The sequence below is a fragment of the Macrotis lagotis genome, chromosome X (assembly GCF_037893015.1).
Source record: "Macrotis lagotis isolate mMagLag1 chromosome X, bilby.v1.9.chrom.fasta, whole genome shotgun sequence".
NCBI classification, from domain to species: Eukaryota; Metazoa; Chordata; class Mammalia; order Peramelemorphia; family Peramelidae; genus Macrotis; species Macrotis lagotis.
Window position 1 is genome coordinate 370558652 of NC_133666.1, and position 144179 is coordinate 370702830.

Consider the following 144179-nt stretch of genomic DNA (forward strand, 5'->3'; position numbering starts at 1 on the left):
AGGAGGATGAGGACTGGGAATAGGCCAATAAATTTTGCAATAATCTTTTCCAGTTTGGAGTAAATTGTGTTGTCAGAAGAACAAAAGAGGTGATTATAAAAGATATTACCAAGACAGAAAGAAAAGAACTTGGCAACATAGTGGAAATGAGTTCATAATGAGAGCAACACTTATACCTCAGATATTTTATTGTTTTGCTGAAGGGTTTTAAATTTCCTTTTTTTTATTTCAAAGTGTACATCTCTTTTGGAGGAAAACATAGTTAGGGTTCTAATTAGGGGACACAAGGGTCCTACAATGTGGAGAATAGAAGTGACCTTGGTGGTCACTCTCATTTTATTTTCATTAGTTTTTATTTTTTGGTAAGTAAATTTTTAATGTTTTTGTATTTTTCCAATTATATGCAAAGATAGCTTTCAACATTCATCTTTTTTGCAAGTTTTTGACTTCCAAAGTTTTCAATCTCTCCCTCATCCCTCCCCTCTCCCCATGGCAGTGAGTAATTTGATATAGGTTGTATATGTTGCAGTCATGTTTAACATTTCCATATTAGTCATATTGTGAAAGAAATATAAGAACTAAATGGAAAAAGTAAAGGAAGTCTTAAAAAGTGAACACAGTATGTTTAGCTCTGTAGTCTTGTTCCATAGATTTTTGTCTGGATTTGGAAGGCATTTTCAATCAAAAGTCTTATAGCAATATCCTTAATCCCTGAACATCAGAGAGGAGCTTAGTGAAAGAGTTAATCACCTCACAATTTTGTTGTTACTGAGTATAGTGCTTTCCTGGCTCTGCTCTCTTCACTCAGCTTCAGTCAATGCAAGTCTTTCCATGCTATACTGCAGTCAACCTGCTCATGTTATCTTATAAAAATAATACTCCATTATTTTCAAATACAATTGATGGGCAACTTCTAATTTTCCATTGCTTTTCCACTACCCCCAAAAAACGATGCTGCTATAAGTATTTTTGTACATGTTGGTCTTTTTACATTTTTCAAGAGCTCTTTAGAATGCAGAACTAGTAGTGGTATTGCAAAATCAATTTTATTGCCCAATGTGCATAATTCCAAATTGTTCTCCTGAATGGTTAGATCAGTTCACAACTCCAACAATAGTGCAGTAGCTGCTAATTGTTTCAAGTAGTTTTTAGTTAATTTTCCAGCATTTTCTAAGTATAACAACCTATCATGTCATCAGAGTGAAAGTTTTATTTCCTTCTTGTCTATTCTAATTTCTTCAAATTCCTTTTTTCTTCCTTTTGTTGTTAAAGTTAACATTTCAAATACAAAATTCAATAATAATGATGACAAAAGACATCCTTGTTTCACCTCTGTTCTTACTGGTACTGATTTTATCTTATTTGTTTTATATATGTTATGCTTTGTTTTAGATAGATACTGCCTATCATAAAAAAGATCCATTTATTTTTATGTTCTTCAGTGTTTTTAATAGGAATGGATGATGCTGTATTTTGTCAAAAGGTTTTTCAGCATTTATTGTGATAATCATATGATTTCTGTTTGGTTATTTAATTGATATAATCAATTATGCTGATTGTTTTTCTTGTAATGAACCATTCCTTCTTTCTAGGTATAAATCCCACCTGATCATCATGTGTTATCCTAGTGGTATCTTGCTGTAATGTCTTTGCTAACTTTTCATTTAACATTTTTGTATCAAATTTTCATTAAGGGAATTCATTTGTATTTTTTGTTTTCTGTTTTGGCTTTTTCCAGTCTTAGGTATCAATAACATTCAATTTCATTTTTTCTGAAATAGATATGATATTAATTACAAATTCTCTTCTGCTAATATAGACTAATTATATTTTTTTCAAATATTCATTATTTCACCTATATTGCCAGATTTATTGGAATACATTTGGGCAAAACAGCTACAAATTATTCATTTAATTTTCTCCTCATTTGGTGATGATGGTGGGTTTGCCCTATTCCTATATGACACTGATAATTTGATTTTCCTCTTTATGTTAAAATGTAATTAACCAAAGTTTAATTTTTTCATGTATTATTATTCTATTAAGGAGTTCAAATTATTATTTTACTCTCAATTATTTTAAATTTTTTTAAAAAATTAATTTTTTTTAATTTTCAGAATTTCTAATTTAATATTTAATTGGGAATTTTTAACATTTCGTTTTTTTTGGTTGTTTCAGTTGCATGCCCAGTTCATTGATTTCCTCTTTATTTTATTCATATAAATATTTAGAGATAGAGCATTCCTTTTAATATCTGCGTTGGCTGCATCCCACAAGTTTTGGTATGATGACTCATAATTGTCATTGTCTTGGATGAAATTGTTGATTAAACAATTCAATAATTTGATTCCTTCAGTCACTAAAATTAAATTATTTAGCTTCTTAAATATTTTAACCTACGTTTTCATGGTTCTTATTACACGAAGTTTTTTATTATATCACAATCTGAAAAGGATGCATTTAATACTTTTGCTTTTCATGGTTCTTTAATACATGCAATTTTATTTCATCACCCAAAAACATGTTGAATTTTTGCATAGGTATCATATACTACAGAGAAGAAGATATATTCCTTTCTCTTTCATTCAATTTTCTCCAGAGGTCTAAGATATATAACTTGTCAAAAATTCCAATCACTTTATTATCCAATCTTGAGAGAGGGAGTTTGAGTTCCCCCATTATTACATTTTCACTTTCTACGTTTTCCTGCATTTAGCTTTTCCTCTAAGAATTTGAATGCTATAACACTTAATTAATATTATTTCATTTTCAATGTTAATTTTTAGGAAGCTGTAATTTCCTTCCTTTTCTGTTTTAATTAGATCTCTTTTTTTGCTTTTGATTTGTTTGAGATAATCATTACTCCTCCTGTTTATTTAACTTCAGCTTAGTCATAAAATATTCTGCTTGTCTTTTACTCTAGGTGACTTCTTTTTCAAATGTGTATTTGTAAACCACATTATTTTAGGATTTGGTTTTCTAATCCCCTATAATATTCACTTCAGTTTTGGGCAGAGTTTATTCCCTTTAAATTCACTTTTTTGATTGCTAATCCTATATTTCCATCCACCCTACCTTCTGCATTTTTACACTTTTCTCCTTGTTCCTTATCCCTCTTCAATCAGTATTTTGCTTCTGACTACATGTTCCTGGATTTACCCTCCCTTATATCAGTTCATTTTCCTTTTTCTCCATTTTCCCTTTTTTTGATTTCCCCTCCCTTTTATCAAGACTTCACCCCTTCACCCTCCTTTATTACACCTTTCCCCTTCTGTTTCTCTATAGGGTGGGATAAATTTCTAAACTCAATTGGGAATGAATGTTTTTCCATCTTTCAGCCAAATGTATTGAGAGCAAGATTTATTCAATATTCACACCTTCCCTTTCTTCCATTTACTAAATAGGTCCTTTGTGTTTCTTTATATGATATTATTTACCTTGATCTGCCTTATTCTTCTCCCAATATAATCCTTTTATATGTTTTAAGTGTTTTGTACCTATCTCATACTCACACTCTTTGTCTCAGTATGCTATCAACTGTCCTAATAGAAATACAGTTCTCAAGAGATAAAATTATCATAATATCATGCTCAATTTATAACCACACCCTTTGACTATGTATACTACTTTCAACTGTTCTAACAGAAATAGAATTCTCAAGAGTTATTTGTCTCCCCTATGTAGGAATGGAAACAGTTAAGTCTGTTGACTAATATTTTTTTTTTCTGTTTACCTTTATAGGCATCTCTTGAATCATGTATTTGTTGATAAAATTTTCTGTTTAGTTCTTGTCTTTTTATTATGTAATTTTGAAAGTCCTCTAATGGTGTGAAAACTCCATCTTTTCTACTGAAAATATATGCTGGATTGTGTACTGTAGTTGATTCTTGGCTGTACTTCAAAGTTCTTTGCACTTTTGAATATCAAATTATTACAGGCCCTCCATTCTTTTAAACTTGAGAATAATAAGTCCGATATAATCCTTAATGTGGCTTCCTTGCATTTAAATTACTTCTTTCTGGTTTCTTATTTTCTCCTTTAGCTGAGAATTTTGAAATTAGATCACAGTATTTTTTTTAAAATCTTAGATTTTCTTTCTAGTGGTTACCAATGTATTCTTTCAAGGACTATTTTATCTTCTTGCTCTTGGATACTAGGACTCTTTCCTTGGTAATTTCCTGAAAGATATAGCCCAGGCTTATTATTTGATTATGGATTTCAGTTAAACCATTGGTTCATAAATTATCTCTCCTGAATCTATTTTCAGTTTGGTCATTTTTTTTTTCTTAAGAGGTACTTTACATTTTCACATATTTTCTAGGCTTCTGATTTTATTTGTTTTAATCTTGATGTTTTATACAATCCTTAGTTTTCATTTGTCCACCTCTAATTTTTAAGGATTCATTTTCTTCAATTAGCTTTTGTATTTCCTTTTTCAATTGGTTTATTTTACTTTTGAAAGTGTTTTCTTTTTACATTCAGCGAATTAGCCTTCTTTTACTTTATTGATGCTTCATTTTATTTTTCTAATTACATGCTATGAAAGATTTCAACATTCATCTACTTGCATATTTATGTTACACACTCTATCACCCTCACTTCCCCTCCCCCTCCTATTAGGAACAAAATGTCTAGTAATATTTACTCATTTGAGTTTAATACGTTAACATATTAGTTGTTTTTGTTTATGAAGAATAAGGACTGAAGAAAAAAAAAGAAAGAAAATCAAGGGATAGGAAGGAAAAAAATCTGACAAGTTCTTTTTAAAATGAACATAATATTCATTCAGATTCTGTGATTTCTGTTTTATTTTGTTTTGCTTTGTTTTCCTCTGGATGCAGATGGTGTTGTCCATAACTGCTGAGAGGTCAATTAATTTTTAAAGGAATGGTTTTCTTCAGTTATTTTTTGCTTCCTTTTCCAATTTTTCATAATTCTCCTATATGATTTTCATTTCTTTTCTTAACTTTTTCTTTTATTCTTTAGTATTTAAAATATATTTTGCCCTCACTCAAGAGGATTTTTTGTTTTTGAGACCAAATCACAATTCCCTATGAGACTTTACATGTAGGCATTTTGTTCCTACTTTTCTCTTCTGAGATGGTGGGTACTTTGATCTTCCCTATCATCATAGTAGTTCTCTATGATTAGTTCTTTGTTTGATTTTTTGCTTAAGTTCTGATCCTGGAACATAGAGGATGCATTCCCAAGGTTTTTTGGCTAGAGACCATCAGTCTGATTCTAGGCTTTCTGCTCTGGCATCTCAGGTGTTCAAAGCTTGCTCCCCAATTTAGGATAATCCATGAAAAGCTTGCCTCCAGAGCTCAGTGTGCTTTCTTCATAGGGCTGGGTCCCTTACTGCTGGCCTACTGTAATACGGATCTACTCAGCTGGAATCAGGTTTCAGTTATTGATTTTTCTTCTGTGTAAGAATCTCCCATTGTTTTCCCAGTTCCCTTGCTTAGACTGGGCTCTCTCCCCTTTTATCCAAGTAAGCCAGAATTCCTTGAAGATATCTTGAACTATAAAGTTATTCCACTTGTCTTATTGTGTGTTCTATAGTTTTAGGTGTAGAGCTTTCATTCAAGGTTGTTTCAGAGGGAATTTTTGTTCCAGTAACTTCCACCATCTTGGCTGCATCCAGGAATAAGCCTGTAAGTAAACTTCAAATTTCATGACATTTTAGAGAAATTTAAAATGGGAAGTGAGATTTCATATATTTTCAAGTGGGAAAGTTGATGACCTGGATAGTTAAATACTATATACAAGGGGACCTAGAGCATAAGAGATAAACTTGAAATTTTATATCTATTTCCTCTGACTACATATTCCCCTTTTATAGCTAGTCATAAAATAATGCAGTGTTCTCTCTGCTATTCCCCAACTCAGTATTCACGTATTTGTAGCTTATTTCCCCAGGAAATACCTTCAAGTTTTATGCATAATGTTTTGCTTTATTTTTGTTTTGTTTTTTGGGGTATATTCATTTTTAGAAAATATTTTTATTTATTTAAATAACAAGTATTTTTGAAATAGAAAATGTGTAATTTTGTCAAAATATTTGCCTTTATTTTGCAGATGAAAAAGTGACTTTTAAAAAGAAAGAGATTTCCTGAGTTCAAATCTGACTTCAAATGATTGTTGGTTTCAAGGTTCACCAAATGTTCTTGTTGATAGTTAACAAAGCCCTCAATCAGTGTCAGAAAGAAGTAAAGTTCTCACTGAAATTTGCAGTTGTAAGAAAGAGATTGTTTTAACCAATCACAATACTAAAAACAAAAAAAGTATTTGGAAAAATGTATTTTCCTCAAATTGTGACATCCAATCCATCGAATTAGCCCATTTTGAATAGGTGCTACTAATAAACAGTGAGCTGGATCTGAACTCAATAGTAAAAGTGATCCACTTATATTTAATTTAAGAAGCTGTTCATAACTGTCAACGACCCCAGATATCCTGGGCTACAAATATCCATCTGTTTAGCAACAATATACTCTGTTATTCAATTGGGCTATGCACCATAGAACAACATAGTCCTAGAAGGCATAAAATTCTTAATAACTTAAAAAATTTAAAATGCATGAAAATTTACAAAGGAGACAGTATGTTACCAAGGACAACATGCAACAAAAAGAATGGCATAAAAGAAATTTATAGAGTGCTTGTAAGACTAGAAGAGAAGGATTTAAGCTGATCACAAAAGCAAGGATAAGATAAAAGAGGCCACAGTGTTACTTTAGTGGTGCTAAATTATAGAAAAGAGATCATAATTGGGTAGCTCACTGGAATATTTATTGAAAAACATAGAAATGAGTAGCAAAATATGAGATAGCTCTGATAGATTGTCACCTACTTCAATGACTGGTGTGGGTAATTAATGAAATAAGAAATTCCTCAAAATACAAAGTAGTAATAGTAATAATAGTCGATGTGGTGGTAGTAGTGGTGGTGATGGTGGTGACATTTTGTATTTAGTTAACACAAAAACTCTTTAAGATAAGATTGAACAAGGGTTATAATTTCCATTTTAAAAATAAGAAAGTGTCAATTTTGAGAGATTTTTCACACAACTACTGATGATCAAAAGAGGTCAGTTATAATTCTTTTGACATCTAATCAACTTGCTTTACCCTCAGATTTCCATCACTAGAACAGTTAGATGAGGCTAGATAATTTAACATTAATGAATATATTGATTCAAATAATTTACACAGAATTATTTCAAGTAAACTACAATTATTTATTGCAAAATCAATCATTATGATCAAGTAGGATTTATACTAGGAGTATAGCATTAGGAAAATAATAAACAAATTAGAATTAATTATTATTAGAATTTGGAATTAAAACAACCAAAATTACATAAATATCTCAATAGATGCATTAAGAAGTCACTAACAAGTTCAATGTTCAGTTTTGGAAATAACTTTTAAAAATATAAAGTATAGGCATATGTCGACCTAGTTTAGCACCATAAAAAGCACATATCAAAAACCAAAAGCAAGCACCAAATACATGGTAAATATATGAGTAATTTTCCAGTATATATGGGAGTAAAACAAGAATGGCTGGTCTTCCCACTATAGTTGATTAAGTTCTGGAATGATATCAAAAACCCTATTTGTTTATTGTACAATATTATATTAGGAAGCTCCTAGAGAATCATCAGAGAAATATAAGACAATACCTTCAACAAAATTATAAGCTAAAACTAGATCCTCAAAAATCAACTGCACTTTTAATTCAACAGTAGCAAAGTCAAAGAAGCAGTAATTGAAAGGCAAAGCCACATAATCCTCAGGGGACCTGGAACAAAACAAAAACTTATCTATATTTAATTACAAATTACTCTTCAAAGAAATGAAATACAACTTAAATAGTTGGAGTAATATACAGTGTTCATGGCTATGCTATACAAGTATAATAAACATGGCAATACTACCAATGTTACTTAACACTTTATTGCTATATCAGTCAATTTATCAAGGAGATATTTCATTGAATATGATAAAATTGTAACAAAGTTTATCATCATTATATCTTTTAAAGTAGCAGCTGTCAAAAGTATTTGACTTTTCTTAAAATTTGAGAGTTGGGGCAGCTAGGTGGTGCAGTGGATAGAGCACCAGCCCTGGAGTCAGGAGTACTTGAGTTCAAATCCAGCCTTAGACACTTCATAATTGTCTAGCTGTGTGGCCTTGGGCAAGCCACTTAACCCCATTTACCTTGCAAAAAACCTAAAAAAAATTTGAGAGTTAGATCCAGCAGGTTTGACGAAGAGAGAATTAGAAAAAAATGAAATGCAATAACAAAGATAAAACAGAAAACATAAAAGCACACCAAAGATCACTTAAAGTAAAACATCCTAGGAAAACTGAGCAACATTCTGCCAAAATTTTTATACAATATCTTATGTCAGATTTTCTAATGCATTTTAAATACATGTAGAAATTAATTTTTAAAATTTAATAATAAAAGTTGAGAATATCACATCTTTAAAGTTTAGAGAGATTTTTGATAAATTACATAAAGATCCAGAGATCTTTGCAAAAAGATAAAATAACTTTGTATGAAACTAAAAACAATCTGCACAGAAAATTTTGATATGCCTAGAAAAGATAAGTGGTGAAAGGAGATTCTCTTTTTCTTTTCTTTTATAAATTAAAAATAGCATTTTTACATAAGTGAGACTTTTGAGAAGGAAGTAAATCTATATGGATTTATGAAAAAGGACATTTTAAAAGATTTACAATATTTCTTGAATGCTTGTTATATGCTAACTACTTTGCTGAGTGCTGAGGATACATGTAGAAAAAGATACTTCCTGTCATTAAAGAGCTTACATTCCAAAAAGTACATAAAACAAAGGCAAAATAGTGGAGACAAGTGAGGAAAAATATGGATTCAGAAATCACAGGAATGTTGTTAAATGGTTCTATATAGTAATTGATTAACATATGTTTTCCAGAATTAAAAGTATTGGTTTGATTATTGCTTCCAAAGCCAGCTATGTAAAAAGAGTTAATGTAAGAAGACAACAAAAATGTATCTGCTGGTGTTAGAATAGCTCTGAAGGTTTCCAATGAAAACAAAATGATGGGTTTTTTTCCAGTTGAGAGAATTCATGCAAAATCTCCTTTCAAAATAATGGATTTCTGAATGTCAACCAAGAGATCACATGAATGGTACAAAGCTTTTCAAGGGATCAACATTGCAGAGGGTGTGAGTCAGTATTAATCAAGAAAACTCTCACCAAACAGAGAACAGGGACCAAAGACATTTTCTTTTGTGGAATAAAACACATTTGTTTTATTCCATAATATTTTAAGAGACTTTCATTGATTCAATTTGCTTTAAGAGATATAGATTTGAGATATATAAATCCCCTGTTAGACAAGAAATGACTAAAAGTTAATTTTTTAAATTTTGTTTTGTAAGATTACATTTATATCTATGAAATAACAGTGGGGAAAGATGACCAGTAAAATTAGAGTAGTTTTTTTTCTTTAAGTTTTACTTCTTCTGTTCTTGTTTATTTGTAGTAGTGTGGTTATGGCTTTATTGGTGTTTAATGATTGACCAAAAGGGAACAAGTGTAGATTTTTTTGGTAGATCTAGTCAAGAGTTTTATCTAAATTAAGGAAGCTCACAAATTCTGGTATACTCAGCAATTTCAGGAAGAATTAGGATAGAGTTATACTTAGAAAAAAAATAAACTCATCCTAGAAACAAAGGGGAAAATATTTTTACATGTGACAAGGATATTCTTGCAGCATTACTTCTTAATTTTTGTAACATTAACAGAGACTATAGTGCTATGAAGTTCTACATTTCACACTATAGTGGTCCATAGTTCTATAAATGGTTTCAGATACTTTATTTAGTTAAGACTGGATATTTCCTAATTAATTTTAATTATCAAATTTTATCATACTTTATCAAGATCAGTGCATTTCGTTTTCATTAATTACAAATCATCCTTTTTGTTTAGAAGAAAATAAATGTAACACAAAGAAAAAATACTGATTATGCATAATACTATTGTGAACGTGGGCAAATTACAATCTCCTTGCACTTTACTCATCTATAAAGTGATGAGATAGGCTTGGTAGAACTCTGAGGTACCTTTCTACCTTAGGTCAATGGGAAATTCCAATTGTTCATTTAAAGAGGTGAGTCTGTTCTACTTTGGTTGTATGTGATTTTGAGCTCAAAGATTAGAGAAACTGTGCAAATTTCAAATAAACAAACTAAGCCTATTAAATATATATATATATATATATATATATATATATATATATATATATATACATATAAATGATATCCATAGTAAGCAAACTTAGATATTCTTTTATTCCACTAAATATTAGACTTTAACTTTAAAAATTGCAAAGTGAAGACAAAACAACACATGCAATTTAGAAAGAAGATATTTTTAAATGGAAGTTCTATAAAACACAGACTAACCCATTTCTGTTTATCCTCTTAATAATACCAATAAACTCAAAATAAATGAAGAAAACATTTCATATTTTTACAGGTATGCAGTCTATCCTAGTAGTATATTACATGTATGTTTATTAGAATTAGTGAAAATGAGAGCATGCAAAAACAAAATTTCATAAAAACCACAATTAGGGCAGATACGAGTTTTAGCATATAAAATTAAGAGAAAATAATCGAATTTTTATAATTTAGAATTCCTCTTTCACTACCCTACTCTGAATCCTCATGATACGAAAAAAAGGTGATCGTTTTGTTTTTGAAGGATATGCAATTAACATGTACATTTTGGTAGAATTTCTTTGAGAATCATCAAGGTGAAAGACTACTTAAAGATTAACCTAGCTAAGCACAAAGATGCTCATTACGCTTAAGTTAGTCTCTAGTTGATAAATTCCTTAATCTTGGCAAATTATAAAACAAAGAAAAAATGATCATACTTAATTGGTGGATTAGTTTTGATTCTTCAAGAATAGTAATAAAAAGGTAAAAAAGAGAAAGTTATAAAAAAATCACAAAATCCTTAGACCATCTTTAAATTTTCAATTAACTATCATCATTGAAATGGTGAGATATTTGTCAAAAATAATGGCAATTGAAGAACTCTAAAAGAAAATTTTTCCAATAAATAAAGGCTGTAGATATGAATTTGTATTTAACAAAAGGAATAACTCTTAGGTTTTTATTTCATAAGTAAATGTAGGAACTGAAAGACTTCTTTGATTTAAACTGCTCAGAATGTTTACTCATTTGTGAAATGTTCAAGGAGTATATTAGGAATTTATGAAATTGATTTTCTCAAGAAAAATAGTGAAAGAATAAATTTACATACAAAATGACATAAGATACAAATGAAATAACTGATTTCAAGGACATTCATATATGAAAATCATTGGAAGACAAGACATAGAAAATGGAATAGTTAGATTAATTAGCATTTTTAAGTTACTTTTTGGAGGAAAATGGAATATACATATATACAAACTCATATTCAGAGAATACAAATGTATATGATGTATAAAAGGCTTTTATTTCACATAATCTTACATGTATGTATACACAGAAAAAAAAACAAAGCAAGATGAGTTAATGGATAGAAAGTTGCCTCAGAATTGGAATAATCTAAGTTCAAATTTTCTCATTAGACATAACTGCTGCATAACTCTGAAGAAGTCATTTTAATATATATGCTATTGTACCTTTTCCAATTACATGTAAACATAATTTTCAACATTAACTTTGAGGTTCATATTTTTCTGCCTCCTTCCCTTCCCCCCATCTCCTCATTATAATCAGTAGTCTAATATAGTTAAAATGTTTTAAAATCACATAGTTCAAATTAGTCATGTCGTAAAAATAAGAATCAGAAAATGGGAAAGAACAAAAACATAAAACAAATTTTAAAAAAATTAAATATAGCCTGTTTTGATCTGCATCCACACTCCATAGCTTTTTTTTTTTTCAGGTTTTTGCAAGGCAAATGGGGTTAAGTGGTTTGCCCAAGGCCACACAGCTAGGTAATTATTATGTGTTTGAGGCCAGATTTGAACTCAGGTACTCCGGGCTCCAGGGCCGGTGCTCTATCCACTGCACCACTTAGCCGCCCTGACACTCCATAGCTTTAAAATTATTTTTCCAATTAAAAGTAAAGATACATTTTAACATTAATTTTTGTAAAATTTTCTCCCTCCCTGTTCCTCCCCTAGCCAATTAGCAATCTGATATAGCTTACATACACACAATCATGTTAAACCTATTTCCACATTATACTGTGACAGAAGAATCAAAATAAAAGAAGAAAAATAGGAAAGAATAAAAACAATTAAAAAGTGAAATAGTATACTTTTATATGCATTCAGACTTCATATTTCTTTCTTTGCATGAAGATGGCTTTTTCCGTCACAAGATTTTTGAATTATCTTTCATCACTACTCTGTAGTGAGGATCTATGTTTATCATAGTTGATCGTTACTCAGTGTTGCTGTTACTGTGTACTGCTTCTACTCTTTTCATTCAATATTAGTTAATTTAAGTTTTTCTGGGATCTTCTGCAATTTCCCTGCTCATCACTTCCTATAGCATAAAAGTATTTCACTGCATTCATATAGCACAATTTGTGCTTGTCATTATGCAATTGATGAATCCCCTCAGTTTCCAGTTCTTTGCCACTAAAAAAATAAAGCGTGATATATATTTTTGTCCATGTGTTTCTTAGTCTCTTTTTTTATGAACTCTGAGATATTGGCTTAGTTGAGGTATTGCTGGACCAAAGACTATGTACACCCAGTTTTACAGCCCTTTGGACATAGCACCAAATGGTTTTCCAGAATCATTAGATCAGTTCACAACTCTACCAAAAGTTCATTAGTGACTCAGTTTTCTCATATCTCTGGAAAATCATCTCTTCTCTTAGTGCCAGATAATTTTATAAGACTTAAGATTTGCAGAGCAATTGCCAGTCTACATTGATATAGTATATTTTCACATTTGGAACTTCTTATTTCAATTAAACACAAGTCTCACACTTCCCCCAGAAAGGAAATAACTAAATTTACTCTATTGGAGAGTAAATATATGGACATATGGAGAGAAGGGGTGGAATTTTTAAGGTCTCTTCATTAATGCAGGAGATCATTTGAGTAAGAAACATTTGAGTAAGAAACATGTCTAAGATAACTTTATGAGTTTCTTATTTTGTTTTAAAGTTGAATTGGTACATAATAAATTCTAAATAAATGCATACTCTGTTTCTATGTGATATCTATTCCTATTGTTGCCTATATGGATGGGTTTAATATAAATTGCCTTTTATGATCTGGTATAAGGAATTTCAAATTATTTTCCATAATCTCCATCCATTTTCCATAATATAATCTCATCCTAATAGTATAGCTTTTCAGTTAGTATACTAATAGTTACTCTTAAAAAGCAAATAAAATGAGTTTCTTCACCTTATCTTTTCTAATTTTGCAATTTGCCTTAATAGTGACACAGTTAGTTCCTAAGTTCACGCCCTTGTCATCTCTTTCATGAATTAATGTAATAGGATGTTAATTTGTCTCTCTGACTCTAGTTGCTTTCTTCTCCTATTTATCATTTGAAAACCTACAGCTTGAAAATTACTTATATATCTATCTCTATCATCTCTATATCTCTATCTCTATCTCTCTATCTCTATATATCTATATCTATAACCAAAACATTACACTCGAAAAAAAGACCTTCTATTCCTCCTTTTTCCACTAGGCAATTATAACCCTTTACAATTTGATTCCAATGTGTCTTTCAAGATCTTTTGCTCATTATTCCCATGATTAACTCAATGATCAAGCTAAATTGACTTGTTGTTCTTTGTATGTAGGATTCTATCATCTGTTTTCTCTCTCTCATATCTTCAGTCACTCCTTATATAATTGTTTCTTCTCTAAAAACCTTCAAAAATAAAATGTTTCTGTAAAGCATACCTTCTTATAAAGCTAAAATTATAGGTTTGGGGAAAATGAGAATATTGGGAAAAAGATATCTTCAGATATTTTTTGCTCTCATTTCTCTCACTTAATGAAATTTTGTAATTATATTTTTACATAATTTCACAATTAAAATTCCATGCTTCAAAGTTATCAGTGTAATAACAAATTGAATGACTTTTTTCTCATACTCCTGTCCTGTTCAACCTATCAGTTTTTTTTTAAATGAGTAACCATATTTTCATCATGGATAATTTGTTTTTTTCTGGGATTTTATGACAGGGTTTTTTTCCCAATTGTTTGTATCCCTTCTTTGTTAGCTCACCATTTAACTCATGCTGCTTAATTTTGGGTATTCTCTAGTAATGAAGTCAAGATGACAAAGAAAACCCAATAATTTCCCTGAGATTTTTTTTTCCAGTTTCACTCAGAAACAATGATCAAGCCCCTGAACAGATTCTTCAGGACAGATCCTATAAAAAGACAGACTATAACAATTTTCCAGCTTAATATATCTTGAAAAATTCCAGGAAAGATCTATCTCTCTCAGGTGAAGGAGAACCATTGCCTAGTACAGGTTAGAGCAGTTGAAGATAACAGGAAGCTATCAGTTGTGACAAAGATCAGGAAACAAGTAGCCTAGGTCTTGGTTCAGCAGGCCAATGACAAGCCAATTAAGAACTCTCCAGGCCTAGTGTAGAAAGCAATTTGTGAGCCCCCAAACGATATTAACTGGCATAACTAGGGTAGGAGACTCCACAGCAGTTTGAAGCCCACTAACTCCCCAGCAAATAGAAAATCAGTGAGTAGGCATCAAGTAGCTTGGAACAGTATCCCTTTTTGCCAATGAACTAGGTTAAATGTAAGGAAGAAAAAAAGAAAAAGAAAAAAACAACTTATAGAAAGATACTGTGGCAACAAGGGAGATCAAAACACTATCTAAGAAAAGTACTTTAGAAAATGGTCAACATATAAAGCTCCAGTGAAGAATATGAATTGATCTTAAAAGGAAAAAAAAGTCCTCTTAGAAGAGCTCAAAAATAGTTTATTTTTTAAAATTAATTTATTTATTTTTCCAACTCAATGCAAATGGAGATTTCAATGATCTTTTGTTTTGAGTGTGTGAGAAGATACCTCAGAGTTGTTTCATTTTATATTTCTCTAATCAATAATTATTTAGAGTATTTTATATGACTATAGATAGCTTTAATTTCTTCATCAGAGAAGTACTTGTTCATATCCTTTGACAATTTATCAAATGGAGTTTTAAAATAAATTTGAATCAGTTATATATTTTAAAAATGAGTACTTTATCAGAAACACTAGTTGTAAAAATTATTTCCCAACTTATTGCCTTTCTTTTAATCTTGACTGCATTAGTTTTGTTTCTGCAAAAAATTTTTTGATTTAATTTCATCCAAATTATCTATTTTGCATTTTATAATGCTCTCCATCCCTTTTTTTTGGTCATAAATACCTTCTCCTTCCATAGATCTGAGAGGTAAACTATTCCTTGTTTTAACTTGCTTATATTATCATCTTTTAAATCTAAATCTTGTACCCATTTAAACTCATCCTGACATAAGGTATGAGATGTTGGTCTATGCCAAGTTTCTGAGCTGAAAGGTCTGGATACTACCATTGATGTCAAAGACCCACGATCCCCATGTTCGGTTCCTGAATGACTTGAGTTAGCTCACTCTGGTGCAACCTGAGCTGTGCTGCAGGCCCTCTCTAACCCCAGTCTAATAGACTCTTCCAATGGAACTTTCAAGGTATCTTGGACTGGAAAATTGTTTCACTCAAGTTTTTTGTGGGTTCTTTCAATTTACAATTTTATTAGAGTCATTATTTAGAGGAATTGTGGGTGGTTTTAGGGGAGATTTCTGGAAAGTTTCTGTCTTTATTCTATCATGTTGGCTTTGCCTTCTTATTCTCTATTGAGAATGAAATAATGATTCTTCTGTCTTCTAAAACTAACCATTTTTCTCCTCTTCCAATACATTTCTCCATAAATGACTCCTATTTCAACAATATTTTAGATGTGCCCTTTTATTCTCTTTTTATCTGATGTCTGATGGTGAATCCTTTTCCTTATGCTAATGACTAAGGATAATTTCCTATGTTCTTCATATTTAATGTTGAGTGCTTTCATCCCAATAAGACTATTCCCATTTGTTTTTTTTTTGTGTTAAGATTACTAAAATTAATTGGGTTGGGTACTTTTCTAAAGGAATACAATATTAAGCACCTTTAGTTGTGAAAAGTGCAGTGTTGAGCATTGTACAAAGATACAAAGAGCAACACAGACAAACATTCTGCTCTTGAGAGGGCTTAAAGTCTAATATGGGTTTACAAAATACAAAAAAAAAAGATATAAAATGAAAAACAATGACCTTCATTCTTTACTGTTTCAAGTCTTGACCTGCCTCAGTTTTCAATTAACAGGTCATCTTTTCAATGATCAGGGATTTCAATCACTATTGATTAGCTCTCCATAGAGAATTAATTCATCTTAGCAATGGGGAATCACTTCATTAATACTTTGAAAACAGGATACAAGTAAGTTTGACTAATAGGTCATGCCTTTAATAACCAGGCAATTCAATCATTAATTTGTTCTCCACAAAGAAAATAGCTACCCAAATAGATATGGGATAAAATACTTCATTAATATTTTTAAAACAGAGCAACTTCTGAAGGTGATGAAATAAGTACTTTTGATTTGCTGAATGTCAATAATAGGAATAAAATATTCCTACCATTTTTATTATTACTTATTTTTTATTGATTTATATTCCCAATTCCCCCATATTTCAAACTGCCTAGGAATCCAGACTATCTGTCGTTATATTAGCCATAGTACTAAACACTAAAGTCCCCAGGCTCCTCCATCAGCCCCCCACTCCAAAATGATTAACTGGGTTTTCTCTCTATGACACAAATCTCATTAAGTAGATGGTTAAAGTTACAACATTCAGGCAACAGCTTCTAAAACTCTTTCTACATGGAAAAGCTTCACATAGTACGAGACTTGGTTTTACACAAGTCTCTCCCTTTCCGAGACAAAAAACACAAATCCAAGGAATGGAATGAGATGTATTTTATTTTTATTTTTGTTTCTTTTTCCTAGCAAGACAAAAACAATGAAATTCAGAACTGAATCACTTGGTCCTTTCTCTTCTTACTTCCTCCCAGATCAAAATGCTTACTACTCTTAATGGCAAGTATCCTCTTACACCTGTTGGGCTCCACACGGTCAAGCCTCAGCACATTCTTTTTTCTGAAAAAAAATTTGTTTTGTATGATTACCATAGCCGCTCTGCTTTAGATGGTTGCGTCTTTTCCCCATTTCCTTCCGAGAATCCTTGATTTTCCTGTACTGTGTCACTTTCTGAGGCTTGCCGCACTTTTTGCGCAAAGTTCTGTGCATTTTAGTGACATTTATTGCAGGGCGGCATTGTGCTCCCCACCGGGTTCCTCCCATGGCGAGGCGGCGAGGATTCTGCTGATGAGTGCTCAGAGACGAGCAGCCGGCCGAGGACCCCGACGAGCTGCAGAAGACGACCGACTTCAAAGACTGATGGTGGAATATTCTGGTTTAAGTATTAACAATAAAAAGGATAAGCTGTAACCTGTATAATATATGGTATTTGAACACAGATTTGAAGGTAATGCATGTTGCAAGGATAATAGAGATATTAAAGAGACATTACCAAAGTAAGGAAGAAAGCAAAGGAAGAGAGGGAGAGAGTGAAATGTCCTATACTGGTAAGAATCAATTGACTAAATTATCTGCAGCAATATGAAAATATTTTATAAACATATTAGAGCAGTGGCACTGTGAGCAGAAATGACAACAAACGATATATTTTTGCCCTAGTATAGAGGTATAATGGTGGTCTTAATAGAAATAGAGAAATTGTCAGGATTGTTAAGAAGAGAAATTATTTTCAAGGGGACCATAATGATGTCAGTTTGGAATATATGGAGTTGGATACATCCAAGCAGAGATGCCCAACAGATAACTGTCTACACAAAGCTAGAGTTTAGGAAAGGTAAGAGGGTTCTGAGCAGCCAAGAAAATTATAAGAAACAGGTTAGATAACTCCAGCAGTTTTTTTTCCTATTTATAATTAAGAAATGAAGAATGAATCTCAATTTAGCTAACTTTCACCTGAGATTTACTTATCTTTATTCTTTTTCATTTTTACTTTTAGCTTTTTGTTTGTTCCATCACTTCATGGGACTCTTACAGGTAGGTCTAACTACATCTTCATTACATTTTGAAATGCTTTGGTTTCCAGCAAATGTCCTTTTTGATTGAAGAAGTCCATGACATCAGGAGAGGTGATGTCAAGTATGTGAATTGGATTTCAGTGAGGACTATTGCGCTAAGTCACCGACCTCACTTTCTTTTCCAAAACCATTGGGGTCCAGACACCAGATATGAAATCAGGACAACTGGAGATGGCCCTCGATTTGAAGCAATCAGGGTTGTGACTTGTCCAGATTACATATCTAATAAGTGCCAAGTGTTTGAGGCTGTCCTCCTGATTCAAGACCAGTACTCTATCCACTGTGCCACCTAGCTGAATTGGTTTCACAGAAAGGTGAATATTGGAAATAAGTGCCTATTCTGTACTTTAGTATGTGTATTAGAAAAGTAAAGTGTTGTGAAAATGTTTGCTCATACATTATTTTTAACAAATGACTTTTAGATACAAATGTAATGTATACACATAATAAGAATGTTAGAAATAATGCATTAGGTATATTAATGTTTTTGTTGTGCTATTATTTCACTTTTAAGGATTGAAAGTTATGGTTTTTAATTTTGCCTTAAGAGATATTATTTCTCACAGTGTTTTGTAGCTAAATATTTTAATCAGTTGTATGTACCACTTTTGTAACAAATTCCTAACATTTGAAACTCAATAAAATTATTCAAATACATTGCACATATTTCTAATATATTGCTTTGAATATAAGCAAGATATATATGAAAGCTATTTATACTGTACCAATGGGAAATAAAATACATCAATATATTGAGTTATTTCTTTAAAAATACAATAATAAGTAGATTTTTAAACATGAAATGCAGAAGTTCATTATTTAAACAATAGGAACTTACTGGTGAAGTCATATTTCTAAATTTATAACCATTGTTTAAAAAGTTAGCAGACTTATATTTTAACCAACCCAAAAGGCAAAAAAAGAAAGTTTTCATTTGCTATGCATATACCCCGTTTTGTGCTAGAATGTTGTCTTCACTTTATTGCATGATGAATTGGTCCAGTATCTTTGTTTATATTCTATTAACGTTTTCTTTTTACTTATTAGTGGTCATATTAATCTGGAGATATCTATTTATCTTTTCCAATTAGAGCATAGGTGGTTTGATTCTCTATGTTGTTCACTCACAAAAATTAGAACTAGGACTTGTCTACTTATACATAAACCATATTTTCTATAGAAGACCAAGCATATTACAGACACTCAGCTTGTATTTCATGATGCAATCATTGAATTATTTTGGGAACTTTTTACAATTGGTAAAATACAAGTTTAATACCTTTCAAATGTTCACCTAGAGAGATTTGCTACAGATTTGTTTTTTTAATTTTCTAAATTGTACAACATTTTAATATATTTTATTTTTCACTAATATATTAGGAATTAGAACATTACTTGGTTATGTGCCTTTTTTGTACTTCATCAATACTCAAATCAAAGATAAATTCTCAGACTCTTCCAATTAGTTCTCCTATAGTGAAATAAAAATCCCTCCCCCCAACAAATTGTTTTTGTCTGAACTTTTTTCATACAATCTATTACTTTTGTTACCTTTCCAACCCTCTGCCAAAAACCTCAATTTTAAAACAAATAATACAAACTAACAAACCAAAAAAACCTCAAAAGTAATCAAGCATTATATCCTCAATGAAAAAATGTTGAAAAACAATCAAGGAGGAAGGTTAAAAATCTTCTGGTGTTACATGAACCATTCATTTTAAAGACAATAAGGGCAGAGAAGTGATATGGCTTTGCCAAGACAACAGGTGATAAGAATAGAGCCTATACAAATCACATAGCAGCATTCAAGCATACTGCTTAGAAAGTCTGGATACATACTTCAGTTATTCTAATCATCCTAATAACTATCTTGTCATGTGTATTATAAAATTTGTTATATACAATTACTAGACTGTATCTACTTTTTACTTATAATTTTTAATCTATATTTTTAACAGATTTTTTCTTTAAATTTTGAGATGGAGAATTCTTTCTCCCTCTGGGTCCTCTCCCACATATTAGAAAGGCAAGTAAAATGATATCGATTATACAAGTGAAGTTATGAAAAATATATTTTCATATTAGCCACATTAAAATAATTAGCCACATTAAAATAATAAGGAATGTATATTTATAGATAAAACTTCTCAATATATATATATACATATATATGTATATATATATATATATATACACACACACGCAGACATAAATATTTCTGAAAAAATGTATTCATTAGGAAATGGACATAGTTTTCTCTCTCTGTGTTCTTCCTGGTTTAGGTTTCAAGAACACATTTGTGACACAAAAAACACTTAATAGGAACTTTATATAGAATTTAGATTAAATTTTCCTTAAATGTTGGCAGATTTCACTGTAAATTTCATCTGTTCCATGGAAATTTTTCTCTCATTTATAGAGAACTCATTTACAGCTTGCCAATTTGTCTTTTTTCCTAAGATAATAGTGTTCTATTTCATTTTCTATTAATTTGGTCATTTCCTTTTTTTTTCTAATTTTAATCAGTCTCACATATACTGACAGTTTGTAGGACATATTTTTAACCTAATAATTGCACCATTTTCACATTCATTGGTGGCACATTTATCATTTTTAGTTTTGGTACTAGTAATTTGCTTTTTTTTCTTCTTCCTTTTCTTAATCAAATTACTTATTGATCTATAGTACCCCCCCCCAAAAAAAACCACAAGTTCAGTTAATTCCTTTTCTTTTTATTTTAATTTTATTGATCTCTCCTTTGATTTTCAGGATTCCCACATTGGGATTTAAATACTGAATTTTAATTCATTCCTCTTATAGGATGTTTTCAAGGTAATATCAATTAATTTATGTATTATTGATGTGTTCAGGAATTTAAATTTCTCCTTAACAGTCTTTGGCTGTATTCCCTAAACTTTTGAAATTTCATCTTTTCATTCACTTTAATAAGAATTTTTTATACTTAATATGATTTGGTTTTGACCCACTCATTTTTAAAAATTAGATCATTTATTTTCCATGAATTTTTATCTATGCATTCATGGGCCTTTATTAAATGTAATATTTTATATTTTGCTCTGAAAAGGACGCATTGAATATTTTTACTTTGCAGCATTTGGTGGTGAAGATTTTATAAAATTATACAAGGCTACTTTTTAGAGTGCTATGTTCAGATTAGAAAAAGGTATACCTTTTCTATTCCCATTCAGTTGTCTACAGAGGTCTATAATGTCTACCATTTCTAAAGTTCTTTTCATCTTTTAACATTTTCATTTTATTTACATTCTGGTTCTGTTTATTTAGCTCTCAGAGGGGAAAGTTTATTAATTTTTCTATTTCCTCCTTTTACTCAATTGACTTTTCTTTAGAGGAGTTGGATGCTATGCAATTTACTGGAAATATGTTTAGCATTAACAATATTTATGCTATCTATAGTTTGTTTAAGAAATATGTAGTATATTTATCTCTTTAAGATTCATTTTTTGGTTTTGTTTTTAGTTTAGTCTAGATGTTTTTAGTTTTATTTGAGTTGTTTCATTTAGTTTAGTTCTGTTTTTGTCTATTTTGTTTGGAATAGCCCTGTGGTATGATATTCAAGGATTATCACATGAAGAATTCAGTTTTGTATCTATATAAGAAAATATGAAATTGGAGGTGCAGAATGATTATGTAAGTAGTTTAATAATTAAAGTAGAAAACTCACACATTCTAAGGCAGTCATTAGACAACAATTATGGATCCCCACAAAGACCACCCCAAAGTTCCTGTGGGAATTGGAGAAAACAAACTGCAAAGTATGTTAGTACAGACTAGCTGTTATTTTAGAGTCTATTCAACTTAGTTATGCCATGGGTTCTTCAGTACATAGATCCCAGGAATTGTTTATAAACTGGTCATGTCATAGTCGTGCTCTCATCAATATGCTTTCTTTTGGGTTATATAAATATTAGTTTATTTTGTTAGTATTTTTCATTGATAGGGACTCCATATTATTATAATGGCCTTCACTATTAGAACCCATTGCTGGGAACTCATATCATGAATTATATTGCTAGAGGTTTTTTCTAAGAAAACTATATCATGAATTTCACTGATTAAAGTTGAACCTCTATCACTTTTTACAGCTTAATGAATTCATATTTCATGCTTTCCACAAATAAGAACCATATAGCATTCAACCAAGCAGAAATGTGATGACTCTCTGTTTTTAGTGTGTTCCTTTTAAATAATATATATTTTTGGATTTTGTTCCTAATCTATTTTGGTAAACCTTTCCCTCTTATAGGCAAATTAACTTTATTCACATTCAAAATTGTGATAACTGTATATTTCTCTCAAACTATTTTCCTCTGTATATTGGTCCCTCATTTTACTTCTCAAAAAAGTGTTTTAATTCAGATTTATGTCCTGATTAATTTCTCTCTCCTCCCTTCTTTCTTGTCCATTCATTTTTTTTTGGAGAACATTTCAACATAACAGATTCAGTCCTGGGAGTCCCTTTGTAGAATTTTTCCAATGAACACAATAATGATATATCTTTTAGGAGTTATATGTATCATCTTCCTGTATAAGAATATAAAATGTTTAACCTTATACCTTAATGAGCTTTCTTTTATGTTTACTTTTTATGTTCATCTTGAGTTTTGTATTTGAAAATTAAATTTTCAATTTATGCATGGTCTTTCATTAGTCATATTAGAAATTTAGTTATTAAATATTTTCTCAAGTTAAGAATTATACTCAGATTTGTTACATAGGTTATCATTGATTGTAACCCTAGCCCCATTGCATTTCAAAATACTACATTCCATGTTTCCAGTAGCCTTATAGTAGCTGGCAAATCAAGGGTGAGACTGATTGTTGCTCCCTGATATATAGAATGATTACGTTCAGGTTTCTTGAAAATATGTTTTCATTGACATGGGATCTCTGAAATTTAGCAATGATTTTTCTAGAAGCTTTCATTTTTTAATTTCTTCCAAGAATTTTTCATTATGCAGGTATGTATGTTCATATAATATATTTACATATATATATCTATATATACAGATGTGTATTTATATACAAATATGTGTCATATCACTGAATGATTTAAAATATGTACAACATTATTATTTCATTATGCTTCCCAATTACATTTAAAAAAATGTTAATATTCATTTAAAATAAATCCTCAAATTCTCTCCCTCCCTCCTGCTTACACTTTCAACTTGAGAAGGCAAGTTCTTTGATATTGATTATATATATATATATATATATATATATATATATATATATATATATATATATATATATAGTCGTCAGTCTTTATTCAGATCAGTTTTCTATCATGGATCTTCTTTTGGACTTGTCTTGAATCATTTTGTTGTCAAGAGTAGCTAACTGCTTATACCATATATACATTTTCTTCTGGTTCTTTCCTCACTTTCCATGAGTCCATGAGTGTATCTACATATTCCTAGGTTTTCTTGACACCACTGAACTCATCATTTCTTATAGTGCAATAGCATTTCATCACAGTCATACCCCACTTGTCCAGCAATTTTCCAATCAATGGACACAACATCTTTTATATTTACCTTAACAAATTTCTATTGTTTCTTATATTCAAACACCTAATTTTCTATGACTTCAGTCTTATAGTCAGTTGCTTGAAAGTCCTCTTATCTTCAAAATTAGAGGCAGCTAGGTGGTACAGTGTGTGTAGAGCATTGGCCATGGAGTCAGGAGGATGGGAGTTCAAGTCCAGACAGAGACAGTTGCCACTTACTAGCTGTGTGAATTTGGCAAATCACTTAACCCTGCTTGCCTTGCATCCAAGTCAGTCTCCAGTCATCCTGATTCATATCTGGCCACTGGGCCCAAATGTTTCTGGAGGAGAAAGCGAGACTGGTGAATCAACACAGAATTTATCTTACTAAAATCCAGTTCATGTGCTTGTCATGGCATCACCTCTGTGATATGGTCTTCTTTGAGAATGAAGTATGAGCATCATCACCACCAAGACCACCACCACCAAAATCATCACCATCATCACCTACTTTCAATTTCTATTTACCTTATTTTTAATACAATATTGAAGCAGCTTTCTTGCAAAAATTCCTGAAATAAGGCAGCTGAGTCTTTATTTTGATAATAAATTTCACATTATCAGATAATTCTTTATATTATCTCTCAAAGTATTTTCAATGTCAATTGTTTTCTCCAATGAAATAGTTCATATCTTATATTTTTAAAAATACTTTTTCCCTTATATGTCATGGAGTGATTAACTTCCACTTATCCAAAACCAATTTTAAAAGAAGTTATTTTCTCTGGTGACCTGTTGTACTTTTTTCCATTTGGCAAACTCTGTTCGAATAAAGAGCTATTTCATCAGTATTTTTGCCACTTTTTTCCCAAGGTAATAATTAATTTTTTTATAATTTCCTTAGTGTGCTCTTTTTTAATTTCTCTTATTTTTTCCCATAACAACTCCTATTTGATTTCTTAAATCTTTTTTTTCCTCTTCTGGACCATTTTTTATTGATAATATAATTCCTTCTAATGAATATCTTGGAAGAAACAAGTCACTTTTATCTAGCAATATAATAAATACATCCATACAAACATATCTTTTTATTTGTTTGCATGTATGTATCTTTGTATATATGTACATATGTATGAATTATATATAGAGGTCAACTCTAAATGGCTCAGTGCATGTAGTTCTGGGCCTCGAGTAAGGAAAACCTGTGTTCAAATGTGGCATTAGAAATTTACTTGCTATATGACCCTGAAAAAATCACTTTATCCTTTTTGTTTTAGTTTTCTCATCTAGCAAATGAACTGGAGAGGAGAACTGCAAATTATTCCAGGATCTTTGCCAAGAAAATTCCAAATAACTTCAAAAAGTTTTTAACATGACTGAAATATCCAAAATGCATGTATGTGTACACACATACATATATGCAGGCCTACATTCATATATAAATGCACTTATACATATAATATATATATATATGAACACATGTGGTATTCACATTATATACACATGCATATATGATATATATGATATCAATTAATTCAAGGAATATTGGTACCTTTCATGTGAGGGCTGCTGAGTCCGGTTCATGGATACTTTCCACCACTGATGTTCACCAGAGCCACCTCTCACTCTAAGAAACTGTTACATGCACAGCTGCCACACCCCATGAAATCATTTTGCCAAGCAGATTAAATCAGTTTGAGTGTAACTGAGGAAGTCCCAAATGCATTTGTGAGTTGTGGAGGATGTCTACTCTAAGCATGCAAAGTCTTCCGCTGGTAGAATGGTCAGATGCTAAAACTTTGTTCCAACAGCTATGAAGCCAACTGAGGTAGGTAGCATGGAATATTTACAGGTTGGTTAGACATCAAAGATCCCAAGGGTTTCCACAACCTCTAGGTTCATCTCTAGTTGCATTGTCTCTAACTTGCCATGATGGAAGACAAAGTGTAGTGGATGACTTCGTGCAACTCTACCTCACTTAAATGTTATTTTCGCAGACATCAAAAGATATCACCCACACTTTCCCATTACTCAAAGTCCTCTCTCTGGTGACAGGAAAGTGAATCAACAGTTGCAGATACACTGGGGGCTGTAGTTACAACCCAGCACTCAGGTAGCCCAGGCCATAGAGTTATTTCCCCACTGAAAGCTGCAGTGAGATTCGTCAATCCCTTGAGTGACTGAAGTTCTTTTAAGGATTGCACTGTTCACCTCCTGATATAAGGAAGGGGAAAGAAAAGTTGCCCTAAAAATTAACTGCTTAACCATCACTGGTCTGAATACCTCTGCAGCCAGGGATCACACATATAGTAGAGACATAAAAAAAATCTACAAAAATGTCATCAAAGAAGATTCCACTTACCATCAATGCATGGAATGTGCATACCCTCATAGACCTGAAAGAACATAAAATCCAATAGTAGTGAAGGAAGAACAGCTCTTATTGCAAGAGAATTCAGCAGGTATCCCAATAGCAGCCCTGAATGAAACAAGGTTGGTGGAAAGAAGTACAGTTGATTGAAGTAGGAGTTTGATAAACATGTTTCTCATGTGGGGTAGCCACAGTGAACAGGACCACTAAGAAGCTGGGATAGGTTTTTCAATGAAAAGTAATCTAAACAACATTCTTGAATGCCTACCAATGGAATGAATGATAGGTTCAAGATAATGAGATTACTACTTCCAGGAAAGTGCTATTCCACCATCATCAGTGTCTATACTCCCACCATGATGAACACTGATGAAATCAAAGAAAAAAATTTATGAAGACATGGAAATCCTTATCACTAAAAGAGGATAAGCTCATAATTCTGGGTGCCTTTAATACTAGAATAGGCTCAGATTACCAGATATGGCAGGGAGTCCTTGGGAGGAATGAAATTGGAAAAATAACCTTCTCCTAAAGATCTGAGCATTTCTTGACATTCTCATCACAAATGTTGTCTTCCATTTACCTAAATGCAATAAAACTTCCTGGATATAACCTCATAGCAAACATTGGAATCTATTAGACCATGTGATCATAAGGAGAAGACACAGACAGAATGTGAGAGTGACAAAGACAATGTGTTGTACAGAATGGTGGACTGATCGCAGACTCATCCTGTCTAATCTGAATATTCACATTCAACCAAAGTTGTAGCCCCAAGGTAAAATGATTACTAGAATTAATTAAGTCAAGAGATTGGAGTATCTCTCTGCATGGGAATAGCTGCAAACTTGGTGGAAAAACACACAGTTGGCAGCAATGGAGCAGAAAAACAGTGGGTAGCTTTCAAAGATCTGGTGTCCAGCACTGCATTTGCTCATCTGGGCCAAAACCCTCACAAACACCAAAACTGATTTGATGAAAATAATGGGGAAATACAAAAGATGCTAAATGAAAAATGAGAACTCCACAGAGTTTACAGGCAGGATAGTTCATTCATTTCCAAGAAGAGAACATTTAGTTCCAGCAAAAGTAAAATACAAATGAAATTTCGAGAGATGCAGGATTTGACTCAGTAAGCAGGCTGATGACATTCAGAATTATGCAGACAGTAGCATAGCAAAATGCTTTTATGATGCCCTGAAGGTCATTTATGGGCCAAAATTGTAATGAATCCACACTGATTAATGATAGGGTCATGATCCTAGGGAGATGGGTTGAACCTTTCTATTATGTTCTTATAGGACCATCATCAAATGTAGATCCCATTGACTGTTGAACCTCAAGTTGAAGTCCCTGGTTGAAGTTTCAGCTGAAGAAAATGTATTGAATGCTATTAGACTCCTTTCAAGTGGTAAAGTAATTGCTGCTGATTTTATTGTAGACGAGATCTACAATATGGGGGATTCATTGTTCATCAAAACACTTCCTAAAATTTTTCATGTTATATGGAATGAAGAGATTAACCCCCAAGAACACAAGGATGTCTCCATTGTCCATTTCTATAAAGGTAAAAGGGTATATATTGTCCCATTATAGTCACAGGGGAAATTTCTCTTTTAATCATTATTGGTAAGATTTTTGCCAGAGTTCTTTTCAATAAGTTGATCTTTCACCTGTAAGATGGTCACTTCCTTGAGAAACAGTGTCAAGCAACAGTCGATATGGTGTTTGCTGCCTGACAACTGAAAGAACAATGCAAAGAGCAAAATAGAGATATGTATACAACAATTGTAGATCTGACCAAGGCCTTTGATACCATCAGTCATGACAGTTTATGGAAAATTATGTCAAAATTTGGTTTCTGGGAGAGGTTCATCAGTAATGAATCTCAATTTCATGACAGCAGGCATGCCCTGGTTTGGTCCTGGTGACCAATGGAGTGAAATAAGGATGTATCCTTGATCTTGTGCTTTTCAGTATGATGTTTTCAGTCATGTTATCAAGTGCCTTCACTGAGGATGAAGATAATCAAGGCCAACTACCACTCTGATGGGCCAATTCTTCAACTTGAAAAGGCTATAAGTCAACAACAAAAGTTAGAAAGTGTTGCTTCATGATCTTCTGTTGGCCGATGACTGTGCACTCAAAGCAGTCTCTGAGACTGAGATGCAACAAAGTATGGATGAATTCTCTGCTGTTTGTGCTAATTATGAGCTAATAGCACCAAGAAAACACAGATGCTCCAAAGCTATATGTGAAGGGCAGAACACTGAATGAGAAGGGCAGATTTGAAGCAGCTCAAAGGAAATGTGATTTATGTAAGTTTACAGTACTCACTCCAGATGTATACATGGATTGTTTGTGAACGACCTGTGGTAGGGCATTCTGAGCTCATATTGCCCTGATCAGCCACAGCTGGACACCTTGTGATCTGTCTCAAACATAATGATATCATTTTGGTTTTCCTGGCAAGGGAGGGGAAGGACCAATTTATTTATAGGCAAGATATATATGTAGAGAAACTAGTACTCTTAATATACATAATATATTGTTTAATGTTCAAAATATTATATTGATTCTTTGTTTACATTTTAAAGCATATGCATGAATGTGCGTATACATATAAAAAGGAAATCATATTCATATATCTATATGTGTGCGTACATATCGAGTACTTGAGCATGTGTATAGGCATGTATGCCCAAACCACAAGAATAGAAAAGTTCACAGAAATGAGTTCCATACTAATCACTATTTCAAATTAAAATTAAGCTTTTGCTTCTTTTTTGTTTTTTTTTTTTGTTTTTTTTTAGTTGTTTTTGCAAGGCAAATGGGGTTAAGTGGCTTGCCCACACAGCTAGGTAATTATTAAGTGTCTGAGACCGGATTTGAACCCAGGTACTCCTGACACCAGGGCCAGTGCTTATCCATTACGCCAATGAGCCGACCCTTTTTTTTTGGTTCTTAAATTCTCTTTTTATTTCTCCTTCATGACAGATTTAAGGAAAATACTATGAGAGATGAGTATGACAAGAATACTTTGATAGAAAAATAAAAATTAATAACAATACTAATATTTATATAATGTCTGCTATCTAAAACAGAGGATTAAGGTTTGAATCTTGATTCTTCGCTTTACCTGGTAGCCCTTAGCAAGTTACCAAAACTCTTTGAGCCTCACTTCTTCATACACAAAATAGAAAGAGTTGATTTAGATCACCTGTGAGGTCCCTTCCAATTCTGTCTCTGTGGCCCTGTGATATATTGTTTAAGTAGAGTATCTCTAAGGTTCCTTCTAGCTTCAGAACTATGATCATAAATTGTCTTGTATAGGAGCTTAGCCTACAACACTATTAATCAGTTCCACTAGACACTATGAGAAATAGTGACATATATAGAAATTGCTGTATAGCAGGGCTACTGAGAATAATTCTTTTGTGCCTTTATCAGAGGGAGGTCAAGATATTTTGTGAGAGTTATGAAAACTAGTCTATGTAAGCTATTTTTGTATCACCGAGACAAACATGAGCCTAAAATCTTTATTCAAGAATGCAAAAAAGATGACGAAGTTATGCCAGCTTCTGGTAAATGAAAAATACTAACTATATGTTATTTGACATTTGTTTGAAAGAACTTAAAATTCTTTGGGTTTTAAAATTAAATATCTATGTTTAGAACTATAAAAATATCCAAGAAACTATATGCTTTGTCATTTAAAGAATCTGACAAAATTATGCTTTAACTAAAGAATCAGTGGTGTTGCGTTATAAGATGATTTCAAAAAAAGTATCCCTAATATTTGAACATTTTACCACTGAGACAAATAAAGATGAAAGTGGAATTTTTTTTATTGTAGGCCCCAAAGTATTGATCATATAAGTGTTTAAAATAAACAGAAATATCCTATAACTATTGGCTTTATGTTTTAAGTATTAAGGCACCAACACAAGAAAATCAAAGAAATCCTGCTTTTCAATGAGAGAATGAGATTTGAATGCAGTTCTTTTCTATTTTTCCATCCTTAACTGGATCTGTAAAACCAGAGTTTGGACTAGATGTGTTTAAGTTCCATTCTCTCTCAAAATTTACGGTGCTGTGAATATAGATTTTTAAATGAAGAAGTTATATTTACAACAAATTGGAAAACAATTTATTATATAGGAAAAATAATTCTCACCAACTGCAGAGATTCTTTGTTACATTCTAAGCTACTTACCTGCTAAGTATCATAGACAAGAGTTTTTGCTTAAGTATTTTGTTCTTTATAGTGTCAGAAAGGGAAGCATATCTTTCACTATTTAGGAAAAGACATTGATTAGACCTAAATATCAGGGAATAATGTACCAAACTAAATGGGTCTTAATGAGTGAAATCCGAAATTTTCATTTCTGGTCTCTTAATTATCTATCTTAAGTAAGATTTCATATCAGCAAAATCAAGTCACTTGACCTTTATGATTTCAAAAAGTTCTATAATTGCCCTACAATTCCCAGGCCTTTCTCTCCTATTCACACTTATTTGGGGGTTTACAAACTCTACTCAAGTCAAATTTCCAATAAGATAACATTAGATCATATGTTAATTCTCATCTCAATTTAAAGATCTTACCTATTTTACCTATAGGGGAATGTATAATGAAGACAGATCACAATTTTATTTTCTTTTTTTGTTATTATAAAATGAAAATATACACCTATTAACCAATATTTAACTACCTTACTGGGCAGAGTCAAGAAAAGGTCTCTGATCATTGCATTGCATGTGCTGTTGCTTCTCAGGGCTCCTAAACTTTGAGACTATAAGCACTCTCCAAAAACAAACATATCTTAGCCTGAGATGAATTCTCTAATTATGTCCCTTGCCTGAAATGTTGCTCCCCCTCAAACTCACTTACTGAATTCATTGGCATCCTTCATTACAAGGGATTTTTTTCCATTTTTTTACCCAAATCCTTTTAAATTTGGCACCTTTCCTCTCTTATTTATTTCCTATTTTTTACACATGTAGATTGATTTTTTTTATTTGTTTGCATGTTAGCTCCTTGTTATATTGTAAGATGCTTGATGACAAGGGAAACTGAGCTGACTCTTACTGTATACCCAGAGCTTAATGGTATGTTAAGAACCTATTTAATAAATATTTATTGAGTGATTACTATTTCAAAAGTTAGGGGTAAAAGCTGTTTAAAAGAGGGGAGGGAAAGGTATATGGTTTCTGATCCCATGAATATGGAGGATCTATTTTGGGGTAAGATTTAGTGACCAGGACATAAAATCAATGTATATTATGTTGTTTCTGTAAGGACAACCTTGGAATTGTCCTTTAATTTAAGCTTAAAGTCTGTTACTCCCGCTTTACCTTTTTTTATGAAAACACATATCAATACTAATGTCGATCCATCTGTTCTTCCAATGTTATATGAGAGAGTTGATTTTTAAAATTTATTTATATTTATAAGGACCATACATGTTGATGAATAAAGGTTAAGTTAATGTTTATGTATAGTTTAAATGTTTATATATGTATGTGTATACACATACATGTATAAAATCATATGTATGTAAATAGACATATATACAAAAACACATACATATATGCACCCACATCTTTCCAACCATTTTAAACTCTACTAAGCATTCAAAAACAAGGGTCATTTTTTTCATAAAGTTGTCATTATCAAATAATTCATCATTGATCATTTCCTCTTATGTAGAACTTCACCATCTTTTAATTAAGTTGGTTCTTAAATGTTATTTGTTACCATAAACACACTTGAAGTATGAGAAAGTCTGGCAGACATTAAACAAACTGATTGATCAATTGATTTATAGTAAATCATGTCAGAACTTAATCTTTTTGGAAATAGATATTGAAAATTGAAAGCATTTCCACATAAACAAAATATGTACCCATAAGAAAGTGTGCTTTCTATAAGTTTTCCATAATAATAAAAGATCATGTTTAAATATTATTCTATCAGAGGGATTTTTCACCATTTGCTTACTTATTTGCTAAAAGATTATTTGAAAATTTCCAGGCAATGAATTATTCCACATTCATTAATTTTCCCATGAGACAAATTTAGCTTGTAACTTCAAGCCCCAAAACATTTCCCTCTAATTTTAAAAATTTCTGGTAGAAATTCTTCTTTTAAAGTCTTAAAACCTCCCATAACAATTACTATAATGAGAATATGTTTTCTTAATTTTTAAGATTGGAATTTATAGAATAAAATTCTAAAATATATATATATATGTATATATATATATATATATATATATATATATATATATATATATACCACATTTACTGTAACCACTTTTACTGCATTGCACAATAATTATATCATTTTCTTAGCTTTTCTGTGTTTTTCAACTAGTGCACTGTTCTATTGGATCTGTTATTTACAATTTATTAAAAACCATGAAACTCTCTGCCAATTTTCTTTTAGTTAATTGAATTCATGTGTTAATGTCAGCAATTTATGACATAGAAAATAAGCATAGACTCATATCTCATACCCTATGCCATAATAAGATCAAAATTGATACAGTATTAAGAAATAAATGTAGCAACATAGACTAAGAAATACTCTGTCAGATCTGTGGAAAGAGGAGAAATTTATGATCAAACAAGAAATAGACTACATTATACATTGCAGAAATGGAAGATTTCAATATATTAAATTAAGAAGTTAATGCTACTAAAATTATAAATAAAACAGAAAGCCAGGAAACAATTTTTACAGTTGAAGGTTATGATAGAGGTCTCAATTCAAAAATATAAAGAAAATTACTTCAGATTTATAAGTTTACAAGTCATTCCCCAACTGATAAAAGATCAAAGGATATAAACAGTTTTCAAGTGAAGAAATTGAAGTTATATATAATCATATGAAAAAATGCCCCAAATTATTTCTCATTAGAGAAATTAAATTAAAACAACTATGAGGTATATGAGGTATTGCCTCATACCTAACAGAAAGACTAATATGACAGAAAGGGAAAACTATCAATGTTTGAGAGGATATAGGAATATTAGGACTTTAATGTATTGCTGGTGGAGTTGTGAATGATCCAACCATTCTTCAGAGCAATATGGAACTATGTCCAAAGAGTTATAAAACTGTTCATACCCTTTGACTCAACAATTCCAATTCTAGGTTTATATACAGAAGAAATCTTGACAAATGAGAAAAGGCCCAAATGTTCTAAAATATTCATAGAAGACCTTTTTTTGTAGTGGAAAGAATTTGAAATTGAGGGGATACTCATCAGTTGTGGGAATGGCTGAACAAGTTGTGGTTTATGAATGTTATGGAATTCTACTGTTCTATAATAAACTATGAATGATAGAACTCTAGAGAAGCATGGAATGAATTACAGGAACTGATGCTGAACAAAGGCAACAGAACCAAGAGATCATTATACACATTAACAACAACATTGTGAGTCAATCAACCTTGATGGATGCAGCTCCTCTCTGAAGTTCAGAGAGTTAGAACAATCTTAGGAGACTGCCCTATGGACAATGCTTTCCCCATCCATAGGAAGAAAAGGAAAACAAAATAAACAAACAAAAAATAAACTTTCAGAATCCACATTCACTTTTTAAAAATTTATCTTATATATTTCTTTCCTATGTCATGATTATCTTTCTTTTCCCTTAATCTTAAATTCTCATACTGAAAATGTCTAATCAGTAAGCATGTTAAACTCAAATGAGTATGTACAATATTCATCTGACTATTCTCCGCTGAGGGGAAGAGAGTGGGAAGAAAGGGTGAAAGGCAATTATGTAACTCAAAAATAGCATATGCATGTGGATAAATGCTGAAAATGTTTCATATCATATCATTGGAAAATAAAATAAAACATCAATTAAAATATGCCATATTAAAAAGAGTTACATCTAAAAGAATAATTAAAATGTTAAATTCTCATGTATGTTAGAATTATTTTATTTTTATGTTCCTTCAACAGAATCCCATGTTCTAAGGTTCTTGCGAGTAGAGATTCTTCATGTATTCCATTAGTATCCTATATACTTTGAACATTTCCAAGTTTCTAATAGCAAATTAATAAATCTTTATTCATTGATCATAAGAAATAAAATTCTCTCTTAGCAGGGCATTCTATTTCTGACTTTTACATGAGGAAAGAGTAATAAAACCCTGGGCTTCAGATGTGTTCATATGAATTAACAAAAATGTAGGAAGCAAAGATGAAGAAATACAAGTCTGAATGTGAGAAAAGAAATATGACTGAGTACATATCACTGAGAATTAGGATAAAATCCATGATTGAAATATCTTGGTAAACAAATCTTATATTCAGGAAAAATAATTTTTAAAAAGAGTATAGTGATTACTCTGATTATTAAAACAACATACTTCGGAGTTACCAGGAAGCAGAAAACAGAAGTATGACAGAGAATTTGGGTAAAAGTCATTGAGGAAGGAACTGAAATCTTTTTAGATTTCTTCTGGGTTGCATCACTCAACAAAATCTTGACAAGACTGGAATTTAATATTTTATGACTATCATAAAACCTTTTATACCAATGAGGATAATAATTAAGTGTAATAATGCCACATAAATGGACTTTGAGAGTCACAGGTGGGCTGTGGACCATGTGTTGGACACACCTACTCTAGAGCATCTGAAGAGGAATAAAAAAGATAAATTTAAAAAAATACAGAATCACAACACAGTAGTGATAAGAGATTACAGTTCAGACATCTCATTGAGTTGTCTCCCAGATAAAGCAGAGAAACTAACAATTCATATTTTAGCAGTAATATTATTTTTCTTTTATTTATTTTGTATTTTATTTTTATGCTACATATAAAAATAATTCTAATGCATATTTTTAAAATTTCAAATTCTAAATGCTATCCCTTACTCCCTCCCTCAAACCCCTCATTTAAAAGACAAGCAATTCAATATGTTTTACATTTGTTGTCAGGGAAAATATTTCCTAAGTCATATTGTGAAGGGAAACATAGAAGCCTGCTCCCCACAAAAAAATAAAAATAAATATTTTTTAAAAGTATGCTTCAATCTGTATTCAAACACTATCAGTTGTCCTGTGGGCATGAATAATATTTTCCCTCATTGGTCCTTCATGGTTGTCTTGAATCGCTTTATTGCAGTGAATAGCTTGTATTCACTGCCAATCAAATCACAATATTGCTGTTACTTTGTACATTTCACTTCACATCAGTTCATGTAAGTTTTTACAGGTTGTGAGAACATCCTGCTCATTTCTTATAACAGAATATATTGCATCATAATCAGAAACCACAAATTGTTTAATCATTTTCCACTTGATGGGCATACCATCAGTTTCTAACTCTTTGTCACCGGAAATGTGGTACTTTAAATATTTTTCTTCATATAGGCAATATTTTCCTTTCCATTTTAATCTCTTTTGGATACAGACCTAGTATTAATATTTCTAGGTTAAAAATTATGCATAGTTTTATAACTCTATGGACATAATTCCAAATTTCTTGACAGAATGCTTGAATCAAATCACAAATCCTCCAACATGTCTTGATTTTCCCACATCCCTCCAAAATTTGTAATTTTTGTTTTCTGTCCTAATAGCTAATCTAATAGGACTGAGGCAATATTTTAGAATAGTTCAAATTTGCATTTTTCTGATCAGTAGTTAATTAGAGCACTTTTATTTATCCATAGATAACTATAGATTACTTCATTTGAAAACTGTTCATAATTTTTTATTATTAATCAATTGAAGAATGATTATTTTGTTTAAATTTGACTCAGTTCTGTATATATTTAAGAAATGATGCTGTCATCAGAGAAAATTTTTTCAATATTTTTCACAGTCTCTATTGCTAACTCTATTTTCCTTCAAAATTATCCCATTTATTCTGTTCTCTCTCTCTCGTTCTTTCTCTCTCTCTCTCTCTCTCTCTCTCTCTCTCTCTCTCTCTCTCTCTCTCTCTCTCCCCCTTTTAACCTGTCCCCCCTCCTCAAAACCCTTTTGCTCTGGCTAGCCCTACTCCAATCTGTACTACATTTTATTGCCCCTTCCCTTCTTTTATCTCTCTCTCTCTCTCTCTCTCTTTTTTTTTTTGCAAGGCAATGGGGTTAAAGTGGCTTGCCCAAGGCCACACAACTAGGTAATTATTATGTGTCAGAGGACGGATTTGAACTCAGGTACTCCTGACTTCAGGGCCAGTGCTCTATCCACTGAGTCACCTAGCTGCCCCCCCTCTTTTATCTCTTTCCATTCCTACTTTCCTGTTACGTAAGAAAGATTTCTATGCCCAGTTGAGTGTGTGTATGTTATTCCATTTTTGAACACTTTCCATCATATCTCCCATCTTCCCCTCATTGTAAATGCTTTTTCTTGTCTTTTTTTATGTGCCATAATTTTTCCCTTTTAAACTCACTTTTCCCTTTCATATGGTATATCTATTTTTCACTGTTTACTTTTATTTTTAGGTAATTTATCTTCATATTCAAGTTATACTTATGCTCTCTGTCAATATATAATTCTTTTAACTGTCCTAATAATGAAAAAAGTTCTAAAGAGTAATCAGTATCATCTTCCCATATAGGGATGTAACTTTTAGTAACTACCTTATGATTTCTCTTTCCTATCTTGTATTTGAGAGTTAATTTAAGGGGCAATTAGGTGGCACAGTGGCTAGAGCACCAGTCCTGGATTCTGGAGGACCTGAGTTCAAATACAACTTCAGACACTTAATAATTACCAATCTGTGTGGGGCAAGTCACTTAATCCTATTGCGTGGCAAAGAACAAAACCAAAAAATAAAAAAGTCAAATTAACTATTTGCTTCTGCCCTTTTCATGAAGATTGCATAAAAGTCTTCTAATTCATTTGTTACCCTGAAGGATGAAACTCAGCTTTGTGAAGTAAGTTATTCTTGATTTTCTATCTCCTCTGCATTCAGTCATATTTTATCCCAGACCCCTGAATCATTTCAAATAGAACCTGCTAAATCTAGTATTATTCAGACTGTGGCTGCATGATACTAGAATTGTTTTTGGTTAGTTGCAATTATTTCTTCTTGATCTGGAAGTTCTGGAATTTGGTTATGATATTCCTTGGGTTTCATTTTTTGTATCTCTTTCAGGAGGTGATTGGTGAATTTTGTTTTCAATTTCTATTTTTATTTCTGGTTCTAGAATATCAAGGGATTTATCCTTGATAATTTCTCAAAAAGAGGTATCTGGGCTCTTTTTGTATCATGACTTTTAGTTCAATTGTTTTTGTTTCCCTAACAAATAGTTTACATTGTCTTCTACTTATTCATCCTTTGCTTTTTTTATTGTTTCTTGATTTCTCATAAAGTTATTAACAATCTTTTGCTCAATTCTAATTTTTAATGAATTATTTTCTTCATTAAGCATTTATGCTCCTTTTTCATTTGGTAATATTAATCATGTTAGCATTTATTATTCCAAGTATATGCAAAAGTAATTTTCAACATTCATTTTTATGCTTTTCTTTCTATACCCTTCCCCTCCCCAATCATAGAATAGCAAATAATGTCACACATTGCCATAATAGTCACACTGTGATGAAGAATCAGAATAAAAAGAGAAAAATCGCTAGAAGGAAAAAATAAAACAAACAAAAATAATTTAAAAAGGTGAAAATAATATGCTTTGATCTGCATTCATATCCCATAAGCTTTCTCTGAATTTGTATGTCATTTTTCTTCACAAGCTTTTTTAGAAATGACTTTGCCTGATGTATTGTTGAAAAGACATAAGGCTCATTAAAGTTGATCATCCCACAACATTGTTGTAAAGGTGTATAATATTCTCCTTCACATCACTGAAAAATAATTCATACAGTTATTTCCAGATTGTATTTGGGTTTTTGTTTGTTTGTTTTTGTCTGAAACCTACCTGCAATAATGTTCTATTACATTCACATATCACAACATGTTTTGTCATTCCCTAATTTATGAACATCCCTTTAATTTCCAGTTCTTCTTTTTTAGGTTGCTTTTTTTTCAAGGCTAATGGGTAAGTGGCTTGCCCAAGGCCACACAGCTAGTTAATTATTAATTGTCTTAGGCAGGATTTGACCTTAATTATTCCTGACTCCAAGGCCAGTGCTCTATCCACTGCACCACCTAGCCACCCCTAATTTCCAATTCTTTACCACAAGAAAAGAGCTGCCATCAATATTCATATGTATATATATATATATATATATGTATGTATGTATGTATGTATGTATGTATATCCTTTTCTTTCCTCTTTTTTCATCTCTTCTAGAATATAGACTCGGTAATAACATTGCTAGATGAAATGGTAAGCATGGTTTTATAGCCCTTTGCGTATAATTCCAAATTGTTCTACAGAGTGGTTGAATTATTTCACAACTCCTTCATTAATTCATTAAAGTCTCATTTTCCCTACATCCCCTCCAATATTTGTCATTTTCTCTTTCTGTCCTGTTAACCAACCCAATTGACATAAGGTAGTATATCAGCATTGTACTAATTTGAATTTCTCTTAACAATAGTGAGTTAAGACTTTTTTTTTTACTACGACCATGAATAACTTTGATAACCTCATTTGAAAGCTGTTCATATCTTTTGATCATTTGTCAATTGGGGAATGGTGTCTTTTAAAATTTTACTCAGTTTTAATGTTTGAGAAATGAGAAACTAATTTCAATATTTTTCTGCAGTTATAGTTATCTATATTCTCCTCCACCATATTGCCCCCCACTCCCATTTGTTCTATACTTTCTGTCCTTTCATATTGTCCCTCCTCCATTGTATTTGAATCTGACTGCACCTTATAACAGTCTTTCCTCCCTTCTATCATCTGCTTCCTTTACTTGCAAAACTTTTCGCTCCTACTTTCCTTTAAGATAAGACAGATTATGAAACCCAATTGATTAAGTATGTTATTCCCTCTTGAGCCAATTTCAATAAGAATAAGGCTCACTCACTTCTCCTCAACTTTCCTCTCTTCCACTTCCCAGAAAAGAACTTATTTTTTGTCCTCATTACATGAAATAATTTATTCCATTCTACATGTCCCTTTCCCTTTATCCTACTACATTCCCTTCTTACTCCCTAATCCCCATATTTTGACTATACTACTCCCATTTTCAACTCCCACTTGTGTCTTTTGTGTGTGTGTGTGTGTGTGTGTATGTAGCTTCCAACTTCCCTGATGAAAAAGTTCATATGAGTAATCAGTATCATCTTCCAATGTAGGAATATAAGTAGTTCAAAAACACTAACCTCCTTATGAATTTTCTTTCCTGTTTGCCTATTTGTACAACACTTGAGTCTTATAACTGAAAATAAAATTTTGTGTTTAACCCTGGTATTCTCATCAAAAACGTTAGAAAGTTCCCTATTGCACTGAATATACATCTTTTCCACTGAAAGAGTGTATTATGTTTAACTGGTAGTTGATTTTTGGATGGAATTGAAGCTCTTTTGCTTTCCAGAATATTGTATACCCTATGATCACTTGATGAAACAGCTACAAAATTTTGTGTTATCTGCACTGTGGCTCCATGATAATTTCATTGTTTCTTTCTGGCTGTATTATAGTATTTTCTCTTTGCTCTGGGAAGTTTGAAATGTGACTACAATATTCTTTTTTCTTTTTTTTCTCTCTATAATGTTTTTTTAAATAAAATAGATATTTATTTTGAATTTTACAATCTGTCCCTTAATCTTGCTTCCCTCCACCCTACCCACTACAGAAGGCAGTCTGTTAGTCTTTACATTGTTTCCATTGTTTCATGAATATTTTTGTGCAAGTGATGTTTTAACGCTTTTTCATAATCTCTTCAGGATAAAGACACAGTAGTGGTATTGCTGGGTCAAAGGGTATGAGTAATTCCAAATTGCTCTCGAGAAGTTTGGATGAGCTCACAGCTCCACCAACAATGCATTAGTGTCCAGATTTCCCACATCCCTTCCAGCACTGATTATTGTCCTTTCTGGTCATATTAGCTAGTCTGAGAGGTGTAAAGTGGTACTTCAGAGATGATTTAATTTGCATTTCTCTAATAAGTAGTGATTTAGACCAATTTTTCATATGACTACGGATTGCTTTGATTTCCTCATTTGCAAATTGCTTTTGCATATCCTTTGATCATTTGTCAATTGGAGAATGGCTTGACTTTTTTTTTGAAAATTTGACTCAGTTCTCTGTATATTTTAGAAATGAATACTTTGTCAGAAATACTAGTTGTAAAAATTGTTTCCCAATTTACTACATTTCTTTTGATCTTGGTTACAGTGATTTTGTCTGTGTAAAACCTTTTTTTTAATTTAATGCAATCAAAATTCTCCAGTTTGTTTTTAATCCTCTTCCTTGGTCATAAACTGTTTCCCTTTCCATAGATCTGACAAGTAAACTATTCCTTGATCTCATAGTTTGCTTCTAATATTGTTTTTTATGTCTAAATCCTGTATCCATTTTGATCTTATCTTGGAAATGGTGTGAAGTGTTGGTCCAATGCAAGTTTCTGCAATACTAACTTCCAATTTTCCCAACATTTTTTATCAAAGAGAGTGTTTTTATCCCAAAGCTGGACTTTTGGGGTTTATCACACAGTAGATTACTATAATCATTTCCTGTTATTGCACCTAGTCTATTCCTCTGATCTATCTCTCTATTTCTTAACCAATACCAGGCAGTTTTGATGACTGAGGCCTATAATATAATTTTAGATATGGTAAGGCTAAGCCACTTTCTTTTGTACTTTTTTTCATTGAATCCCTGGAAATTCTCAACCTTCCATATGAAATTATTTACAATTTTTTTCTAACTCATTAAAGTAATTTTTTGGAATTCTGAACAGGTAGTTTAATTTTGGTAGAATTGTGATTTTTATTACATTAGCTTGATCTATCTATGAGCAGTTGATATTTGCCCAGTTATTTAAATCTGATTTTATTTGTGTGAAAAGGTTTTTGTAATTGTTTGCAAAAAGTTTCTGAGTCTGCTGAATATATTATTCATGAAAGATTTCATTTTGGAATCTCTTTCAGAAGGTGATCATTGGCTTCTTTCAATTTCTATTTTAACCTCTGCTTCTAGGATATCAGAACTCTCCTTGTGTCAAAGAACTGGAAATTAAGAAGAATCCCATCAGTTTGGGAAAGACTGGATAATATGAATGTAAAGGTCATTATTACAAGTAGATTTCTAGAAAAATGATATCTAGGCTCTTTATTTTTTTGATTGTGGCTTTCACATAGTTGTATAATTTTTAAATTCTTTCTCCTGTATCTAATTTCCAGGTCAGTTTTTTTTCAATGACATATTTCACATTTTCTTCTAGTGCTTCATTTTTTTGGCTTTGTATCCCCATTTCCATTTGGACAACTCTCTTTGAAGCATAATTCTGCTCATTGGTTTTTGGACATTTTTTTTCCCCATTCCATGCAGTATAGTGTCTTAAAAACATCATAAATGTTATTTTCTTTAGCATTTTTAGTGTCTGTTTCACTAAGCTGCAGAATCAGTTTTTATGGTTTTCTCATAACCCTCTTATTTTTCCTTTCAAATTTCCTTCTGCTTCCTTCACTTGATTTGAAAAATCCTTTTGCAATCTCTCTCTGGTGGTCTTAGAGAAATTCATATTTTCTTGGAGGATTTGGATGTAGAAGTTGCAATTTTGTTTTCTTCTGAGTATTTTATTCTTCCTGATCATCATAGTAACTGCCACTGATCAGAATTCTTTTCTTCTGTTGCTTGAACATTTCCCCAACCCATTACTAGATTTTACCTTTATATTATGGTTGAATTTTGCCTTCATGGTGGAAGGTACATTCTTCTAAATTATGAGTTTTTTTGCAGCTGTTTTCAGGGATACCTTTAGAGATTTTCAAGTTTTCAATTCTTTCAAGTTCTCATGGTCTAAGGAGAGGTTGTCACACTTACTCCTCTGTCCAGGGGTTACCACAAACACATCTTTCTGTCCTAGATATCTGAGGAGGTTCCTGCCCTTCCCCTGCTGCAAGCAAACCCTGTTGTGTTCCTGATCTTCTTCCCAGGACTGTAAACCAGATTTGAGGATGCGCAAAACAACAGAATCCTGTGAGAGAAAAGTGACTTCTGTAATCTTGTTCTAAACTCACTACTGTCTGTGGACCAAGAGCTCAGAAGTAGCTGTTTCTGTTGATTCAGTGATGCTTAAGGACTGTTCCTGATACATCAGAGGCAGGGGTGGGCTCCTGAGGTCTGTACGGGACTGTGTAGTACTTTAAAGCAAAAAACTTTTTCTGCTGACCTTCCAAATTGATTTGTTTCAGCCAACCAGTGCTGTACCACTCTTCTCTCCCCTGGATCATCAGATCCTTTCAGCTCATTTTCTTATTTGTCTTGGGCAGGAAAATTGTTCCACTCAATTATTTTGTGGGTTCTGCTACTTTAGAATTGGCTAAGAGTCATTATTGAAAAATACTTACATGGAGTGACTAGGAGGCACAATGGATAGAGCACTGGCCCTGGATTCAGGAGTACCTGAGTACAAATCCAGCCTATTAATAATCCAATACTTAATAATTACCTAGCTGTGTGGCCTTGGGCAAGCCACTTAACTCCTTTACCTTGCAATAACTTAAAAACAAATAAGTAAAAATAAAGGTACTTGCAAGGCATTTGAGGGAGAGAACAGACAAATCCCTGACTAATCTCACAATGTTGGTGTTAATTTGAATAATATTCTCATGGTTGAACTTACTTCAGTGGGTATCAATTCAGACTTTTTCAGTCTGTCCATTCATTATTTCTCATAAACACAAGCTCTAAATACTATTTTATAGCCTTCTGCATTCTTTTAAATCTTAGTTTCTACAGTTTTATTTGTGCAAAGACTTTATCTTACCCTCTATCTTTTCCCCTCATATTTGTATTTTTCTTTCTCCTTTGCCCTTATTCCTCCTCACCAATGATTTCCTTTTCACTGTTGCTTGGCTCAAAGTATCCTTTCCCCAGTTCCCTCCTATTTCCCTATGGATAGGATAAATTTCTAAATCCATTTGTAATGTAAATCATTCCCCCTTTGAGTCAACCTGATAAGAATAAGATTAGATCAGTGTTTACACTCTCCCAACTTTCCCTCCACTATAACAGGTCCTTTTTGCCTCTTCTTATGCTGCTAACTATCCTCTAATACCTCTACCTTCTCTTCCCAATATAATGTTTTTTACAAGTATTAATTGTTTTATACCTGCATTATTCCCAATCCCCTGTCAAAAATTCTTTCTTTCAATTGTCCTGATAGAAGTACAATTCTCAAGAGACATAAACATCATCACATCATAATTTTTCACATTCATCACAACAATTTAAAACTGACACCCTCTGTTTTAGTATCTTCTCTCCATTTTTACCAATAGAAATACCCACATATTCTGCCAATTATATTCCCTTCATCTGCCTCATGAGAAATACAATTTTCAAGAGTTATTTTCTTTGCATTTGATATTTTTTTCCCTTCCGTATGTCAAATATTTTTTTTTCATTTATTTTTTTATTCTCATTTTGTACAAATGTTTTTTTTTACATTAATAAAATATTCTTGCTTACAAGTAAGCAAAATATCCCTCACCCCCATGAATATAGACAAACTTGTTTGGGCAAAAAAAGTAAAGGGGAGAGAAAAAAAATTAAAATTAAAAAAAAATAATAGTAATAATTGTAGGCATGGCCAGGTGGCACAATACATGAAGCACCAGGCCTGGAGCCACGAGCACCCAAGTCCATATCCAGCCTCGTAAACCCAATAATCACCCAGCCATGTGACATGCAAGCCACCTCATCCCCACTGCCCTGCAAAAACCAAAAAGAAGAAAAAAAAAAAAGACCCAAAATACAATAAAATAGTAATAATAGTAGGGGTGGCTGGGTGGCAGACAGAGCATTGGCCCTTGAGCCAGGAGCACCTGGGTCCAAATCCGCCCCCAGACACCCAAAGATCACCCTGCTATATGGCCCCAGGCAGGCCACCCAGCCCCACTTGCTCTGCACCCTCCCCCCAAATAATAATAACAAAAAATGTGCTTCAGTCTTTGTTCCAACACCATCAACTCTGTTGTGGGTGGATCACATTCTTTATGATAAGTCCATCACAAAAGTTACTTCCATATTTTTCCAAGTTGCCATTGGTGATCGCAACTCCCTCATTTCTTATTTCTCTACTACCATGTACTACATTTTCTCTCTCCTTTCACTCTGACTCTGCTGTAGGGTCGCTGAGTGGCACAGCAGACAGATCCCTGGTCCTGAGGCCAAAAAGCCCTGAGCCCCCATACCAACCCTTAGGCCCAGAATCCACCTGGCCCTATGGTCCTGGGCAGGCCTTCCAATCCCAGCCCCTTGCAAGAATTAAAACAGAATATGTATTATATCTGACCATTCTCCCCCCATGGTCCATCCTCTCCTCCTTTATTCACATCCCCACACCTTCCCCCTGCTCCCCACTCCTTCTTACTCCAGATGTCTATACCCCATTGAGTATATTTGCTATTTCCTCTCCTAGCCACCTCTGATGAGAGCAAAGGTTCCCTCATTCCCCCTTGCCTCCCCCCTTCCATATCATTGCAATAGCTCATTGTAATAAAAAAAATCTTATTATGTGAAATATCTGGGACTGTTCCCCCTTTCCTTTTTCTTTCTCCCATTCCATTTCCCTTTTTTTCCTATTGACTCCATTTTTACATCATATTTTATCTTCGAATTCAGCTTTCCCCTGTGCTTCAACTATAAAAGCTCCCTCTACCTGCTCTATTAACTGAGATGGTTCATATGAATATTATCAGTATCATTTTTCTATACATGCAGTTCATCCTCATTAAGTCCCTGATATTTCTCCCCTCTCCCCCAATCTCCATGCTTCACCTGAGTCCTGTATCTGAAGATCAAACCTTCTGTTCAGTTCTGGCTATTCCAACAAGAACATTTGAATTTCCCCTGGTTCATTGAAAGTCCACCTTTTCCCTGGAAGAGGACATTCAGCCTTGCTGGGTAGTTCATTCTTGGCTGCATTCTAAGCTCTTTTGCCTTCCGGTATATTGTATTCCAAGCCCTAAGAGCTTCCAGTGTAGTTGCTGCTAAGTCCTATGTGATCCTGACTGCAGCTCCAAGATATTTGAACTGTGTCCTTCTGGCTGCTTGTAATATTTTCTCTTTGATTTAGGAACTTGGCTATAATATTCCTGGGAGTTGGTTTTTTGGGATCTCTTTCTCGGGGGATTGGTGGATTCTCTCCATTTTTATTTTGTCCTCTGCTTCTAGAATATCAGGGCAATTTTCCTGTAGTAATTCTTTGAAAATTATGTCAAGGCTCTTTTCCATATCATGACTTTCAGGTATTCCAATAATATTTAAATGATCATTCCTCAGTCTGTTTTCCATATCAGTTGTTTTTTTCAATGAGATATTTCACATTTTCTTCTAATTTTTCATTTTTTTGGATTTGAAGTATTGATTTCTGATTTCTGGTAAATTCATCAATCTACCTGAATTCTATTCTTTGTCTGAAGGATTTGTTCTCCTCAGAGAGTTTTCTTATCTCTTTTTCCATCTGGCCAATTTTGCTTTTTAATGCATTCTTCTCCTCAATAATTTTTTGAACTGTTTTATCCATTTGACCTAAGCTGTTTTTTAGCATGCTATTTTCTTCAGCATTTTTTTGGATTTCCTTGACTAAGCTGCTGACTTCATTTGCATGCTTTCCCTGCATCTCTCTCCTTTCTTTTCCCAGTTTTTCTTCCAACTCCTTCATTTGATTTTCAAAGTCTTTTTTGAGCTCTATCATAGCCCGAGTCCAATTTCTGTTTTTCTTGGAGTCTTTAGATGCAGGAGCTTGTGCTTCCTCATCTTCAGACTGAGTATTTTGATCTTTCTTGGGCTCATTTGCAAAATATTTCTCAATGGTCTTCCTCTTGTTTCTTTGCTTGTTCATTTTCCCAGCCTAAGCCTGTTTTTTGGGGTGCTTCCTGAGCTTTTGGGGCACTCCCACAAGGGTCTCAGTGTGTGAGGCTCTGTCCTCCCTCCTGGTCTGTGAATGACCATAAGCACCTCCCTCTTCCATGGGGCTGAGGTGGGGGGGGTGCCTTGCTGCTCTATGGGGGGGCCTAGACTGTGATCAGGATCTGAATGTGGTCAGAGACCCAGAGTCCTGTTGCAGGCGCAGAGGACCGAGCTCGGCAGTCTCTCTCTCTTCACTCCCCTCCCTCAGCTCAATGGGCTCATGACCTGGAGGCTCCTGCTTAACTCCTGCTCCTGTTTCTGGGCTGCAGAAAGACCAAGGTGCTCCCTGTGTGCCCCAAGGGCTGGGCTCCACGTGCTCGCTCTGGCAGAGGTCCCCTGCTGTTCCCCCACTTTGTGCCCGGTGCTCCCAGGGGTGCAGCTCAGGAGACTCCCCCGTGGCTGTGAGCCACGGCTCCCAGCGCCCTGGGGCTGCCTCCAGGAGGCTGAAGTTCTTTTGCTCTGGTGGGCCTCCTATCTGGTGGGCAGGCTGCCCCTCCGATCCTGGGGAGCAGAGCCTTTCTGTTCTTTTCCAGGTTACCCTGAGTAGGAGAACTGCCTCACTGGGTCCCTTTGTGGGTTCTCTCTCTCGAAAGTTTAGTTAAAGTCCTTAGTTTATGAGTTTTTATGAGAGACCTCCTAAGATTGGATCCCTTCTTGTTGCCATCTTGGCTCCACCCCTCTTTGCATTTGATCTTAACTAATTTTTCCCCCTTAATTTTCCTGAAAAATATTTTTTCTTCCTGTTTAACTTTCTGCACATCTGTTCAGTCTTATATTTGATGATTTTATTTTATTTTCAGTTCTAGTCTTTTTAATCAGCTAAGTTTCAAAGTCCTTGAAAGATAATCTTTTCCCCTTAAAAGAATATGATTAATTTTACAGGGTAGTTGATTCTTGGTTATAAGCCAGGAAGCTTTGCCTTCTAGAATATCATATTCTAGGCCCTTTGATTTTTTAATATTGAAACTAAATCCTGTATAATCCTGACTATGTATCCTTGCTATTTAAATTGATACTTTCTGGCAATTTGAAGTATTTTATCTTTTAGCTGAAAATGTGAAATTTGGCTGCAATATTCCTTGGAGATTTTATTTTGGGCATCTTTTCTGGAGATTATTGATGAATTCTTTCCAAAACGATTTTATCTTTTTGTTCTAGTATATAAGATTTCCATAAATCCCTGCATGATACTCTCTACACTCATTTCTGATCATGGATTTCTGGTAGACCAATAGTTTGTAAATTATCTTTCTAGGATCTATTTTCCAGGTTGTTTCCTAAGAGGTACTTTACATTTTCTTAAATGATTTCCAGCCTTTGGCTTTTCTTTCATGTAATCTTGTTAGTAAATAGAGTAGTTAGCTTGTATTTGTTCAGCTATAATTTTTAGGGTTTTTATTTTCTTTAGTTAGCATTAAAATTTCCTTTTCCAGTTGGCTAATTTTACATTCTGATGAGTATCATTCCTTTTATAGGTTGCCATTTTAAGCCTTTAAAATTTAAATAATTTTTTCCATTTTATCAATTTTACTTTTTTAAATTTTTATTAAAGATTTTATTTGACTTTTACAATTTTTGCCCCAATCTAACTTCCCTCGCCACACCCTCCCACTTAAAGCAATCTGTCATTCTTTACTTTGTTTCCATGTTGTACATTGATCCAAATTGAGTGTGATAAGAAAGAAATCATATCCTTAAGGAAGAGTCAAAAAAAGTCTAAGAGATAAGAAGATGTGACAATAAGATATCTGTTTTTGTTTCTAAATTAAAAGGAATAGTCCTTGAAATTTGTTCAAACTCCACAACTCTTTAACTGGATACAGATGGCATACTCCTTTGCAGACAGCCCAAAATTGTTCCTGATTGTTGCACTGACAGAATGAGTGATTCCTTTAGGGTCGAACATCACCCTCATGTTGCTGTTAGGGTATACAATGTTTGTCTGGTTCTGTTCATCTCACTTAGCATCAGTTTATGCAAATCCCTCCAGGCTTCCCTGTAATCCCATCCCTCCTGGTTTCTAATAGAACAATAGTGTTCCATGACATACATATACCACAGTTTGCTAAGCCCTTCTCCAAATGAAGGAAATTTACTTGATTTCCCATTCTTTGCTACCACACACAGGGTTGTTATAAATATTTTTGTACAAGTGATGTTTTTACCCTTTTTCATCATCTCTTCAGGGTATAGACCCAGTAGTGGTAGTGCTGGGTCAAAGCGTATGTTCATTTTTGTTGCCCTTTGGGCATAGTTCCAAATTTCTCTCCAGAAAGGTTGGATGAGTTCACAGCAACAAGCAACAGTATAATAGTTTCCCAGATTTCCCACAACCCTTCCAATGATGATCATTATCATTTCTGGTCATATTGGCCAGTCTGAGAGGTGTGAGGTGGTACCTCAGAGAAGTTTTAATTGGCAATTCTCTAATAATTAATGATTTAGAGCAATTTTCCATATACCTAAGGAGTGCTTTGATCTCCTCATCTGTAAATTGCCTTTACATATCCTTTGACCATTTGTCAACTGGGGAATAGCTTTATGTTTCAAAAATATGATTCACTTCTCTGTAACTTTTAGAAATGAGCCCTTTGTCAGAATCATTATTTGTAAAGATTGTTTCCCAATTTACTACATTTCTTTTGATCTTGCTTACAGTGGTTTTATCTGTGTAAAAGCTTTTTAATTTAATATAATCAAAATCATCTAATTGGGTTTTGGTGATGTTCTCCAACTCTTCCTTAGTCATAAACTGCTCCCCTTTCCATAGATCTGACAGATAAACTAGTCCTTGATCTTCTAATTTACTTATAGTATTGTTTTTATGTCTAAGACCTGTAACCCTTTGGATCTTATCTTGGTAAAGGTTGTTAGGTTTTGGTCTAATATAAGTTTCTTCCATATTAGCTTCCAATTTTTCCCAGCAGTTTTTATCAAAGAGAGAGTTTTTTTATCCCAATAGCTGTACTCTTTAGGTTTATCAAACAGCAGATTGCCATAATCATCTCCTGCTTTTGCACCTAGTTTATTCCACTGGTCCACCACTCTATTTCTTAGCCAATACAAAACACTGACTGATGCTTTATAGTATAATTTTAGATCAGGATTAGATTAGGGCTAAGCCACCTTATTTTGCAATTTTTCTCATTAAGCTCCTGGCAATTCTTGACTTTTTATTTCTCCATATGAATTCACTTGCAATATTTTCTAACTAATCAAAGTAATTTTTTGGAATTTTGATTGGTAGGGCACTAAACGGGTAGTTTAGTTTTGGTAGAATTGTCATTTTTATTATATTAGTTCTACATATCCATGAGCAGTTGATATTTGCCCAGTTATTTAAATTTTATTTAATTTGGTTGAGAAGTGTTTTATAATTGTTTTCAAAAAGTTTCTGAGTCTGTCTTGGAAAATAGACTCCCAGGTATTTTATATTGTGTGAGGTTACTTTGAATGGGATTTCTCTTTCTAGCTCTTTCTGTTGTAACTTGCTAGACATAAATAATAGAAAATTTGAGGATTTATGAGGGTTTATTTTATAACCTGCAACTTTGCTAAAATTGCTAATTTTTTCTAGTAGTTTTTTGGATGATTTCTTGTCATCTGTAAAGAGTGAGAGTTTCGTCTCTTCTTTCCCATTTCTAATTCCTTCAATTTCTTTTTCTTCTCTAATTGCTGAAATTAACATTTATAATATGATATTGAATAGTAGTGGTGATAATGGGCACCTTTGTTTCACCCCTGTTACTATTGGGCATGCCTCTAGCCCCTTCCTATTGAATATAATGTATTTGATGGTTTCAAATAGACACTGCTCTTTATTCTAAGGAACACTTCATTTATTCCTACACTCTCTAGTGTTTTTAGTAAGAATGGATGCTGCATTTTGTCAAAAGCTTCTTCAGCATCTATTGATATGATTATAAAATTTCTGATAGTTTTGTTGTTGATATAATTGAATATACTAACAGTTTTCCTAATATTGAACCAACCCTTCATTCCTGGGGACAAATCCTACTTGATCATAATGTATTATCCTATGGATAACTTGTTTTAATATTTTTTCTAAGATTTTATTTAAGACTTTTGCATCTATATTCATCAGGGAGATAGGCCCATAATTTTCTCTCTCTGTTTTAACTCTTCCTGGTTTAGGTAACAGCACCATATTGGTTTCATAGAAACAGTTAGGCAGAGTTGCATCTTTCCCTATTTTCTGAAGAGTTTACATTAAATTGGAACCAGTTGTTCCTTAAATATTTGGTAGAATTCACTTGTGAATCCATCAGGCCCTGGAGATTTTTTTTAGGGAGTTCAGTGATGGTTGGTTGAATTTCTTTTTCTGAGATAGGGTGGTTTAGGTATTTAATCTCCTCTTCATTTAACCTGGGCAACTTATATTTTTGAAAATATTCATCCATTTCACTTAGATTATCAAATTTATTGGCATAGAGTTGAGCAAAATAATTTCAAATTATTACTTTAATATCCTCCTCACTGTTGGTGAGTTCACTTTTTTCCTTTATGATACTAGCAATTTGGTATTCTTCTTTCTTTTTTTAAATCAAATTGACCAGAGGTTTATCAATTTTATTGTTTTTTTCATAAAACCAACTTTTGATTTTATTTTTAATTCAATATTTTTTTGCTTTTGCTTTTATTAATTTCTCCTTTAATATTTAGAATTCCTAATTTGGAATATAATTTGGGATTTTTGATTTGTTCTTTGTCTAATTTTTTTAATTGCATGTTTAGATCATTGATTTCCTCTTTCTCCTATTTATTCATGTAAGCATTTACAGCTGTAATATATACCCTGAGAGCTGCTTTGAATGAATCCCATAGGTTTTGGTATGTTGTTTCATTACAATCGTTATCTAGGATAAAATGGTTAATTCTTTCTATAATTGGTGTTTTTGGTCCACTCATTGTTTAAAATGGTGTTATTCAGTTTCCAATTTGTTCTGGGTCTACATGTACTTGGCCCAATATTGCATATGACTTTTATTGCTTTGTGATCTGAGAAAGATGTATTCACTATTTCTGCCTTTCTGCATTTGATCACTAGGTTTTTATGTCCTAGTACATCATCAGTTTTTGTATAAGTTCCATGTACTGCAGAGAAAAAAGAATATTCCTTTCTATCTCCATTCAATTTCCTCCATAAGTCTACCATATCTAGTTTTTCTAACAATCTATTTACCTCCTTAACTTCTTAATTGTTTATTTTATGATTCGATTTATCTATATCTGAGAGCAGGAGGTTGAGTTCTCCCACTAGTAAAGTTTTGCTGTCAATGTCTTCCTGTAGTTCTTTCAGCTTCTCCTCTGAGAATTTGGATGCTATCTCATTGGGTGCATATATATTTAGTATTGAAATAATTTTATTGTCTATGGTACCTTTTAGGAGGATAAAGTTTCCATCCTTATTTCTTTTAATGCTATCTATTTTTGCTGCTGCTTTGTCTGAGATAAGGTTTGCTACCCCTGCTTTTTTTACATCAGCTGAAGCAAAATATATTTTCCTCCAACCTTCTACCTTTATGCTATATGTATCTCCCTGCTTCAAATAAGTTTCTTGTAACCAGCATATTGTAGGATTCTGGTTTTTAATCCACTCTGCTATTTGCTTATGTTTTAAGGGAGAGTCCATCCCATTCACATTCAAATTTATGTTTACTAACTCTTTATTGCCCTCCATGCTATCTTCCCTCTTTTTTTTATTTTCCCCCTTCTCCCTTATCTGTATTCCCCAGTATTTTGTTTCTGAATACCAACCCCTTCAGTGTGTTTACCCTCCTATATCACCCCTCCCCTTTCTTTCCCCTTTCCTTTTTCCCTTTTCCCTTCCCTTTCTTTTGTTACTTCCCCTTTCCCCCCTCCCCCTCCCCTTCTCCTTCCTCCCTCCCCTTATCCCCTTTTAATACTTGAAAGTTTAGATGTTTTTAAATTAACTAATTATGCGTAAGTTGACTTTATGCCAAGTCTGATGAGAAGAAGATTCAGGTGTTTCTCATCTCCTCCCTTCTTCCCCTCTATTACTGTAAGTATTTTGTACCTCTTGTTGTAATGACATTTACTGCATTCAATCCCCTCCCTCATCCTGTCTCCTTCCTGTCCCCATTTTTAAGGAGGTAGTGTTTTTTAGATCTTTCTATCTGAGTCATAGTAAATTCTGAGTATCTGTCACTTCTAGGTAAGTATATTCTATCTCATAGAGTTAAAATTCTTGAGAGTTATTAGAGTCTTTCTTCCAAGTGGGGTTAAAGTCAGTTACATCCCATGGTATATCAGTCTCATGGATAGATTATGAATCCTTCACTTTTGCCTAGGTGTATGCTCTCTGTTAGAGTTATAATTCTCAACATTTATGAGAATCTTTTCCCCTAATGCTGGGATATAGCCAGTATCAGCTTATTGGATAGCAGTTTTTTTCTTTTACCCCCCCCTCATTTTTTTTACCTTTTCATGTATCTCTTGAACCTTCTGTTTGGTGTTCAGATTTTCTATTTAGCTCTGGACCTTTCATCAAGAATTATCTTTTTCCATGGAAGAGAAAGTTCAGCTTGTCAGGATAGTGGATTCTTGGCTGCATGCCAAGCTCCCTTGATCTTAGAAATATCTTATTCCTTGCCCTTTGATCCCTCCTTTAATGTTGATGCAGCCAGGTCCTGTGTAATCCTTACTGTATCTTCTTGATATTTAAATTGTTTCTTTCTGGCTGCTTGCAGGATTTTCTCTTTTATCTGATAGTTCTGGAATATGGCCAAACATTCCTTCCTGTTTTGATTGTAGGATCTTTTTCTGGAGGGGATTGATGCATTCTTTCAACAACTAATTTTCCCTATGGTTCCATGATATCAGGGCAGTTTTCCATCAATAGATGCTGTAATATTAAGTCCAGGCTTTTTTTTTTTCTCTTCAATGTTTGTAGGACATCCAATAATTCTCACGTTGCCCCTTCTCAATCTATTCTTGAGGTCATTGGTTTTGCTGATGAGGTATTTTACATTTTAATCTATTTTTTTCTATATTTTGATTTTGTTTAACTGGCTCTTGCTGTCTCATGGAGTTATTAGTTCCTGCAGACTCCATTCTTTTTTTGAGGGAGGAGTTTTCTTCATTAACCTTTTGCAACTCGTTTTCCAATTGGTCAATTCTACTTTTGAAAGAGCTTTCCTTTTGACCAATTGAGGTTTTGCAAGAATTATTTTCTCTTTGCATTTGCCCAATTGAGGATGTGAGAGAATTAGTCTCATTTTATATTTGTACAATTGATGATGTGAAATATTTATTCTCATTTTGTATTTGTCCAATTGTATTTTCCTAGGATTTGTTTTCTTGTTGCATGGTATTAATTGTCTCTCCCAAATTTTCCAGTTGATTTTTAAGCTCCTTCCTTATTTCTTCAAGGAAGTCGTTCTGTGCTGAAAACCAGATTGTATTCTCCTCAGAGGTTCTAGGTCTCTCTGAGTTAGGGTCTTTTCCTTCCAAGAATTTTTCTATGACTCCACCTTTCCACTGACCCTTCTTCCTTGTGCTAAGACCTGGAGTTGGGGAGGGGCTGGTTCACAGGGGCTTGGGATCTCTAGAGGCTTTACTCACTGAATGCAATTTCTCTGGCTGGCCAGTGGGATGTGCTGGTTGCTTTCTCTGGAGTGTGTGTGACATTGATTGAGGCCTTCTCCCTTAGCTTGAATGGAGAGGTTGGAGCTATTGAATTCTTTTACCTTCTGTCGATGGTGGGCTTTACCTTGGGGTGAGTATTCCTCTCCCTATTGTCAGTTGGGCTGATTCTTCTGCTCACACATCTGTGCCTGAGGCAGAAGTAGTCTGCAATTGTTTCTTGCCGGGAAGAGGCCTCAGCAGTAATGGAGGCATGGACTCAAAGTTCCTTAGACCAGAGGAGGCCAGGCATGGTGTCTGCAGCTCTCCTGGACCAGAACTGTCCCCCCAGCCCTGTCGGCAAACTCCAGAGGGACAGCATCTACTCCAGTGCCTCTGCTCCCTAGTTGATTCAATCCCCTCCTGTCCAGCCCCACCACTGATCCTGCAAGTCCAGTTCTTAGGCCCTCAGACTCCCCAGGCTCTAATTCAGCTGCTAATCTGGCTGATCTGGGGCTGATCAACCCTCTGAGCACAGACTCACCCACCCAAATTCACCCAAGGCTGCTGCAGGAGACAAATCTTTTGGTAGATGTTCTTTCTCCTGGCTTTCCTTTCTGAGTTTTCTGGGTCGGATTTCTGTTAAGAGGTTTGTTTCATATAATAGATGGGGAAATATCAGGAGACAATAGAACTGTGCCCATCTTCTCTCTGCCATCTTGGCCGGAAGTCTGTTCAATTTTACTTTTAAAGGTATTGTTTTCTACAGTCATTTTTTCATAATTCTCCTGTAAGTCTCCCATTTGTTTTGTCCAGTTTTCTTCTTCCTTTCTTCATTAGTTTTAAAAGTCCTTTTGGAATGCTTCCAAGAGACCTCTTCATATTAGAGACCAATTTTAACATTTAGTCATTTTCCCACTACTTTCATCTACTGTGAGGTATTTTTATTATCCCTCACTGAACAGTAATTTTTTTTTGTTTTTGTTTTTTGTTTTGCTTTTTTCCTTACTTTGATATTTTACTTCTATTTCTGGGGCAAGGGGGCTGGGAAACATTTTTATGCTGGGGCTGGGGTTTCTGGTCTCTGGTTTACTGACTACCTATGGTATTAGCTATAGTGTTTCAGGTGAGGTTTGTTCTCTGCATTCATGTAGCCCAACTCAGTCCCATCTATTGTACCAGTGTTTCTGGCACTTGAACTTGGTGTTCCAGGATAGGGTTGAGACTGCTCACTGCTGACCTGCAGAGCCTGGACCTGAACTGCATAGTGGCTAAAAGTCTCCTGCTGGTGTTCCAGTTTTCTCACCTACATTAAGCTATACTATCATTTGATCCACATGAGAAAAACCTAACTGAAGTTCCTCCACAATATCTTGAGTTGAGAATTTGCTTCACTCTGCCTTTTTGTGGGTTCTGATGCTTTAACATCTATTTAGAGGTTTCATTTAAAGTTGTTTCAGAAAAAAATCTCCCACAGTTTTCCAACTTCAATTTACTGTCTTGACCCTACCCACAGAAATATGCTGCAATTATTTTCTGATTTGTTTATACATGCTTAACAAAGGTAGTTTAATTAGATATAATAAAAAGATTCTTCAAACTTTTTTACCTCTACATGATAAATAAAAACAACTCTATCATTCTATTTGCCTATCAGAGAAGTCACTAAATATTGTCCTTCTACTTAGTTTCAATTGTTGTTTAGTTATTTCTTTTTGTCAAAAATATTGTTTATTCACAATTTTGAGGAAGGATAGGGTGAGAATAGTAAGAATAGAATAAAGGGGGATGGGAGATAGAATGGAGGGAAATAGAGCTATCAATGGCAATTGTGGGGAAAAATTATTCAAACAAGTTGCTCTGATAAAAACACTCATTTTTTTTTCAAACATAGAGTACTGAGTCCAATTTATAAAGCCTAAGAGTCATTCCCCGATAGATATATAATCAAGAGATATGAACTGCTTTCAGATGAGGCTATCAATGAAATCTATTTAAATATTTTTAATATCCTACCTTACTATAAGAAATGTGGCTTGGAACAATTCTGAGGTACTACCTTGTATCTATTGAATTAACTAATAGGACAGAAGTAGAAAATGACAAATATTGGAAGAAATGTAGGGAAATTATGACATTAATGCAGTGTCTGGAGTTGTGAAATTATTGAATAATTCTGCAGTGCAATTTGAAACTATGCCCAAAGGGCTATTAACCCTTTGGCCCAGCAGGGTCACTACTTGATCTATATTCCAGAAGAGATGAAATACAGGAAGAAAAGAATCTATATGTATAGGGATATTTATAGCAGCTTTCTTCTGGTGTCAGGGAACTGGAGATTGAGGGGATGCCTAGTGGTTGGAGAATGACTGAACAAACTGTAGTACATGATTTATTTTTAGGTTTTTGCAAGGCAAATGGGATTAAGTGACTTGCCCAAGGCCACACAGCTAGGTAATTATTATATGTCTGAGACCAGATTTGAACTCAGGTACTCCTGACTCCAGGGCCGGTGCTTTATCCACAGTGCCACCTAGCTGCCCCTGTAGTATATGATTAAGATGAAATGCTATTCTGTTATGGGAAATAATGAATAGATGCTCTCAGTAAAAAAAAATACCAGTAGATACATTGGGAAATGTAACCTATACAAAGAAGCAGTAATATTGCAAGATAATCAGTTGTGAATGCCTTACCTTTTCTCATGAATGCTGTGAGCCTAAAGAACATTATTTTAATTGAGATTTCTCTTTTACTAGGGAGGGGGTTATGTTTACTTTTACAACATGAAATTTGCAGTAATGGTTTTCATGGATATAAGTTTTTAACCTACACCAAATTACATATTTTCTCAGTGAGTTGGAGTGGGGTCAGAGAAAGGTAGAGAATTTGGAACTCAAGTTTTTGGAAGGAAATGTTGAAATTGATTTTTGCATGTAGCTGGAGGGAAAGTCATTGAAAATGAATAAATAATTTTTAAAAATATATTGTTTGCTAAAGTTCAGGGCTTCAATATCAAGACTTGTTGTTTTGAACAGATATATTTTTATTAGTATATCAAAACTAAGGTAAATATATTGAATCTAAACACTAAGAGATTTTTTAGCACTTTGTCCCCCTTTTTGCCACTTCTACACATTCAATTAAAATACAAAAGAGAGTTCCAAAAGAGAGCACCAAAGTACTGTGATGCCTTTTTCTTTGATTTTTTTTTTTAATTTCCATGGACACAATTCATCATGAAATGGTCAATCTACAGGTAATTTTTTTTTTTAAATTTTGATTACAAGGCTTATTCTGCTAGATTTGACTGACTCTAATGCTGAGGCTTGACTCAATCTTTTCCACATTCTTTGCTCCAAAATCTGGTATTGTGATGGGATAGACTTCAGGAAATCATTTGAACTGCCAATCTCAAATGACCAGTTTTTATAGGAAATTTTATGGCTATAATGTTATTTCTACCAATAACTCAAGGAAATATCAATATTAATAATTACTAATGTATAGATGTATATTGCTAACATGTGAAAACTGTTATGAGAATAATATGCACACTTGAAGGCATCACTAATGAAGGCTTGAGTAAAGCATAAACAGGTTTATGCAATGAATATGGAAGGATGCATATTTTCAAAAACTATCAATTAAAGTATAAAAAATACAAGATACTACTGTACTTATTGCTTACAAACAATTGTTATTGCCTTCTCTTTGTTTGATTCAGTAGAATAAAATGATCTCTTTCTTTCAAGAGATATCAAAATAAATCAAAATAATACAAGATATTCAAAATGATGTAACAACAAGCATTATTCTATATTCTACTGAATAACAATATCTAGTTAGACTTAAATCAAGATTATTCCCACAAGGAAATATGATAGGGTATTTGTCAATACCATAGGGTAAATCTCAAATGGTTACTGAAGACAGTCTCTCCTATGTTCAATTTCAAAATTATTCCCAGTAAATCCTGATGTTATGAACTCTCCCTTGACCAGGCTTTACTTTCATTATTTACACCTTCATTATATTGCATTATTCTCTTCTCTAGAAAGAGGCAACAGTGATTTGATATTGGACAAGTCATTTCTTCTTTGAACACCAATTTAATATTTTCTATATGTATCAAACCTATGTTACAGTGTAGTGTTGAAGACTAAATGATGTCTGATAATGAATGTAAAAAGAATTTTGTTACCATAAAGTCTACAAATGAAAGTAAGACATTACCTTTTCATTTTTTTTTCAAAGAAAGCAAAGGCATATGTTTTATTCCCTATTATTTTATTCCCTCCCTAGAGAAACCCATTAGTTTGAGTTTCCCTTTCTGGAGCATTCCTCAATGGTTTCAGTTGACTTGATGTGAATTGGAAAGACTTCATGTTTCTTTCTCTTTAATTCACTTATTGGGGCAACACTGGATACCTGATAAAGAATTCATGAGATGTGAGCTAAAGTTTGCATTTCATTGGGCATTGTGATGGCATAGTGGGCTCAGAGTTGGTAGGTAAGATAACAAACCTGAATATGACATATCCTCATTTATACAGAGAGGAAAGAAGGAAGAAAAGAGAAACAAATGATCTCAGATAAATAATTAAATTTGTTTCAACTGGGTCTTTTGTGAGAGGATGGCACCACCAAGGGGCAGCTGGTAAAGAATTACTAATTAGATTATGTTTTTAATTCATTTATGGCAATAGGGTTAAGTGAATTGCCCAAGGCCACACAGCTAGGCAATTACTAAATATTTGAGGTTGGATTTGAACTTGGGTTCTCTGGAGTCCAGGGTCAGTGCTTGGCTAGTGCTCTATACACTGCACCACTTAGCTTCCCCAATAATTAGGTTATAAACCTACTTGTTTATTTAATATTTATTTCCATTGAAATGCACATGTATATTTTTAATTTACAAAATTTCCTTCCATCCTCCCTTCCCACTCCTCCCCTCAGCAATGAACAGTCAGGTTAGGATTGTATGTACATATTTTTGATAAACATGTTTACAGATTAGTTATTTTCAGTAAGAAGGCTTAGGATTAAGGGGAAAAAGATACATAAGAGATAATTTTTATAAAGCATTCAAAAGATTCTGAAGAGGTTTTGTTGTTGTTGTTGTTGTTGTTGTTGTGCTTTGTATGTATTGTTTTTCTTCCTCCAGATGGGGGATAACATTATCCATAACAGGTCTGATACAGTTGGTGTAGCTCTCTGAACTGCTAAGAGGAGTTGCTTCCATCAAGGTTGTGCATCTCACAATGCTGTTGTTAATGTGTACATTTTTCTTTTGGTTCTGCTCCCTTTGCTCAGTATCAGATACTGTAAGTCATTCGATGATTCTCTAGAGTCTAACCATTTATGGTTTCTTATAGAACAATATTATTTCATGGAATTCATATACCATAACTTGTTTAGTCATTCCCCAGCTGATAGGCATAGGATCAATTTCTAATTCTTTTCCACCACAAAAAGAACTGCTATGAATATTTTGGAACATATGGGACTTTTACCTTTTTTATAATTTCTTTTGGATATAGTTCTAGAATTGGAATTTCTGGGTCAAAGGGTATAAACAGTTTCATTGTTCTTTGGGTATAGTTCTAAATTGCTCTTTAGAAAGATTAGATCTACTCACAGCTCCACCAGGAATGCATCAATGTCACAATCCTCATGCATCCTCTCCAATAATGAAATGATCATTTTCCCTTTTTCTCATCTTATCCAATCTGATAGGTGCGAGGTGATACCTCAATGTTGTTTTAATTTGCATTTCAATAATCAATAATTATTTGGAGGATTTTTTTCATTATAAACATATATATATATATATATATATATTTATTTATTTATTTCTTCATTTTAAAACTGTCTCTTCATATGCTCTGATAAACCTATTTGTTAGGTGGGTCTTTTGGATATCAAAGAAGACACTAAGTACTGATAATAAATGGTTAAGTCTCTAGGCAGACCAGACCTAATTTTCACATAAAAAGCTTAAATTGAGGTAAGGATGGCCCTAAGCAGTGGGAAGTGATAATAAACAACTTGAAAACAAAAAAGACCTTGAGCAAAGCAGAGTTAATTTAAATCATAGATAGAATTCCTGGTCCTATTAAGGACCAAGGAAAGACACTCAGGGCAAATCTGAATGTTGGGAAGGTGTGTCATTAATTGGGACCCCTTCATAATTTCCTCATTAGAGACATGTCAATGAAATGCTTTTTATGGAAAGAAGGGCTGAAGATCCATCTTCTGTGATTTCTTCGAGCTGACACAGGGACAGAGACAGGAAAGGAAAGGAAGCATTTCAGGTTAGTCATCTTCACGGAGGGATCTAAATTGACTGCAAAATCCAGGGAAGTAGTTGGAATTTGTTGATACCTTCGTGAGTGATCATCTAGAAATGGTAAGCTTGTAGTCTGGGTAAAAATACTTAACCAAGAGGTCAAAGGAGAAGACACATTAGGGTGCAAGTAGAATGAAATGCATTGGGTCTCCCATGCTAAGTGAAAAGAGTGCTTCCTTGAGGGCCTATGTCTCATCTTCTAACTATTATAGACCAAGTTAGAAAAGGACTAGAGAGCCTCAGGGGACTGGATTTTCAGACTAGCAAAACCTATAAAGCAATGAGTTTGGTTATAATTGCTTCCCATAGATCTATGGCCAAAGTCAGAGGGGCCAATGTTAGGATGACACTCTCAACAATTTTGGTGTATTTTCCTTGACTGAGCCTAAATGCATTACAGAGTTCTTACTCCAAGAAGGAGTATTAAGAAGACCTTTGACAAGCAAGAGTGAGGCAAACAGCAATGTGAAGAAAAAAGAGTTGGTAACAGAATGACTAACAGAAGGCAAGAACCCCAAGCAGGTGTATGTGTGTGTGGTGGGGGGAGATGGAATACCTTGAGGACCTTGGTTGGCCAAGAGTTATGGACAGTCAATGTAAGATTTATAACTGCACCCAAAGATGGAGTGAAACATTTATGGTGTCAAAAGAGACAGTTCCCTTTTGGTCATATAGACTGTACAGATAAGAAGCACAAATGGTAAAGTAAAACTCAAGTCCATTTCATTTTTTATGATGCATCTGATATACTTCTGTGGCTTCAGATGTTGTCTCAAAGGTCCTTCAGAGTAGAGTTACTTTTTGAAATCTTTATCTCTGGTAAAAATCTCAAAACAAAAATTTTTAATGAAATCAAAACTTTTATTTCCATTATAAGAAAGTGAAAAATGGAATCATAGAAATTTTAATTTGATTTGTCAGTTGTCATTCTGATATACACAGAAATTTTAGTTACAAAAAAGAAAATTAAAACCTAGTTTTAACATTTAGAACTCAATTTTATATTTACTATTACTCACTTCCCTCAATTGGAGGGTGAGATTCCATTAACATATCAATAAAATAAAGATATGGATTCTTGTATTAAAATGAATTCCTTAAAAGTTGCCACATTAACCTGAGTTCGTATAAGCATTTTAGAAGAGTGCATTACAATGAAATATTTGTAACTTTTTCAATGCTTAAAGTAATTCAAAATCCTTAGGTAAAAAATGGATTTTCTTTTAAGACAATTTCAAGATAGACCAAAGGCTATCCTCCTTCTGAAATAACTAGTTGAGCCATTATTCCTTCCTTAAAAAAAAGGAGGCTACTATGAGAGAAAATCAAATTATGTTGTCACAAAATCTTCATCATTTTACTAAAAATCCCCTTACCAATGTGAGAAAATAAAGAATCTCAATTATCACAGGAACATGTAGCCATTAACAGGCCACTTGCTTAGTTGACTGTCTTATCTTTTATTCCTGACCTAATGATTATCATGATTTACCATAAATACTTAGGACATGTGGGAGAAATTTGTTTATTTTGGATGTCAGCTTCTAGGCAAGGATTTATAGAAGGCTAAATGCACTGAGTCAGACATAAAGTCTGCTAGATGAGACATTGCAAATGTCACATTAAGTAAGTTAGAATTAGGAGAAACCCACTTTGTAATATATAAAACAATTGCTCTCCTGAACTTTCCTATGGAAATACGACCTACAGAATGTATGTCTAAGGCATTACTGATCATTGAACCAAACAGTATTTCTTGATAACCATACCTGGAGCAAGACTCAAATAGAAGGTTGATTTACAATCTCATAAAGTCTTTAAATAACAAATTCTAATATTCAAAATTTCAGACAAGTTCAGCTTATCAAGTATTGTCAATTTCACAGGGGTAAAAGCAAGAGATTATCACAGGAAAATTACAACTCATTTTTTCATTGTTGTGCTGCTTTAAATACGTTAAAACAAAAAATATTTGGGATGTATCAGTACAATAATCTCAAAGTGCACATAGAAATAAATTATATAAAACATTTTCCCAGGAAAAATATGTTCAGTATTAACTATGTTCAAATAAGCATAAACAGTGCACTATCACTTTCAGATTTCTTTTACATAATGAGATCACCTTAGGTGACTTATTTCTACAAGTGTTCTAATTTCAGATGAAACAAGCATAAAACAATCAGATTTCCAAGTGAGGTGTCACATGAATTGTTCTTCACTAAATTTAATGAATATAATGTCTCCATATAGAAAACATTTTACTTAGAACAAAGCAAACACCGCAAAACTGTTTCTTAACATTAATTCCTTAGCTAGATGGATTTCACAAACTTGTATACTTTAGTCTAAATATACTCAATACAATTCTCAGGAAGAAAATAGAATTCTTCAAGAACTGAATCTTATATATATGATATAACTATTACTTATTATAATTGAAATACTTCTTACTGTTTAGCATTTGGCAATTAATGAGGCATTGCAGTGACAAGCCCCAACCTTTGATTTTAAGAAATTTCTATGAAAGCTAGGTTTACAAAGTGAAATTTTAGATTGGATTTTCCTCTTAATTATACATAAAAATCCAATTCTTCAAATGGCAAGGATAGCAGGGCTGATGTAATTGAGCAACAGCTCTCATATTGTTCCTATTCACTAAACTGTTTGCAGATTTTCTCCTGTGTTAAACTGATAGAAATATTTATAAATGGTAAATTTTACATTTTTTGCTGATTCCTAACTCTAATCAAATCACTCTTAAAACTTTGTAGCATGGGGCTAGACCCTGAAAACTTAAGATAATGATATTCTAATTCAAATGAAAAACTACTTTTAATTATTATTTTAATTTAGTCCTTTAACAGTTTAATTACAAAACCCAAAAGAATAAAAAGAGAATTCACATTTTAAAACATTGATTCTGCTGGTGACTAGGAAAGCTTCCAGTATCCCTAAAAGTGATTATAGCTCCAATTACTTAGCATTTCAAGCATTTAGTTTATTTTGTAACCTTTCAAAATTGTTACCAAAAAAAAAGACTTTCATTCCCCATCTTTCTATTTAAACAAAATCAGACTTGCTCATACCTTTTTCAACGTAGTTAAAACCACTGAAATTGACATAAGGTCACTCATCCAGGGATAGGACAAATGTAAAGCACATGCTTCTCTTATGCATGCAGTATAATAATGGGAATTAAAAGTAAAAACTATTTTCAATGTAGATTTCACTCTTACCTTTAAATCCAAGCACATGATGATTTAAGAGTTTTCAGAAAAGTGACAGCAGTGAGAGCAGATAACTGCCATTGCTATGGGATTCCTGCTCCTGCAGTGAGAATGGGGATGGAAAGAAATTAGTTCCTTCAACAGGACTTGAACTCAGGTCATGGCAGTAAAAGCACTGAGTGATAGTTACTAAATCACACTCTCTCTCCAGACTCTCACATGAGTATGAGGAGTGAAGGGAGAACTTCCAGAATAGGAAATGTATAATATAATGATCTTGTGATAGAGAAAATGAAGAGTGTCAGCCTGACCCATTTACATTAACCATTAAATTAAATTTCAACACTTTAATAGGCACATCAAAAAAACTTTTTGGAAAAGTTTTTTTCAATTGTTACCAAATTGCAGAACTTAAAAAAGAAATTTTCAAGTTAATTTATTAAGCTAAGCTTCTCTAATAGGAGCTGAATATTTAAATTCTGAAAAGTTCTTCTTTGACAGAAAGTAAAGAAAACCAGCTAAGTCACTACTGTAGAAGAAAAAGAAGTTCTAGGGAACTTTTGGTTTAAGAACTTAAAAATAAGAAGAGAGTAATCTTTTCCCTTCTGAGCTGGCTTATTTAATAGGTAAATAACCAATTGGTGCCTTAGCCACATGTCATCTGGGGAAGCCTATTTCTCCCATTCTGTACTTTAGAGAAAACAGAGAAGGAAAGAAGAGGGCAAAGGAAGAAAGGTGTAGGAGAAGTTGGATTGACCAGCCAAAACAGAGAGAAAACATAGAAGCATTCTATCAGTACCAAAAAAAAAAAAATCTTATGCAGATTGGGTTACTAATTGCATAAACCTGCACGTTTAAGAATTTCTCATGGTCTTCTAGATAGCATTGATATCAGGTAAAAGGAACTTAAGTAGTTTGAAAGCAGGCTTTTTCAGTATTCTGGTTTTTCTGTTTCTGCCCCTGCCTGTCAGGGATTGATTGGCTAATAAAATACAAGCCTTGAATAACTGCAGTGTCCTGGTTTGACTATGACTCTCCTCCAGGTCTTATAGGAATAGAGTTCCTTAATTTAGAGAGGGGGCAGAGAAGGATGCCTTGTCTAGAGTGAAAATGACCCTTAACCACTCACTCTGATGTCCTCATCCCAGAATGGAAGAGGAGAGAAGTGCCTACTCGACTAAAAATCGAAAATCTTGTCCGCTACACTAAGAAGCTTCCACCTTAGTGAGATCAGCTGCAGCTTTGGTTGCTTAGTAACCAAAGGAACCAACCACTGCTTTGGAGTTTACCATCTCCAGATTATTTTAGGTTTCTGGAGGTCCTTTCAGAGTATTAAAGAGTTTATTTTACCTAGGAGAGAGCTGAGACTTCAGACTGCTCTCCGTTCAGGGAGCCTCCAAAATGTCGGGGCTCAGCATTGGATGTATGAGAAAGAATGCATAAGACATGAGCACTCTCCCAAGCAAGTTGGAATTTTATTGGGCATTGAGATTACAGGGGACTAAGAGTTGGGAGATACTCTAAACATAGGGAGTTACTTATATAGTGAGAAGACAAAAGGAAGAAGAGAGAAAAAATGATTTCAGATAAATAAGTATTTTTGAAGTAGTTCTGGATGCCAGAATTTGTTGCCACCAAGGGACAGTTAGAAGGAACAGAACTTATAATTAAGTTATAAACATGCTTGCTAAGAAGTACTTTTGGATATCAAAGAAGACTCTGGGTACTGATAAATAAGTGATTAAATCTCTAGGCAGACCATACCCCCGATCTTCACATAAAAGGTTAAAGGACAAGGATGAACCTAAAAGGTGGGCACTAATAATGGGCAACCAGAGGACAAAAAAGACCTTGCACAAAAGTAGAGGTAGGGATTGCAGTGTCAATAATTAAGTCATAGTTAGAATTTCTGGCTCTAGCATGGACCTAGGAGGGACAGATCTGAATGTTGGGTAGAGGGCTCTTTAATTGGTACCCGTTATACTGTCTCTCGAAATATCTGGAGGAACATCAGCAATATAGTCTTTTTTTTGTCTCCAGGATTGTTGCCTTATAATTCTGTTCCAGTCCAAATCCATAGGTAGACTAGTCCTCATCAAGCAGAAAAAAATTCCCACACCAGCTAAAAAATGGTCAGCTTAATTTTGAAGACCAATTATTATGTTCTTCAGTGTTCTCTGAATGTTACAAATTTATGCTAATATAGGCTCAGTAGAATGATTTAAAAGGTATTGTTTCTTGTGGTATAAATGATGAGTAGGGTATTGGAAACAGTTTCTGTCTCTAAATCCCAAGTACCACATTATTTCAAATACCACGTGTAAACATCAGATTTCACTGTGCAAGAAAATTTGCCCGGTAATGGGCAAAATTGTTATTTAAAAATACAAATAGGACTGGAAGAGGTGATAATTTTTCCATACCCCAAACTTGCTTAACTTGTTGGAAAACACTAACACCTTTTCTTTAGTTTGTATCCCTACCCTGCTATTCACTAACAAACCAAGAAGTTCTAAGGCACTCTAAGACACATTCCTTTAGTGATAAAATTGTTTACTCTTTAGCTTAAGGGAAATAAATACCACCCAATTTCCCAATTTCTCCTTTCTGTCTCTGTCTCTGTCTCTGTCCATCTCTCTCTCTCTCTCTCTCTGTCTGTCTCTCTCCCTCCCCAACATCTGCAATTTTAGGAGATTTAGATATTAGAATACTAATGATATATTAATTATCATATCCATTCTACTACTCTCAGTATAACCTATGAAACCAGTTGGGAAAAAATTTCTAACTTTAGGAACAGATCTCTGTTCTTAAAATTTTCTTCTTCCTGATAAGAGCTAACTTGTGAATTTAAAAAAAATAAAAAGTAGACATCTAATTTAAAGGAGTTATGGTCAGTCATGAGATATTTATAATAAAGCCCCCTTTTACTTTTTGCAAGGTAATGGGGTTAAGTAACTTCCCCAAGGTCACACAGCTAAGTAAATAGTAAGTGTCTGAGATCAGGTTTCAACTCAGGACCCCCTGACTCCATGGCTGGTGCTCTATCCACTGCACCAACCAGGAAGTCCAAGCATTTTTTTTAAAGAAAAAAATAGAAAAATAAGCTAAAGAAATAGTCTGTTATGTGACCAACAAGATAGATTACATGACTTATTTTTCTGAATATCTCAAACTTTAAACACTCCAAAACAACAACTTCAATTTTATACATGGTCTAAGACACCCCAAATTCAAAACCATATTAAAATAATCATGAATTAATGCATTAATGCCTAGCTTGGGCTCACTCAGACCCCTTACCCACTTGACCATATGGTTAGTAGCATGGTTCCACTAACAAACCAAGGACACCCTACAAAAGCTGCAGTACAACTCAACACTATAACTTAATGACCCTCTCTCGGCATTGTGTTAGAGACAGTTTCCATTGGCCAAAGAAACATACTGGGGCCACAGCAGACAACTAGTACCAAGGATGTGGTATTTTGTGTCCAAAGGATTTCTGTTAGTGAATGGAAGGAGCAATGAGAAGGAATATGATACATGTCTGAATTGTAAATAGAGGTCAACACTAAATATGAACCATTTCCTCAGTGAATTTCATTGTCACACCAGATTTGAAATACGATTGAACAGTAAAGGAGTTAATGTGAAATCATAATTAGAAAGTTTTTCCATTACTGCTTAGTACATATCTCTACAATCTTTTCATCATCTCCCAGTCTTTTAATCTCTTCTGTCTGAAATGTCTCCCTATCTTTTTTTCTATTGATATTACCTATGTCTATCTAAAGATATTTGTATATCTATTCAAGATATAACTGAAACTATAGTATGTGTATTTAATACATAACTCTTACTATTTATTTGTTTGTTTATTTGCCTTACCAAAAGCATTTGAAGTCACAAAGAGATTTATAAAATATAGAAATAGTGCTATGAAAAAGGAGAAAAGGAGAGGGATAAAAACAATAATCTAAAACTCTATGGAAGACATTTGCTTCAAACTATTTTCTGAGTTTATAAGAACAATATCTGACTTAAATGGTATTGGAAGACAACAGACATGTTATATATGTAGATATGCATATATGTAGATATGGCATATATGTAAGCCATCAAAATCATTTCATTATGTTGTTTTGTCAAAAATAACACAAATTTAAGTAAATTTGATATAATTTGAATACCAAAACAAAAACAAATTTCCTATTTGACTAGCCAGCACAGTGTGAATTTTTCAGCTGGAAAAAAAAAGGACTTTATGAATTGATGGCAACATTCCCAGATGAAAATAACTTCATTGCTTTGAACTTTTGCCATCGAGAATCATTTAATCATTTAATCTTTTTCATTGTTACATGGAATATGATGTGAGAAATGGAAAAAATTAGCATAAATGCCATAAGCTGGCTTGCCTCCCACATTAAACACTCTTTGAATGCTCAACTGCAGACAGGAAATTTAAAGAAGCAGTGAAAGAGAATTATTTACATGAAAATAAATAGATAAACTTTAGCTATGTTTCTTTGTAGTATAGATATATGGATTCACACACACATATATGCATGTATATTTATATATATACATATATATGAATATATATATATATATTTGATATATGCATAGGATATATATGAATATATATTTATGTTTATACACAAATATATATGTAAACATGATTGTAGATGTATTTTTCCTAGGTGAGAATTTGTCACTATGGCTCACCATTAGTTGCTACCAATCTACTGTAAAATAAATATCAGTAGAAAGAATCCTGGTTGACTAGATTGAGAGAAATGAATCATAATAATTGGTTCTGTTATGTTTCAATATCTTATGGCCATAAAAATAAAATTGATGGATCTCAGTTTCTGAATCTGATAAATGGAACTAGGGTGTCCTTGGATTTGTTAGTGGAACCATGCTACTAACCATGTGGAGAAGTGGGTTAGGGGTCTGAGTGAGCCCAAGCTAGGCATTAATTTATGATTGTTTTAATATGCTTTTGAATTTTGGTTGTCTTAGACCATGGATAAAACCAGAAAAGCACTTCCATTTCAAATTGTAAGTTATTATATAATGATGCTTCTTTACATAATGTTTAGTTTTGTTTTTTTTTTACTTAAAAAGTTATTAAGTCTAACTTTTTAAAATATTACTCCTTTTTTCCCTTTATTTAAGGCAATGGGGTTAAGTGACTTGTTCAATGTCACACAACTAGGTAATTATTAAATATCTGAGGTCCAATTTGAACTCAGGTCCTCCTGACTCCAGGGCTGATGCTCTATCCATGACACCCCCTAGCTGCCCCAAAATATTGCTCCTTGTCACCACAAATCACAATTTCCTTCTGATGTTATGTCTAGGCTACTTTTCGTCCCCTTTGCTAATACAAACTATATAAAACTCAGGGCTCTCCTAGAGCCAGTTCCAACTGGCTCAGTAAAGATTGCCAAATTTTCTTTTTTTTTCCTTCTTTTAATTTATTCATTCAATTATATCTCAGGATAGTTTACAACATAAATTTTTGTAAAGTTTTCTCCTTCCCACCGTTGTCTCAGCCCCCAGGATAGCAAATGATCTAATATAGTTTATACATGCACAAGTTTTTGCACATATTTCCATATTATTCATGCTGTGAAAGAAGACAGAATTCAGACAGGAAAATTATAAGAAGGAAAAAGCAAAAAAATCCTTCATTTTTAAAAAGGTGAAAATAGTATGCTTTGATCTTCATTCAGATTACATAGTTATTTTCTCTGGATGTGGATGGCATTTTGCATCATGGATCTTTTAAAATTATATTTGACTGTTATATGACAGAGGGGATACGTCTACTACAGCTGATCTTCCCACAGTGTTGCAGTTTAAATTAAAATACCCTCCAACTTCTGCTCATATATCTCAGCATGAGTTCATATGCGTTTCCAGGTTTTTGTTAATTATGTCTACTTATCATTTCTTATAGAGTAATAATATTCCATTTTATTCATATACCATTCCCCAATTAATGGACAACCCTTAAGCTTCCAACTCTTTACCACTACAAAAATAGCTGCAATAAATATTTTTGTACATATGTATCTGTGGATACAGACCAAGTAGTGGTATTGATGGATCAAAGGGCATGCACAGTTTTCTTGCCCTTTGAGCATAGTTCCAAATTACTATCAGAATGGTTGGTTCTGTTCATGACTCCACCGCAGAACATCAGTGTCCAAATTTTCCTATATCTCCTCTAACATCTTTCATTTCCCTTTTAGCCAATCTGATAGGTGTGAATTTCCCTTTCTCTAATTACTTAGAGCATTTTTCATATGACTATAGTTAGCTTTAATTTCTTTATCTACAAATTGTCTTTTCATAGTCATTGATTATTCATCAATTGGGGAAATACTTTTAGTTTTTTTATTACATAATTTTTATTTAAAGAAACTTAATTTTGTAGCATTCTCTTTTTAGCACACTTTTTTATTTTATTTTTCCAGTTGCATGTTATATTTTCAACATTCATCTACACGCAAGTTACATAATATTGTTTCACCCTCCATTCCCACCCCCCTTCTCCTAAGCAGTGAATAGTCAAATGAACATTGTACATACACATTGTTGTTTAACATGTTTACATATTAGCCATTTTTTTTTGTAGATGGATTTAAGTCTAAGGAAAAGGAAAGAAAACTATGGGACAGAAAAGAAAAACACAAGATAAATTTTAAAACAGTGAGCATAGTATTCATTCAAATTCTGTAGTTTTTATTTTTTGCTTGTTTCTTTGTTTTGTTTTTTCTTCTTCTGGATGTGGAAACCATATCAGGTTTCCCAGCATTGACCTAAATTTCTGAATTGCTAAGAGGAGTTTAACCCATCAAAGCTGATCAAATCATAATGTGGTTCTTAATTTTACAATGTTCTTTTGGTTCTAGAACCCTTTCTCAGCATCAGTTCCTATATTTCTTTTCATGCATCTCTAGAATCTAACCATTCATATCTTTTATAGAAAAATAGTACTCCATAACATACATGTACTATATCTTGTTCAGCCATTCCCCAATTGATGACATTACCTCAATTGTCAATTTTTTGCCACTACAAAAAGAATTGCTATGAATATTTTGAAACATTTGAGACTTTTCTCATTTGTTATGATTTCTTCTGGATAAAGGACTAGTATTGGAATTGCTGAGTGAAAGGATATTATTAGTTGTATTGCTCTTTGGGCATAGTTCCATATTGCTCTCAGAATGCTTGGATTACTTCACAACTTCACCAATAATGCATTAATATCCCATTCAACCCAGAACCTATCCAACATTGATCATTTTTCCTTTTCTATCATCCTGATAGGTGTGAGGTGATACACATAGTTGTTTTAATTTGCATTCCTTTTATCAGTAGTGATTTGGTGCACTTTTTTCCATATAACTATATATAGTTTTAATTTCTTTGTTTGAAAACTACCTATTCATATCCTTTCACCATTTATCAATTGAGGAATGATTGTAACCGTATAATTTTTATTCAATAATCTCTATATATATTTTAGAAATGAGACTTTGTAAGAACCCATAGTTTTGAAAATTGTTTCCCCAGCTTTCTCTTTAACTTCCAAATTGGGCAACACTGGTTTTACTGGTGCAAAACCTTTTTAATTTAAATAGTCAAGATCATTCATTTTGCAATTATAATGTACTCTATTTCTTAGACTTTGCAAGGCAATGGGGTTAGGTGGCTTGCCCAAGGCCACACAGCTAGGTAATTATTAAGTGTCTGAGGCCAGATTTGAACCCAGGTACTCCTGACTCCAAGGCTGGTGCTCTATTTACTGTGCCACCTAGCCGCCCAATGTAATCTATTTCTTAATTGTTCATGATTTTCTTCCCTTTCCATGGATCTTTCAGATAGAGTATTTCTTGATATATTACTTGCTCTATGGTATCACCCTGAAACCACTTTGAACTTATTTTGGTATAGGGTGTGAGATGGTGATATGTGCCTAGTTTTTATATCATATTATTTTCTAGTTTTTCAGTAATTTTTGTAGAAGACTGAGTTTTTATCCTAGGTTTTATCCTATCATTTTCTACAGTTTAGTTTGTACCTATCCTAATCCACTGGTCCATTACTCTATTTCTTAACCAGTACCAGGGAGTTTTGTTGTTATTATTGTTGTTGTTTTGCAAGGTACTGGGGTTAAGTGATTTACCCAAGGTCTTAACACTAGGTAATTATTAAGTGTCTGAGATTGGATTGGAACTCAGGGCCTCCTGACTTCTGGGACAGTGCTCTATCCACTGTGCCTCCTTGCTGCCCCTTATAATATTGTTTTAGATTTGGTACAATTACCCCACCTTCTTTTACAGTTTTTTTTTTTATCAGTTTGCTTGATGTTCTTGACCTTTTGTTGCTGTAGATGAATTTTGTTACTATTTTTTCTAACTAGGTAAAGTAATTATTTTTGTGGCACTAAAATAATTTAATTTGGATGCCATTGTCATTTTATTAAATTAACTTGGACTAACCATGAGCATTTGACATTTTTTCCACTTGTTTAGATCTGACTTTATTTTAGCAAAAAGAATTTTGTTAGGTTCTTCATACAGTTTCTGGATTTATCTATGGAGGTAGAATCCCAAATATTTAATGTTGTCTATGATTACTTTAAATGGAATTTTTCTTTCTATCTCTTTATCTTGGGCTTTATTGTTCATATATAGAAATGTTGATGTGTGTTTGTTTATTTTATGTCCTGCTACTTTGCTGAATTTGTTAATTGTTTCAAGTAGGTTTTTAGATGATTTTCTGGGGTTTTCTAAGTATATCCTACGCTCACCTACAAAGAGGCATGATCTGAAAAATATATGTTTATTATTTTTGTCTTTCTGCATTTAGTTCTAAGGTTTTTATGCCCCAGTACATGGTCAAGTTTGGTATAGTGCCATATACTGCACAGTAAAGGTTATGTTCTTTTCTATCCCCATTAAATTTTCTCTAGAGGTCTATCATAACTAAGTTTTCTAAGATTTTATTCACCTTCTTAACTTCCTTTTTATTTTATGGTTTATTTTGTGGTTATATTTTTCTAATTCTTAGAGGGGAAGGTTGAAGTCCCCCATTATTAAAATTTGGCTCTCTGTCTCCTTATAATTCACTAAGTTTCTCCTCTAGGAATTTGGATACTATACCATTAGGTGCATACATGCTTAATAATGATATAGCTGCAGGGCCTATGATATCTTTTAGGAAGCTGTAGTTTCCTTCCTTATCCCTTTTAATGGGATCATTTTTTTCTTTTGCTTAACCTGGGATCAGGATCACTACCCCTGATTTTTTTTTACAACAGCTGAAACATAATATATTTTGCCCCAGACTTTTTCCTTCAATCTTTGTGTGTCTCCTTGCTTCAAATGTGTTTCTTTTAAACAACATATTGTGGTATTCTGATTTTTAATCAATTCTGTCATCCACATTTATTTTGGGGTGAGGAGTGGTTCATCCCATTCATATTTACAGTTAAGATTACTAGTTCTGTTTTTCCTTCCATGCTATGTTTTTCCATTTATATTTTTCTCTTCCCTTTCCTCCTGTTACTCCTCACCAAAGTTTTACTCCCTTTTCCCTTTAACTTTTCTTCTAAATGTTAACTTTTAGTTTATTTTAACATATATCTTCACCTTCCCTCTTATCTATCCCTTCCCTTTTTATTTCCCTTCTCCCTCCCCACTTTCCTTTAGAGTAAGATAGATTTTTAAACCCAATTGGGAATATATCTTATTCCCTCTCTGGGTCAAAGACATTGAATATAATTAACTCAGTGTTCACAAGCTCCTTTTTCCCCTTCTCCTATAATAAATCTTTGTGCATTTTCACCTGTTATCATGTATTTATAGAAGTACTATCAATAAAGTAACACCAATCAAAGGTGAATTAATTGATTACTTGAGTGCCTTATAAATTCAAAGTACTGTAAATCAAAGTACAGTCACAGTTTGATTGACTGATTGCTTGATTGCTGATGCATATCATTGCTCTATAGTCACTAAGTACCCTCTCCTCTTCTGTCTCATTAGAAATACACCTCTGAAGAGTCATGAATCATATCAAATTATAATCATTTTATACCTTACCACGTTTTTATACTATATAAAGTTTTTAAATGAAATATCTCTTTTTCTTTCTTGTTCATGGACTTTAATGATAATAGAAATGGTGATGATTAATATGGGTTTATTTTTTATTTTATATTTATTTTATATATATTTTATATTTATATATATTTTATATTTTGTAACTTTGCTAAAATTGTTAATTATTTCAAATAGATTTTTTTGTTTATTAGATTCTGTAAGAATACCATCATTCCATCTGTTGAATGATATTTTTGATTCCTTATTCCTTCCATTCCTTCAAGTTATTTTATGAATTTTATGAATTTTTATGTATTTTGCCTAGATTTCTAGTACAATGTTGAATAATAGTGGTAATAATAGCCATTCTTCCATCATCCCTGATTTTATCCCCCATTACAGATAATATGTGATAATGACTTTAGATAGATGTTTCTCATCATTAAGGTTGTGGACAGTGCCTCTTCTCATTTCATGAATCATAGACTTGAAACTTTAAAAAAACTTGAAACTTAAAAAGAACTGCAATCTTAAATGTAAAAAATGTGAGAATAAGAGAAACAATATTAGAAAAAGAAAACATTAATCTGCTTTTTTAACATGAACTTTGAGGGAATATCTACCCATGGAATATCCATCTTTGCTCAGTGAGTTTCTTTGTTAGTTTTTGTCAGACTTTGTCTTCATCTGGTTCTTAAAAAAATAGAAAATAATAATAGCTAGTATGTAATAAAGTTCTTTAAAGTTTGTAAAGCACTTTAAATATTTTTTTTATTTTATCTTCACAAAAATACTGGGATGAAAGTGGAATAATTATATCCATTTTACAGCTGAGGAAACTTAGAAAGAGAGATTAAATGATATGTCCAAGAACACACAATATATAAAGTACCTAAGCCTAGAATTGAGTTCAAGTCTTCCTGACTCTAGACTCTGCCCTCTATTCACTGGATCACCTTAATGGCAAGTTCTTTGTGTTTCTTCTCTCCTCTTCTCTTCTCTCCTCTCCTCTCCTCTCCTCTCCTCTCCTCTCCTCTCCTCTCCTCTCCTCTCCTCTCCTCTCCTCTCCTCTCCTCTCCTCTCCTCTCCTCTCCTCTCCTCTCCTCTCCTCTCCTCTCTTCTCTTCTCTCTCTCTCTCTTCCCCCCTTCCTCTTTCTCAATGTTTTCATTATTTCTTAGTTTTTACTTTGATCTTTTTTGGTTGCCAAAGTCACTTTCAATTTTCTGGGGGGGGGTGTGATTATTTATTTATATTTCTTGAATTTTAATTCTGTTTAAATTCACCTTTTGGGTCTGCATTGGAGGCATGTTTTAGCCATAAGTTTTGTTTTTGATTTTGTTTTGTCCTGCTGTTTTCAGAGCTGGTTCTGAATGTCTGCAACTTTTCAGGTCTTCAAAGGTGGTATGAGCCAAGGAGAGATTTCTGAGTAAGGGTACACAGTCATTTTTACATTCCTGAAATGATGAACAGGGTCCCTGCTCTTCCTGTAGCACATTCTTCTCCTTGGACTGTGACCTTCCACTGTATATGCACACTGACTCTTCCTCCCCATTCCATCGACATTAAATGATTCCCTTTAATCACCCTTTAACTAGTGGTTCAACATACTCACCACATGAAGACTGAGAGCTAAGGAAAAAGACTATTGCTTCTGAGTCAGTAAGATACCCCCACCCCACCCCACCACCAAGGCCTTTTTTTTTCCAGATTTCCAGGTACTATTTGCACTGAATTTTGCTTCGCTCTCATCTCAGTAGACAAACATTTTCTGACAACACTTTAAGCTGTCTTGGGCTGGAAAATTGTTTCATTCTGTATTTTTTACTAATTTTTTCAAAATTAATTTTGAGGCATTATGTTATTGTTGTTTATAAAGAATAGTGTAGAGATCAGATGAATACCTGCCTTTAATCTACCATCTTAGCTCTACACTTCCAACTGCCCTGTGAAAACAATTTCTAAAACATAAAACAGTGATTTTCTACCTCTTTAATATCTAATTACAATCTCCTTTCATGCAATCAGTATAATAGAATTGAACAGGGTAGAAGTTCAGGAAGTCAGGCCATTATCAGAAGGTTTCCCATTGCTGTTTAGTACACATTTCCACAACCTTTTCATCATCTACCAGTCTTTTCATCTCTTTTGTCTCAAGTAAGCCTGCCAAATATAACAAAGTGATGCTAGTTGCCTAAAAGTAATAATGGCATAAAAATTAGATAACTATTTCTTGATTTATCTCTGAAACAAATTTATGTTAATAAAAAGGTAGCATCAATAATACCTTTCCAATTGGATAAAGTGATTCTTCCATTTTGAATAGGTTCTCCACTCCCACTTTTTGAAAAGTTTTCTATGAAAATCACATAAATTGAAAGAATAGTTTTAATACTTCTGTTATCAGTTCAGAAAACAATCTGAGACAGAGAGCTTTAAAAATTTTACCCTTGGGGTGACTAGGTGGCGTAGTGGATAAAGCACCGGTCTTGGAGTCAGGAGTACCTGGGTTCAAATCCGGTCTCAAACACTTAATAATTACCTAGCTGTGTGGCTTTGGGCAAGCCACTTAACCCCATTTGCCTTGCAAAATCCTAAAAATATAAAACCATTTTACCCTTTCATCAATATCAAAAAAAGCATTAATGCCTAAAATTTGGCCAGCTGAAGAAGGTATCAGTTTAGAAGTCAATGTACCACAAGTATTTTATAGTTAACTAGATAATCAAGTATCATTTAAGTCAGGGCTGCCCAGTTTTATTTTTAAAAATTTTTTTATTGAAACAATAGACATATTTTAATTAGTCATTTTAGTGAGAGCTTTGCCACTGGGCTTCCTTTACTAAAGCATTTAGTCAACCTACAGGCAGTCAGCATAAAATCACCCTGAAGGCTGCATGTGGTCCTCCAGCTACATTTTAGACAGCCCTGCCTTTTTTTTTTAGGTTTTTGCAAGGCAAATGGGGTTAAGTGACTTTCTCTAGGCCACACTACTAGGTAATTATTAGGGGTCTGAGACCAGATTTGAACCCAGGTATTCCTGACTGCAGGGCTGGTGCTTTATCCACTGCACCACCTAGCCGGCACTCATTAAAAAATTTTAAAAATTCAGTGATTTAATAGATTTGTTCATTTACTGAGAGGAGATTACTGGAAATTAAAAGTAACAGACAAAAACATGAGAAAATGGAAGGGCTATATATAATATTTTTGGAATTCAACTGAACACATATTTAACAATGATTACATATTGTATATAATAGTAATTGAAAAGAGCTCCTAGATCTAACAAAATCCTTTTTAAGTACATAAAGGAAAGTATCATGATACTTTTCACTTTCCCTTAATTATGCAAAATTATTAAATAGTATTAAACTGAAATGATATAAAAAATTAACTAAAATTTAGTTAATTTATATTCACAATTTTCCCTTTATCTGCTAGTTTAATAATTCCATCAAAAAAAAGAAATGAGAACTTTGGAAAGGAGAAAAATGAGATAAAGGAGAATTGGTAATTATTGTTATATTTGATATGAGAGGTAGAGAGGCTAGCATAATTTCATTTGAATGAAAAAGATATTAGAGACATTGAAGTTAAGAGATTTGGCAACAGGTCAGGTAATGATGTATTTTGTCCTTCATTCTCAAAGATTGTGTCATAAGGGAGTCAATGCCATAACAAACACATGAATTGGATTTGTGTGGAGTGCTGTGCTAGTCACCAGTCCCACTTTCTCCTCCTGAGCCATCTGGGTGCAGGGCCAGATATGAATCAAGACAACTGAAGATCCCACCAAGGTCACCCAGCTAATATGTGTCAAATGTCAGAGGATGGTTTAAACTTCCCAAATTCCTGACTCCAAGACCAGTACTCTATTCACTGTGCCACCAAGCTTTCCTAGACCAGATATGTGAGATTTGAAAAATGAGAGATTATTGATGGCAACACGATTTCAGAACTGGGTAACTGGAAAAATGTTACCCCTTGCTCTCAAATGAAATAGAGAAATTAGTAGAGGTTTATAATTATGGGAAATAAAATTAATGCTGCCTAATATATATTAGTGTTTTAATTTTTTCAATTAACTTTTTTTTCAAAAGGCAGTTGATGATGGAAGACAAGCATAGAAGAGACTAGAATTGACTATATAAATATGGGAATAAAATATAGAAATGACACCTGAACCTTTGAAAATTTATGAGGTCAACAATAGAAACAAAACAAATGAATCCAAGTAAGAAGATTAGTTGTTCTCCATTGATAGAGACTTGATATGTAAAATGATGTTTCCATAATACCTTGCTTTTTCTGATTGTTTGAGACTTATTACAATATTGAAATTTGTCTCTAATGCATATACACTCATTGTTCCTTGATAGATAACTGCAATAGCCTACTTATGAATGTTCCTTGTCCCTGTCCAATTGGCTTTTCATACAACTGTGCTGAAAAATATAATTTGTATATCTCTGTAATAATTTTATTTATTCCAAATTCATTAGTGTTTTCCCCCATTGCTTATTGTTAAACCATAATGATTTTTTGTTCCTATTTCACATTTGTTTTTGAAATTTTCAGATGTAAGCCTATGCCTACATATATACAGTATTTAAACTTGTCAACTCTATCAATTCAAACTCCAAAAAGAATAAATTCTGTGAAAATATTTATTTTAAAAATATAGCTAGGCACATTTAAAACAATATATATAGATATATAGATATATAGATATAGATATCTTTATGAATTTTTCAGTTCTAAATTAACAAAGCCCAAGCCATCATCTATTCATTTAATTCAAAAGGTCTTATAATGTGGTCCATTCTGAATTAAAGTAAATTTAGTTTTGTATTAATTGAGTACATTCTCTCTCAAAAATCTTTCTATAATTTGCAATTTCCAGTGAGGTTTTCATTCAAAGCTTACTAACTCTATATCTTTTTAATTGGGAAAAGTAAATATAGGATCATGTTCCAAAAGTCAAGTAATGTTTTCTTTAGAGCATGGTTGGGTGGGTGGGGAACCTTTTTTTTTCCTGCTAAATATCATTTTGGGACTATATAAAATTGTCAACTTAAAAAATAGCCTGCTATATTTGCTCAGACATTTAATTAATTTACCTCTAAAAATGCCTTGATTTATTGAATTTCAAGCCCTGTCTGTGGGTGCCTTGGCAGTACCAGATCAAATAAATTTTCAGGCCTTATATTGCCCACTGATGTGATATTCCATGCTCCTGCTTTAGAGCACAGATGGCAACTATTTATCTTGTATTCTCCCAATCCATAATCCAGGATATGAAATAAATCTTGATATCCATATCCATATATATATAGGAAACTATTACAAAAATATTTATATCTATGTAATAGTTTCCTCTAATAAACAAATAGTATTCTATAGTTTTGTATAATTGAAATTTGCTTTTCTTGATAACCTTTGAGGGCAGAATCTCCTTTCTTTTTTACATACGGTGATATTTAGATACAGGTCAGAGACAGAAGGGAACTTAAAAGTTTGTCTAATCAGTTAATATTTTCCAAATGAGAAAAATGATGTCAAGTAATTAAGCTCAAGGTCATAATAGGAAGGAAGTGGAAGAGCTAGGATTTAAGACTATGTCTCTGATTCCATAGCCAGTAATTCTTTCCCACTGTACCATGTTTCCTATGTTTAAATATAGTTTTCTTTTGTATTGAAAATCAGTATCATTCTCAAAATCTAGTTCACTGGAACTATACTTACCTTTATACACAAGTTGAACTACATTTAATCAATCTGCCTATTCAGCCCTCTAAAACAAGCTCTTCCATCAACCTCAGCCACTTAATAGTGAATGGTCAAAGCTTTCATCTCATCATTTTCTTTAAACAAATTATTTCTATGGCTATGTTTTGCCAGCAATAATTCTGGTTTGTGTCTAAACATTGCATGAGAACGTCAGGTCAAATAGAGACTTACAGGCAAGGTCCTGATGTAACTCTACTGGTTTATTCTTGGAAACTTAGACATTTTATAACAAAAACTTATCTCAGGAATGACTGGTTAAAAGAAGAGACCCAGTTTCACAATTGCTTGGGTAAATTTCCAATATTTATTCTTAGAAATATGCATACTTCCTTATCAGAAAAGCCTTTTACAACCACCTCTCTGGAGGTGCCAGGGATTGTCCCAGGTCACAGATCACTGGAGAGACAATAAATCCATTTAATGAGCAAAAATGCATACATATCTCCGATGTAAAGGTCACCAAAGATATGTGTAAGTCACTCTCAGGAGCTGGTCTTCAACAGTTATGAACTTGGAATTTTCCATTCTTATTAATAATCCCCTCTCCACCCATCTATTCCTCCACCTGAGTCTTGGAAATGAAAGAAAAGCAGTACATAGATGAATATAGAGGTATTTTAAGGTATGTATTGGGAAAATGAGAGGACTATTAGATAACTGTAATTTAGTATAATAGTACATAATTTTGCCATAATTCTCAGTGTTCTATCTTTCTGTCTTCCTCTCTTTACTCCCCTATCATGATGTATGTGCTGATGTTACTTTATTTGTCTTTTCAGTCTTTGCAATGTAGTGGACTATCTATCCTTTAACTATCCACTATCTTTCACTGTTGAATGCACTGCCACTTTGGCCTGCTATTGTTTATATCTAGATGACTTTTATCAACCTCTTCCCCTTCATTCAAATTGCTGTGAATTCTACCAGTAGAAGTAGGAAAAGCAATCTTCAGTACCTGGAGGTAACCATGTCTTAGGAAAATTTCTGAAATAGAGGATGGGATGAAATTATTGCTTCCACAAAAAAAGAAAAAGATTGTTCTTGGAATTTTTTTTTGATAATTTTATGGTTTTTGTTCTTCCCATTTCAGTTGTTTAAGACAATATATTTATTGTTTGCACATCAATTAATAGTCTTTCCATGCTTTTTCTGAATAATGTCCATTCCTTGTACAATAATATTCTATTATAGCCCTGTACCAAACTTTATTTAGCCATTCTCACAAAAGAAGGGCATTAAATGTCTCAAAGTCTTTGCTACAATCAAAAGTTGTGCTACACATATTTTGTTGTTGATATTTCTTCTAGTGAATGACCACCTTGGTATATTTGCCTTGCAGTGAAATGTCTGGGCCAAAGTGTTGAACATTTTAGTCACTTCATTTGCATAATCCCTTATTGCCTTGCAGAAAGAATACACCAATTCACAATTCTTTGAACTATGTTATCTTGTTTTTAAATGTACTTTCCCTCATTAAATTACCTTGGAGTGATTTAGTCCTACATTTATATTCCCCTAGTATAATGTAAGCTACTTGAAGGGACAATATGTTACATTTTTTTGCCTTTGAATTTGTATTTGTCACCAAGAATTATAACAAAAGATTAATAATCATATCAAGCAAGACTTGTGTATACTTTAAAAGATGATCTCTAGTAACAAAGTAAATACCACCCACTAATGCAATGCTTTCTAATTTTAGACTATTCATTTTTATATAGACTATTCATGTTTATATTGTTTTGATATCTACTTTTCTATAGTGTCTAGAGATCGACACTAACTTTACTATTTGAACCAAGGAAAAAGAAAATCTAATTTCTACATAAGAAACTACATAAGACACTTGGAAAGTGTCTCTACATCAATGAACTAATATATCTACTTGATGGAAGAATTGCATTTTCTTATGTGATTGCCACCAAGTGTATAAAGATGGATTTGCTAGAGACTGAATCCTACTTCATGATAATTTTACAGAAAAAACTTCTATTTTTATTAGTAAAACTAAATGTGTTTGGTAAATAGAAAACATATTTTTTTAATTTTTCATCAAAAACAGAGCAAAGATTGAGCAGAGAATGTAGCAGAGAATTAAAGCAAGGGATCAGAATAATGATCAAGAAAAAGTAAAAATACTGAGCAGTAGGAAAGAATCTATTTATAATAACAATTAAGTAAGGAATAGAAAGCATATGGTCTGATAATTGTGTATATTATCTTGAAAAAATTTATCATTTTAAATATGAAAAAATTACAAAAAATTATAATACAGTTGATTTTTTTTTACTTTTAGTTTGTAGTAGCATGAGGCAATTAAGTGTATTAATTCCTTGGTATCTCAAATGACCCTGTTAATTTTCTTTTTTTTTCTCATTTTTACATTTTATTTTATAAAATGTTCTTATTGTCATATCAATTTAAATTTATATGTTAATAATACAATCAGAAATATTTTGTTGATTTCAATCTTCAAAAATAAATTTACACTAAAATTCCATTTTATATGTTGAGAAAGAGTGCTTTTGAAATAGTAATACACAGACTAAATATATATATATACATACATATATGTGTATATATATATATATATATATATTTGTGACTTCATTTAAATAGGCAATTATGAATAAGAGAACTCCCTCTACCTTTATTGATCTATAGCTTCTCTGCAATTTCTAGTCATTGAAAATTTCTTGGAAAATAGATAGGAAGGTTATATAGCCAAAATGGATCATAAGCAGAATCTACTCCCAAATCATTCTTATTCTATGATTTGATTTCTGTCTACCATACCATAATAGAGTTAAATATATGTAAGAAAGGAAAGCTAAAATTTTACAATTTATCATATATTTAATATTTATTATATATCTTAATTTTATGAAAATTTCATTAATTGGAGGTATAAATAATTCTTTTGATAACATTCATACAGACTACTATAATGGGCATTATGGCAAAGGATGGGAATTTCAATAGGTAATGTATGAAGTATTTGTTCACTAAAATCCCATGATTATAGTAACTTTTGATATTAACTGAATTCTCACAAATATTATTTGCAATGACAGTCCCACAATTCTTTTATTTTATCACACAAGAACTCTTCTATAAGATATAAATCAATAGTCATTAAGTCAAGTAAGTAGAGGAGAGATGCTTAGTGATTCTATACACTCAGAATTCAGGAAGAAAATGGTCATAGTCAGAAGTCAAGGAAGAAGAAAAAAAATGAACAATATCCATTTGCAGAGCACAAGTTCTTTGAAACAACAGCAAACTTTCCAACAAAATTGGATGGCAATCATTCAATAAACAACTAGAGTTAGACATATTAGGGTTTTGCCATTCTAGGATGATGTTCATAGAGAAAATCTTCTGGGGGACAAAAGAAACAACAGGAATTTATTTCCAGATTTAATGGTACATAAGTGTTATTTTTTAAAATTTCATTTATTTAAGGCAATGGGGTTAGGTGACTTGCCTAAAGTTATACAACTAAGCAATTATTAAGTGTTTGAGACCCGACTTGAACTCGGGTCCTCCTGATTCTAGGGCCAGTGCTCTGTCCATCACACTACCTAACTGCTCCGATAATACATAGTTATTGATGACAATGGATGTTTAAAATAACTTGGAAATGTTCAGAATAAGACTGAATTTCCTTTATTTTTTTTGTGCATTCAATCTTTTATTTAAATTATTTTGCTTTCCTGGCAAACCAGACCCATATAGTTCATGATCTTGTAGATTCTGAGATTTCTTAGCAAATGTGACATGGATGCTATTTGTCTGTTCCCAGGCATATTGGCATTTTATTATGATGAGAATCATAGATATGGAGACCATATTTAGTATATCATACTTGAAAGAAGCCAACACAGGAATAAATTTCAGGGAAATATTGCAAAGTATACAACTTTTAAGGAAGACAGAGTTCTCGGGAAAGTAGTAATTATTATGAAGATTGAAAAAAAGATGACATGAAGAGAAATATAGTGCAAAGGATAAAATAAGCTCCTTTTTATTTTTCTAAAATAGCATATTGCTTAATGTATATTTAAAATATTCTTTGTAACATCAGTATTCTCTCTAAATGAAAACTGTGCTACCAAGCTTGAATCCTTTTTAGGTTTATCTCTCTTTAGTATCATCAGTAGATTTCTCTCTGTGCAAGAAATAATGTGGTTTAGTAAACAAAGATACCCTAGAAGTCATGAAGACCTGAATTTAAGTTATTACCTACAATAGTATATCAGTTAATCTGGGGGAAATTACTTAATTTTATATTGATGTAGACAACTATCAAATTCTTTAAGGGAAGAGATGTGACAAATTGCCCTCATCTGGATTTCTCAATAATAATAAAAACACAGTCCTTATCCTTTTCTTTATTTTTTAGAGTAAAAAAGTTTTCATTTTACATTATTCAGGTTATATTGAAAGAATATCAGTTCATTGGGAAATAATTTTTGTTTGCGTAGAAACAATGCTAGATTTAGATTTAAGAAGAAAGTCCTAAATTTCACACTTAGTACTTTTATATTCCTGGGCAAGTTAATCAGTCATTTTCAGGCTCACATTTTCTAATTGTCAAATGAAAATGATAATAGTAATGACTGTAGCCATTGGTTGTTAACTAACAGGAGTGTTATGAGGATGCCCAAGGGAGAGAAAATATTTAAATAGCTTTGCAAATTTCAAATGCTTGTATAAATGCCAATGAGTAAAAGCAGCAGTTGTAGAGATTGTGGTAGTGGTATTGTTAGTGTGTCATACTTATACTGCTAATATTTTAAATGGGGAAAAAAATCAAAAAATATTTTAGGCTTTTATTTCAGTTACCAACAAACATACCTCCCTTGGGGAAAAATGTTTATGTGTAAAATATATATTTATGTTTATTTGCGTATATATAGTATTGTTGTATATATGTAGCTATGTGTATTTATACACATATTTGAGTCATGACAGAAAGGGCTACATGAAGAAATTGTCAATATTGATCAAAAATGACATACAAGAGTCCTTCGGATGTCTTGTAAGCTAATTTTCTCCCACCATCTGTTTTTTTTTTTTTTAGATTTTTCAAGGCAATGGGGTTAAGTGACTTGCCCAAGGCCACATGGCTAGGTAATTATTAAGTGTCTGATGTCAGATTTGAACCCAGGTACTCCTGACTCCAAGGCTGGTGCTTTATCCACTGCACCACCTAGCCAGCCCCCATCATCTGGTTTCAAAAGTTCTCCTGCATTTTCATGATGGGCGATAATCATGCCTGTTGTGTATTTTGAATATGACTTTTATTTCCCTACACAGTATAATTTAAAATAATGAACTCTATAAAATGAATTTTATAGGTATATTTAAAACTAGGACAAAGGTCTCTATTCAAAAATCAGATTGCCTTTAGATATTGTTTCATGATACATTGCATACATTGGATCATTCAATGACTAAAATAAGTTTAAATCCTAAAGACTACAGAATATATGTGTTCTAAGTAAATCACAAGGACAGGAAAACTTCCTAATGATGCTTTAATTACATTACTATATACATATATATATGTTATGAATACATTTAAACATATATATACATTTATATATATATGTATAAATACATATAATGTCATTATTCTATCTAAAATAAAATACTATTCCTGAATGAATATTTTCTTGCACTCCTCATAAATCTGGGAAATTAGAAACATTCAAAAGCACCTTCTTGAACCTGAGATGTGCTCCTTTAATGAGTAAACAAATTACAAATTAATTGATATGCAAATCACTAGTTATCAGTCAGTTAATATGTAAATCAGATGAAATGACTGTCAGAATAAGAGAGACTTAGATTCAAGTATTAATTCTATCATTTGTTAGCATTATTATTATGACTATCACTTTGTTTCCATGAAATATTATATTTCCCATGCATTTGAGTCATAAAATAGCTAAAATGAACTTAAATCCTATAGGTCAGTGTAAGAGACTGTTGAAGGTCACAGGAAGGTCATTGAATGAGTGGCAATGATTTGAAGGTCCTCTTGCCCTGGGTTGGCTGTCTAGCTCTTGTCATCTGTTCCTTATGTTTTGACAACTTCCTGGAGCATTTATGTAAACACTAAACCTGTAATAGTGATACTGTGGGGGAGTGCTAGCCTAAGGAAGTAAATTTTATCACCTGCTGTCCATAAGAATGGGGGCATTTGTTTAATTTGCTAATTGGATTCTGTTGAATAAACTGAGAACTTGTCATATTTGTCTCCTGCCTCTTCAACATTCATCTGAGACAAGTATTAGGTTGTGAGTAAAGGATAAGTTAGACAACAAGCACACAACATATGGCACTCAAGCATGGGGCACAAAAGTATGTTCGGGGCCATCTGATAGGAGTCCAGGAGAAGGATCAAGCAGAACCATGCATCAAAGGAATGAGACTTTGGGCTGTCAGAAAAACCGTCAAAGGACCAAATCTTTGTTCTGTCTTACAAGTGAGGGAAAAGCTTCCAGATGACATCCCAGAGCAGAGGACTTCTAAGAGGTAACAACTTGGTTGCTACCATGGGGCAGATATTAGGGATATTTGAAAGGAAGTTGGAACAAGAAGGTGTGGAGGAAATTGAAGAAGTAACAAGTATTTTCAAGAAAAGCCTAGAATTAGTCCTACAGCACAACATAGTAAAATGGTTAAAGCAGTACAAAAGGCCATCAAAAAAATATGAGAAATTTGGGAAACAGTTTGGAGGATTTAGGAGCTGAGTTTCAGTCAAATACTGTTATTGAGGAACCAGATCCTTTTAATCCAGAAACCTCACTTAAAGAAATGAGACAGTAAATATAAAAATATTCAGAGTTTTAAAGAAGGCAGTGGGGGCAATATGGGGCAAGATCACCTTTTGTCCAGTTATAATTGGTTATTCTTGCATACTCCTTATTAACACCTAATGATTGGAAACAGTTAGGGCATGTTTTTCACCTGGACAATCTGTCTTTTGGATGACAGAATTTGTAGAACAATGTAGACAAATGGCTTTGAGGCACACACAAAGTCCTAATGCCACCATGTATTATGACCAATTTAAAGTGGCACAGGTCAATTTCACAACAAAGCAGACCAAATAAATTATGAATTAGAAACATATGAAAGAATTGCTACATGTTTAAAGAATGCTTGGGGATGTATTCCAATACAAAATGAAAAGAAAGAACCATTTGCACTTATCAGACTAAGAAATGATGAAGCTTTTGTAGAATTCTTTGCCCTATTGCAGGAGGCAGTGAGAAGAACTTTGGGAAATGTAGCAGGAATGCAAATGCTGATTATCAGAAATCAATGCTTGGCTTAAGAAAGGATGCCACTACTGAGGAAATGATTCAAAGATATGAAGAGTAGGGTCTCAGGTGTATCATACAGAATTAATGGCACAGGAATTTGTTGATATGCACATAAGAAATAAAGAGAAACAGACTTGCTTTGTTTGTAGAAAGCCTGGACATTTAAAGAAAAATTGTTGGAGTGCTCAAGGAATTAAATCCAGAAAGGTCAAGGCACATCATCCTAAAACTCGGTGTCCAAAGTGTAAAAAAGTAGGACACTGTGTATCGGGTTGAAGACAAGGAAATTTAAACAGGGAAAGGGACCTTCTCTTAGGGTCCCTTCAAAAACAATACTGGGGTATGATAATTCAGGACCCATAGGGGACGGAATGGAAAAACCAGTATGCAGCTTTTGGCAGCAAGCCAACCCATGCAAAACTATTGATAGTTAAAAGTAATAGGAAATTTAGGCTCCACATGCTTCTACTGAACTGCCTATTCACCCTTTATGACTAATCGATAAGGAGTTTACAATCATTTTGGCTCCACTAAATCCAGAAAATACTCACATTATACCTTTAGTAAATCACACAAGTGGGGAAATTTTCTCTATTGCAATAGTGAATGCTAATGATGATGATGATATTTATTTAAATGAGAACTAATGCATAGATTAGTTATATGTTTTCTCAGGATCTTGTATAAATTTGAAAGAAAAGGTGCTCATCAAGGGGTCAAAACTGAGAAACTATAATGAAACTATATTTACTGCCATGATTTCTTCAGAAAAACCTTTGTATTATCCAAGTAGAAGGAAATGCTTTCCCAAACTTGATGGACACTGGGGCAGATCGGTCTGTGTTCCCCATACAGAACTGGACACAAACTTGTACTAAACAAGCTACCTCTACCAACTCATAGGCATTGGAGGCCAAAAGGGAACAATAATTTCTTGTCAGTCCTTGAAATAGAGAAAGGAAGATAAAGCAGGAACTGTCACTCCTTTCATAGTTGAAGGACTCCCAAAAATATTATGGGGAAGAGATATATTGTGTCAATTAGGGTAAAAAATTAGCATAGATTCTTTGGGGCTGCTCTTGAGTTGGGAAGGATTAATGTACTGATTGTTCTACGACCTATATGGGTGGTCTCTTACTGAAGAAAAGAAATACCTTTCCAAGACTAATATTGTTATGGACAAATCCTCCCGAAAAGATATTTACCCATATTCAACACTGGGAGAAAGAAGGAATTATGATGTTGAGAAACCTTCTAAAAATAATAAATGTAGGGAATTCTTCAAGAGTATTTCAAATCTTATTAATGGTCACAAGGCATATAATATAAATGTATATCATGAATTTGGAAAACGCTTCATCCAGGTTAAACACCAGCCTGATCATCAAAAAATCCATCCTACAGAGAAACATTTTGAATATAAGGAATGTAGTTAAACTTTTGGCTTCAGCTCATCCCTTCAGTACCATCACAAAACTCATACTGGAGAGAAACCTCATACAATGTAATGAATGTGGAAAAGCTTTCATTCTTCGAAAACAGCTCAACTCCCACCAGAGAATTCATACAGGGGGGAAACCTTATAAATGTAATGTTTGTGGAAAAACTTTTAACTGAAACTCATACTTTGCTTACCAATAGGAAATTCATACTGGTGAGAAACCTTACAAATGTTCTGAATGTGAGATGGTCTTCAGGACAAACATACAGCTGAATTCCCATCAAAGAATTCACACTAGAGAGAAAATTTATGAATCTGGTGAATGTGGGAAAACCTTCAAACAGAGCACTCAGCATACTTTCCAAAGGAGAATTCATACTGGAGAAAAACTTTATCAATGTAATGTATGGGAAGGTTTTCACTCAGAGTATACATCTTACTTATCACCTAAGAATTCATACTGGAGAGAATCCTTATGAATGTAATGTATGTGGGAAATCTTTTAGAGACAATTCATCCTTTCTTTACCATTAGAAAAATTATACATTTTGTGAAGATGTTTAAGAATGCATTCAATTTTTTTGATTGACTATTTCAATATTTTCATGAATATTTATATATATATGTATATATATATATATACATACACATATATTAGGTTACTCAAGAAATCCTGATTGTTTCCAAAAATTATTTTTTGACTGGTCATAATTGGTGCATTCCAAAAAAAATATATATATATACTATAAATATATGTGTGTACATGTATGTATATTTGTATTTTAACATACTTAGGACATTACCTCTCTCCACTGGCCTGGAGAGGTGAAAAAAATTTTCTATATTTTGAGATTTTGGTGCTGGCCAGGTATCCAACAATCTCACTTTGTTAAGTTTGAAATACAAAAGAATTGTTTCTGTGTTTGTGTTTGTGTCTAAACTCTTGGGTTTGTTTGTGTGTTTGTGTGTGTGTGTGTGTGTGTGATTCAGATCTGAAATAGTTTGAATATTGAATTTAATTGCTTAAAAGGTCTAATTTAAGTAATTATTGTAGTTGGGATCTGACCCTATCAGCTTATATCATTTGAAAGTCTGTAAATTGCAGTTTGTGAAATGATCTCAACTTGTGAGTTGATCTTATGGTAAGCTCATATTGATTGACAGCTGTATTCAATTTATATTAATTGAGACTTAAAGCTTTAGTAAGTGTAGACTCCTTGCCCTCCAGAGGCTTTTAAAAGAGGGTGGAAAGACCCTGATAGGAAAAGGTGACCACCTTGTGTTTAAAGAAAAAAGAAACTATCTGAGAGTAATTTAGTCACTTAAGTTTTAACAAGTCTTGAGAATTTGTGTGTGTTATTAAGAAAGAAAATATAACTGGCATAAATTGTATTTCAAGGAATTTGGGAATATTGAATCATGTAATTTATTGATTTCATTCAGGGAAGACAAATATTGTACTAAATTTTGTAATCTGATTCATTTTGATGTTAAATCAATTTGATAATTGTCAACAATCTCATAAGGTCTTTTGTTGGTAAAGGAAGAAAGTTTGTAATCTTTGTCTCATCATTTATCATATGTTTAGGAAAGAGAATATATATATATATATATATATATATAAAATATACATATATTTATCAGTTATGTGATATTCTCTTGTAACTTCAAAGAAATTCTGTAACAAATCTCTGGGTTAGTTCAGAAAGTTTTACAGATTTATTTCTCAGCTACTAGAAACCATCAAAAGGTCTATAGGTAATTGAAATAAGGAAATGATAGGAATATTAAAATACTAATTCTAAAACAAAAAAGGGGGGATATATGATATGCTGCCAATAGATTGAATTATATAATTTCAAGAAAAAAGTAATGTGAAAGGACAGGAAAGGAAACTGGATAGGAATTGACTAGTAATAATCTGAGGGCCAGGATATGTTTATATTTCCACAGGAATTGAAAAAAAATTATTTCCCAGAAGGAAATGTCTGCATTATCACTGAAAGAGAGAACCAACATGAGGAGGAAGAAGTACAGACTATCAAAACTGCAAGAGAAGGAGACATAGGAAAAGACCCGTGGAAGTAATCCAACTGATGCTTCAGATACAAAAGATGAACTTTCACCATGTCAGTGTCAGGGATATTGGGGTCTGTATGTAATGAGATAATGAGAAGTATTCAGAGCAGTATCCAAAATCTTTGTCAATATCCTTTTTCATGGGACATTGGAAAAGAACATGTTTTTCCACCCTTTTTAGATTGTTATACTAATGCAAGAACTTGTTATAAGATCATTGATGATTTTGTGATTCAGTCATGGCATAATGACAGTTATAATGTATCATTACATGGTGGGATGGAAATCTATTGCTGCAATGAATAATGAACATAACTTGTTCTAATAGTATAGTGTTGGGGAAAATAGCAAATCACATTGTTACTCCTATTGGTTTGGGTTTTAAATTTAATTGATTTGGGGAAAAATAGCAAGTGAAACTGATAATGCTTCAAAAACTCCTGATCATTTTGCATAAAGTATTATTGACTGGTTTGATAATCTTCCAAGTCATATAATGATTTTGGAACCTCCACATTCTTGGTGTATCAGTGACAGTAAAGTTTGTGACTATTATTGGTATCATTAGTACCTCTCGTATGATATCATTTGATAATAATTCACCCTCTTACAGATGGCTTAACAGGAAATTCTCCTCCAAAACAAAAAGGGGGATTTGAAAGAGACTGCTGAGGGTCACAGGAATTTCATTGTGTGACTGGGAATGACTCTTGCCCACGTGCATCAATGGCTTACCCACTTGGGTCGGCTTTCGAGATATTCTCATCTGTTCCTTATGTTTTGGCACTTCCTGGAGCAGTGTATGTAAACACTAAACCTGTAATATCAATAATGTATGGGAGTGCTAGCTTGAGGAAGTAAACTTTATAACCTGCTGTCCATAAGCATGGAGACCTTTGGTTGATTTGCTAATTGGAAATTGCCAGGTGAATTGGGAGTAAATCAGGGACTAAGAGGATACTTAAGCTCTTGGATTCTGTTGAATAAAGGGAGAATTTATCATCTTTGTCTCCCACCTCTTCAACATTTCTCTGAGTCAAGTGTTAGGTAATGAGTAACAAATAAGTTAGCCAGCAGGTGCACAAGAGGTCAGAGTTTATTTATGTTCTATATAAAATTGTTTATTGTTCCATTTGCATGTATAGATGGTTTCAACCTTTTTTTATAAGATTTTGTGTTCCACATTTTTTCCCTCTCTCCCTTTCCTTCCTACTCCTCTTTATAGTGAACAATCCAATATAGGTTATACATATATGGTTAAACATATTGCTATATTAGTCATGTTGTAAAAGAATAATTAGAAAAATGGGGGAAAAGAGAATTAGAAGGGAAAAAAAACAAAACATAATAAATTTAAAAATGGAAAATAGTAAGCTTTGATCTGCATTCAGAATCCATAATTCTTTCTCTATATGCAAATGTATTTTTGAACAAAAGTCCCTTAGAATTGTCTATGACAATTGTACTGCTGAGGAGAATCTATCATATTTGATCATCATGCAAAGTTGCCGAAAATGTGTTCATTCATTCTGCTCACTTTTCTCAGAATCAGTTTTTCATGCAAATCTTTTATGGCTTCTCTGATCTCATTTGTGTTTTCTAAAAGAACAATAGTAATCTATCATCTTCTTGTACTACAATTTATTCAGGCACTCCCCAGCTGATGGACATCGTCTGAATTTTCAATTTGCCAAAAGCAAAATGAATTGCTATTAATATTTTGTGCATGGTTTTTTTTTACCTTCTTTTTGATAAAGATGGAATATATGTCTTGTAGTGGTATGGCTAGATGAAAATTGTATTGCTGTTTGGGCATACATCCAAAACTTTTCTCCAATATGTTTGGGTCAGTAAACAACTCCAAATGCCACGCACAGATACTCTCCTAATTTCCCCATATCTTCTCCAAAAGTCTTTTTCTTTTTTTGTTGTTTAAGCCTATTACCTCAGAGTTGTTTTAATTTGCATTTTTCTGCTCAATAATTATTTAGAGTACTTTTTCATAGAACTATAGAGAACTTTAATTTCTTCATCCGAAAACTGCCTCTTTGTATTCTTTGAAATCTTTAAAACTGGAAAAATGACTTGTATTCTTTTGTTTGATTCAATTCTCTATGTAAAAGAAACACTAGCTGTAAAAGTTATTTCCTAACTTTCTTCATTCCTTTTAATTTGGGTTGCCTTGGTTCTATTTGTTCAAAAAAATTTAATTTAACATAATCAAAATTATTCATTTTGCATTTTATAATACTATTTTATCTTATTTATTCAAAAAGTTATTCCTTCTCCATAGATCTGTCAGATAAACAATTTCTTGTTCTCCAAATTGATTGATAGACTTAATGTGCAAATTCTGTACCCATTTTGACCTTAACATAGGATATGAAAGGTTAGTCATTACCTAATTTCTGCCATATTACTTTCCAGTCTTTCCAGCAGTTTTTGACAGTAAGTTCTTACTCTAGAAATAGGAATAATTGGATTTATCAAACAGTAAATTACTATAATCATTTATTACCATTTGTTTTATACCTAAATTATTCCATTGATCCACTTCTCAAGTTCTTACCCAATACCAAACAGTTTTAAATTATTGCTCTTTATAATACAGTTTTAGATATGGTAAGACTAGGCCACCTTACTTAAATATTTTTTAAATTTAATTCCCTTGATATTATTTAACTATTTTTCCACCAGATGGATTTTGACACTATTTCTGTGCCTTGTAAAACAGTTTTTTCATAGTTTGATTAGTATGACACTGAATATGAAATTTAATTTAGGTAGAATTATTATTATTATTATTGTATAATCTAAGACTACACAGGAGCAATTGACATTTTTACAATTACTTAGATCTGAGGGTTTTCATATAATTTATTGCTTTTCCTTGGAAGGTAGATTCTCAAGCATTTTTTGCAGTCTTTAGTTACTTTAAATAGAATTTCCTTTTATACCTCGTAATAAAGGGCTTTATTGATCATATGGAAAAACATCCACTATTTAAGTGAGTTCCTTTATATCCTGCCACTTTGCTAAAGTTTTAAATTGTTTCAAATAGTTTTTAGTTAATTTTCTAAGATTCTTTTAGTATACATCATATCTTTTGCAAAAAAAATGACAATATTTGTTTCCTCTCTGCCTAGTCTAATTACTTCAATTTCTTTGTCTTCTCATTGCTAAAGCTAATACAATAATTAATAAAGTGGTGATAAAAAGAATTCTTGTTTCACCCCTTATTTAATTTGGAAGGCTTCTAACTTAGCCCCATTACATATAATGCTCACCAATGTTTTCTCATTTTAAGAAAGTCTCCATATATTTCTATGTTGACTAGGGATTCTCATAGTATTTGGTGGTGTATTTTGTCAAAAGTTTTTTTCTTTTTCTATTGAGATAATCATAAGATTGTTGTTGGTATTTTTATAGGTATATCAAATATGCTTAAAGTTTTCCTAATATTAAATTTTCTTTGCATACCTTGTATAAATCCTACATCATCATTCTATATGATCCTTGTTTTGATATCATTGCTACAATGTTATTTAATTTTTTTACATTACTATATTAGGGAAAATCGTGTATGATTTTCTTTCTTTGTTTTGACTCTTCATAGTTTAGGTATCGGCACCATATTGGTGTCATGAAAAGAATTTGGCAGAATGCTGTCTTTGCCTATCTTTTTTCTTTTTTTCTTTTTTTAAAATTATTATTTATTTTTCTCATCCATATGCATATGTACATTTTTAAGTTACGAAATAGTCTTCCAACCTCCTATCCCACCCCCACCCCCCTCCCATAAGCTGTGAATGATCACCTTTACAGATTAGTCATCTTCATTTTGAGGAAATAGAATTAAGGGAAAGAGATACATAAGAGGTAATTTTTATGAAGTATTCATCAGATTCTGAAGGTTTGTTTTGTACGATAACTTGTTTCTTTTGTTCTGTTTTTGTTTTTCTTCCTCTAGATTGGGATAATATTGTCCAAAGCCAGTCTGAAACAGTCAGTTGTCTTAGCTCTCTGAACTGCTGAGAGGAGCTGCTTCCATCAAGGTTGCTAGGCATCACAATATTGTTAATGTGTACTTTGTTCCCTTGGTTCTGCTCCCTTTACTAAGTATCAGATCCTGTAAGTTATTACCTGCATCTCTAGAGTCCTAATATTTGTGGTTTCTTATAGAACAATAATATTCCAAAGTATTCATGTATGATAACTTGTTTAGCCATTACCCAATTGGTAGGCATCCCTCAATTCCCAATTCTTTGCCACTATAAAAGGAATTGCTATGAATATTTTGGAACATGTGGGACTTTTTTTTCTTTTTTCATGATTTCTTCTTGATATAGACCTAGAATTGAAATTGCCAGGCAAAGAAAATGAACATTTTTATTGCTTTTTGCATAGTTCCATATTGCTCTCCTGAATGGTCAGACCTATTCACAACTCCACCAGCAATGCATCAATGTCCCAATCCTCCCACAATCTCTCCAACTTTGATCATTTTCCCTTTTTCTTATCTCGGCTAGTCTGATAGATGTGAGATGATACCTCCTTGTTGTTTTAATTTACATTTCTCTAATCAGTAGTGGTTTGGAGCATTTTTTTCATATGATCATATATACAGCTTTAATTTCTTCATTTGATAACTGTCTAGTCATATCCTTTGACAATTTATCAATTGGGAAATGACTTGTAACATTATCAATTTGAATCAGTTATATACATATTTTAAAAAAATAAGACCTTTGTCAGAACTCCTAGCTGTGAAGATTATTTCTCACCTTTCTGCTTTCTTTCTGATTTTAGCAGCATTAGTTTAATTAGCGCAAAAACTTAAATTTAATACAAAGTCATTCATTTTGTAGTTTATAATGTGCTCTAATTCATGTTTTGTTCATCAATTTACACACTTTACATAGATCTGATAAAGTATTTCTTGGTCTATTAATTTCACTACATTGTTACTTTTTATGTCTAAATACTGTTTCCATTTTGACATTATTTTGATGTAGGTATATGATGAAGGTCTGTGCCTAGTTTTTGCCATGTTCTTTCCAGTTTTCTCAACAATAATTGTCAAACAGTCAGTTCTTATCCAAGAAGCTGATGTCTTTGGGTTTATCAAACAGTAGATTGCATTAATCAATTACTGTGGATTCTTTTGAATCTATCCTAATCCACTGATCCATTACTCTTATTTCTTAATCAGTAGCAGGCAGTTTTAATGATTGTCACTTTAGAGTATGATTTTAGATCTGGTTGAACTAGACCCCCTTCTTTTACATATTTTCATCAGTTCCCTTGCTATTCTTGACCTTTCTGTTGCTCCTGATGAATTTTGTGATTATTTTTTTCTAGTTTGATAAAGAAGTTATTGGGTAGTTTCATTGGTATGGCACTGAATAAGTTATTTACTTTGAGTAGCATTGTCATTTTTTGTTACATTAGCTCAACCTAATCATAAGCAATTATCATTTTCCAATCATTTAGATATGACTTTATATGGGTGAGAAGTGCTTTAAAATTGTGTTCATACATTTTCTGGGTTTGTCTTAAGATGTAGATTCTCAAGTATTTAATGTTGTCTATATTTACTTTAAATGGAATTTAACTTTATATCTCTTGCACTTGGGCTTTGTTGTTCACATATAACAATGCTGATGATTTTGTAGGCTTGTTTTATATACTGCTATTTTGCTAAATTTGTTGTTTAAAAGACTTTTTAGATGATTTTCTAGGGTTTACTAAACATACCATCATATCATCTGCAAAGAGTGAAAGCATGTTTCCTCAGTGCCAATTATGATTCTTTCAGTTTTTTTCTTTCTCATTGTTACAGCTAACATTCCTAATACCATATTAAATAATAATGGTGGAAATATATATGCTTTTTTTCTTGCCTGATTTTATTAGAAATGCTCTGAGTTTATTCCTATTGTATATGTTATATGTTGATGTTTTATAAAGATACTTTTTATCATTTTAAGGAAAATTCCATTTGTTTCTAAATTTTCCTGGGCTCTTAATAGATGCTGTATTTTATCAAAAGCGTTTTCAGCATCTATTGAGATAAAGATAGGATTTCTGTTGTTTTTGCTATTGATATATTTAATTATCTTGAGTGTTTTTTTCTAATATTGAACCATCCCTGCCTATCTGATATAAATCCTACATGACCATGGAATATAATCCTAGTAAAAACTTTCTGTAATCTCATTTTTTAAATCTTAATTTAAGATTTTTGCATCAGTATTCATTAGGGAATTGATCTAAATTTTTTGTCTGTTTTCTTTCTTCTTGGTTTGGGTTTCATCACCATGTTGATTGTCATAAAATGCATTTGGCAGAACTTCTTATTCTCCTAGCTTTTTAAATTGTTTAAGTAGAGTAGGAATTAATTGCTTCTAAAATGTTTGATAGAATTCACTTTTAAATCCATCTGTGGCTGGAGACTATTTCCTTATGGAGTTCATTGATGATTTCTTCAATTTCTTATTCTGAAGTGGGTTATTTAAGTAAATTATTTCCTTTTCTGTTAATCTAGGCAATTTGTATTTTTGTAAATATTCACCCATTCCACTTATGTTATCCAATTTATTGACATTCAGTTTGGCAAAGTAGCTCTGAATTATATCTTTAATTATTATCTCTTTATTGGTAATTTGGTTATCTTCTTTCTTTTTTTAATCAGATTAACCAAAGGTTTGTCTATTTTATTGCCTTTTGTAAAATGAACTCTTAGTTTTATTTATGAGATCAGTGATTTTCTTGCTTTCAGTTTTATTAATCTCTCTCATGATTTGCAGAATTTGTAATTTGGTATTTATTTGGGGATTTTAAATTTGTTCTACTTCTAGCTTTTTTTACTTGCATGCACAATTCATTGATCTCCTCTTTCTCTAATTTATTCATATAAGCATTTAGAGATATAAATTTCCCCCTGCAAAGTGCCTTGGTTGCAGCCCATAAATTTTGGTATAATGTCTTAGTATCTCTTATTGGGTATAATTATTGATTATTTCTATTATTTGCTGCTGATCCACCCATTACTAAAAGTTAAGTTATTTAGCTTCCAATTAGTTTTTATTTCATCTTTACATGACCTTTTATTACATGTAATGTTTATTGCATCATGGTTTAAGAAGTGTGCATTTATTATTTCTGCCTTTCTGCATTTGATTATATGGTTTTGTGCCCTAGTACATGGTTAATTTTAGTATAGGTGTCATGTACTGCATAGGAAAAGATAAAATCTTTTCTACCACTATTCTGTTTTCCCCAGACGTCTTCTTCCCCAGAGGAAGTTTTCATTCACCTTTTTTAACTTCCTTCTTGCTTATTTTTGTGGTCAGATTTATCAAGTTCTGAGAGAGGAAGATTGAGATCTATCTATGTCTCCTTGTAATTTATTCAGATTTTCCTCTTGGAATCTGGATAGTATACCACTAGGTGAATACAGGTTTATTAAAAATATAGAATCATCATCAATGATACCTTTTAAGAACATGTAGTTTCATTTCTTATGTCTATTAATGAGATTGATTTTTGCTTTTACTTTATCTGAAATCCAGATCAATACTTCTGTTTTTTTTTGCTTCAGTTGAGGCATGATATATTTATCTCCAACCATTTACCTTTACCCTGTGTGAATCTCGTATACAATATTTTGAAGGATTCTGATTTTTTAATCCATTCTGCTATCCTCTTCCATTTTATGGGACAATTAATCCCATTCATATTTACAGTTAAGATTACTAATTCTGTATTTCCCTCCATGCTATCTTTCCCCTCTAAATTTTTTCTTTCCTTTCCTCTTGTTCCTCCTCACCAAAATTTTACTCCATTTCAATTTGACTTTTTATTTATTTTCACTTATAACTTCACCTTCCCTTTGTCAGTCCTTTCTTCCCTTATCTTTCCCTTTCTTCATCCCCCCTTCCCTGTAGATTAGGATAAATTTTTAAACCCAAGTGAGAATGCATCTTATTCCCTGACTGGGACAAATCTATTGAATAAGATTAACTCAGTGTTCACATTCTCCCTTCTTTCCCCATAAAATTGTCAATCTTTTTGCCTCTTCCTCTGGTATAATTTATCCCTCTAGTACTATTAATTAAGTATCATCAATCACAGTTTGATTATTTGATTGTTGATAGGCTTATTTTGCTCTCAAGGCATCATCACACATTGATTCATTGATTGATAAGCAACATTGTCTCAACTTATATGAAATTATAATGATTTTTGCCTTATTTCCTTTTTTATATTTCCTACAAGTACACTAAATACCACCACATGAGCCAAAATATCATCCAAAGCCATAACATTTCTTGAACTATTTGTTTCTTCCCCTCAAGCCTATTTTCTCTCATTTTATTCCCCTCTCCCACCCAGGGTAATGAGACCCTTGAAAAGTGAAGCACAGATTAAGTCAAACCCGCATCTAATTAACTATAAGAATCTTGAAAATCTCTAAGTATTGGCAGGTTCTGATGGTCTAATCTGAGAATTTTGCAAATAATTGAATGTTATGGGAGATACTGATTCAGGACCAGCAGTTTTGGATGTCTTCTTTAGACAAGGTGCTAAGCCTTTGTCAGCACAGAAGTAAAGTGGGATAATAGATAATGACACACTTAAGTTTAATTTTAACACCCTGCTTTTCTTCAGGGCTTTTTGTCTCAAACAGAGTGATGTCACCTTGGACAGTGGAGAGATTAAACCCAACTATACCCATATCATTTAAGTTCATTCTCTTCAATTCAATGCAACTTTTAATTATCCTAAGAAAAGTAAAATTCTGAAGAATTAAATGTATTATATCTTCACTTTCATTGTTATATACAATTTGATGGTCTTAACCAAAATTTGTTTTGTTTTGTTATGTTTTTTCCTTCCTCTTTTCATTTACCTTTTTAATGCAACTCTTGAATTGTGTATTTTGTGATTAACTTCTCTGTTCAGTTCTGGTCTCTGGGTCAGGATATTCTGGAATTCCTCTATTTTGTTGAAGATCCATATTTTTCCTAACACTATATCATGAATGTGCAGGGTAATATATTATGGGCTGTAATTCTAGGTCCTTTTTTTCTCAGATATATGGTCTTCCAGGTTTTCTGGTCCTTCAGTGTTGAGGTTGCTAAGTCCTTTGTGAGTCTCATTGTGTTTCCTTTGTATTTGAATTGTTTTCTTTTTGTTACTTGCAATATTCTCTCCTTTATTAGAAAGCTCTAGGAGTTGGCTATAACTACCCTTGGAGTTGTGATCCTTGAATCTCTTTCTGGAGGGCTTCAGTTTATTCTTTCAATGGTTATATTTTTTTCTAGAAGATTTGGGGAGGTTTTCCTTATAATTTCCTGCAAGATGTCTTCCAGGTTCTTTTTTTTGATCTAGACTTTATGATAGTCTGGCAATTTGTAGATTGTCTCTCTTGCATCTATTTTCCAGTTCATTTGTTTTCCTAAAAGGTCATTTACATTTTCTTCAGTTTTTTCAGCCTTTTTGTTTTGTTTGATGAAATCTTGTAGTCTCAGAAATTCATTGGTTTCTATTTATTCAGTTCTAGTATTTAGGGTTTTATTTCCTTCAATTACCTCTTGTGTTTCCTTTTTAAAAGTGTTGAATTCTTTTTTTATAATTTTCCTGATTGACTCCTTTTCTTTTCCATAGTTTTCTTCTTCCTTTCTTCTTTAGTTTTTAAATTCCTTTTTAAGCTATTTGATCTATTTGATGAGCTTTATTGAGCCCAATTTATAAGACTATTTTGATATTTTGTCTATGAGTTTTTTTTCACTAGTATCTTCTTAAGACATGGCATTTTTATCCTTTTTTTCTATAAAATAATTTTCTTTAGTGATTATTCTTTTAACTTTTTGCTCAACCTTATTGTTTTTTAGCTCTGCTCCTAGGGTCTAGGGAGTATAGATCCAAGTGTTTTTTTTTTTTGGGGGGGGGCTGAGTATGGGATCTGATCTCTGGCTTGTCTTTAGCCAAGATGTTGCCTATGTAGTCCAGGTCTTGCCTTTGCAGAGGGTTTTTTACTCCATTATCTACAAGTTCTGACACAGCATGGTTTGTTACAGAACCTGTCCTGTCTTTTGTCTCATTGTTCCCAGGTTTTAGAATTTTTGGGGGGGTTGGGATCCTTCCCGCTAACTTTCTATCTGGTTGCAGGGACCTCATGTTGTCAAGTTGTTGGGACCTGGATTGCCCTGTGGTTATAAGTCTCCTGCTGGCTTTCCCTGCTCTCCTGCCTGCTGAACTTTACTTCCCCCCCCCCCCCACCAAGAGATAGACCTTCACTGAAGTTTCTCCATGATCACCCACTGAAAAATTCTTTGGATCTTTCCTTTTTCTTGGTTGGATCTATGGCTTGAATGGCAGAATAGAGGCTTCATTTTATCTTTGGTAGGGAAAAGCTCTGGGAGTATGTAAGCTTCATACTGCCATCTTGTCTCCTCCCTAGAGGTCTTCCATGGCTATCTTGGTCAAAGAGTTCATATAGAATTGCAATTATTGTTTTTTAAGTGTTTTGCAGCCTTCACTTTATAAGTAATCTGACCCTTGAGAATTTTTTTCTTAGGGAATTTATTGATGTCTTATTCAAATTCTTTTTTTTCTGAAATGGATTTTGTTAAAGTATTTTATTTCCTCTTCTGTTGATCTGGACTTTTGGTTTATTGTAAGTATTCATTTCACTCAGATTATCAGATTTATTGGCAAACTAGCTCTGAATTTTTACTTTAATTTTCACCTTATTATTGGTGAATTCACCTTTTTCACTATAGATAATGGTGATTTGTTTTCTTTTATAATTAAATTAACCATGGCTTATTTTATTTTTTCATAAATCTAACTTTTGGTTTTATTTAAAATATCAATGATTTTCTTACGTTTAATTTATTAAGCTCTCCTTTGATTTTCATTATTTTTCATTTAGTATTTAAAGGTGGATATTTAATATTTTTAAGCTTCTTTCTTTATATTCCCAACCCATTTATCTCTTTTTTTCTCATCAAATTCCCTGAATAGCTATTTTGGTGCACCTCACAAGAATTTTTATGATGTTTCATAATTTTCATTATCTTGTATGAATTATTTACTATTTTTATGATTTTTGTTTGATTCTCTCATTCTTTAAAATTAGGTTATTTAGTTTTGAATTAATGCTTAGTCTACCTTTCCTTGGCCTTTTATTATACATGGTTTTTACTGCATCATATTATGAAAAGGATGAATTCAGTATTTCTGCCTTTTTTGCGTATGCTTGTGAGATTGTTACACCCTAATACATGTGTGTTCGAAGTACATCATAAGGCACTGATAGTTTCTAATTAAATTGTGATATTTGATAAATATGTGGTAATTTCTGGGGAAATACACAAATAAATATATGTGAATTATATTGAATTTATATGTTATATATGTATTATGTATTTACTTTTATAGGCATATATATCTATATATCTATATCTATCTATCTATCTATCTATCTATCTATCTATATATATATATATATATATTTACAGAGAGAGAGAGAGAGAGAGAGAGAGAGAGAGGTATACACATACTAAGCAAGACATGGATGGCACCAAATGATGAGGACAGTTATGATAATGATAATGATGATGATGATCACCTTTTTTCCAGGGAATTTCAGGCAGAAATCTATCATCCTTTACTATTTAATTTTCTAAAGATTATTGTATACATAGTGAAGAAGTATTTTTGTAAGTCTAGTTAAAATAATGATTTTTAATCTTAAAAGGGCTATATTTAAAGCCTCTTTGGAACAATTTCAGTAGCAAATTGTGCATTATCCTTCCTAATTTTCTCTGTCTTCCTCTTTCTTTTCATTCTGTTTTTTAATACTGGAAACATAATCCAATAAACTCTGTCATTGTTTCTAAAAAAATCTATGTCAGTATACTGCTCCAAGAATCCACTGTCCATCCTTTAACTTTTCAAATGAAAATATTGCTTCCTGGCCATCATTCACCTATATCTAGGGTAGAAAAACCTCTAATCTACATGTTGTATTGGTCTGGCTTTGCTAAATAACCACAGATAGGATTCGAAATTCAATACATAGGGCAGCTAGGTGCTACAGTGAATAGAGCACAGGCCTGGAGTCAAGAGTACCTGAGTTCAAAAATAGTCTCAGACATTAAATAGTTATCTAACTGTGTGACCTTGGGCAAGTCACTTAATCCCATTGCCTTGCAAAAGAAAACCAAAAAAATTCAATACATCTAGGAACTTTTTCGGAGTGAATTAATGAAATATTTGACTAAATATAGCCTGCAAATGATTTTATAAATAGACAGAAGGAAGAACTTCTAAGACATATACTGCCTTCTTTTGTTTGAATGTCAGGATACTACAAGTAGAAACTAATTTAATATTTTTTATTTGCTTCTCCAGAACTTATTTTATTGACTGATACATGTTTTGCTCTTAGTAAATAATGTTATATTTATCTGACAAAATGAGAAATATGATATGTATTTCATATTATTCTGAGAAAATTTGAGTTTTTCTTATTCTTGGTCTCTTTATTTTTGAAAATTTCCCTTTCACTGTATGTTGCAAGTGATTGATATATAATATTATAACATCTATTAAAACAACTGTTATGTTTTTATGGACTGCTATATTATATCTAGGCAGTGGTAGGTATCAGTTCAATTTTTGATAATTTTCTGGTTCTAGTATAGTTTTTATTTTATTTAAATACTCAAAATGTGTGTTATTCCAAATTTGTTCATGTGAAATTATTATGTATTAGTCTGGGTCAGATCTTTCTTAGTATTATATAAGTGCTAAAAGTTTGTAGCATGCAGTGTTGTGGCACAAAATTTCGATGTTTTTTTTTTCATAATATGCATTCTTCATTGTGTCTTGGATTCTTTTAAATGACCTTTCATCAATTTCTTTCCATGCTGATTTTGTGTTGAATTGCCATTATTAAGCCCCCAGTCTCCATAAAGAATTATGCATAACACAGCAATGTAATTGTTATAACTCTTTTGGCATAAAATTAACAGAGTTCATGTAGGACACTTAATTCCACTTTTGGAAGTTAGCTATTCAATAGTTCGTCCTGGAGATAAATCTATTGTTCTTGTTTTGATTTCATTTGACAAATCCAATGGAAAGTTTTTGTTGTCAGACTGTAAATATTGTTCAGCAATACCTACATTTCATTTTTTCTATTTGTTTTCTTCCTACTTACAATGTGCTCTGAGAATCTCTACCAAGACTATAAAAGCTTTTTGATAAGAAAATGGTCATAGCTATTACTTTTGTTTAGTGTAAATGTCTCTGTGTTTCAAAATATTGTGTGAATTTTTGTTAATATACATCTAAAATAAACTTCAAATTGAAATTCAAAAGACAAATTTTATTATGGTGAATAGTGTACTTTGGATTGTAGGAATTCATGATTTTTAACCATATTTATCTTTAGCTTTATCATTAAGAGCTTTTACTTGATGTAATTTGATTGAAGAAGTAATGTATTTTATTATTCAAATATTCATTTTGCCTGCATTGGTTAGGAAAACATTATGTAACCTGGAATGGGGATACTGTTTTAAAAAAAAGCAGACACTCACAAAGAAAACAAAGTACAGTATAGAACTATTTTCTCTTCATAAGATGGATTACTTTCTCTTTTATTGTGATCTAGCATTGGCACAATGAGGTGCAACTATTTCTATCTTTAGTACATTGAATATTCCTGCATTACCCATGTAAGTAGTGAATCCTGTTTGCCTTCATTCATCTCTAGTATATACTATAATGATATTGGTGGTTTGTTATGCTTTATATTTTCTCCTTTGAATATTAGAGAGAACACAAGAATAATACAAAATTCTTTTCCCCCTCCTTGTCCTGATAAAAATGATAATGTTTCAAAAAAGGGCCTGTCTATAATTCTGTATCAGCACTCTTCTTTTTTTTGTCTCCTAGAAGCAATTATGTCACACTGATAGGAGTGCTCAAGTATTTAGTGATGTCATGAGAAACTTCTTTGAGAACACTTCAGAGGTCTAGTTGGACCTTTTCAAATCTTTTATAGGAAGCGAAATTCTTGCTATACATCATCTTGACTCGACTTCTGGTTTATCATTGTTCCTCACAATTGCAGGGTTGATTGATCTTTGAAATAGTTACTATTTTATTTATTGCATATTAATATTCTTATTTAACCTTTTGATGTTGAATTTATAATTGGTAGAAATCTTAGAACTCATTAGAACTTTAGAACTTAGAAGTCATTTTAGAAGTTTCATTTTTTTCATCTTAGAATGAAACTTAAAGAGGTTAAGTTATTTTTCAATTGCAACAAAACTTATTAATGACAGAAATGGGAATTAGATCTAGGACCATACATAAAACTTTACTGATATTCAAACGGATTGACAAAATGCATCTAGCCATTGTTGCAATGTGTTTCTAGTTACTCATCTCGCAATTCGGCCTACCATCTACATCCAAAAACCTAGTTACTCTTCCCCTAATTGTGCATTCATCCTATGATACATAAAAGGAAAAGATTCGATTCTGTTTTAAAATCACAGTTGACAGACTTTTTGAAAATTTTACAGATAAAAAATTTGGTGGCTACAACTTGAATATCTCTTTTTGATTCTGTTTTCTTGAAAAGTGTTTCTGAACCAAGTGACCTATTGGAAATTATAAGGTTTATTGAAATCCAAAATTTCTCTTTTTTTCAAACATCCTTCCTGGAAATATAATCACAGTTGCTACAAAGGACCTGTCTAAGGACACAGTGTCATTCTTTTTTATTTTTTATTTTATTTTTCCCCAGATACATGTAAAAACATTTTTTCCCATTTTGTTTTTAAAACTCTGAGTAGAAATTTCTCTTCCTTCTTACCCCTTCCATATTAAAAAAGCAAGAAATTTGATATAGGTTATAATGTGCAGTAATGCAAAATATTTCCATTATAGTCATGTTTTGAAAGAAAACATAGACCCCCCAACAATCCCAAAAAATTCAATAAAAATAAAATAAAATAAACCACAAACTTATGGTTCAATATCTATTCAGACACCTTCAGCTTTCTCTGGAGATGGATGGAATTCTTTATCAAATATCTTTCAGCACTGTATTGTTGAGAAAAGCTAAATCATTCTCAAGTGATCATACTACAATATTGCTGTTATTTTGTACATAGTTCATTTTATTTTGCAAGAGTTAATATTAGTCTTTCCAATTTTTATGATGGTATCCTGATCATCATTTCTTTTATCAGAATAGCACTCCATCATAATCACATACCACAACTAGTTCACCATTCCCCAGCTGATGGGCATCCCCTTAAATTTCAATTCATTGCCACTAGAGAAGAACTACTAAATTAAACATGATGTCATTCTTGTGATTACATTTATCTTAAGCAAAATGATTCTTGTCCTTTTTTTGTGTGTTGGGTTTCCCAACAACACTGATTTAAACTATCCTGAAAATAAATGCTCCAGAACCATAATATTCCCTGTCAAATAATCTCTACATACCTCTTGTTTCCAAACTTTACTATTCATGAACCTTCAGGCAAAGATACATCTCCTAAACAGTATTTCTTTTAGAGTACCTTGTAAGCAAATTATTCCTGACTCAAAATGACCTTAGATAATTTGGAATATTCTTCTAGGGTTTGTTTATGCAACTATATAATACCTTGTCTATAACTTATATGTATATATTTGTTGTCTAACCCATTAGATTGTGAGTTTCTTGAGGTCAAGAGCAGTATTTTGTCTCCTTTATATCTCTAGCACTTAATACCATATCTGGTATATAATGAATGCTTTAGTTCTTGTCCTTCGTTTCTGAAGAAGACCAAAACATCAGTATGCTAGTGACAAGTTATGATGTGTCCAACTGTGACTGATGTAACCAATATGACTTCAGAATGCTCTTCTGAAAAGAAATAATGCATTTGAACAAGGGAAGGTGGAAGGAAGCCACTAGACTGCACTTGAAGCTATTGTTTCCTAAGATATGTTATCTCAGGGAAATGAAGAGAACAAATGTCACTGGGAAGGATTATAGAGATATATCCTTTATTGCTCCACAGTTCCATGTGCAAGGACTCCTGTATTGTAAGATAAATTGATCTGATTGGATTGGTTCTTGTCTTTCAATATCAAAGAAGACCAATATGACATCACAGTAAGATAAGAACTTGTTCAAAGACCTATAACTATTCAGATATCAAATTTGTTTTGATTTTTTTGGTTCATGTGCTTTTTTTTAACCTTCTTTGGTTATTTCCTGCCTTTCTTCAGATAAATAACCATGCCATTTTATCTTGCTGCCTTCACCTACATTTTGCTTTGACTGCTCAGGTTTGACTAGACAAAGAGAAAAACCTTCCAGTTTGTTTCTTCCTGATCATAGGCTATTATCCTAGCAATAAAATGTCTTAATCTCTTTACTAATATTTTATTTTAAAATTTGGCCTCAATATTCATTAGGAAATTGATCTATAATTTTCTTTCTCTGCTTTGACTTTTCAGGGTATATAGGTTTCAGCATAATATTGATGTTTTTAGGGGTTCTCAAAGTTTTTTGGTAAGGGAATAAGTTTTGAAGTTCATCTTAATCATGGGCTGGGTAACTCACAGATTAGAAAAATTGCTGAAGTCCAGGATTTTGAATATTTTTGGTATCATGGTTCATTTTAGTTATTTCCTGATCAAAAGCAGAGATCTCAAGAACATAGGTATCTGTCATTTTTCTTTCTTCCTGCAATGTGATGGAGATCCTCTCACAGGGACTCTCTCTATCTGTTTTCATCAAATGAATAACATATCCAGTGATCTTCTTGTGAAGCATCTTGTTAGGAATGACGACTGTCTCCTTGCCCATGCACTTGTTAATGTGGAAGTCATTGCCCATGTGGATGTAATGCTTTTCAATGATGATTCTCTTTGCTATCTTCATGGTCCTGATCTGAAGGCAACCCATGTTGTCACCTGGAGTGAATGAATCATCATAGTATTTTAAAGGGAATTTGGCAGATCCCCTTCACCTGTTTTTCTTTTTCCCTACAAATAGTTTATAGAGAATTGGTAATTGTTAGTCTTTAAAAGTTTGGTAGAATACACTTGTATATACATCTGATACTGGAGATTTTTTCTTAGGGATTTCATTGATGGTCTATTCAGTTTCTATTTTTTTCTGAAATGGGGGTAAACACATTTTATTTCCTCTTTTGTTAATATGGGTAATGTACATTTTTGTAGATATCCAACAATTTTAGTTATATCAGCAAATTTATTGACCTAAAGAGCAGAAAATACATCTGAATTATTACTTTAATTTCCTGTTCATTGAGGCTTAATTCACCCTTTTCATTTTTGATAAAGGAAATGGTTTTCTTCCTTCATTTTTTAAAAAATCAACATAATCATGTGTTAATCGACTTTATTGGGTTTTTGTTTTTATAAAGTCAACTCAATTTTAATTATTTGTTCAATAATGTTCTTGCTTTCAATTTTATTAATTTCTCCCTTGTATTTCAGAATTTCTAATTTCATATTTAGGGGTGGCTAGGTGGCACAGTAGATAGAGCACTGGCCCTGGAGTCAAGAGTACCTGAGTTCAAATCCGGCCTCAGACATTTAATAAGTACCTAGCTGTGTGGCCTTGGGCAAGCCACTTAACTCCCATTGCCTTGCAAAAACAAAAAAAAAATGACATTTAATTAGGGATTTTAATTTGTTCTTTTTATATTTTTTTTCGTTGCATGCCAGATTCATTTATCTCGGCTTTCTCTATTTTATCCATGTAAACATTTAGACATATCAAAATTCCCCTAATAATTGTCTTGAATTAAATTATTGAATATTTTTCTGAATGCTTGATATTTTCATTTTTTAAAAATTAGAGGATTGATTTTCTTTTTTTCAATTGGTGATTGATTTTTCCAATTACATGTTATGAAAGTTTTTCAACAGTCATTCAATATGTATATGTATATTTTTAAGTTACAATATTTACTTTCATCTTCCTTTCCCAGTGATGAACAATTGGCTTAATATTTTACATGCACATTTGTGTTAAGTATGTGTACAGTTTAGTCATTTTCAGTATGAGGAATTAGGATTAAGGGAAAGAAATACATGAGATTTCTTTTTAAGTGAATGTAATGTTTATCAGATTTGTTGTCTTTTTGTTCAGTTTTTCCTCTGGATGGGGATAGTTTAGTTGATAACCAATCTGATAGGGGGTGTCCTAGTTCTCTGAACTGCTGAGAACAGCTTCATCTGTCAGGTTGACCATCTCACAATGTATTGTTAATTTATACCTTTTTCTCTTGATTCTGCTCCCTTCACTCAGTATCACATCCTTTATGGTTTCTTATAGAACCAGAGCATTTGATAATATTCATGTACCATAACTTGCTTATCCATTCCCCTATTGATAGGCACCCCAGTTACTCAGTTTCCATGAAGGATGTATTCAGTATTTCTGTCCTGCATTTGATTGTGAGTTTTAATGTTCTAATATGTGTTAAGGTTCTGAATAAATGCCATGTATCACTGAGAAAAAAATATTTCTTGATATCCCATTCAATTTTCTCCACAGGTCTGTCATTTATAATCTTTCCAAATTTTTTTCAATTTCTTAACTAACTTTTTGTGTATTTTGTGGTTAAATTTATATAATTCTGAGAGAGAGGTATTAAAGTTACCCATTAGTATAATTTTCTATCTATATTTTCCTGTAACTCACTTAGTGTCTCCTCTAAGGCTCTGGATGCTATATCAATTGTTGCATATATGTTTAATATTGATATCACTTCATTGTCTATGGCAACTTTTAGGAAGACATAGTTTCCTTCTTTATTCCTTTAAATAAGATCAAATATTACTTTTTCATTGTCTGAGATAAGGATTGCTACCCCTGCTTTTTTTTCATTTCAGGTGAAGCATAGCACATTCTGCCCCAATCTTTTACCTATTTTCAGTGTGTATCTGTCTGATTCCAATGTATTTCTTTCCAACAATGTATGGTAACATTCTAGTTTTTAATCCACTTTGTTAGCCACCTCCCTTTTATCAACAAATTCATTCCATTTACATTCGCAATTATGTTTAGTAATACTGCTTTACCCTCCATTGTATCTCTCCCATTTTTTCTTTATTTCTTTCCTTTCACTTTATTTCTCTTCACCAGTGTTTTGCTTCTGATTGCTACCTTCCTCAATCTGTCCTTCCTTTTTCAGCCCCTCTCCAATTTTCCCCCTTTTCCCTTTTACTTTTCTACTCCCTTCTTTCATCTCTTTAAACAGCACCTCCTTTCCCTATCTCTTTCTTTTCATTTCCCGATTCCCTGTAAAGTAGCATAAATTCCTAAACTCAATCAAAAATATATACACACAATGTTGCTTTTAATATGTACATTGTTTCCTTGATACTGCTCCATTTGCTTAGCATCAGATCCTTTAAGTCATTCCATGCTTCTCTCCAGAATCCAACCATTTATGGTTTCCTATAGAAAAATAATATTTTATAGTATTCATGTCCCATAACTTGCTTAGCCATTTCCCAATTAATGGGCTATTTTTTGCCACTACAAAAAGAGTTACTATGAATATTTTGGAACACATAAGACTACCATTTTTTAATAATTTCTTCTGGATATAGACCTAGAATTGAAATTGCTGAATCAAAGGATATAAACAGTTTTTTTACTCTTTGGCCATAGTTCCATATTGTTCTCCAGAATGATTGGATCCATTCACAATTCCACCGGAAATGCATCAGTGTCCCTATTCTCCCACAACCTATCCAACATTGAAAATTTTCCTTTGTTCTCATTGTGACCAATCTGATAGGTGTGAGGTGATATCTCATTTTTGTTTTAATTTGCATTTCTCTAATCAATAATGATATGGAACATTTTTTCATATGATGATATATAGCTTTAATTGCTTTAGAATTTGGTGAGTATTAAAAAATAGAAGAACCTAATCCAATATAGATGTTCATATATTGAATGGTATTTCCTTCTATGTAACAATAAAATATTTTTTAAGGACAGGCTCTGCTAATGATATCTCTATTGTATCTTTCTCACAAAATATTCTCTCAGATAATGTTTATTACACCAAGCAACTAAGAATGTAAAATATAATGGAATATTAGCAATGCAATCTTCTTGGTCTTTTCTTTGAATTAAAATAAGTTTTGTTCAACAATGTTAAGGAGAATTCTGCCCTCTCCCTTATTAGAAATTGCAGTAAGAGTAAGGAAAGTCATGACCATTGATATATAGCATTGTAACTCATGTTCTTCTTAGGTACATAAATACCAATTTGTTTTTGAGTGATCAACATATTGACTAAGATATTATTTTCTTCCTTATTGACAAGACTTTTCCATATATACTGTTGTCTCCACAGAGTTGAATATTGTATAGGTTATTGATATTCACATTGTAGATGATTTTTCACAACTTAATTTTAACATACATGTGTTGTAATCTCATCAATCTTTGCTTATGAAGATCTCACATATAAGCCAAAACAATCCTATGTTGGGTGATATCTTTAAACACATAGTATGCCTTGTAAGCAGAACTATAAATGTTTTGAAAGGGATAATTTCAAAGCTATTTTTCCCAAGACATTTCATAAAATACTTTTATTAAATAATCGTAGAATTTCAAAATTGAAATGGTCCTGAGTTTATAATAAAATTCAAATTCATAATTGAAGAAGAATCCCCTTGAAAATATTCTAAATAAGTGATAATTTAGCCTTTATTTTACAATGTCCAAGATTGCTAACACTATTATTTTAGCTGACAGTCAACCATCATTTATTAAATGTCTTTTTTGTGCCAAATAACATGCTAGATAATTGGGTTACAGAAACAAAAGTGAAACAGTTCTACAATTAAAAATTTACATTTCAGCATGAGCAGCAATAGTTTATATTTTGACATATATATATATATATATATATATATATATATATATATACATATATATATATATATATATATCTCCCAAAGAAATATAAGGCAATTTTGGGAGGAAAGCACTAGAAACTAGGGGGGTGAGAAAAGGTTTTAAGCAGAGAATTATAGGAGCTGAACCTTGAAGTTAACTAGTGAATACAAGAGGACAACTTAAAGAGGCTTTAATTCTTGGTTAAAGAGATCTTGGGAATTGACTGGCCTTCTAGGATTTCTAGTTCAGAAAGCAAGCATTCCATCTTGACCTAGAGAAGAATTTTAGGAGATTTCAATCTTTGAGGCAGAAAGTAGATATGAGTCACATCTGGGAATACTTAAAGGAACATACACAATCTATGAGAGACATAATGAAGGGAAAGAAGAAAGGAAATTTTGCTTAAAATTTCATCATCAAAGCTGAGAAGAATTGACTGCACAGGATTATAAGCTTAAAGACAAAAATCATGAATAATAGACCAAAAGGAGTAATTGAAGGGAGATATGGGAAAGAAATAGTAGGCGGACTGTTGTTGCAGAGAAGGAAGAAATTGAGGTAGAATGTCAGATACTATAACTGTCTTCAAAGATATTCACTCTACAAACTTTGCCAAAGCCTGAAGGAAGTTTGCCTCGAAATTTTGATCTTTACACAATTCTCTCTCCCCATATTGGACCAGTAAAAGCAACACAATATATGCTCCTTTTTTTTTTTCTTTTACAAAACATATATTATAGTCTGATTTTGATTCAAATACAAAGGATCCAGACATTTTGAGTCACTAAAACTTAAAATAAAGACAGTCAAACTATTTTCTTAATATCAGGCATTTTCCTAACAGGACATGAACTGCAGCTATTTTACTTGAAACAGCAATAGTTTATATTTTGACATGAATATATATATATATATATATATATATATATATACACGATAGTGTTTAATATATGTTTACTTAATTGAAATTTTCAATTTTCAATTCATAAAACCACAGACAGTAAATTATTGACCCGAAGACAAATATATTGCCTTTAAGCTAAAAATGAGCCAGCTTTTGTCACAGCATGTAACTAATTAAATCTCTATACTCTCATGTAAGAAAAGAAAAAGGAGGAAGGCTGATACAGGGGAAACCTTGGTGAGGTAAGGGAACCTTGAGTGATAGTCAAGTTCTCTCCCTGCAGAAAGAATGGTATAAAAGATAAGAGCAAATAGTCTCCTCTGAGCCACGTATTGGTGCTGAAAGGAAAAAAGCCTATACAAATTGCAGTGATGAAAAGGAAATGTTTTATGAGAAAAAGAAAAGAAAAAGAAAGAAAGAAGGTCAGTTTCTTGGGATTACATAAATCCAAAATATTGGGATGTCTGTTAAGATAAGAAAAATATGTTGGGTCAAGTTTGGAACAGAATAGTTTAAATTAGATTCTAGATGTAATAGGGAGCTATTGGCTTTTATTGTTTTAGGAATGTGGCATAATCTCTCCTGTACTTTAAGAAAATTACATTTTATCCTATTCAACTTTTCTATTGCTCTAATTCCAGGATGAGTTTTTTCCTTACATCAAAGCTAAAACTGTTTCTCTGCAACTCCTACTCAGTACACCTAGATTTGTTCTCTGGGACTCATAAAACTAATCTATCTTCCAAATAACAACCTATTTAATCCTTGAAAAGAGCGATTATATATATCCCTCTATCTTTATGCTACTGGGGTTAGTTTGCACTTTTTAGATGTACCTAAATATGATAAGAAATCAATATCCATTATCATACTGTTGATACAATCTTTTTTTTTCTTAAAACACTGCATATAGAACTGAAAACAATATTCTTTATGCATGCTGATTTAGCTAATTTTAACATTACTAATGACTTGTGCTACATGAGCTCCTTTGGATTTGGCTTACCACAATGCCTAGCACATAGTAGGATCTTATTGATATGATTACTGGCCACTGACATTTATCTCTAAAAGACTAGAAAATTTAAGAAGTATCATACTGTTTACTAGTACTGCACATATCCATCATTTTGAACTTCTGAGGTTGATTTTTTTGGAAACTGAGTATAAGACTTGGGTTCAGTGAAAATCATTTATTAATAAAATTAATTTTGATTCATTATATTATGTGATACTGTATAAGGTCCTAGACCTCATTAAGGTCTTCTTTTTTTTCTCATTTGAAAACTAAGAAGAAATTAGATATATAAAGAATACACAACTAAATAGGTATCTATATTCCTCTAATGCTTTCAAATTTAATTATTTTTTCTAAGTGGATAAAAATGAAATATTAATAATTATCTTAATATTCTATGTTTCAAATTTGATTTAAGATGACCTAAGTTCAAATTCTGCCTCAAATAATATGTGATCTGATAACTTAAATTTTGTGAACCTCAGTTTTATTTTCTAAAAATAGAGATAAAAATAATACCTATATCTAAGGATTTTTGTGAAAATCAAATGAGACAATTTGGCAAAATATTTATCACAGTGCTTAGCACATAGTATCCATTTAATAGAAGCTTGCTTATTCTGTATTTTTTTTTTGCTGTAGAACAAACATGCGTAAAGTCTTAATTCATTGAAATCAGAACATTTTGAAGAAATTTGAACTAGTTTCATCATTGTGCCTTGTTCACAGATGACAATTTCTGTTGTGAGACAGAATGAAACAGTGAAATGTATTGTAATGAGATATAGTTATGGAGTTGGAAGACCTGATTCTACTCTTGATAGCCTTTGAGATTTTGAATTCTCTGAAAGATAAGTTTCTCATCTATAATATGAAAAGATTGGATTAGATATATAAGAACCTTTCATAGTCAAGTCACTATGCTTATCATCCTGTAATATCTGTGGCATAAATGACTTGTCTGTAGAAGAGGTTCTCTCAGAGAAGAAATACAGCAACTTTTATTCAAATCACTTTTCATTTGTATTTACCATTTAAAGATTTTGCAATGTTTTAAGTATAAAATAACTTCTGATTTTGTGGGTACATTTTGTTAGGATGTGTAGGAAATCAATTTTTAGTTGAAATGCATCTATGAAAGAAAGGAAATAGGTTAAATGAGGGAGAGACAGGGTTAGTGACAATACCAAACAAGTACATAGAGTGATAGGAGTTGGGGTGACTCGAGAAGATAATTCATATTTCTTAGAGATTCAATTCAATTCATGTTGTGGGGGGAAGACTTATTAGCAGACTTAAAGGAACCTATAAGCTATGAGAAATCACTATCCATTTATTTACATTGAGAAAATAGTATTACTGTGTTATGAAAGCAGCATTAGAAACTGGTTAAATAAAATGAAAATAAGAATTATATATATATATATATATATATATATATATATAAACATATAGACAAAACTAATAAAATGTGCATCTTATACGCTGATAACTAGGAAAGAAAATAATTTTACTGATTTCACACTTTTTTTTACAAGTTAACAACCTTCCAAATTCCACATGGATTTTCGTGTGAACAATTTTATTTAAAAGGTGAAACTAGAATGGAAAGATTTCACATTTATCAAGTATATGATTTATTTTTGAGTTAAATTTAGAAAGTGACATGTTACTTTAATTATTTGAAGAATTATTTACATATTTTGCTAATAAAAATAAAATGAATACTTTATTTTTGAAAATTAAAAAGAGGGAAATAAACTTTCTAGTCTCTTGTCAGTTCTAAAATGTTACTTTCTTTTTTCATTTTGAGTAATATTTCCCAATTAAAAGTCCTAAGCACAATGGAATGAATATGAATAATGAGGTACAAAGAAGGATAAGTGAATTATGGTTTAAAACTTGTCATGTTAATAGCAGCTGACAGGAACATATTATGCTGCTAGATGAAGTTTGAACCTTTTATTGCATTATTTGATTTTCTTGAGATCCATGCAATAAAACTGAAATGTTTATTGGCAAACAATTTTTAAAACTATTTTTTCCTCAGAAATAGATCAAAGAAACCAGGTATGATGTTTCATAATATTTGGTACCCTAAGAAACATTCTGAATATTTGAATTATTGATTCATTTCTTAGTTTCACTTCCTTATCTTTCAAAGCTAGGAAACTGCATATCTAGGGAAACAAAATTTTGAGAGAATCAAGTTATTGTATTAATAATTATTAATAATTTTGCATGTAATATTTATAACTATATAAATATGTTCAAATGTATATACATAGGCAAATACATATATGTACAGTTTTGTATATATCCATTTATCTCTAGTTATATATATATCACCTAAATTCTGTCTACTGTGCCCCTCTCTTCTTGAAATAAATTCTCTGTAACAATAAATTTTTAAGGAAAACAAATCATGCTAAGAAGAAAAGAACTAGTTATATAATTAAATAAAAAAGTTCTGAAATTATATGAAATATTTCAAAACTGTGTGCCTTTTATCTCAGCAAAGCACAGCACCTGATATCTGTTCCCATGACATTTTGAGGTACATGTTTCTCTTTTTAATTTTCTAATATTTTTAATTGTTTAGTAGTTGCTTTTTCCATTAAAATTTTTTGTTGATATTGTAATATATTGTTTTCTTTGCTTCACTTTACCTGACAATGAAAGTAAGATGAATCAGCCTTGTCTGTATTCATACTTTAACTTTTTTACTGAAATGTATTATTTTATTAGATTATTATGTCATGTTTTCCTTGACTTGACTAATTAATGACCACCAAATATGTTGCCATTGTTTTACTTTATTTCAGTTTATAGTTTTTGTTTTAAATTTTCTTTCCAATTATATGTAAAGATAATTTTAACATTCATTTCCTAAGATTTGGGGGTTCTAAAATTTTATTACTAAATTTCTATAAACCACCTTAGTCTATTTTTTAAAAATTTTGTGATTAGATTTAGCTATCTCTCAGAGGTGAGAATGAGATCCCACTAGTATGATTTTGCTTTTTATTTGTTTCTATAACTCATTTATCTAAGACTGTGAATGTTTTACCACTTGGTGCTCACCTCCCATCACTATCTGAAATAATCTTTTCTTCCACAAACATATATGTGGTCCCAGATCTCCCAAATGATGGAATATGCTAACTTTCCTTGAAACATTCCTTGGAGGTAATGAGCTTCTTTGTCCATTTATCATCCACTTTCATTAATATTGTTTCTTTTACTTAACCAAGAATAATTAGTCAGTGACTATTTAGAAATAAAAACAAAACCAATATGCTGTTTCCATTTCATATTTTCATCCCCATTTCCACATCCAAATACAACCATATCCAAATTAATCACTTCCACTGAGTTTTCTCTAATATTTTCCTATTTCTTCATGCTTGATGAGACCTTTCTCCTCTCTACTGACTTAGCAACCATTGCAACCATCTTTAACAGTGGCCATACCTTCTCGCAGTTGCTTAGTTAGTATAGTAGGTAGAGAGCTGGTTTTAGAGTTGGAAATTTGAGGTTAAATAGGACCTCAGATATTTACTCTCTATGTGATCCTGAACTAGTCACATAACTGTTGTTTTCTTCAAATTCTGCATTGGTAAAGTGAGAAAAATAATGGCACATATCTATCAGAGTTGTCATAATCAAATGGCATATTAAACTGAAAAAATGTTTATCAGTGACTGGCACATAGTAAATGCTATACTAGCTATAAGACTTATAAGAATAACAGCAGAAGCAACAACAATACTTGCTGAAGCAGCAACAGTAGTAGTAGTAATAATAGTAGTAGTAGTAGTAGTCATTATCATAGTAGAAGTAGTCATTGCTGTCCTGGAACATTGTAATTGTTTTATCATCATTCACATTGTTTTTCTAATAGTAATTATAATAGTTACAGGAATTGAAATCCTAGTCTTAGTCAAAGTCATAGTCATTATCAATGTGGTTTCTATAATAGTATCTATCATTTTGATTTCCAGTAGGAGTTGAAATACTACTTTTGCACCATTGTATTTGTTCAGACTATTCCTGTGTCTCTTTAATTCTACAGCATTTCCTGTTCTATGTCAACACAATCAAAATTTATGTTAGTTATAACATTTGGACCTCTGCACCATATTTATTTTATTTTCAATGAATTTAGCATTGCATTATCATCCTCTTCTCTAACTCTTTTCCTCACATAAGAGGCATTGAATAACAATAAAGATAATCCTTTAAGCTTTCTAACCCCTCATTTTCTCATTCTGTTCATTCAAATCTTGTTCTCCAGTGACCTGCTAAGTGTGTAAGTGTGACTAAATAATCAACCATGTTCAATGAGAAACCTTAAATTCAGGATCAAATACAAAATCTGCTGATTGACATTTAAAAGTCTTCATAGATTTATGGTCAAGATGGCAGAGAGAACACAAGTACTGTGCTAAGTACTGCTAGTTCCCAATCAAAAATAACATGAAAGAAACCTCCTAAGAGAAACTTGATCAACAAAACCCAGAAAAAGAAGCTAGGAGAAGAAGACCTACCAACAAGGTCTGTCTCAGGGGACTGTGGATGAACCAAGAACAGAGATCAGAGGACAAGCACAGGGACAGCAGTGGTGTGAAGTCAGAGGACAAATCTTAGCTTCAGAGACTTTGGTGAGTGAAAGGTCTGAGGACCAACTATAGTCGGAATCTTTGGTCAGGGGTAGAGGCACCCACATGAGTCCCATTTGATGGGAGAGTAAGTTGCAGCATAAAACATTGCAGAACATGCCTGGGAAAAAATGGATGGACATGGGACCTGAGCCCCATACTTCTTGCAAAGCATTTTTCCAGGAACAAATGTTAAACGTCCCCCCCAAACCTCTCAGGCTCAGGTGTGGGCAACAGAGTTCAGTCAGCTGACATGGAGTTTAACTCAATTCCCAGGGCCCTGTCCATTGATCAAAGTCAACTCAGATCCTGCTGCCCCTCCTCACTCCCTCCTCACCCCCTCCAGGATTAGGGAGAGGATTTCAAACATTGCATAGAAAGCAACCAGAACCTCCTACTGGCTAGCCCACTTGGAATTTCTAAGCCAAGTGAACAAAGCCTCTACAGTTTTCAAAAGTAAACCTCTGAGAGCCAGCCCCTCCCCCAACACAAGATCCTAGGAAAATGAAGAACAGCCAGTGAGAAGGAGGGCCCGTGGAGAAATACTTAGTAGTAAGATTCTAACTCAGAGTGATCTAGCACATCTGAGGAGAATATGAATTATTCTCCAGCCCAGAAAGACTTCCTTGAAGAAATCAGGAAGGAATTTAAAAATAAATTGAAAAATTTGGGAAAAGAAACCCAAGAAAAGATTTACAACTTACAACAAGAAAACATATCCCTAGAAAATACAATTGGACAAATAAACAATGAGAATAATTCTCTCACATCTTCAATTGGGAAAATGAACAAAGAAAATAATTCTTTCAAATCTTCAATTGGGCAGAAGCAAAAAGAAAATTATTCTCTCAAAACTACTCTTGGGCAAATAAAAAACTCCTTCAAAAACAGAACTGACTAACTGGAAAAGTAGTTGCTAAAGGTAAATGAAGAAAATTATTCTCTAAAAAAGAATGAATGCTGCAGAACCTAATGACTTCATGAGATGACAAGATTATGTTAAACAAAACCAAACAATCAAAATAATAGATGAAAATGGAAAATACCTCATCAGCAAAACCACTGCCTTCGAGAATAGATTGAGAAGTGTAAACCTGAGAACTATAGGTCTTCCTGAAAAATTGAAGAGGAAAAAAAGCCTGGACTTAATAATATAGGATTTAGTGATGGGAAAGTACCCTGATATCATGGAATCAGAGGTAAAAATAATTATTGAAAGAATACATTGATCCACTCTGGAAAGAGATCCTAAAATGAAAACAAAAAGGAATGTTGTGATCAAATTCCAGAACTACCAGATAAAAGAGAAAATTTTGCAAGCAGACAGAAAGAAACAATTTAAAGATCAAGGAGCCACAGTAAGGATTACTCAGGAGATGACTAAATCAGCATTAGGGGATCTAAAAGCCTGGAAGGAGATAATTCAGACAGCAAGGGAGCTTGGAATGCAGCCAAAGCTGAGCCTTCTCTTCCAGGGGGGAAGACAATAGCTCAATAAACAATGTGCACATCAAACAGTAGGCTCAAGACAAATGAAAAGGTGTAAAATATATAAAAGGGCAAAGAAAGAAAACTGCTATCCAATAAGATGAAAATGGCTATATCCCCACCTGGGAGAAAGATTCTCATAACTCCTGAGAATTGTAATGCTATTAAAAAGAATATATGTAGCCAGAAGTGGTGGACCCTTATGAGTTTTCTATGACTCTTATTTAAAAAAAGAAACTTGGCTAAAAGGGGGGTCAGTAAGGAGATGGGAGGATAGAGGAGATTGAAGGGGAAAATAAATTCTTATTACATTAAGAGGTATAAAAGACCTATTGCAATAGAGGGGAAGAAAGGAAGAGGTGAGAACCACCTGATTCTCTCTCTCTCTCTCTCTCTCTCTCTCTCTCTCTCTCTCTCTCTCCCCCCCCCCACACAAACACACACAATTAAGAAACTTATCTTACCTTTCAAGCATTAAAAGTGGAAAAGGGGGGCAGGGAGTGAGAGGAAAAAGGAGAACTAACAGAAGGAGAAAGAAAGGGGAGGGGGGCTGATATAGGAGGCCAACCACACTGAAGGGGGTGGTATTCAGAAACAAAATATGGGGAATATGGATAAAGTGGAAAAAAGGGGAAAATACAAACAGAGGGAACATAGAATGGAGGGCAATAAAGAGTAATTATAATTTTGAATGTGAATATGATGAACTCTCCCTTAAAACATAAACAAATAGCAGAGTGGATTAAAAACCAGAATCCTACAATATGTTGCTTATAAGAAACCCATTTGAAGCAGAGAGATACATATAAAGATAAAAGGTTGGAGAAAAATATATTTTGCTTAAGCTGAAGTGCAAAAAGCTGGGGTAGCAATCCTTATTTAAGACAAAAAAGCTGCAAAACTAAGTAAAAGAGGTAAGGAAGTCAACTATATCCTCCTAAAAGGTACCATAGATAATAAAGTAATTTCAGTACTAAATATGTATACATTCAATCATATAGCATCCAAAGTCTTAGAGGAGAACTTGAAAGAGTTACAGTTAAACATAGATAGCAAAACTCTACTAGTGGGAGACCTCAACCTCCTCTCAGATTTAAATAAATCTAATCATAAAATAAACAAGAAGGAAGTTGAGCTAAATAGATGGTTAGAAAACCTAACCTAGATATGATATACTTATGGAGCAAATTGATTGGGGATAGAAAGGAATATACTTTTTTTCTGCAGTCTATGACACTTACACAAAAATTGACCATGTACTAGGGAATAAAAAACCTAATGATCAATTAGAGAAAGGCAGAAATAGTAAATACATTTTTCTCAGATCATAATGCAATAAAAATCATAAGCAATATTGGACCAGGTAGATAAAGACCCAAAAGTAATTGGAAACTAAAAAACCTCATTTTAAAGACTGAGTGGATCAAGCAACAAGTTATTGAAAAAAATTACTTATTTCATTCTAGATAATGACAATAATGAAACAAACCTATGGGATTCATTCAAGGTGGCTCTCCAAAAATATATCTTTACATGCTGACATGAATAAATTAGAGAAAGAGGAAATCAATGAACTATATTTGCAACAAAAAATTTAGAGAAAGAAGAAATTAAAAAACCCCAATTAGATAAATTAGAAATTCTAAAAATTAAAGGAGAAATTAATAATATTGAAAGCAAGAAAACTATTGAACTAATAAATAAAGCCAAGAATTGACTTTATTAATAAACCAATAAAATTGATAAACCCCTGGTCAATTTGATTTAAAAAAGAAGAAAACCAAATTGCTAGTATCATAAATGAAAAGGTGAACTCAGCACCAATGAGGAGTAAATTAAATTAATAATTCATAAAAAATTTTGCCCAAATCTATGGCAATAAATTTGTCAATCTAAGTGAAATGAATGAATATTTATAAAACTATAAGTTGCTCAGGTTAAGTGAAGAGGAAATTAAATACCTAAACAACCCTATCTCAGAAAAAAAAATCAGCAAGCCTTATTGAACTCCCTAAGAAAAAAAATCTCCAGAGCCAGAGGATTCATAAGTGAATTCTATGAAACATTTAATAAAAAAAAATTCCAATTATATAGAAACTCTTTGGAAAAATAAGTGAAGATGGAACTCTGCTTAAGTGTTTTCATGCCACCAAGATAGTATTGATACCTAAATCAGAAAGAGTTAAAACAGAGAAAGAAAATTATAGACCTATCTCCCTGATGAGTATAGATGTGAAAATCTTAAATAAAATCTTAACAAAACAATTTCAAGTTATCACTAGGATAAGACACTATGACCACGTAGAGTTTATCCCAGCAATGCAGGGTTGGTTCAATATTAGGAAAACTGTTAATATAATTAATTTTATCAATAACAAACCTATGAGAAATCATATGATTACATCAATTAATGCTGAAAAAGCTTTCTACAAAATACAGCACCCATTACTACTATAAACACTAGGGAGCATAGGAATAAATGGATTGTTGCTTAGAATAATAAGCAGTATCTTACTGAAACCATCTAGCAGCATAATATGCACTGGGAATAGACTAGAGGCATGCCCAATAAGATCAGGAGTGAAACAAGAAAGCCCATCATCACCACTACTATTCAATGTTGTATTAGAAATATTAGCTTCAGCAATGAGAAGGAAAAAAATTGAAGGAATTACAATTGGAAAGGAGGAGACAAAACTCACTCTTTTGCAGATGACATGATGTTATACCTAGAAAATCATTAAAAATCATCCAAAAAAACTGCTGGAAATAATTAGTAACTTTAGCAAAGCCACAGGATATAAAATAAACCTTCTGAAATCCTCAACATTTCTATGAATGACAAGCAAGATACAGCAGAAAGTTTTAGAAAGAGAAATCCCATTCAAAGTAACCTCAGACAATATAAAATACCTGGTAGTCTATCTGCCAAGGCAGACTCAAAAACTTAATGAAAACAGTTACAAACCACTTTTAACAAAATTAAAATCAGATTTAAATAACTTGGCAATCATCTACTGCTCATATATAAGTCAAGCTAATATAACAAAAATGACAATTCTACCAAAAGTAAACTACTTGTTTAGTGCCCTACCAATCAAAATTTCAAAAAAATTAATGAGTTAGAAAAAGCTGTAAGTAAATGCATATGGAGAAATAAAAGGTCAAAAATTTCCATGGATTCAATGAAAAAAAGTATAAAAAAGATGCCTTAACCTTACCGGATGTAAAATTACATAACAAAGCATAAGTAATCAAATCTATGTGGTACTGGCTAAGAAATAAAGTGGTGTATCAATGGAATAGACTAGTTGTTATCACAGGAAATGATTATAATAATCTCCTGTTTGATAAAAGCAGAGTCCAGCTATTGGGATAAAAACTCTCTCTTCAATAAAAACTGCTGGGAAAATTGAAAGATTGTATGAATGATACTTGGATCAGACCAACACCTCAGATGTTATACTAAGATAAGTTCAAAATGGATACAGGATTTAGACATAAAAAACAATACTATAAGCAACCTAGAAGATCAAGGACTAGTTTACCTGTTAGATCTATGGAAAGAGAAACAATTTATGGCCAAGGAAGAGATGGAGAACATCATTAAAAGCAAACTAGATAATTTTGATTATGTTATATTAAAAAGCTTTTGCACAGATATAACCACTGTAACCAAGAACAAAAGAAATGTAGTAAAATTGGGAAACAGTTTTAACAACTAATATTTCTGACAAAAGAATCATTTCTTAAATATAAAGAGTATTGAGTCATATTTTCCAAAAAATAAGCCATTCCCCAAATGACAAATGGTCAAAGGATATGCAAAAGCAATTTACAGCTGAGCAAATTAAAGCAATTCATAGCCATATGCAAAATTGCTCTAAATCATTACTTATTAGAGAAATGCAAATTAAAGCAACTGTTAGGTACGATCTCACACATCTCAGACTGACCATTATGACCAGAAAGGACAATGATCCATGTTGTAAGGGATGTGGTAAATCTCTGACACTAATACTTTGTGGGTAGAACTGTGAACTCATCCAACCTTTCTAGAGAGCAACAAAAATGTGTGTACCCTTTGATCCAGCAATAGTAGTAATGGTTCTACACCCCGGAGAGATTATGAAAAATGGTAAAAACATCAGTTGTACAAAATATTCATAGCATCCCTGTTTGTGCTGGCAATGAATTAGAAATAGAGTGAATGTTCTTCAATTTGGGAATGACTGTGGTGTATATATGTCATGTAACACTATTATTCTATTAGAACCAGGAGGGATGAGAATTCAGGGAAGCCTGAAAGGATTGGTATGAACTGATGCTGAGAAAGATGATCAAAACCAGAAAAATGTTGTACACCCTAAGAGCAACATGGGGGTGATCATAAATCTTAATAGACTTGCAAATTTCATCAGTGCAACTATCAGGCACAATTTTGGGATATCAGTGAAGGAAGAATACAATCTATATCGAGAGAAAGAATTGTGGAGTTTGAACAAAGACCAAAGACTATTACCTTTAATTTAAAAAGAATACATTTTCTTATTATGTAATTTGCTATCTCTTATACTTTAGTTTTTTTTTCCCTTAAGGATATGATTTATCTCTCATCACATTCAACTTAGATCAATGTATACCATGAAAACAATGTAAAGACTAACAGACTACCTTCTGTGGGCAGTGGGGGGAGGGAAACAAGATTAAGTGGAAAATGTAAAACTCAAAATATATAAAATCTTTCTTTAAAAAATTACATCATTCATTTTATTCTCCTTTACGTACTATATGACACAGCTATACTTCCTTATTTAATATTTTTTAGTCAGAGAACTCAATCTCCCATGTCTTTGCTTTATATTGGATGTCCTACAGTCCTTCAATGCTGTAGCCTCTTACCTCTAGTTATGACTTCATTTGACTCTTTGTTGAATCAATTAAAACCAGACTTTTTTATATATCCAATAGCTAAAATATTTTGTGTAACCATAATTAATTTTATATATTTCTTATATACATTGGATAGTTTTAATGTGGGCATTCTCTTTAAAATTGTACTTCTTCAGGGTGACAACTGCTTTTATCATTTTTATCTCCAGGTTAAAGCTTGGTTTCAGAAATATAACAATTCCTTAATTACCAATTGACTATATTATATCATCAGTTCCCTTATTAACCCTGTAATTTAGTTAATTTTGTTATCTTCACTTTATTCATGAAGAAAACAAATTCTTATATCATTTAAATGAATTGTCCAGGATTATAAAATCAGTATCTAAAGTAAGATTTGAATCCAAATGATCTTGAATCTGAGTAAGTTGAGTGTTATGACATTGTAAATAACACTCTCATATTCATAATGGGTTATTCTAACTCACAATTTTAAGATTTAACTTTTTTTGCAAGGCAATGGGGTTAAGTGGCTTGCTCAAGGCCACACAGTTCAGTAATTATTAAGTGTCTGAGTTCAAATTTGAACTCAGGTCCTCCTGAGTCCAGGGCCAGTACTCTATCTGCTCTGCCACCTAGCCACTCCAAGTTTAACTTTTAGGAATGAAAGAGATTAAATAAAATAGTAAAAATGTTAAAGTAAATTTAAAGTCAAGAAAAATATAATAATTAAGATTGTGAAGTCATTATTTATTTTTAATAGTTTTTTTCCCCAATTTTATGTGAAGACAATTTTAACATTCATTTTTATACAAGTTTGAATTCCAGATAATTTTGACTCCTTTCCTTCCTTTTCCCTCTTTCTAAGATAATAATCAATTTGATAAACTCAAGTAATTTCCAGAGGAGTCATAGTTATGAAAGAAAAATAGTAGAGCAAAAGTAAAAACATAATGTAAAAATAGTATACTTCAATGCAGAGTTCCTCAGTTCATTTACCAGATGTGCATAGCATTTTCTATCGTAAGTACTTTGGAATTGTCTTGGATCATTGTAATGAGGAGAAGGGAGAAGTAGTTCATAATTAATCATCCTACAGTGTTGCTATTACACTATACAGTGTTGTCCTGGTTCTATTTTTTCATTATGCATCAGTTCATAAGTGTTGCTGTTTTCTTGATATTCATCTGCTCATCATCTCTTTTTGCCTTATTGTATTTCATTACATGTAAGTGCCACAGTTAAATGAGTCATTTCCCTATTGATAGGCATATACTTAATTGCTATATATATATATATATATATTTTTTTTTCCCCACAGTAAAATATCTCAAGCCCGTTCTTGGCACTGTGATACTTTATAAATGCTTTCTTACTTGACTTTACCACCACCCCTTATCAAATACACTGGATTACCTAGATGTTATAAAATATCTCTCTCAGCCCTAATTGTAAAATTCAGATTATTCAGAATACTATTCAGAAAATTCAGAATATTATATATATAAAATATTATATATATCTTCAGGATTACTCAATAGGTATTTAGATTTGGAAGTTGTTGTGATTTTTTAAAATTACTATTTTGAGTTTGGTGCCCAATTAATTGGAGAAGGAAATGGCAAAGAAATATATTATCTCTTGCCAAGATAGCCCCAAAAGGGGATATCAAGAATCAGACAGGACTGAAAAATTATTTTAAAGCAACACTAACAGTTTTGGAAAGAGTTTTAGAAAGAAATAAGGATGTTTAGCATAATCAATCATTGTTCAGGATAGAAATTTTTGTTCTTTGTTCTATTTCAGGCTTTGTATTAGGATTTTCTTTCTGACATACCAATTGTCCCAAAGATAAAAATGTTGCTGAGGCATGGCAGTAGCTTCCTTCTCTAGAAAAGTTTTAAATAAAAGTTGGATGACCTTTGATCAGTTAAACTTTAGAGGGAATTCTTAGTAAAAAGTAGGCAGAAGATATGAACCAAAAAGTTTCCATCTAGAGATGATGGAAAATTCTCAGTTCCTGATTTTTAACAGAGCAAAGTTTTACTAGATTTTATAGAAACTATTGATCCCCTCTCTTAATAGTAATAGTTGACATTTGAATAGAATACTTTAATTTATGCAAAGTTGCATGTACTACCTCATTTAATCTTCAGAACAACACTATAAAGGAGGTACTATTATGATCATATTATTATCATATCAATTGTACAAATAGAGCAAAATGAGGTTAAAAGGTTAATTTATTTGTACAAGATCAAATAAGTATTAATTATTTGAGTCAAGATTAAAATACTGATCTTCTTGACTATAAAAACTTTCCATTTTCTGAGGAACTTTATTAGTTTGCTCTTAAAATCATAATTAAATAATTGTGGCATTCAGATTTATCAATAAGGGTCAAACATTAACCTTCAGCATTTGAATTCAAGAAAAAGTAAAAACTAGATTATCTCAAAATACAAGATTATTAATGTTTTGTGTCTGCTTATTATGGAGGCATGTGTAGAGACCTTGCTTAGAGAATCAAAAGCACAAAAATGTAGCCTTGGAATGAGTTTTTGTTTTTTATTGCAATTAGACAATCAGAAGGCAGGATCTAAAAAGCTCTATTTGTTTTATCCACCAAAGAAGGGAGAAGCCAACAATTAGGACAGGACAAAGGCAACTCAGGATGGGTCTAAGGAGTTATATAAAAGACTTCCATTAAAAGCAGTACATTATGAACTATGTTAAAAACCTCCACAAAGCAATGTGACTCTTCTCCCTACTGAATGTCAGTCCATAAAGTGACCCTTGCTGCAACGAGATTTGTGACTGGAGGGGGTCAATATTTCCCCCATTTCAGTTAAAGTGATATTATGGCATCACCTAAAGACTAATAAGGGAAGATGTGGGGATGTGAGGGGCATAATGGAGAAAAATAGTACAGCTTGAAACAAAACAATATTAAATTAAGGAGTGCCAAGAGATATTGGTAGGCATTGTGGAGCCTTCAAGTGGAGACAATGTAGAAAGAAAGGGAAAGACAAATGTTGCTTTGACAAAATTAGAGTATTTGGTCACCATTGATAAGTGGGTCTCACAAATATGAGACACAAACATGAAGGTAGTGTAGGACATCTATTGCAAACTTGTTCTTCAAATATGGTCTCAGAACTGATCTTTGGCAGCTTAAGTGACTTAAAGAAATTTTATTCTCTGCTATAAGGAAGATTTTAATAAAAATTTTCCTTTGCTAATGGACAGGTCAAATGTTATGTTTCTCATATTAGAAAATGAAACATGGCATCTTTTGGGGTTGGTAAATGCTGATATACAGAGAAAACTCAGATACAAAAAGAAAAATAAGAACCCATTTTTTAAATTTTTTTTTAAGAAAAGGAAGAAGGGTTGGCTAGGTAGCACAGTGGATAGAGCACCAGCCCTGAAGTCAGGAGTAACTGAGTTCAAATCTGGTCTCAGACACACAATAATTACCTAGCTGTGTGGCCTTGGGCAAGTCACTTAACCACATTGTCTTGCAAAAAAACTAAAAAAAAAGCAATCTAATATAAAAGTGTATTCATTTGAAAGTTGTCAGATTAATTTCAGTTGTAAAATAAGTTCATAGATGGTATTTAAATATATTAAATTAAGTAAATTTCAAATTAATTATTTATAATAAATTTTTTAACTTCTAACTATGTTTAAATGAATAACCCCCTATAAGAAATGTATCCCCCTTTAAAACATTTTCATGATAGACCACATTCTTATTCTGATATAACTTATTTTGCTATTATTCATTTCCTTAAAACATAAATGAGACAGTTATATTATTTACTAAATTACAGAATCATATCCTGGCATTGCAGGTCTTAATATTTGCCTAATTATTCCCATAGCATTATGAAAAATTAGAGGATCTTAGCTCACCTGGGAATATGTAGCTAGTAGCTAATGGCAAAGGGAAACATTAGCTAACTGCTTGAAACAGATTATTTTAGTCCCATTTGCAAAACTTATAACTGCATCTTACTGTTGTAATTCAGATGTACTTCAATATTAGCCTAAAATATATTTAATTTTATATTTTGTTTATACTGATCATCTGACACAGATAAAGAAATTTTCCATAAAAAAACAGGGACATAATTTCAAGCAAATATTATATGGATGACTAAGTGCATAGAATCAGGCTTAAAGTCAACCAAGTGAGATTGGAAATGCCATCTTAGTGAAATTAGCTAATGTCAATTGTTATTCTCCCAGTACTTGCCAGGAGAACTTACCAAAGTGCAAAGTCCCATAAAGTTACTGATATCATTGATCCAAAAGAATTCCTTGATGATCATTCCTAGAGTCAGACTCAAAATAATATCAGTTAAGAGTCTCACAATATGTTTCATTAACAAATTCCAACAATCAGAACTTCAGTTGAGCTCAGATCACAAGAATCAGCTATACTAAATAATGACAATCTCATATTGGTGTCACCAAAGGATTCACAAAACAATCACATCTTCTCTTCTCAATATTGAACAAAAAAATTTACTTTCAGATGCTTAATAAAAACAGCAAAGATTTGAGATGTATAAATTTATTTCTTTCAAATGGAATATAGTTATTTTATGATGCAGTGTTTATAGGAAAATGTGATCAGTTGTTAATTATACTCAAATAGTATAAACATAATTACTGCTCTCTGAATTCCTTTAAACAATGAAAATATGTTTACGTGATTCTTAGACATTTTGCATTTCTACCCATATTCTAATTCCAGAGTAAATAAACAAACAAAAAATTAGATTTCCAATTGACAAAAGATAACATAAATAATTATTCTTTACTAATGTAACATTTCTGTACTGAAATCTTATTTCTTAGAGCAAAACCAAAACAACAAAAAACTTTACTTTAACCTCATAACTTCAAAGTTTTTTTGCCTTTGGCTAATTGTATTTATATAATTATGAAAAAATTAGGTGTCTCAGAAACTGGATTTTATGTTAGGCCTGAATTGGTAGTAGATTGACATCAAAATTGCAAGATCACTAGATAAGATGCTTGCTTGTAGAATGTTTCTCTGAATGCACCCATTTATGAATGGTCCAAGGGTGCAACAAAGCTAAGAGCTGAACTCTAAAAAAAGAATATTCAAAATCCCCAAGTTTTAATATTTTTTGTAAGATGGAAATAATTGCTTTCAACATGATTATTGTTACAATGTAATGGATGACAAATGAAAATTTAGTATACCTTCAAAAATCATAGAAAAGATTTTTACAAAAACTTTTTTCCGTAAACTTAAACCTTTTTCCTTAAAGCAGTTTCCTTCCAAAAAATTACAAATCTTGGAGAGGAAAATGGGAAAATGAGGGAAAATGAGAAATTAATGCAATGTTGGTAGCATTGTGAAGTGATTCAACCATTCTGTAGAACAATTAGCAACTATGCCAAATGACTATGAAACCATGTATGCCCGTTGACCTAGCAACTCCACTGTTAAGTCCAAATTCAAAAAGAGATGAAAAAATGGAAAGAAAAAAAAATCCACTCTATATAAGGATATTTATAACAGCTCTTTTTTGGTGACAAAGAAGTGGAATTTGAGGGAATGCTCATTAGCTCAGGAATGGTTGAATAAATCGTGGTATGTGATTATGATGGAATGTTATTCTACTATAAGAAATATACATATAGATTACTGCATATAGATGCATACAAAAGTATATAATGTAGGATCACCCTATATGAAAGACTAAGCTCTTTGCGCAGTGCTGTGACCCAAAAGAACTCTGAAGGACTATCCATCCCCAAAGATCTATCAAATAGTATGAATACAGATTAAAGAAAACATTTTATTATTGTTTTTGATTGAGGTTTATTTAGCGTGGGGTTCTATGTCTTTCACAAGATAATTATTATGGAAATGTTTTGAAATTTTACCCTATGTCAAACTACTTACTTTCTAAATGAGGGTGGGCAGGGTGGGAAGAATGGAGAGAAGGTGGCAATTAAAGTTTTAAATATGAATGGTAAAGCTTGTTTTTACATGCTACTGTTGAAAAATTAAATTAAATTCAACCAAAAAAAATCTCCTTTCTTGACTTCTAAAAAGACCTGTATATTTTTTTCTAATTTAGTCTTAGATTTCAGTATTATAAATAAATCCATCATGTTTTTTTTAAAAAAATAATACTTAATAGTCACAAATTTTCAAAGCAGAGCGTTCCTTTTATCCATAAGATTTTAAAAATAATGAAATAGCTAAGGAAAAATGTTAAGCATGTCTTGTTTATTTGATTGTGCATGAGCAACCTATATTAGATTTTTCACTGCCATGAGGAAGGGGCAGGGAAGGGAGGGTGGTAGAAAAATGTGTAACTCAAAAATCTTGCAAGGAGATGAATGTTGAAGACTATGTTTTCATGAAACTGGAAAAAAAGAATGAAAAAAAAAAACTTCAGCATTAAAAGTCAACAATGCATTGAGACATAAAAACCTCCCAAATGCAGACTGGAAAAAAAATTAAATTCATCATTTTCAGATCATGGTGCAATAAAAATTGCAGTTACCAAAGGGCCATGGAAAGATAGAAAAAAATTCACTGGAAACCAAATTATCTAATCCTAAAGAATGAGTGGATCAAACAGTAAATCACAGAAATATTCAACAATTTTATCCAAGTGAATATCAATGATGAAACAACATAAGAAAATTTGTAGAATACAAGCACAGCAGTTCTTAGGGGAGTTTTATATCTCTATTTATTTAGATGAACAACATAGATACTAAGAAATTGGGTGTCAACCAAAAAAATATTTTAAAAAGTAAAAATTAAAAATCTTCAATTAAATACCAAATGAGAAATTCTGAAAAGTCAAGGTCGAATTTAGAAAAAAATTAAAGAAAGTTATTTAATAAATAAAAGCAAGAAGTGGTTTTATAAAAAAAAAGCATTAATGTATTAAATCTTTTGTTTAATATGCATTACAAAAAGAAGGAAGAATATCAACTTACAGGAATCACAAAAGAAAAGGGTGAATATAGAAAGCTGGGAAACAATTTGTTACTTGCTAATGTTTCTAAAATATATAGAGAATTGATTCAAATGTGTAAGAATACAAGTCATTCTCCAAATGATCAAAGGTCAAAGGATATGAACAGGAAGTTTCAAATGAAGAAAGTACATATATATATATATATATATATATATATATACATAATTACGTATATATATATATATATATATATATATATATGTAGTATGTAATAGTGGTAACATTTTTCCATATGATAAGAGAATAGAAACTAAAGTAACTTTGAGTTATCACCTCAAATCTATCATATTGGCCAATATGAATATGACAGAAGAGGAAAATGTTTTATAGTATATCAAAAACTTCTACACTAATACAATTTTGGTGGAGTTCTAAACTGATATAAACATTCTGAAGAGTAATTTGGAACTCTACCAAAGGGCATTAAAATTGTGCATACTCATTGATTTAGCAATATAACCACTAGATTTATAACACAAAGAGATTATAAAGAGGGGGGAAAGGCCTACATGTCCAAGAATATTTACAGCGGTTCTTTTTTTGTGACCAAAAAATGGAAATTCAGGTGATATCCATCAATTGAGGAATGGTTGAACAAGTATAAGGATGTTATGTTGTACTATTGTTCTGTAAGAAATCATGAGCAGTCAGACTTTAGAAAAGCCTTGAAAGACATGTATGAACTATTGCTAAGTGAAATTACCAGAAGTAGGAGCTCACTATGCACATTAGCAGGAATAATGTGAGTTAATCTACTATTATGGGTGCAACTCCTCTCAGCAGTTTAATGATCAAAAACATTCCTGAAACACTTGTTATGGCATATGCAGAGGAAAAACTACGAAATTTCATTGTAAAGCATATTAAATTCACTTTTTAATACTTGTGCTATGCATTTTTTTCTTTCACATGGTTTGTATTTCCTCTTAGTTCTAACTCCTCTTTTACCACATGACTAATATGGAACTATGTTAAACATGATTGATCTTGTACGACCTATATCAGAGGGGATAGTGAAGGCAGTTTGCCAGAAAAATATGAAACTCAAGTTTGCAAAATTATAAATGTTGCAAAGTATCTTTTAATGTAATTGGAATTAAATTAAAATAATTTTTTTAGGTTTTTTTCTTTGCAAGGCAATGGGGTTAAGTGGCTTGCCCAAGGATACATGGCTAGGTAGCTATTAAGTGTCTGAGGTTAGATTTAAACTCAGGTACTCTTGACCTGTGCTCTATCCACTGCCCCACCTAGCCACACCTAAAATAACTTTTTTTAAAAGATAAAATAGGAAATAATTAAAGGTAGTTATAATGACACATGAGTTATAAGTAAAGAAGGAAAATGAGGATAAATGAAAGTTGAAGAATGAAGAATAAAAACAATGGAATGTTGTAAAAACAGGAGCAAATTAGGGTAAAATAATAGGGACTTTCTTAAGTGAGTGTGTATAAGAGGAATGCATTTGATGCGGGCTATAAGATAAAAAGAAAATGGTTAACTTGGATTTAATTTCTAATTCAAAAAATAGAGATTTTTATGTTTTTTCTAGTCACAGAAGTGAAACTTTCATAGAGTGAAAAATGTGAAAGAAAATTTGACTTATTTAATTTATGAGAAGAACCAAGGAGTCATAGCAATTTCAAAGCTACTGGTGGGCAATTTAGAATTTAGGGTATTAACACCAATCTTACTCAGATCCAAAGGTAAACTTTAGTTTTCAATGGAACATCAAATACACACACACACACACACACACACACACACACACACACTCATACATATACAAACACATTCATATCCACATAGTCTCAGAAGGAAAAAAAAAAAGCTATGCAATTACTTACTTTTTTTCAACAGATATATGGCCTAAATTGCTCTATTTGGAACAAAAAGGTAGTTGGTAAACAAACATTTGAAATGCATTTAAAAATTTAGTGATTTTTTTTTCCTTGCTCTGATAGTTACCTTAAAGAATTCACTTGTCTTTAACACTTTTTCCCTTTGGTGTTTTTGCTTAGAGAGGTCAAAGTAAACTCAGAAAAGTTTCTTAAGTTTTCTGTTGCCTTAAGCAAACAATTAGATTAGAATGTCAGTTCAATGGCATTCTTAAATGTATCCATCATAAATTATCTAATCTTAAAATCCTCTTTTCTATTCGGGTCTACAGGTTTTCTTTTATTCTAGTGTGAGAAAAATGTCTGTCCTTTCACCCTACTTTAAAGATTTGGAGATGATTAAGTTACTTTCACCCTACTTTAAAGATTTGGAGAAGATTAAGTTAAAAAAAAGAAAAAAAATACCTTAAGTCTGCCAGACATTGACTATACACTATTCTATAACTCTTTTCCTGAGGATATTTCATTATATTGAAGATAATCAGATTAGGTAATAACATTTCTTGATTCAGGTGCTGGGAATGTACTCAAAGCTAACCAAAGTCCTTGAATTGAAAAGTTCCTGTAAACACATTGGAGTGTTAGTGTTCAAAAAGAAATGAGACCTTAAGTGATTCAATTTACAACAGATTTTAATGTATTATATTTTTTTAGACTTTGGATAATGTGTTAGGCAACTTTTGATGCTACATCAAATCATTAAACACATCTTTATTTAGTATTATCTATCAGCCAGTCATCATACTAGGTATATCATGTTAAGAGCAAATTAAATACCTAATTTCAAATTATATATTAGTGGGGGAAAAAGATTAAAAATCAAATTAGAGTTTTAAAAAATATAAAACAATGACATGTGATGCTTACCACAGTGTCAATATTTTTGCAGTGGAAAATTTGTTTCCATTTTTAATCTCTTGTTCAACTCTGGGTAAGACACTTGAGGAAAGAAAATGGCATTGTGAATATTGTTATTGTCTTGGAGTCAAATAGGCTTGAGTTTAAACAAATACTCAGATTTCAAATCTGACCTCAGACATTTATTAACTATGTAAAGCTAAGAGTGACATTTCATTTTTATATTTAGACTAGCTTCTATCTCAGAGATAAGATAAAGAAAAATAAGAGGTTATTTTCATTCCACATCTTATCTAATGTTTTGAAATATTCTATATTATAAAAACTTGGAAAAATAATTATTTATTTTTAATGAAAGACTTCAAAATTAAAAGAAAAAACTGACTCTAAAGGTCATTTCTATTTTTTTTAATTTAGGCAATGGGGTTAAGTGAATGCCCAAGGTCATACAGCTAGGCAATTATTAAATGCCTGAGGCCAGATTTAAACTCAGGTACTACTGACTCCAGGGCCAGTGCTCTATCCACTGCACAACCTAGCTGACTCTTTAAAGGTCATTTCTAAAGGAAATACTAATTAAAAAAAATGCTTGGGAAAATTTAACCCTATGAAGAGAAAGAGAAAGTAGTTTCATATGATCCAAATAATGATGGCAGAGATATACTGATATCATCAAAGGAGATGATTCCCTGAAGATTAGAGGATGATGCAAATAGTACTGCTAGTTAATATTCCATCTTGAGTATCCATGTGGCTGTCTTTAAACACTTAATTAAGAGCAAGAGATATATGTGTGAGAAATGTCTCCAAGGCTTTTATCAAATCTGTTGACTAATATTCAGTTATTCATTTAAAGACAAATGATATTGCATGAGCAAATCTAGTGCTAGAATTTATAAAATTCTGAAGTAAAAACGCTTTAGAAATATTAAAGATAATTTTAGTGTTGATGGCAGTGACTATGTGAGAAAGACCGATGCTAATAGCAAAGTACTGTTTAAGAACACACAGCAAGGGAATGTAGATTTAGAAATTGTGGTTTAAAATGTTTGAGTGAAGAGTTTTTGACCAAGGATGAAATGCATGTTATTAAGAACTATAAACTACCTTTTTTCTCAAATATTAGAAATTTAGCCTAAGCTAAAGAAGATGGAAAATGCCATACAATGCTATTTACAACTAGAAATATGTTTTATTTAAAGTTATAACAAAGCAAGAACTCTCAATCAAAATACAGAGTAATGGGAGTTAAAATCTGAGGTATAAACAAGCCAGGAAAATTGTAAACTCAGAGGTCTGTACACAATTCCACAAAAAGTATGGTCAAGGTAAAGTATGAAAACTGTCAGCATGAGTAACATAATTTTGATGAGAATGGTAAAACAATGAGAGGAGGGATAACAGATCAAATACATATTACTGAGAGTTGAGGGCACTGAACTCATGACTAGAATATGGTTCCAGAAAAAATAATAACATACAAAAGGAGTGGAAAAGCTGGATGAGTGGTTTTTAGTACTGTGTATTAATAAAATATATGAATGTGAATAAATTCAATAATTACAAAGCATTGCAGTAAAGACCAAAGAGAGATTGAAAATAAAAATTACATTTTCAAAGGAGCATACTAAAACTCACATAGAAAATGAAAGTATGTTAAATATTCAGAAAAGAATTTCTCAAATTTCTTGTTTAAATCAGATCACAATTATAGCATAGAGGCAGGATAAAGTAATGATAAGAGACCCCAGGATAAAAATGGGATATGATTTGTATTTAAGACAATTGAGGTGATACTAAAAGGCTGATCACAAAAATGTCTTATTAACATTCAATTAGCAACTGTTACTATTCAGGCACTCTACTAGATGTTGGAGACTTCAAGAAACAGACAGCATGGAGAGTTTAGATGTACTTTTCTTACGAAAGAACTGAGACAGTAATGTAATGTAATGAAAGATTGCAACCTTTGGCAGAGAAAAAATGTTTCAACATGTATTTTGGAAAAGTTTTAAGACTAAGGAGTGGAGAGGTCTTGAAATCTTTAAACCTCTTAAAATCTCTGAAAAGAAGGTGTGATTGAGACAGACTAAAATTCAGATTTTCAAAGAGCCAGTAAAGTTTTTAACTCCTCCCCAAGTTTGTTTTACATCTTCTCTGGCAAATTTCTGGAAATTATTTGTGCAAAATTCCCAATTTGCATATTTAAATTCCATCTTAAATAATATTGTTAGATAAAACTATTCTAACATAAAATCACTATATGTAATCACTTTAAAATTTTTATTAAGTTATAACATCTTTTTTGTCCATATTATTGATTATATAGTACAAGAAAAAATGAAAGAGATGACAAGGTATATAGAAATGTAAGAAATGGGGATAAAGCTTCTCTGTATTTTCTTTTATCCTACATATGTAATCATTTCTCAAATTCTATTTTTTGTACCTTCATATATCTGAAATTTAACATCTCTCAACTTATATAGTTAATAACTTAATCCATCACCTCTTCTTCAGATTCTACCTGAAGTCACTGTCCTCTTTCATCCAAGTTATGCACTGCAGCTAGATGGCATAATGAATAAAGCACTAGCCCTGGATTCAGAAGGGTGGGAATTTGAAACTGGTCTCAGATACTTTCCACTTACTAGCTGTGTGATACTGGGCAGGTCATTCAACTCTGCTTGTCCCACATCAAGGGTCATCTCCAGTCATACTGATTCATATCTTGCCACTGGACCTGGATGGCTCTGGAGGAGAAAATGAGGCTGATGATTTAGCACAGTTCCTCTCACTCAAATCCAGTTCATGTGCTTGTCATGGCATCAACTCTCTGATATCATGATCTTCTTAGAGAATGAAAGACAAAACACACACACACACACACACACACACATCACACATATACATGACAAACTAATAATATTGATGCCAGCAAAATTAGTTGTGCTTTGATAAAGCTGAGAGAACTTGAAAGTGAAAAACGAAAACTTTTCTACCCTGGAGGTAGAGAAGCTCAGAAATTTTCATTTCATAAGGCTGCAGAGTTCAAAGATTAGGTTTCTTCCTGGAGAGACTATAAACTGCTTGAGGATAGGATGAACAATGCCTGAAGAAAAGAGAGAAAGGAAAACAGTCATAAAAGCTGACTAGGTTTAGACTCCAGTGAGTCCAGCCACTAGGGGAGGTTGAGTCAGACATTTTTAGTCTTACTTCCTGTGCAGGGAAGAGTCAGGGGAAAAGTGGGCAAAAGGGAATGCCCACCCTCTTTACGTGATTGAAGTTAGTTACCCATTCTGAAAGGCAGGAAACTGGAGATGGGGGTGAAGTGATGAGCTGGCCACATTTCAATTACTTTCATGAACTCTTTCATGACATCCCATTTCCCATTCTGTCTTTTTATACTCTTTGCCACGTGCTGTGAATTCGTAGAAAATTTAGGTTTCACTTGTTAATCTCAGTTTACTTTATTCACACAAACACCATTTACTCCTTGAAGCCTTTTTGTGATATCTCCCAATCTCTGTGCACTTCTTAAGAATCTACCAGTGAGGGGCAGCTAGGTGGCACAGTAGATAAAGCACCAGCCCTGGAGTCAGGAGTACCTGGGTTCAAATCCGGTCTCAGACACTTAATAATTACCTAGCTGTGTGGCCTTGGGCAAGCCACTTAACCCTATTTGCCTTGCAAAAAACCCTCAAAAAACAAAAACAAACAAAAAAAAAGAATCTACCAGTGGATCTAACATACATGTATTTCTTTCTGTGAATTTTATAATTACTTCATTACTCATATTTCACATGGACTTTCTCCTAAGAACATAAGCTCCTTGAGGGCAGGTTTTCTTGTTTTCTTGTTTTGTCCTGCAATAAGCACTTAATACATGCTTGGTTTTTGATTGTATGAATTTCTTTGTTTTAGTTAATTTCTCCTTGTCATATCCTCAGGATGATAATGAGCAAAATTTGCGACAGAATTTTATGATCTTTTTTCTTCTTCTCATGCTCATGTTCACTCTCTCACATTTCCTTTAAAAATAAATAAACCCTCAAAATTTTGTTTATTTTTCCAATATGATGCACAGATTTTCAATATTCATTTTTTCCATAAGGTTTTAAGTTCCACATTTTCTCCCTCATTCCCTACCCCTTCCTCTTGACAGCAAGAAATCTTATACAGGTTACATAAACAACTATGTTAAAATATTTCTATATTTGCTATGCTGTTAAAGAAGAATCAGAACAAAAGGAGAAGAGACATGAAGTTTAAAGCAAATTTTAGAAATAGGAAATAGTTTGCTTGGTTGTATTCAGCCTCCATAGTTCCTTCTCTGGATGTGGATGTAATTTTCTGTCACAAATCCTTTAGAATTGTCTTTGATAATTTTACTGCTGAAAGTAACTAAGTCCATCAAATTCTATCATCAAACAATGTTGCAGCTAATGTGTACATTGTTCTTCTCTTACTGCTCACTTCACTCAGCATCAGTTCTCAAAAGTCTTTCCAAGCTTTTCTGAAGTCTGCTCATTCACGATTTTTTCATGATATTCATAAATCACAATTTGTTCAACCATTCCCTGATGAGCATCTGCTCAATTTCCAATTTTTATCACTATAAGAAGAGTTGTTATAGATATTTTAGCAAATGTAGGTATTTTAGCACTTTTAATGATCTCTTTGGGGATAAAGACACAGTAGAGCAATTGCTGCATCAAAGGGTATGCCCAATTTTTATTGCCTTTTGGGTGTAGTTCCAAATTGCTCTTCAGAATGGTTGGATCAGTTCACAATTCAATCAACAATCCATTGATGTTCCAGTTTTCCCACATTCCCTCCAATTTTGGTCATTTTCCTTTCTGTCACATTGGCCAAACTGATAAATGTGATGTGAGATGTCAGGATTGTTTTAATTTGCATTTCTCTTATCAATAATGATTTAGATCATATTAATATGACTAGAATAGCTTTAATTTATTTATCTGAAAACTACATGTTCATATCCTTTCTTCACTGTATCAACTAGAGAATCAATTCCATTTTTATTAATTTGACTCATTTCTATATTTTAGAAATGAGATGATTATCGCAAGCAATTTTTGTGACAATTATTTCTCAACTTTCTGTAACCCCATTCATTTTTCTTGCATTGGTTTTATTTGTGCAAAAGATTTTTTTTTAATTTAGTGTAATCAAAATTATCTATTTTTCATTTTATAATGTTTTCTATCTCTTATTTGGTGATAAACTCCTTCCCTCCCCCAAAATCTGACAGATCTTTGTTCTCCTCATTGGTCTATAGTATCACTCTTTATTTCTATATACTGACCTAAGACCTTGTCTTGGTATAGGTTATGAGATGATAGTCTATACCTAGTTTCTACCATATTGTTTTCTAGTATTGTCAAATAGTGAGTTCTTACTCTAGGAGTTGGAGTCATTTATTACCTTTTATAAATACATAAACTGTTCCAATAATCCACTTCTCTAGTTCTTAGCCAGTACCAAACAGTTTTAATGACTATTGCTTTATAATATAGTTTTAAATCTGATATTGCTAGCTGGACCACTTTTGTTTATATTTTTCCCTTAATTTCCTTTATATTTTTTACCTTTTCTTTCCCCAGATGAATTTTGGGATGATTATTTCTAACTTTGTAAAATAGGGTTTTTTTAGTACTTTGATTGATGTGACACTGAACAAACAAAATAATTTAGGTAGAGCTGTCATATTTTATTATATTCTGACTACCCGTGAGCATTTGATATTTTTCCAATTATTTTGATCTAATTTTGCTTTTGTGAATAGTGTTTTGTTATTGTTTTCATGTGGCTTCTGGTATTGTCTTGGTAGGTAGACTCCCTTGTATTTTAAATTACTTTAAATGGAATTTCTCTTTCTAGCTCTAGTCCTTGGATTTTATTGGTCATATTTAGAAATATCTTGTAACTTTGCTAACATTGTTAATTAGAACAAATAGTTTTTGAGCTGATTTCCTAGGATTCTCTAAGTATACCATCATTTCATCTGCATAGACTGAGAGTTTTATTATCTTATTGCCTATTCTAATTATTTCAATTTCCTTTTCTTTTATTGCTAAAGCTAATAATGCTATTATAATATTGAATCATAATATTGATAATGGACATCCTTTTTCATCCCTTGTATTATTGGAAATGCTTCTAACTTATCCTCATTACATAAAATGATTGCTGATGGTTTTAGATAAATACTGATTATCACTTTTAAGAAAAATGTCTTTTATTCCTATATACTGAAGGCTTTTAAATAAAAATAGTTCTGTGCATTGTCAAAAACCTTTTCAGCATCTATTGAAATAATCACATGATTTCTGTAGTTCTGTTATTGATATGGTAAGTATGTTTATAGTTTTCATACTATTAAACCTTCCTTGCATACTTAGTATAAATCTTAGCTGATCATATTGTAAATATCCTAGTCATAATGTACTATAATCACTTTGCTAAGATTTTATTTCAAATGTTTACATCAATATTCAAAGGGGAGATTGGTCTAAAAATGACTTTGTTTTGACTCTTCTTGGTTTAATTATCAGCATGATATTAGTTTCATAAAAGGAATTTAGAAGAACTCCATTGATTGTTTTTTGCTTATAGTTCATATAAATTTCAATTTAATTGTTCTTTAAATGTTTGTTAGTATTCACTTGCAATAAGGTTATAAGTCTTTACCTAATTGATAAATGGTCAAAGAATAGGAATAGACAGTTTTCATATGAAGACATTAAAACTATAATCATAAGAAAAAAAAATGTTCCAAATCATTGTTGATTAGAGAAATGCAAATTAAAACAACCATGTGGTACCACCTCACACCTATCAATCAGATTGGCTAAGATGATAAAAATGAAAAATGATCAATGTTGGAGAGGTTGTGAGAGGATTGGGACATTAATGCATTATTGGTGGAGTTGTGAAATTATCCAGTCATTCTGTAGAGCAATATGAAACTATGCCAAAAGATCAATAAAACTGATCATATCCTTTGACCAAGTAATTCCAGTTCTAGGCATAAATCCAGAAGATATCATAAAAATGGAAAAAGTCCCATAAGTTTCAAAATATTCATAGAAGCTATTTTTGTAGAAGCAAAGAATTGGAAATTGAGGGAATGTCTACCAATTATCAAATAGTTGAGCAAGTTATGGTAAATGAATGTTTTGGAATACCATTGTTAAATAAGAAACCATAAATAGTGGGACTATAGAGAAGCATAGAATGAATTACAGGATCTGATGCTGAGCTAAGGAAGCAGACCCAAGAGATCATTCTACACATTAACCACATTGTAAATTATCAGCATCTCTCAGCAGTTCAAGGAGCTAGGACACCTACTAGATCAGCTATGGACAATGTTATTTCCATCCAGAGGAAGAAAAACAAAATGAAACATAACAAAAACATCTTCAGAATCTGATGAACACTATATTTAGTTCTTTTTTATTTACTACTTGTTAAAAAATTTTCTTATGTACTACTTTCCCTTTATCATAATTCCTCATACTGAAAATGACTAATCAATAAACATGATAAACACAAATGTGTATCTAAAATATTCATCTGACTGTTTGCTGATGAAGGGAGGTGAAGGAAGGTGGAAGGAAATGATGTAACTAAAAATATACATGTGCATATAAATGAATTGAAAAAATTTGAAATTTGGAAAATAAAATGTCAATTAAAAATAAAATTAAAAATGAATTAAAAAGGAAGGAAGGAAAGAGGGAGGGAGGAAAGGAAAGAAGGAAGGATGGATGGAAGGAAGGAAGGAAGGAAGGAAGGAAGGAAGGAAGGAAGGAAGGAAGGAAGGAAGGAAGGAAAAGAAAAGAAAGAATTCATTTGCAAGTCCTGTCAATGGAGATATTTTTCTTAGCCAGTTCATTAATGGCTGTTCAATTTCTTTTTCTGAAATGGAATTATTTAAGTATTTTATTTTTTTCTTCTATTAATCTGGGCAATTTATCTACTTTTTGTAATTATTCATGCATTTCAAATTTATTGATATTCAGCTGAATTTATTCTTTATTTTCCTCCTCTTAGGTGGTGATTGATCTTTTTTAAATCAAATTTACCAAATGCTAATCTGTTTTATTGATTTTCCCATAAAACACACTCTTAGGTTCACTTATTAATTCAATAGTTTAATTACTTTCAACTATATTTATCACATTTTTGATTTTCAAAATTTCTAATTTGTAAATTAATGGGGAATTTTTTCTTTTTCTAACTTTTTGATTTCCTTTCCCAACTCATTGATCTCCAATTTTTTCTATTTTTATTCATGTAAGCATTTATAGATTTTTAAAGAATTCCCTAATAAATACTTTGACTAAATCCTGAAAGTTTTGGAATGTTGTTTTATTCTTATTTTCTTCAATGGAACTATTAATTATTTATATGATTTGTTCTTTTTTTCACTCATCTTTAAAATAGGTTGTTTAGTGTCAATTAAATTTTAGTTTATCTTTCCCTGACCATTTATTACACTTTATTTTTAATGCACCATGATCTAAAAAGGATACATTTAACATTTCTGCCTTTCTGCACTTGACTGTGAGCTATTTTTGCCTTAATATATTGTCAGTTTTTGTGAAGGTACCTTGTTACACTAAGAAAAAAGTCTACTCCTTTCTAACCCCATTCAATTTTCTCCATATTTCTATCATTTCAGTTCAACATGATCAATTCTATTTTCAAGAAGTTGTTTTCTTTTTCCATTTGCTCAGTTCTACGTTTATTTTTTTTTCCTTTCAACTAATTGTAGTTTTAATAAATATTATGTTTATTTGTTTTTCTTACTGAATGCTCTGGTAGATTTTGCCAATTTTTTTTGCAAGCTTTGAGTTTTACATTTTTTCTCCCTCTCACCTCCCCCAGCATAAAGAAATATGATATAAGCTCTACATTTATAACCATGGTAAACTATGGATTCATATTGATCATGTTGTAAAACAAAGATTAAATCCAAATGGAAAAAAGAAAACATTAGAGAGGGAAAAATATGACACAATACATATAACATCCTTTAAAAATTAAAAATAATAAGCTTTAATCTTTATTTAAACTCCACAGTTTTTTATCAGGATATAGAGAGTATTTTCCATCATAAGTCTTTTAAAATTGTCCTTGATTATGGCACTGCTTAAATAAACTATTCCATCATATTTGAATATCACCCCATGTAGGTATATTTAGTATGTATAATATTCTTCTGGTTCTATTTATTTCACTCTGCTTCAATTCATGCAAGCCTTTCCAGGCTTTTCTGAAAACCCTTTTCTCATGTTTTATTAAAGAACAATAGTTTCCATCACTTATATATAGCACAATTTATTCAGTCATTCCCCAATTGATGTGCATTCCCCTCAATTTCCAATTCTTTGCCATTATAAAAAAGAGTTGCTTTGAATATTTTTGTAGATGTGGGATTTTTACCCTTTTTCATGATCTCTTCAGGTTACAGACCCAATAGTGGTATTGCTGTATCAAAGGGCATGCACATTTTTTATGCTATTTGGGCATAATTCCAACTTGCTATCCAGAAATTTTAGATCAGTTCATAACTCCACTAATGATGCATTAGTATCCTAGTTTTCCCACATTCAGGCCAACATTGATCATTTCCCTTTCTGGTTATATTGGTCAATCTGATATGTATTGGAAGGTATGTCAGAGATGCTTCAATTTGCATTTATCTAGTCAATAATTTTTCATTGGCTATAGAAAACTTGGATTTATTCATCTGAGAATTGCCTTTCCATATCTTTTGACTTTATCAAATGGGGAATGATTTTTTAAAAATTTGATTCGGTTCTCTCTATATATTTGAAAGTAGTCCTTTGTCAGAAACACTAGCTGTAAAAATTGCTTCCCAATTGGTTTTAGTGGTTTGTTTGTCCAAAAAATATTTATAATTTAATGTAATCAAAATTACCCAATTAGTTTTTTTTATAATATTCTCCATCTCTTCTTTGGTCATAAACTGCTCCATTTTCCATATATCTGACAAGTAAACCATGCCTTATTCTCCTAAATGACTTATAATATTAATTTTATGTCTAAATTCTGCTCCCACTTCAACCACATCTTGTTATAGGTATGAGATTTTAGTGTAGGCCTACTCTGTGCCTACTTTCTAGTCTTCCCAGCAGTTGTTTTTTTTTTAATTGAAGAGTGAGTTCTAATCCCAGAAGTTGGAATCT

The 144179-nt window shown here is 32.3% G+C and overlaps 1 protein-coding gene and 2 long non-coding RNA genes across 3 annotated transcripts; 2 read left to right on the plus strand and 1 right to left on the minus strand.

The window, feature by feature from the left end:
• The first annotated feature begins 3026 nt into the window (after positions 1-3026).
• LOC141501072 (uncharacterized) lies at positions 3027-6391 on the plus strand. Its single transcript, XR_012472129.1, has 3 exons — positions 3027-3695; positions 5563-5654; positions 6079-6391. It is a non-coding gene; the product is annotated as an uncharacterized LOC141501072 (long non-coding RNA).
• A 51984-nt stretch (positions 6392-58375) lies between these two features.
• On the plus strand, positions 58376-90846 carry LOC141498548 (uncharacterized). Its single transcript, XR_012471682.1, has 3 exons — positions 58376-58468; positions 60015-60125; positions 90049-90846. It is a non-coding gene; the product is annotated as an uncharacterized LOC141498548 (long non-coding RNA).
• A 15991-nt stretch (positions 90847-106837) lies between these two features.
• Positions 106838-107179, minus strand: LOC141499138 (small ribosomal subunit protein eS17-like). Its single transcript, XM_074202030.1, has one exon. The coding sequence runs from the start codon at positions 107177-107179 to the stop codon at positions 106838-106840; it is 342 nt and encodes a 113-aa protein (XP_074058131.1).
• Positions 107180-144179: the final 37000 nt, after the last annotated feature.

Bases quoted from the DNA above. Each gene is read 5' to 3' on its own strand.
- LOC141499138 (XM_074202030.1), bottom strand. From the start codon at position 107,179: ATGGGTTGCCTTCAGATCAGGACCATGAAGATAGCAAAGAGAATCATC.